A 141,325-nucleotide genomic window follows, 5' to 3' on the forward strand; every position below is an offset into this window, starting at 1 on the left:
TGCATGGGCAAAGGGAAACTACAGTAGATGCTCAATGGCCCAACGAGAGGAGAGCAGACTCATTACATCCTCATTAATGCCAGATGCCAATGCTGAGGGGCGTCAGATGGGAGATACAGGACGTCACAGGGCCAGATGCAAACTGCAGATTGGATCAAATGTCCATCCTAAGCAGATTTGTTTAGGATGCGATAGACTCGCAGATGGAGATGCCGACTGCTGTGCGTGCTTTCCAAAGCTACTAATTACTGGAGCACTAGTGAGAAGATGCGTGAGGTTAAGTGAGGTACTGACTTCAAAGAGACTGGAAATGAGGTAGCTATAAGGAAGAAAGTATGGATCATAAGCAAGGAATCTGTTGTCAATATACAAATGACCATTTCAAGGAGTTAGGAAAGAAAGAAATGACAAAAAACATTGCTTACTTTACATCAGTTCAATGTATTTTTCATTTTCTTTGAGTAAGATTTGAGCAAATAAGTAAATTAGCAATAAACATGCTTGATGTGAGGGTTTTGGCGTTTAAGTTCAATACTCCTGAACTAACAAGTAACATTTAAGCTTTGTGCCAGTTTGAAAGATTTATTTTGTATAATACTAGGGATGTCAAGCTTATTTGGTTAGAACAAAATAATAATAATTGTGACATTTTTAGAAGCAAAGGCTGTTTTAGTCACATTTAACTTTATTTCGTAAAGCTGGTCACAAACTTGAGGAGTAGTTACATGTTAGACAATGGGAATGAAAGAAAAGTAAAGATTTCATTAATTGTGAATAATCGTTAAATTGTGATGATTTTTCTCACAATAATCGTAACTCTAAAATTTTATATTGTGATTGTGATTTTGCCCAATCAGGAAGAGAGGCAGGGAGAGCAGAGACTTTTGTGGTAAATCTAAATGGAAACTTTTGTTACACAAGTTATGCATGTAAAGTTTTTTATCAAAGAAATCTGTATAAAATAGTCCACGACAAAAAGGTTACTTTAAGGTGAAAGCATTCAGTTCCTTCCTCCTGGTCTTAGACCACCAGTATGAGATCCTAAACCTTTAATGGGTCCTTAAAGGCCTCGCATCTTATTGAGTGGATCTGAGAACGTAAACTAAGCGACAGTCAAGTAAATATTAGCATTGAAGTCTTATAGCAGGCCTGTGTGTCTATCTGTCCTTGTGCCACTTTAACAACTGTATTTTTGCTTGGAAAAAATGGATGGAAAAGCAATAGAAAATATATAAAAATCTTGTTCATGTTTTGGAGCAAATCAGCCCTCTTTAAAATGTCTGCATCAAAAAAGCCAAATGAGTATACACGCTTGCCCACTTCACACTTTACAAACAGCACATCTGCAAATTTAAACGAGACATTAAGAGCTTATACGTGTGTGAGATCTGCAAGTCTCCTAACCATACTGATATAGCATAAGACACTAGGGATATACAGTGAATAAGCTTTATAATAACAGTCTGCAGCTCCATGGTCCCATAGTCAGGGCATAAACTACAATAACTGCCCCACCAACAGTGTAAAAATCATTCTTTGTCTAAACATTTGGAAAGCTACATGACAAATAAAATTAAGGGTGGTCAAGCTGAAATATGTTACACTTAATAAAGTAAAGGTTGTGTCAGGAAAAATCAAAACAATCTTCATGTAAAGCCATATATATATTGTACAGTTTTTTATTTGTCACAGATTGAGATCGTCATAAGAGAATTAGGAAAAAAACACTATATAAAACTATAGCTTATGCTGAATACGTTAAAAGCTAGAAACACACATTTGAGGGTATGATTGAGAAAATGTACAGCAACAAGCAAGCGTACTTTTGAATATCTTTGTATTATACTGTTTTCAGAGTCTCAATAAATACAAAGACAATTTCATTGAGTAGGCTAAAGATTATGCTTTTTAAACTACCACCATTGTTGTTTGCGAGATTGTGTAAAAGTAATACATTTCCATAACAAAGGTGATCAGTTCATTTCTAGCTCATTAATTGTTTCTTCATTACTGGTGTATATTGTAACCTATAGAGGTAATGGATTTACATCCACAGTGATGGGAAAAATGTATGTGGTTACAAGCATATTTCAATTATTCTTACATAATGTAGTCACTTGACTGTTGACATTGGCCAAACAGGGTTTTTTTTTGTCCCGTCTTAGATTTGGTGCTGTTTACATTAAGTAATGCACTGCTTGATTTAGTGTGAAATGAGAACACCTCAAAAAGGCTCACTAAACATCTTAGTTAAAGTTAATTTAGCAAAATTTAAACTGACAATAAGCAATTCTATTATAGTCACTATGAGTCCAATCAGTGAGGTTAAAACTTTTTCTTTTCTTTTTTTGCAAATTGGTGAAATTTGAGTTTTTATTTTGAGGAGTATTGTAGAGTATTATAAGCAGGACTTTGCAACCAAAGGAGACCAGTTCGGGCTGTCTGCAGCTAATAATAAAGTATTCTAATTCTTGTCAACGGGGAAGGAAGAGCTGAAAGAAGTGCTCTGATTGGCTGCGACTGGGTGGTCCACCTCAGCTTCCCTCTCCATCTAAAAAAGCTGCTCTAAAGCCCATTTACTTGCCTGAAAATAAATGCATGCACAGAGGGTTTGTTTGAGCTAGGGACAATTTAGAATCCTACTTTCTGCTTTCATTGTTTGAAAACCAAGTACCCCAGCTTTAAGCTAAGTGACATCGTCACTTTGCATTGAACAAAATAAATAATATACCAAAATAGCCATTATAATTACATTAAAGCTAATAATACCAAGGATTTTGTCCCACTCGAAAGGGTGTGTTCAGAATGTAGGGCTACAGTGTAAGTGAAACAGAGCAATGACCAGAGCACCATACGTGACCAAATAAAATAAAAGTAAATTTATCTCATTCATAACGGCACCAAACCACACTGAGCCTCTCCCGATCCATTCACACTTTACACAAATTCATCTGATTTGACGCGTTTCTGAGTCCACTGTACAGCTATATCTCTTTAGACGGCGGAGCTGGAAACCTTGAGCCAGCCCACCTCCGTGTACGCTCCGGTCACATGCCAGTACACGGCGCCCATCAGTTTGGACCACACCAGCTGCACCTCTTCAGTGAAGCATTCAGGGTAATCCTCCGACAGCACCTCCAGCATCACGCCACTTAGGATCTAGGAAGCAAAATGTTGAAAAACAGTGGAGTCATAGAGGATAACAGATCATGCATTGTACTGTTTGTGGCTGTCATAAAGGAAATTATATAAAACTAATACAATAAAAAGGGTATGTGCAAAAGAACATACAAAAAATATGAATGAACAGAGCAAATTCTTCATTTTTGCAGAAATGTAGGCAAGACAGGTGAGAATTGAAAATGATAAAGTTTAACATGAAAGTGGTTTGTGGACGGTTGGTAGAGAGGAATCAAAATGATAATGTGGCACAGGAAGGAACAGAGAAATAGGGATTTTTTTAAGTGGGAAATGGGCCGTGGTGTCATACATAAATTAAAGGAGTAGATATCAATAACAAGTGTAGAGGAAAAAATGTCCTGTACTGTTATAATTCAAATGCACCATCATATCTGTTTCTGTATCAGTTTCATAATTTGAACCCTGTCAATCTTTTTTATTTAACTTTTTGCACATGTTTCTGTGTTTACTTGGACACAAATTGCATCAAATTTCTAAACCACATCTTCACTTTCAGAAGCAACGAATCATATTATGTTGTTCAGCCTGGATGTGCTGGATAATCTGTATTAAAGGAGATATGCTTTTTCAGGTATTGAACTATAACACATTTTGTTCATTCTTAACTGCAGTATTGATCTAAACCTGTTTTTACATTTTTGAATAAACTAATGAGGAAGGTGTGAGGAAACACAGCTGATTTTGCATAATGTATCCCCTTTAAAAGCACACACCTCACCCGGCTCGGACACCGAAAGGATTGACAGACTGTTATTTTTTGATTCTGTGTGTGGTGGTGCGTGGCCGTTCTGAGTTGGTGAAGTGCTTTGTCTGGTTAATTCAGATAACGAACAAGACTTTGGCACGCTAACTTGGGGCACATGGTTGCAGAGCGGTTAATGTTCTGGCCTCCCAATAAGGAGATCATGGCTTAAATTTTAGGGTCTAACCAACATCACATGATCTGTGTGGAGTCTGCATGTCCTTCTCGTGTTACCTTCCACCGTCCAAAGACATGTACCGTATTTTCCGGACTACAAGTTGCACCTTATTTCATAGTTTTGGCTGGGGTGCGACTTATATTTATATTTATACTTATATACTTATACTCCGGAGCGACTTATAGGTGATATTATTTGTTATTTTCACACTTGCAACCGCATTTCATACTCCAGTGCAACTTATATATGTTTTTTCTCTATTATACATTTTTTGGCTTCTGCGACTTATACTCCGGTGCAACTTATAGTCCGGAAAATACAGTATGTGTTAGGTCAACTGGCAAATGTTTTTAAAAAAATGCCTCTAGTAAAATGAATGTGAGACTGAGTGGTTTGTCTAAGACCCAAAGTCACTGGGATAGACTCTAATCACCCGCAACCCTTAAAAAAAATGTATGAATGTGATGATTGTTCTTTGGTGGATTGCTGCCTCCGACTCTCTGAGGCGATCCGCTCCAGCAGAAGAGCAGTACTTTTGGTTTTGTGTATGACTATGACTGCAAATGGATGAAAACGCGAATCGAGTGTACTGCAGCCTCCTATTAACGCAAACATCTTCTGTACAGTCTTCTCTTACTTGCTCAAGTAATTATCTGATTCAATTCAAGGCTTTCTTAATGAGGAGGCCTTTAGAAAAAATAAATCCCTCTTTTTTAAGGCCACCAAATGGTATTGAATTCTCTCTGAAAAGTCAGCGGTACAGTGGGAAAGAGATTTGTGAGGCGAGGTTACCACTGGAAACATTGTAATAGCTTTACTTGTAATAGACTTTGGTTTATCCTCAATGTTCACTTTTTGTGCCTATTTCAATATATTTTATTATTAGTCACTAACTGTCAAAAACTATAACCAAATAGTAATGATGACGGATGAATGTCAGGCCACTTGGTGGATCCACAGTTTTTTAAGGCAAGATCCTTCTGTTTTTGTCAGCTCTTTGTATAAATGCAGAAATGACCTCATAAATTATAGGAATATACTCCATAGCATGTTCTGAAATGCCCATAGTCTAACATTGAAGTGGTGGCTTGAATTTAAATTTGCCTCTGTTAAAACGTTCAAAATGCAGATATTTCTGGTCAATATCGCTGTAAAATATAAAACTGGATCAATATAAAATAGACTATGGTGAAAAAATATGTAATTTGCTACTGTTTGAGGCAGTGACAACCTTTTTAAGATTTTAAATCACAAGATTAATCTGGCAGCCACCAGTCCATGTTACGAGCCAGGTCTGTGGAGAGGAAATCTTCTAGAAAGGATGCACACTTTTTCTAGATATTTTTGCGCACTATAAACATTTATGAAATATTTTTATTTTTTTATTTTTTTCAAGTCTAGTTGAAATGTTATGCAGTATAGCTTTGACAATGTGTTATTTAAGATGATGCAGCTTGTTGTGGAAAACATTTGATGATGTAATCTAATGTAAGGAGATGTTTAAACTGAAATGGTGTTTTGTATTGATGTACGTTTCTAGAAAACCTTGGGTTTGTAAATGGATAACAAGGATAAAAGTGTACAAACGGAGTTCTTGTTATTGTAATCTCAAGGACATGTTCTCAACATCCTATATTATATGGTGATATACGCTGTTCATCCACTCTCAGCACAGAAACAGAGAAAAGCTGCAAAAATGTCTGTGTGCCAGTCATAAGAGAAAGTCATATCTACAGGTTAAATGTGGCAAGGCTGAAGGCTCGATGGATTTTACACCTGAAGCTTGGATTAATACATTTTGTGAGGGGATTCTATTCTTGATCTACAATGGAAGCAGCAAAATTAACAAGTTTTCCATCTGCAGACAGTGGCAGATGGTTCTCACCTTAAAATACACTGGCTCCACTTTGTGCTTGAGCGCGTGTGCCTTCCCGACCAAGGCCAGCACAGACGACACTTTCTCTGCGTCGTGAAGGTTCTCTACCACGGTGTTGATGGCATTCATCACTCTGCGGGCGTGCTGTCTCAGCTGAGTGCTCTTCTCCATCTCATCAGGGTCCTGCATGTCCTGGAACTGGCTGAAGTACTGTTTGGCGGATGGAAAGTTTACAAAGAATCTGGAGAAGGCACAGAAATTCAGAGAAAAAACAAAAAAAACATTGTGATACTGGGAAGCTGCATCTCAATTTCTGTCAACCCATATTCTTATCTAAAGTCATTCAGTTCACATTAGCCATTTCCATCACTGAAAAGCTCTACTTCTCCCCCGGCTACTATAATAATCAGTCGGATAGCGGCAATGTGAAATGCAGACTCGCCTGGACTCCTGTCAATCAGCTTTCAGCTATGCAGATAACAGCTTTCAATAGTTGGTCTGAGCCGAGTCCACTCCACTCCAACAGTTTAAAATGCCAGCTTTGGACTTTTAAAGTAGCTTTTACTGAAGAATGTTAATCAGAAATTTGAAGGACAGCCACAAAATAATTGAGTGAAAAAAATACCAGGTTTTGGGGGGCACAGCGGGTAGCACGCTCATTTCACAGTAAGAAGGTCCTGGGTTTGATTCCTGATCCCGAATGGGGCCTTTCTGTGTGACGTTTGCATGTTCTCCCTGTGTCTGTGTAGGTTTCCTCCAGCTACTCCAGTTTCCCCTTGACACTAGAAACATGCACAATAGGCTCCTCCCCTCTGTGGCCAGGACATGTACTTTGCTGAAATGTATCACAATGATTTAGTGAGTATCCATCCATCTTCTGCCGCTTTATCCGGGGCCGGTTCGCGGGGGCAGCAGTCTGAGCAGGGACTCCCAGACCTCCTTCTCCCCAGACACTTCCTCTAACTCCTCCGGGGGGATCCCGAGGCGTTCCCAGGCCAGCCGAGAGACATAGTCTCTCCAGCGTGTCCTGGGTCTTCCCCGGGGCCTCTTCCCGGTGGGACATGCCTGAAACACCTCCCGAGGGAGGCGCCCAGGAGGCATCCGGAACAGATGCCCGAGCCACCTCAGCTGGCTCCTCTCGACGTGGAGGAGCAGCGGCTCTACTCTGAGCTCCCCCCGTGTGGCCGAGCTCCTCACCTTATCTCTAAGGGAGCGCCCAGCCACACAGCGGAGGAAACTCATTTCGCCCGCTAGTATCTGCGATCTTGTCCTTTCGGTCATTACCCAAAACTCATGACCATAGGTGAGGGTAGGAACGTAGACCGACCGGTAAATAGAGAGCTTTGCCTTTCGGCTCAGCTCCCTCTTCACCACAACGGTCCGATGCAGCGACTGCATCACTGCAGCCGCTGCACCGATCCGCCTGTCGATCTCACGCTCCATCCTTCCCTCACTCGTGAACAAGACCCCGAGATACTTGAACTCCTCCACTTGGGGCAAGGACACCCCACCCACCCGGAGAGGGCAAGCCACCTTTTTCCGGTCGAGAACCATGGCATCGGATTTGGAGGTGCTGATTCTCATCCCAGCCGCTTCACACTCGGCTGCAAACCGTCCCAGTGCATGTTGCAGGTCCGGGTTTGATGGAGCCATCAGGACAACATCGTCTGCAAACAGCAGAGATGAGATCCTGTGGTCCCCAAACCGGACACCCTCCGACCCCTGACTGCGCCTAGAAATTCTGTCCATAAAAATTATGAACAGAACCGGTGACAAAGGGCAGCCCTGGCGGAGTCCAACATGCACTGGGAATAGGTCTGACTTACTGCCGGCAATGCGAACACAGCTCCTGCTCCGGTCATACAGGGACCGGACAGCCCTGAGCAAAGGGCCCCGGACCCCGTACTCCCGGAGCACCCCCCAAAGGACACCCCGAGGGACACGGTCGAAAGCCTTCTCCAGATCCACAAAGCACATGTGGACTGGTTGGGCAAACTCCCATGAACCCTCGAGCACCCGATGGAGGGTATAGAGCTGGTCCAGTGTTCCACGACCGGGACGAAAACCACTCTGCTCCTCCTGAATCCGAGGTTCGACTATCGGTCGGATTCTCCTCTCCAGTACCTTGGAATAGACCTTACCCGGGAGGCTGAGGAGTGTGATCCCTCTGTAGTTGGAACACACCCTCCGGTCCCCCTTCTTGAACAGAGGGACCACCACCCCGGTCTGCCAGTCCAGAGGCACGGTCCCCGAACGCCACGCGATGTTGCAGAGACGTGTCAACCAAGACAGTCCTACAACATCCAGATACTTTAGGTACTCAGGGCGGATCTCATCCACCCCCGGAGCCCTGCCACCGAGGAGTTTGCGAACAACCTCAGTGACTTCAGCTTGGGTGATGGATGAGCCAGCCTCCGAGTCCCCGGTCTCTACTTCCTCTTCGGAAGACGTGACTGAGGGATTAAGGAGATCCTCAAAGTATTCCTTCCACCGTCCGACGACATCCCCAGTCGAGGTCAGTAGGCCTCCACCCGCACCGTAAACGGTGTTGGTGAGACACTGCTTCCCCCTCCTGAGGCGCCGGACGGTTTGCCAGAATTTCTTTGGTGCCGACCGATAGTCCTCCTCCATGGCCTCCCCGAACTCCTCCCAGGCCCGGGTTTTTGCCTCTGCGACAGCACGAGCCGCGGCTCGCTTGGCCTGCCGATACCCGTCGATGACCTCCGGAGACCTACAAGCCAGAGTGGCCTGATAGGCCTCCTTCTTCAGTCTGACGGCATCCCTTACTTCCGGTGTCCACCACCGGGTTCGGGGGTTGCCGCCACGACAGGCACCGGAGACCTTGCGACCACAGCTCCGAGCAGCCGCATCAACAATGGAGGCGGAGAACATGGTCCACTCGGACTCAATGTCCCCAGCCTCCCCCGGGACATGGGAGAAGCTCTCCCGGAGGTGCGAGTTGAATACCCTACTGTCAGAGGGCTCCACTTTAGTGAGTATATAGGGAAATAATGTCAAGTTATGCCTCCACCTAGTGTTGCTTTGTTTTTTCTGCATTTATTTATTGCAGTTTATTTGTTTTATTTAATCTACGTGTTAGCATGAACTTTCATGGTCTAATTTTAATTGATTAATTAATTATGACTTAAGAACACATTCTTTTTTTGTCATCGGTACCACTACATTGAAGCTGCTTTTGTAAAGATCAAGAAACAAGAGCCGGAAGCCTTTTCACACATGAGGGCAACAAGGAGAGGATGGCAAACTTGAGATTTAGTCAGTCTACGGGAAACCCACTTACACAAACCAATATCTGCTCTTTGATTATCACCATCCACTACAGCACAAACTTGGGGTGATAAGGACACAGCACAGAGCCAAAAGGTGCCCAAGAATGCAGAGGGAAAGAAGAATGAAGAAAACATATCCAGAACACCCTCTAAGTTTGTGGATACACTGAATGCACTCTCAGCAAAGCAAACATAATAAAAACAAACAAAGGGAAACAGAACCTAGGATAGATTCGGTTTCTATCCTTTCTGTGTCTGGAATAAACTACAAAGGATTATTAGAAAGCCTGACATTTCTGTGCACTTTTAATTGGGTAATACGCTAAGACCGAAACTGGTTCATCCTAAGGACAGTGGAGTAACGTAGTTTACACAATCCATTGCAAGGAGCATTACATTGGAGAAACAGCCACGGGACAAAAGACTGTCAACATAGAAGCCACTCAAATTTAGCCGTGCACATTCACTTTGGAGCCACAAACCCCTCATTTGAAGACAGCGAGGTACAGATTTTAAGCAAGGAGAAGAGATTGTTTCCAAGAGGTGTGGAGGAGGCCATTTTTGTGATAAAGAGAATTGCTCTTTGAACAAAAGTGGTGGATTAAGGTTAAATTTGCTGGTTGTATCCTTTGACCTGATAAATAACAAGTGAGAAAGCAAACTAATACAATTCTAATCATGCACTTAACAGTTGGGAATGAGAATTAGACTGATCACAAGACGAATGGAATGTTCAACAAACTCAGGGTAGTTTCGGGTTATAACTCCTGAGGGCAGCTCTACTTCAGCTCGGAGCAGTATAAAGTTGAGCTTCTCAGATCAACTTAGAAATCCCCTTTGGATGGATCTTGATTATTACAATTTTCGACATTGTTTTTTTGTGAATTTGGAAAACTGACAGCATTTATCTGTAAAAAGGAAATATCATCACATTGATAATGTATGGTTATGTGGCCGTACCTTCTTGCTTATGCCCAATCTCATCAGATCTCAGAAGCTAAGCAGAACAGGGTTGGTAATTAAATGGGGAACACCATTCCGATGGCACAAAAGTGCCATCGGAAATGTCATTGTGTCCTTAGGCAAAACACTTCACCCACAATGCATAGTAAAGCTTTTTGAGTGCCTTGAAGGTGGAAAAGTGCTATACAAATACACTGTAATAGCAGTAATAATAATAAATATAGCCGCAAGCGGCAATGATCGGCCCTCGCCACGCCGCCGCCACGCCGCAAGAGGAGGGGGCGCTAACGCGCCCCAATTGTCCTTTTATTACATCTACTGCTGAATCTGTGACGCTGTCACATCTTCTCCCCTTTGTTTTACCATCAAAAAGCAATTTTATTTTGAATTCTTGGCAAAATGTGCGGCTTTGCCGCACAGACACCGTGACTCTTAGAATAAAAATGTGGATAACTTTTGATGGTCCACCCCTGAAGATGAGTCTCACCAAATTTCAGGTTAATATGTCTAACGCCCTAAGAGGAGTTCGTGAAAGTCTAAAGTGTAAACATGTTCTGGCGATTTCCCCATTGGAATAACCATAAAAAAGCATGAAAAGCCATAACAATTATGACATGGGTCTCATTGACTTTTTGATGGGGATGCCAAAATTGAGTTGTGTGTCAAATTTCATATAATTTCGCACAACTAAATATTTAACCTCCATATAAAATCTGTAGGGGGCGCTGTGGCTCCAAATTAATTTATTTCACTTCAAGTAGGTTTAAGGCAAAGAGTTTAACAACTGATTCTAATTTGACGCAATTCGGACTTTATCTGCGCAAACGGCAGAAATGTTAAATTTGGGAGATTTCTGAAATTCTTGCTACAGTTTGCGGCTTCGCCGCACAGAGACCGTGAGAAGTATCAATGTAATTTGGATAACTTTTGATGTCCCACTCCTCAGTAGCATTTTCACCAAATTTCAGCTTTTTAGGGCCACCGCCCTGGGAGGAGTTCGTAAAAGTACGACGTTTTGAAAAACTCCGAAGTCATGTTTAGCCATTTTTGAAGCAATATGGCCGACATTTGGTTGGGCGGACGGCGTTGCCGTAGTAATATTTTTTACTTCTCTTGTCACCATCTACCTCTGCGCCAAATTTCATGATTCTACGATCAGATTTTTTTTGGGTCATTTCCCATCTCTCAATGCATTTTTGGTACATTTGGGGGCGCTGACGCGCCATTTTTTTTAATTTTAGAAAAAAGAAATAGCCAGAATGTAGAGAGGCACGATTTTTAGAGGTGTGCTAATTTTTGTGACTTTTCGTCAATGTTCACTGGGTGAAAAATAGGGGGGTTGGTCCCGAGAAGAAGAAGAAGAAAGAAAGAAAGAAAGAATAATATTCTGATGCGAAAACAATGTTTCCCATTTTTCAAATATCATGAACTATACATTTTCGGAAAGCGCTCGCGCTTTCCTACCTCATGGTGTGGGTCCCTGGTCACTGACGGGTACTTTCGTTAATTTTGAGTGGGCTCCGCCCACTTTGTGTTTTTAGCCCTCTATACAGTAATAATGTTCAATTTTTGCATTACATGCTTATATGCACGGAACATGCAAGAGATGGGGAACGTATTCGTGAGCTACTTGAGTGCTTTATATGGGGATGATTCGCGGTCGTCATCCCAATTTAAAGTGCTCGTTTAGTGCGTACTTTTGCACGGGCTTCGCCCGTTTACAACGGTAAAGTTCCATTTTCCTACTAATTAGTATGCACGGGGCGTGCGTGAGTGAAGGAGTGCGTTAGTGAGTGTTTTGAAGTGGGCGAGCGCTTTGCGCTCGATTTCGTGCGCACTACGTGCGCACTTTCGCAGCCGTGCTTCGCACGGCCTTACGAGATTAATAGGCCTCTCGCCAGCTTGTGGCGCTCGGGCCTAATAATTAACATTCTTCTATTCTTCTCTGACCCACTACATGCCTTGACAGTGCTGACTGCAAGTGTCTGTACAGTGAGTTTCTCATTTGGGCCCATACATCCTTGAGATGTGAGACCAACAATACTGGGAGCTCTCATTGTGGGTAACAAGAATAATATGGACAATCAGTGGCTCTTATTCCTCTTAGATAGACATGAAAGTGCACTGCTGAGCTTCAAGAAAACACTGCTACAGCAATGTTTTCTTTGATGTTTTCTTTCATTCCTGTCCTTTTTGTGATAATAATTTTGGTAAGTGCAATTCCCTTCCACATTGTAAGGGGTTTAATTGTTGGCTATGCGTGCCTAATTGCCTATGGAGTATACAGTATATTATATTGCATTTGCATAATTATAGTAAAATCATAAACATTGTATACATTGTCCAAGTATAGTGTTAATAAATAACTCCATACTTATAGGCACATCTGCCCTGGGCTAGACTGAAGCTAATCTGTACCATCGACCCCTCTGACCACCACCATCACACACACCTTACACATAAGAAGGATGAAGAAGGAGGAATCTTAGGGACACAAAGACAACATGCACTCCAAACTGGAAGCAAACTGCTGACTTACGGGTTTGTGGCAATCACTAACCACTGAGTCACAGAAACTGCTCTATGTGAGCTTTCCAAAGGAAACATTTGTAACATTGAGGCATCATCATATGCGATGCTGGCTGATGTTTTCCTGTCAATGAAATGTGAAAAGTTTAATGTAGAGACATTAAGTTGTGTTGATGACAGACAGTAGACTGATACAGTAACTGTTTTAAAAACTGACTATGAAAGCTCCACACAGACTTTATAGATGGGTTATGAATATGTTCAAGCACAGGCAAACACAGGGTCTTTGTGTGTGAGATGAGAATAGATATTTGGTACCAGAACTAATTCTGGCACCTGCCCGTGCATTTAAATGAGGTCATCAAAGCCACGGCAACACCATTATTGTTGTGTGTTAATCACACTCAGAGTGGAACCAGAGAGAACAGGGGTGAATCACATATTTATGGGTTTGATAAGTATTTTGCTGAAAGCATTAAACAGAATGTTAGTTATTCACCTGTTTCTTGAAGGCCAGAATGTGACAAGCAATGAAAAGCTATTTACAGCCAAAAGACAGCCGAATTTAGTCTGTTGTGTAATTCTGCATGCGGGTGTTCAGAGCATTTTCCTATAAAATGATGTCGCCCATATCCCTCCAGCAGTGCTTGATACAGTCAGAAGAATAAGAGTGTGCAGTCCAGGACTGTATCGCTGCCATATGCACCACACTGCCACTGCCCCAGGAGATGCCGCTCTCTTTGGTGCAATTGCATTTGTACGCATCTGTGAGATCAACTAGGGCTATTGTCACTGTCTATTCTCTCTATGCACCCAAACAGATGGGCCGGCATGAAAATGTAAATCCTTGTTAAAAGATGCCCTGATTTTAGATTTTCAGGATTGTCATTTCTTTTCAAGTCGTTTAAATGCTCATAACATTTGGAAAATGGCTTTAATTGCATGCTTAACATGCAAAGAAATCATATAGATTGAGTTATCAACAAGGCAAAATGTACCAAAAATATTACATGACAGTTAACAGAATGAAAAAACTAAAGCACGACCTAGAGTTTGTATGCCAAGTATGGTCCTGTCTGACTGGTGAATGTTAGGCCTGAACTCAAATTCAATCATCTTTTAGTTCAGAGGCAAATGTTTCATTAAGTAGAAATAAAAAAATGCTAAACAAGTTTTCTCTTCCATGTCTTTCTCTCTTTTGTTTATTAAAGGATTGTTTTGGCCCGTAGAATTTTATTAGGCTGAAAATAAGATAAAAGGACATGCAGTAAATGGTCTGAGCCAGGATTCAAACTCATGACACTGCAGCCGTCTGCACATGAAGCCTGGCATGTGTGCTGCCACCTCAACCACTAGACCACCGGGCAGCACTGCATGTCTTTCGTATTGGTTTGTTGTTAACGAGCTCTATACTCTATTCTATTTGTAACAGTTTAATTGGTAAGGCATCATAGGAAAAATGTTCTCATCCTGCCGCTATCAGCACAACATGAGCTGTTCTTGGCGGTTTATGAAGAGAAATGTTTTTTTTAAAGTATATCTCTACGGTAATTATAGTGTCTATATATTGCCTTTATAACAATTAAGTAAAAGATTAAGTCCTTCTATTCTAATATGCCTCTTTGCCTTACTGTATGTCATAAATGTACAGCACTTGGCCGTCTGACATAACTGACTTCCTATGGATCCTCCTTCTAAGTGACAGAATGATGACATGAAGAAGAATGCCATGTTTTCATCAAAGGCGGAAAAATGAGGCAAATTAGAGAACGTAAGATGTGTTGGGGAAGGCGGCGTGTGCAGAAGACTCGACTGATATCAGGTCTTGTGAGGGAGACGTCGAAGTGCCAAAGCTTGTAGCTGTCAGCCTCAGATAAGAGACATTATTCCCAGTGGTTGTGCCCCTTTTCACTTTCCTGGGGGGGTTCCTGTCACCCCCAAAACTAGAAATCCTTTTGCTTCAGTCACGTCGGTCGCCTTGACAACCACATGTGGCCTGTTTCATCCAACCCTCTCAGGTTTTCTGGTTGCAGGGGGACACTTAAGTCACCGTGTACAAGTTGTGCGTGAAACTTGTAATCAAAGGGGGTATAGGATTTTATTTTTTGATTAAAAGTGCAAAGTAAGGAAATATTTGGAGAGCTTTACACATTTTTATTATAGGAGCATCCTCATAGCAACCAATTCTAAAAAAAAAAAAAGTACATTGTATTCCCTTGACCTTCAATTTTATGCTTTCTGTGTCAGTTCTGCTAACTTTGATCTTACACGTTGCCTTTGTTCAGAGCCTTTCTTCAAAAGCCAAGCTCATATTTTTGACTTTGGTTCAAGAATCCTGCAAGTTCAATTTCTGAAACGAATCCTGCGGTGGAATAGAAGAGTTGTGACAATAGCATTTGATGTTAAGTTTGATCCATTTGTCAAGCCACAATCACATATCACAGTTCAAAACAAGGTGCCTGTACACAAACATGTAAATAAAGCATTTGTCCTGCGCAGGCAACATGGGTTTCAGTGCTGAAGCATGAAGAATGAATTCCACCAACACACAACAGTGACAATGGCGTGAAAAAGAGGATTTTTAAAGGTTTAGTGGCAGAACTGGCTGTTCCTGCAGCACATCTGAAACAATTGGGTTTTGGTGAGAGGTGCTCATTGATGCGTTTGCTCAATCTGAAGCTTATATTGAGGGGATATTGAAACACACAGTTGCATTACAACAGTAGCATTACAAAAATATTGGAAAAGGAGAAAAGAGAGGCAAAAGGAGGGCAAAATAAAGCATGGGATTGCATTGTTATACACCTAACAAGGCAGCCAAAATGTATTGCTCATATTACAAAATGCATATGGTTATTTGAAATTATCATGAAGAGAAAAGCTCCAAATTCATTTAAGTTCATGCTTTAGATGCATCCATTTAGAACAATATGATGCTGTCTTTAAGCCATTTGCATATGAGGGAACTTCAGAACTACTTTTCGAGTGTTGAAATCCTTAATGTCGCACCTCTGAGACTCAAGCTCTCCACACACTGATGACAGGTGATTTTTACCGCTGTCACTCACCGGATCAGCACTGACACTCCCACGTCCTCGCAGTTTTTGTAAGCCAAACCCCACGTGTCCTGGATGATCTCGGTCTCCGCGTCGGACAGCGGCTCAGCTCTTTCTGGGCGGTCGTCATCCCCGCGGTCCATGATGAGCCCGTTGTCCCCGCGGACGAGCTGCGGAGGAGGCGGAGGTGAGGGTGGTGGAGGGGGGGACTCCCTGCGTGACATCCTCCTGCGGCGCAGCAGCCCGGAGGCTCCCAGCAGCGCGCGGGGCAGGTAGGGCGCAAGGGAGGGGGGAAGGGACACGGACAGCTGAGACCCCACGGCGGGAGCGAGAGTGAAGCCTCTGGAGAAAAAGAGTAGACACGGGTGGAAGGAGACTGTGGGGCGCGTGTGAGAGAGACACTCGCGGTGCGTAAAAGTACATGCACAAATAGAGATCCTCCGGTGCGCTCCTATCAATTCATGTGAAACTTGAGTTATCTACTCCTTCTCCTGGGCTTCCAGAGGTGCAGCTCCGCTCAGAGCTGCGGGACAAACGGGAGAGCGACGAGGACCCGCGGAGAAGAGGGAGCGCAACAAGACATGGATGTGGGAGAGGGGGAGAGTTAGGGTCTACACGCCCACTACCCCCCTCTCTTCATCTCCCTTCATCTCTCTTTCTTTCTTTCTCTCTCTCTCTCTCTCTCTCTCTCTCTCTCTCTCTCTGTTTGTCTTTGGTTTGTCATCTCTCTTTCATTTATTAATTAATTCAGTCTCTCTCTCTTTTCTTTCTTACTCTTTCAGTGCACCCAGGTTGTATCATTTAAGATAAGATATTCCTTTATTGTCCACACATGGGGAAATTTCATTGTTGCAACGCAGGTAGACACAGAGGTAGATACAGGGGAAAAGAACAGATAACTTATAGGAAGTTTGAAAAACACTCTCAATAGAAGAACTCTTATAAACAAAAACTCCTATAGACAAAACCTCCCATTTCCTAACAAGGGATGGAGGGGAAAAATAATAAAGATAAAATAAATAAATAAATACCATTGCATGTGATCACGACTGCAATTGCACATGAATATGTGTCACGACAGTAATTGCACATGAATTGCACATGAATCACGTGAATATGACAGTATTGCGAGTGTTCAGGACTAACAGTGTTTGCTATAAAGTCTGACAGCAGCAGGAAGAAAAGACCTGTGAAACCTCTCCTTCACACAGCGAGGGTGGATCAGTCTGTCACTGAAGCTGCTCTCCAGAGTGGACAGAGTGTCCTGCAGAGGGTGACACTCATGGTCCAGCATAGATGTGAATCTAGCCAGGACCCTTCTGTCCCCCACCTCCTGCACCGAGTCCAGAGCGCAGCCCAGGACGGAGCTGGACATCTTGATGACTTTGTCCAGCTTATTCCTCTCCCTCTCTGTGATGCTGCTGCTCCAGCAGGCCACACCGTACAGGAGGGCTGATGCCACCACAGAGTCGTAGAAGGTCTTCAGGAGTGGCCCTGTCACTCCAAAAGACCTGAGTCTCCTCAGGAGGTAGAGCCGACTCTGGCTCTTCCTGTACAGTGCGTCTGTGTTATGAGTCCAGTCCAGTTTTGTTGTTCAGATGAACACCCAGGTACTTGTATGAGTCCACTCTCTCAATGTGCCTTCCCTGGATGTTCACTGGTGAGGGGGCAGTGGGGTGGTGTCTGCGGAAGTCTGCCACCATCTCCTTGGTCTTCCCCGCGTTGATGAGGAGGTGGTTCCGCTGACACCAGTCCACAAAGTCCTGCGCCAGTCCCCTGTACTCCGCATCATTGTCGTCCGTGATGAGTCCAATGATGGCAGAGTCGTCAGAGAACTTTTGCAGGACACAGCTGTCCGTGTCGTGTCTGAAGTCTGCAGTGTAAAGGGTGAAGAGAAAGGGCGCGAGGACAGTGCCCTGGGGCGCCCCCACACTGCAGGTCCGAGTGTCAGACACACAGTCCCGGGCTCTCACAAACTGGGGTCAGTCTGTGAGGTAGTCCAGGATCCACTCTGCCAGGTCATACTCCACACCAGCCATCTCCAGCTTGTCCCTCAGGAGCAGCGGCTGGATGGTGTTGAAGGCGCTGGAGAGATCGAAGAACAGGATCCTCACAAAGCTGCCCGGCTTCTCCAGGTGAGAGAGAGAGCGGTGCAGCAGGGAGATGACGGCGTCCTCCACTCCGATGCCAGGCCGATATGCAAACTGCAGCGGGTCCATGGCTGACCGATCAAACCTCAAGAAGTGAGCATTTAAATCATTCACCCACTGTAGATCCCCCTCTGTCTGGGCAGGGGGGATTTTGAAGCCCGAAATGGTTTTCAGGCTTCTTCACACTCCCTGAATGTTCTTCTGCTGCAGCTGCTCCTCCATCCTCCTCTTGTAGCCGGCTTCCGCCTGCCTGATCTTCCTCCTCAGCTCCTTCTGCACTGTCCTCAGCTCCTTTTTTTTTTTTGCACACATTTTTTTTTGCGCACATTTTCAGCTGGGGGGACCGCCACTTCTTTTCTCAACATAGATGTTAGGCCAATGCCATACATGTGGAACATTCCAGGCAAAGCAACAACATCTCCAAGCAGGTGCAGCCACCTTTAAACTATGTTGCATTGGTTGTTCGATTTTATTAGAGGTCCTATACTTACCTATCATCAACCATCATGTGATATATAGGCCTAAAAGTAAATCCATATATTTTGATTATAGATTATGATTTTCCTTTTTACTTAACGTCACCATTTTATACATAACAACCACATTGCTGCAGATCCTGTATATGCAATATTTTTGAAAGTTAGAAAGCTTAGGACTTGGAAAATAATAGCATTGATGAGACATCTACATCTAATAATTTAATACGGCGACAATGCGGAGCACAGAGGACTAGCCGAACCACCTCCTCATCAACGCGGGGAAGACCAAGGAGATGGTGGTGGACTTCCGCTGATGCCACCCCACTGCCCCCTCACCAGTGAACATCCAGGGACATTGAGAGAGTGGACTCATACAAGTACCTGGGTGTTCATCTGAACCACACACTGGACTGGACTCAGACGCACTGTATAGGAAGAGCCAGAGTCGGCTCTACCTCCTGAAGAGACTCAGGTGCTTTGGAGTGACAGGGCCACTCCTGAAGACCTTCTACGACTCTGTGGTGGCATCAGCCCTCCTGTACGGTGTGGCCTGCTGGAGCAGCAGCATCACAGAGAGGGAGAGGAAGAAGCTGGACAAAGTCATCAAGAAGTCCAGCTCCGTCCTGGGCTGTGCTCTGGACTCGGTGCAGGAGGTGGGGGACAGGAGGGTCCTGGCTAAACTCACCTCTATGCTGGACCATGGGTCTCACCCCCTGCAGGACACTCTGTCCACTCTGGAGAGCAGCTTCAGTGACAGACTGATCCACCCTCGCTGTGTGAAGGAAAGGTTTCACAGGTCTTTCCTTCCTGCTGCTGTCAGACTTTATAACAAACACTGTTAGCCCTAAACATGTGTCATTCAGCTTTTTATAATCATGTGGAATACTGTGACATAATGTCAATCATCCTGTCCATAAAACAGCTGTAGATAAGAGTGTTATAAAAAACCTCTTATACTCTTGATAAAAATAAGAGTTTTTTTAACAAGTTTTTTATCTGTTTTTTTATTATTATACTTTCCCAATTGTGGGGCAAATAAGGGTTATCTTATCTTATCTTAATAACCATACACTAATAGTACATAGATACAATTATGGCATGTAAGACAGGCTGTCTTACATACGCGTCCTATTTAATCCAAAGTCTGTCAAACATGTCCATTTTCAAATTAAGTCCGAATGTAATTTTCTCCATTTGTTTGATGTCTTTTACTATGTCAGTCCAGTCTTTGATCGTAGGTCAGCTACCTCTTTGCTATGGCATTTTTTCCTGCTGCAGGAGTATATTCCAAAGCTATCCATTTATTATCCGTGGCAAGGGTTTTGAGGCCCAAATACATACTGTAGTTCTACAGTCTGCTGTGAATTATTAATTTCAGTCCAATATTTTTAACAACAAGGCAGTCCCAAAATACTTGATGACAACTGTTGAGTTCCTCAACAGTTAGCATTTCCTTGTGAATAAAGAGCAATTTGATATGGTGTTATGAAAAAACATGACACATTTTTCCGATGAAATTCCCTTCAAACATGAGACTTTGTGGTTCTCCACTGGGATGTACACACTCTTTGTCCGTCAAAACAAAGTAAATTTATTTTTATATATTTAGTGGAGTAGCTGTCCAGTTTATGAATGCATTGGTGCAATTTATATATTATTCCCCTTGAAAGTTCTGATTTAAAAGCCTTGAAAATTTTCAGCCAAAGGGGTACAGTGGTTTTGTCTTGTTATAATAAGTCCTTATTTGTAAATACCTATAAAAGTCCTGTTTCTCCAAGTCAAAGGATTCTTTCAACGGAGTTTGTTAACATTTTGATCCAATAAATCTACTACACTGTGTGCTTATTGTGTTAAGTCCAAGTATATTAAATGCACAGCGGTAAATTGAAACTGAATCAAAAACAGACGCTGCATGCTCCGTGACTGTAGGTCTGGTCACAAGGATGTCATATCGACTTGTTGCTCAAATAGAGTGTATTTTCAGCCTGCCCCTGGAAAAGATTACTGTTCTGCTCCCCACATAAACCTGCAATTCTCCCTTCCTGAGAGCTGTAACAACTATCATGATAAGGGTGTTATTGCCGAGTTATATCTCATCTTTTTATGTGACCCAGGTCTGCAGTTTTTATTTACCTCGCTCCAGTGGTGATTGGTGTGGATTCCCAGAGCAAAATGTGTGATAGAAAGATTCAGAAACAATCATGCAGTTTGATAGAGTTTTAACCAGAGGTGTGTGGCCAAACATGGTACTCAAATCAGTCTTCTTCAAAAATACAAAATAAATAATACTCAAGTACAAAGTAACCTAGTCCAGGAAATGCTCAAACTGTCTTGACACATTGTGTTGGGGAATATTTTGAAATCAAAGTAATTTGAAGGACAAAACTTTGAATAATGAACACAATCTGGTATTCAAAAGTTATGCCACAAAAAATAGAAAATCGAAACCATATTTGAAGGAGTGATGTAAAAACACAATTTAAATAATTGTATATCGTACATTTACATACGTAGTATTATATTAAAAGTCACTCAAGTAAACGTACTCCCCAACTCTGGTTATAATATTGTGTTTTAAGCCTGGTCTTAAATGAAGAGACTGCCGGCCTCTTTAACATGGACTGGAGCTGATTCCATAACACAGAAGCTTGGTAGCTAAACGCTCAACCTCCTACTGTGCTTTTAGAGACTCTTGGGACCACCAGAAGGCCAGCATTTTGAGAGCGAAGAGTTCTGTTTGGATGATATATGATAGCATCTTTGAGGTAGAATGGGGCCATGTCATTTATTCCTTTATTCTATACCTAGTATAGATAATTTTGCAGATGAAACCAAGTCATTTTATAAATTAAAAGTTAATTATTTCACATGGAAACGATTGCTGCAAGTGCACACTGTTATTTTTACAGCGATTAGGGAAAGGATGTCAAGTAAAATCAAATACAAATTTAAATGTGTACCTGACATTCTGTATCTGCAGTAAAGCATGAGCTGTTTAATAAGAGTTTGGTGACAAAAGAACATGAGGCTATGCAGTAAAAAGGACAAGGCTGAGAAATCTGGATAGGTCACCACCTCAAAACATGTCACTCCAGCATCCATCACAACAAGAAGAAAAAACATACAGAGACATCTGTCACTTGAGAGTCTATAATGTCCATCCAAAGCTTATCTTAACACGGATTATACCTGACCAATGGGAGACTATTGGGTCAAATGATATATTTTTCAAATGTTTTTTTTTTAATGTTCATATTAATAGTTAACTATTTGGCTTTCCATGATTATTATTATTGTCGTTGTTGTTATTATTATTATTATTATTATTTATATTTATTTATTTATTAATGTATTAGCAATTGTAATTGGATGAACCATTACACTGTTTCAAGTGATATAGCAAAAGTGCTAATTAATCACCACTTGTCCATTGGAGGCTTGTGGCTGTTGAGTCCTTGACGGCCTGATCGTGGCAGTATGATTGTTAAAACGTTTACTCTGCTGTCCTCTACTGTTAGTATCGAGTATGTCAGCATCCAATACTAATTTCAAATCAAGACCTAATTTGCCAAATTGTTGATCTTTTTTCTTATGTACTTGTAATAAAAATAAAAAAATAAAGTCTTATTGCTAGCCTACTTTTATTTAGGCTTTGGGCTTAGAGCACTTACTTTCAGGGCACAGACCATCTTCCAGGGCAAAAGTGGTCTAAAACGTGGCCAATATAAGTTCACTTTATCTATTACCTATTCAGAATTTCTACTGCATTGTTCTACGCCAACGTATGGACGGTCCCTTTATATTAAATAAATCGGGCCAACTGTAAGGCCCCGCACCAAATCATCAATTAATCAACAACCACATCAAAACAACACAATTCTTAAAATAAATAAATAATAAAAATCCTCACAATTAAACGGGAAACCCATACCAGACGGTGACAGGTGCTGCGTGTTTGTGCGGCACGAGTCAACGATCAAAGTTTTGGGGATGGAAATAAAATCCAGCCAATCGTGTTCCGGTCGCATACTTTTCCAGCCAATCACCACCTTTAGATCGCGTGTGGGCGTGACCTCGAACAGCGCCGCGTCGGCGGAGCGCATCCATCCTCCGCGGCCCGGGCCAACAGAGTTCGGTTGAGCGGGGGCTGATGGTTGGGGAGTACCACTAATGAGAGAGCGGGCCACACGACACACACAGTATTCTAACACGGATTATTTTGGGGGGGGACTCGGAGCTTCTTACAAATAGTACCCGCGGATTGTTGTTGTTTTGCCGCTGCGTGTGGTGAGTACCGCCGGGGTGTCTGCTTTCAATGGAGGATGCGGGGTTAGCAGCAGTTATGTTAGCTAGCGGATTATTGTGCCGTGACTTTTCAATGATGGAGGACTGGGGGATATTGCTAACGCTAGCCTACTGGCACCACCTCTTTATAATCAAGTTGTAACGCTAGATTTGTATGTAAATCCTCTTAAATCCCCCGTGGAAGACTTGTCGTCATGGCGTGGTCATTGTCCGCCAGCTTTTATCCCCATTTCCCCCCAGACGTCTCTGAACCACCCACACCCATGATGCGCTGGGGAAGGCTCACTATTTTTAATTTAAACTTATTTTACGCGCACATTAAAGTGGTGTGAGGCGCGTGTCCGTAACTGTTTTTCAACTGCAGACTAATTAATAAAACCTATTGTTTGGGTTTAGCTGCTTAATACGCGTGATCGTCCTTGTGGCATCTTTTTCAGCGCGTTAGAGACACTTCAGCACGCCAACTTTGAGCTAAGGCTAACATGCTAACATAGTCCCCTGCAGCAGCATTTAGGATAAATCAGTGCAGTGATGTAGACAGCAAATCCCATAAAGTCAGAATTGTCAAAAATAGTGTCTCGCTAAGCCACGTTTCCCAAGGTCTAATTCAACAAACTTATCACGACCACAATTGTAACAAAGGCCAACACACGTGATTTATGTGTTAAAATGTTGTTTGTTTAAATGTGTAAATTGTCGATAGTATACTGTCCAGGCCGACGTGCCCCCCGCGAGCAGCGGCGTTCAGCTGCCAGAGGGGATGCAGTGACAACAAGGCAGCAGCAGCTCTGACCCCACATCCCGTGACCTGACCCACATTTGTGCCTAAACATCTAACCACCGTCTGAATTAAAGCATGTGGCAATTGTAGGTTAAATGTCTTGGAGCCATACTGCATTTGTGTCTCATTTCAGAGGAATCATGCGTCAGTGGAGGTCTAAAGCAGAGTAGGAAACCATTCAGCTCCTAATACATGTACAAGTATGGTTATGAAAAGTGTGTAAATAATTACGATGCTATTACACGTAGCAGTCGAAATAGATATAGATAAATAAATTAAAATGTTCTTCTCATTTTGATCATCCTCCTTTTTCAATAAAATTGTATTTTGTTTTATTAAAAACTAATACAAATCAGAATCAGAAAAAGTTTAATGCCATTGCCAATGAACAGAATTCACAATCATAGGAACTTGGAAAAAAGCTTTCGATATACATTTTCTGAACATAAACAAGACAGACTTTAGTGCCATTTAACACAAGAAAAGAGGATTATTTTTAGTTTATCATTGACAATTATAAATATCAGAAACTCAATTAATATTAGATTAATTAAGTGGAAATGAAAAATATATCTCTGTGGCCTCCGTTAAGAAGATAAAGCATTTCAAGGAGAACAAGAACATGAATAGTATTACAGTGAGAGTGATTGTCCTCCCACATACAACGCAGAAGTAACAATGTTATCCTCCTTCTATTTATTATCTAATATCAAAGTACATTGTTTAAATATACATTCATATATTTAATAACACAGACTATTATATATATTTTTTGCAGATTGTTTTAATAAGAATTATGATAATTAGCATGTATGCAGTATCTGCTCATATATTGTTACTTACATAATTATTAATGCTTTATGAATGCATGTGATGAGTTATTCTTATGTGATGCATAAATATAGAAACATTTCTGATTTCAGGTGGCGTCTGGTGTAGTGGCTGAGGTTCCCAGCAGAAATGTCACAGAGAAGTGGGCAGGAGGACCCGGAGCGGTACCTGTTTGTGGACCGCGCTGTGGTCTACAACCCGACCGCTCAGGCCGACTGGACCGCCAAGAGGCTGGTGTGGATCCCTTCAGAGAGGAACGGCTTTGAGGCTGCCAGCGTCCGAGAGGAGCGGGGCGATGAGGTGGTGGTGGAGCTGGCCGAAAATGGGAAGAAGGCGATTGTTAACAAAGATGATATTCAGAAGATGAATCCCCCAAAGTTCAGTAAAGTGGAGGACATGGCCGAGCTGACCTGTCTGAACGAGGCATCAGTGCTGCACAACCTCAAAGACCGCTACTACTCTGGACTCATCTATGTAAGTCTTCGTTACCCTGATTTATTACTACTATTACAAGGCTATCCAAACTTTTGTACTAGAAATTACAAGGTCAACAGATTATAGGCGTGTGGCATACACTTGTTGGACACTTCGCCTGGACTTTAAAATCAGTAAAACTCGCCAGTCTCCTAATAAACTCACTATTTCCCTCTTATTATGTAATCAGCATTATGCATTCAGAAAATCTCTGAAATGATTGTCTGTAAGTGTTAGTCTTTCATGTGATGTGTGCAGGTGGGAGGAATTATTTTTGCCTGGTTTATCTGTGTGTTGGTTAAAAGATTTTGAAAATGAATACATGGGTCATGATCCTCAATGATGATGTCACTAATTATTCCCTGTGTGCATTAGCTGCTTTTATACTACATTAACTATTGAAAGGAATGCTTTTTGTTTTCTTAAAAGTTTCCATAATTAATTTATGTCCTGCTGTGTGAGAGTTTGTTGGAACAAGGTGCAGCTCCGTAAGCCTTACCATGTGGTCACTTCAGACTGGCCTCAAGCCAAGAGATTGCTCTGTCGATTGGTGAATCTTAACAGCAGCTGCTGTTTGTCACTGCAATAGTTCAGTGGAAACGCTGAAATGAAAAATGATTTTGCTACTTACTTTTATTGCCGTGGTTGCATAACTTTGTGCCTTCAGTGAGATGGTAGCAGTTCCACTCCTACACAGTGCAAATAATAGCTTCCCTCTCGATTCACTTCAGTGTTCTGAGTCACTTTAATGAAGCTGTATTCTGATCACCATCATTTACATTTTAGAAAACTGTGTGAGTGGGCCTTTCTTTCTATTTAAACGTTCTTCTTTTCATAAGGCATCTCACTTTTTGATTAGAAATTCTAAATTGAGACTGTTTTATTAACCGTACATGGATTGCCAGAGGGGCAGTTCTTTAGTATAACTTGTGAAGTCGTGCTTCTTTTCCTGCTTGACCCAAAGTGTAAGCTGTTTCTTTGCCATTTGATATTTACTATTTCTACAACATTTCCTTTTTCGATTTTTAACATTTAAATTACACACAATAAGACATTATAATTAATTATTATTTATTAATTATAATAGAAATAAATGGTAATAACAATACTAAAACGCAATTCAGAATCACACATAATATACGTATATAGATCTTGCTCTCTAGATTAAAAGATAAATTCAAAGTATTTATTCTTATAACCTTAGGGCTGAAACTAACAATAATTTAACTGCTAATCCAGCGATTATTCTTTTGATTAATCGCCTAGTTTAGAATGTGAAAGGCCCTGGCAAGAGATTTGAAAATATTTTTTGTCCCAGATGAACCTGAAGTGAAGCAGCATGAGGACATCCTGGTGTATTAATCAAAAACACTACATATTAACATTTTCCATGTAATTTTAATGTAATTACTGCTCTGTCTGAGTCATGAAACCTCGTCTCGCAGCAAATGGCATGTTTTGTAGCCTGTGTTTATATCATTTAACAATTATTTGATTACTAAATGACTTGGCATTTATTACAATAATTGATAGTTGCAGTTAATCAGTTGACTTGTGACAGCCCTATAATAAATATAGTTATATATAACACTCCCTGTGTGTTTTAAACATATAATCTCAAATAATTTAATCTGATTCCTCCTCAAAGCTACAGCCCTCATGTGCTTCGCTAATGAACAAGGAGCTTTCAGTGGTCTGAGCGTGCACGTTAAAGTCGACTGTCAGCTACATCAACAGTCCTGACTCTGCATGTTTACACGTCCAGCCAATACTGCATTACCTCACACATCCACCTTTGAATTTTGGCTCCGTATGTAGGTTCTTTAATACTACACTGGATCAAACAAGGGATTATCTCCCTTAAAACAGACTAACTTAATTTAGTCCATGAGCATGAAGCATGTAGCTCAGTCATATATTTATGTTACTACTCAAAGTACCGGTAAATAGAATAGTAATACAATATCAATAGAAATAAAATGGAAATCTGATCAACCTAATGGCTCAGTCAAAAGAAGAATTGATGTGGTAGTAAAGTCAACGCAGTGTATTATGAAGTGCAGGTCAAATGCACATCCTTTTGTTGTTGACTAGAGCCATATGGACTTAAGCTCAGGGCTATGCATCCGACATCTGGGCTAATGTAGTGCAATGTCTGTCACTTAATAATACTGAGATTTTGGCACATAATACTTATATCACAACAGCCTCTTAAAGACACCAATGCACTTATTCTTCACTCTCAAATACTTGTCTTACACTGAATGAAAGCATACATTTGTTTTCTCCTAATTCTGCCTCAAATTTAAATAAATCAGAGAGATGAGAGCAGCGTATGTTTTCATAAATGAGAATGTAACCGTGGTATGGTATTACGCTCATAAAATATAATGAGTAGATTATATATAAATCACCAAATGTGCTTCTGCAATATTCAACGTAAGTGAAGCACATGAATAGTTTTCCATACAGTCCCTTTATGCATCATTGGTTCCATAAATTAATAATCTGGTGGTTTTGAGCAGTTCCAGTTTTAGCCGACGGACCATTCACATTGAGACAGCTTCATTCCTTATCACCTTTTAACTGTAGACTTTGCACGATCTTCAGGTCTAGGTGACCCACAGCCGTGCACGTGAGTCTATATTAGAACAGCCCCCCACCACCATCAACAATTATGTAACTAACAATATATGAGTAGATATTGCATAAATGCCAATTATTTTTATTCTTACTAGCACTTAACAACAAACTGTCGTCATTCAACTTTAAACAATCTGCTTTGATATGACATAATATATTCAGTTGTTCTAACATTAACACAGCTACTTCTGCTTCGTATGTGGGAGGACAATCCAACATCACTGTAACACAATTCATGTTCTTGTTCTCCTTGAAAAGCTTCATCCTCTTAAATGAGGCCACAGAGATATATTTTTCATTTTCATGTAATTCACCCAATATTAATCGCGTTTGAGTAATTTCCAATTGTCAATGATACGCTTGTGAGGTATCCCACGCACTATCTTTGAGGGTTAAAGGTAGTGCACCTTTGTACATTTTTAATCATGTTATAATATAATAATCAGAATAATGTTCCCTTATCATCAGCGTAAGTTGTGTTTGGATTGATTCCTGCATGTTTTACTAAGTTTGACCTCTATTGTGCTTCAACTGAGGCTCGAGTTTTCAGAAAATTCCTATTTTCACCTACCCCCTGTCTCCACCCACATTCATGTACATAATATAGTTGTGACAATTTGAGGCCACTTTATTTGAGCCACTTTTCAAGGGCTAAACAATAATTCCATGGTCCCATTTCTATTACCGGACTGTTTTAGGTGACCTACTGACGTTATAGTACCTGAAAAAACATAATATGTCTTCCTTATTTGACTCCTCCAGCTCACTGTGAGGTTTGTTTCCATTTTCAGATTAGGAACAGGCCAAGATCAGTCACAAAACTCACAACAAACACATAAGAATTTGTGAGTTAAACACTTGCACACTTCCTGTGGCCACAGCGGATTTGTTACAGCAAAAGAAATGTTTACATGTTTCTCTTGACTTTCAACGGCTAAATCCTCTCAACTCGGTTAACCCGCTCAAAATAATCTACATAGGCATGTAAGTGTTGAACCAGCTCTGACCATTTGTGCCTCCGGACCCAAGCCTCTGACACCAAACTTTGGCTTTAACCTCGTTGCCCCAGTCCTGGTGTCTGTTATTATCTGACTAAATTCAACCAACTAGTGGTTGCAACACAGACGTTTTCCGCTCATTTAGAGCCGCTAGAGAAGCGAGAGGAGTGCGTGCACATTGCTGCTGTGACTCGCTCCTCTTACTTTTGACCCACTCTCAGAGAGGACAGAGAAAGAGCACCCGTGTGACTTTATGTGTTTTTGAACATGGCACGTGTCGCTGTTTCTGCAGCAGCTTCTCCTCAGTGTGAAGGTGGAAAGGGTTTTTGCATGTAACGCCCATCAGCCAATCCCATGGCTGCATTCAGTGACAGTGTGTGATCAGTGCAAAAGCAGAATTGTCCTTCACATTGTCCCATGTCAGCTTTATCTTCTACCTAAAAGCAATACAGTATTTCTATTAATTATTTTATGTCCGATATACAATTAAATTGGTAGACAACATTGTGATAAATAACAATTATAACGTTTTATTTTATAGTAAATATAAAAGAGACCCTGAGAATTTCTGGACATTGACTTGGGGAAGGTTCCTCAGAATTTATTGTGTAGCATTGTCACAGCAGTTGATTAAACTAAAGTTCTTTATTTGTTGCATTCATCTTTTTAGTAGAAAACATTACCTAGAATGAGTGCATTAGCAGAATAAAACGCTGTGCTCATAATATCGGATTATCGAGATATTTTCAGAGGCAATCTTCTTCTTAAATTTGGCGACAGGCTGAGTCGTCTGTGGACCCAGGGCCTGAGGACACTGATCTGTCTGCCTGGCCCGGTGCCAACGCAGGGAACCATAGCAGGGGGGTGACCATGAGGGTCAAAACAACAATAAACAACACAAATGTGGAGGTAATAGTGAGTGATAAAAGCAAAGAGATTTCCAAAACAGTGGCTGTCTCAGACTCAGCTAAGATTGGTTAGGTTTCTGTTTGCAACGCCTTCATTGTTTCAAGCTACAAAATGTCTTTTATTTGATGTTATTTGGTCTCATTTTCACGGAGAAAGATGCAAAAAAGTGAATGAATGGAAGTGCAAACTGACGGTTCAGGGTTGTTCTAGTGAAAGTAGCTCACAGAGGCTAAAAGGTTGGAGAGCCCTGATCTGGGACATAATACAATTGTTGTTTATATTGTTTGGGTAAACAAGATACATCTTCAGCATGAGTGCTATTTTATTTTCCATTACCTGACACATCTTTAGCTCACACATCTTTACACATCTGATGCACTGTGCATAAACTTTAGTTTATAAAAGTTTATATTGGTGTAAAATTATATATATGTTTTTTAATATTGGACTGAACAATAACAATCTACACTACATTATGAAAAAAATCCCCCAATATCACCAATACTGATATTAGCTAGTATATAGAACAGAAACAATAATAATTATTATTAATCCAAAACTTTAATACACATTTACAGCCATTTATGTAGTTGATTATTAAGTTTTATTGATTATTTTGTGAAGTCTTAAAGGTAGAATGGATGATTTTTTTGGCACAAATCTGAGTCTCATTTCCTCGTGGCGTGGACTGCCGATTAGTCCTGCCACGTATCAATCATAAAACACACCTACCGCTCACCTGCAGCCGTGTGCGGCTCGTCCCATGAGAGCAGCACGTTTCCGCGCGTCTAAGCGCATTGATCTATCATAATATAGTTCCCTCAGTGTACGGGACAAAATTAAGACGGAGAAAGACAGTTCGAGCTGACTCAGAAGAAGACGGAAATCTACGGGAGACGAGAGATGCGATGCGATCCGTCGCGCAAATAAACAAACGCACGTGTGTGTTGTATCAGTCCGCACGGGGGAGTGCGCATGCGCACTTCCGCCTGAGTTCTCAAATCGCGGAAAAATCGTCCATTGCGCCTTTAAAAAATGGATTTGTTTTCAGATTTTCTGTCCTTGTTTGACCTCTCATCCTGTGATTTTTTTATAGCCCAATTAACTAACAAAGATAAAACATCCGACCAAAAGTTTGTTCCCTCTGTGTTGCTGTCCTGACCTGGACGCCAAATAGTATTTAGTGTCACGTCAGACGGCTGCACGAGGCCGGACACACAATGGACTGGGCATGTCTCTATTATTCCTGCTGATACTCGGGTCAGTGCTTTTGCGGCTGTCTGGGGCCCCGCAGTGCAGTCCACTGACAGACAATCAAATTATGTTTTATTTTAGACATTTTATCGACTTCTCACTTTTGATCCATCCAGCATGCAACATGAGGAGGAAGTGTGTTAATCCAGTGGTCTGTTGTGCTGGTGCTTGATGGCAGACATGTCCAGGATTAGCCCCGCCCCACCTCACTCTGCACTTTACAGCCCCAAAGACCCCGATACAGGCCACGGATTAAAGTCATTTACCCCTGTGCAGTTGTTGCATTATAAGGGAAAATCAAACATACAACATACAAATTTGCTAGTTTGTTTGTAAAATGTTAAGATCTTCCATGACGTATTATGTATATACCATATTTTCGCCAATAAAATGCATAATAAAGAAGAAAAAACATAAGTTGCACTGGAGTATGAAATGCGGTTGCAAATGTAAAGATAACAAATAATATCACCTATAAGTCGCTCTGGAGTATAATTATAAGTCGCACCCCGGCCAAAACTATGAAAGAAGGTGCGACTTATATTCCATAAAATACGGCACCAAAAAATTCCATCGCCACATTCAAAAAGAGCATAAATACCCACCTGTTTACGCAGCTATTTTCCCTCTGTATTCGCATAATCTAAATGACTTTTATGGTTCTTCTTATTATTACTGTTTGTATTTCATTATTGTTGTTTTAATCTGCATGTCTGTATTTGTTTGTGTGTCGTTGTTTGTTTTGTGAGTCTTGTTCAATGAAAGGCTCTCTGCTAATAAGATGTGATAATGATGTTGTGTATGAAGTGTACTTTGCCAGTGTAGACTAAGTGTTTGTCTTGTCGCTCCGCAGACATACTCTGGCCTCTTCTGTGTGGTCATAAATCCCTACAAAAACCTGCCCATCTACTCAGAGACCATCATAGAGATGTACAGGGGCAAAAAGAGGCACGAGATGCCCCCTCACATCTACGCCATCTCCGAGGCTGCGTACAGGTGCATGCTGCAAGGTAAGACCGCTCCTTCACTTTACACTCTGTACTTTTATACTTCGTGTGATTACAGGGCACTGAAGATCTTTATTTTTAGGATTTTAGCTCAATTGTTGTTGCAAAATCTCTGTTTTTGCCTCCTTCTTTTGGGCATTGCAGCCAATCAGTGTTTTATACTACATATAATAAATATAAGATAATAAAAAGCTGGTGATGCATTACAAGATGGAGGGTGCAATAGTTTGTGGTCCCTCAGGAGAGTGAAGACAGCTATATTTGATATTACTGGAAACAATCAATGCCCTTTCTATTTTAAAATGACAGTCATTTTGTTTTTTCGTTATTCCTGGCTTGTCGATACCCTTAATATGATTTGTATTGGTAAAGCAGCTTGTAGTTTGTCAAATGGCTCTTATCCTTAAGACAAGCTACACATTTGTATGGGGCCAAACGCGGCATAGTTCAGTTATTGCAAGTGCTGATAATGTGGACATGAGTTGCACAGAGAGTATGTAGTCTGTGCTCTTACTGTTACTGTTACTACGATCACATCTGTGCCAGTGCCTTTGTAGAGGACACATGCAAAGCTCTGAAGCTCCGGAATTCCCTCTCTGAGCTGCAAAGGCTGCACTAGCCCTGAATTGTGATAGGTGCAGGTGCTGGGCTTTAGTGTTCACTTCAGAAAGATGGATTTCAGCATTGGAACTGGAAACCCAAAGGAGAGCCTCGTGTGCTGCTGATTGGATACTAACCCTGTCATGAAAATAAAACTTCAAATCCTTATTTCGATACTAAGGAAGATACTCGATTCTCTGTACAGATTTTGATACTACAATGATAATTAAAATGTTTGTTTTTGGGTCAAAGCTTTAGACATTATCAACACAAAAATGACCGTGGCTTCTTTATTAAACATCTCATCCTAGTTCTGAAAAAGCTCAAGGTCATTCTGAAATTGTCCAGTAAAGGCAGTCCTGTGTTTTTTAGTATTGATACTTGCTCAAATGACTCGATACTAGTTTTAGTATACAATTAGTACCTAATTTTGGATACTTTTGACTAAATTCTTGGATTGAAAAACCAAACATCAAATGAAAACTTAAATAACTGGGGCTGTAGGCCTTTAGTCGTTTAGTTGATTCATCGGTCTTTGGAGTCGTCCTTTTATTTAGATTATTTGGATTTAAATGGGACAACAGCAAAAAGAAAATATGGAGTGAGTTAGCTGAAGATTTGTTATTGTCTGCACAAACTCCCATGCAGCAGTCTTTTAAGTAGTTTGGGTCTTTTACAGTGTGCATTTGTCGGCCTAAGTATGTTCAGCAGTCAATGTCTAAGGCCCACTTGTTGTTTCTTATTTCTGTTAAAATATATTTAACACGCACAAAGTTCACAATAGGGCAGTAACTGGGTCTATAACCTCAACAAAATATAAAATTTTTCCTCCTGGCTGATATTAATCGCCAATTTGTTTAATAAATAATGTTTTGAGAGGTTTTGCCACGCCCCCTTTTCAGTGTACTAATCGATTAGCGGATCATGTTTTTAGTCAACCAAGAATGTCTTTAGTCAACTACAGACCTATAAATAACTTCCATCGTGTCCAATGCTTTTGTGATTAAGACTAAATCAACATTAGACACTTGGTATCCGTAGAAACTATTTGAGCCTATTTAAAACGCCTGGTTCCAGCGCTACAGTAAACAAGCCTTCAAAGAGCTGTTCCTGATAGTTTCCGGGTTTCTGAGCTCTGAGCTGTGACTGGGATCAGACGGCGAGAACAGAGAGGGTGACCCCATTGTGAGCCACAAAAGCCCCTTTGTGCCGCGGTGAGGGCCGCTCATGGGGGTGGTGACACTGGACTGTCCCATCAGCCACTGCTCTCGGCATGTCGGTGCACACAAGGATGTTTGGCTTGATTTAGTGTCAAAAGGTGACCTCTTTTCACATGCAGACTTTGAATACATCCCGTACATATTTATGAATCACATGGTAACATTAATTTGAATTTATCATTTATTGCAAAGAGTAACATTACTTTGAATTGATCATTTATTGCAAAGAGTCAGGTTTTTGGTCTTTCTTCACAGCTGGAAAATCAGGCCGTAACGTCGAATGCACCTCAGGACAAACACATTCCCGCTTATTTTATTACTTTGATTGACCTTTATCTAACCAGGAAAGTCCCACTTAGAATCTCTTTTTCAGGGGAGTCCTGGCTCCAGAATTAACCGTGTTGTGGTGGAAAAGGAGGTTTGTAGGTTGCAGATTAGTGGAGACCAGATGCTGTTCAGCTGTGGCCCTGAGCTTTGCAACCTGGGTAATATTAGTGATATTCTCCTCAGGGTGGATTAGTATTCTATTGTTTGACTCTTAGTATAAGATTAGCCTAAAATATTCAGAGTCATTTCAGTAACATCCGCTTATTTTAAAAGGTTCTTTTCGCAGACCAGAGTTTGTTTGTTTATCATACCTGACAAACAAACTCTGGTCAGGAAAAAGAACTCATCAGAAGACCAAATTTACCTCTTTGGACTATAATAAATTGTGGCCAATATGCGTTGCATGATTGTGTCTTTTCTCATAAAGCAAAAGGCCTAAATGTTCTATTCAACAGAGATTAAAGGCGGTATGGACGATTTTCCGTCGATTTGAGAACGCAAGCGGAAGTGCGCATGCGCACTCCCCCGTGCGGACTGATACAACACATGCGTTTGTTTATTAGCGCAACGGAGCGCATCGCATCGCTCGTCACCCGTAGATTTCTGTCCACTTCTGCGTCAGCTCGAACTGTCTTTCTCCGTCTTTATTTTGCCCCGTACACTGAGGGAACTATATTATGATAGATCCATGCGCTTAGGCACGCGGAAACGTGAGCACGAACCGCACGCGGCTGCAGGTGAGCGATAGGTGCGTTTTATGATTGATACGTGGCAGGACAAATGATTTATCCACGCCACGAGGAAATATGATAAAAAAAAAAAATTGCTGAAAGAAATCGTCCATACCACCTTTAAGAAAGACGTTGTGCAATTTATTTGTTATTGTCCATTTTTTGTTTTGTTGGTCCTGCTTTTGTTTTCAACTTATTCCTTTTTGTCTGGTTTTGATGATAACATAAGCAGTCTCCAGTTGCCAGTTTGAAACATAAAACCAGTCGGCACCGGGTTGCACATTGTCAAGTCATATTTACAGCAAGAGGATGTCTGAACGTTTGAGGCGTGTGCTAATTGCCTCTGCACTGCTGTGAAGTGGTCTGAGCGGTGTATTACTACACAAGGAGCACAAACACATCTGTCATTGATCACTTGGTTTGGGATAAAAACAATAACCAAGTCTCCCACTCAACTTTTCTTCATTACGTGTTTAGAAATGGACCAGAACTCCTCTGTGGCTTCTCCTCCACCGCTCTGAAAGTGTTTCTCGACAGTTGTGTAACAGATTGTCTTTGTTTGTCCCCCGAAACGTTGAAGGATTCCCCGTTTTAGAGCTCCCCTTGTGCTTATGCCGGCCCCCAGGTCAAGCTAGCTCAATCCATCTTTGCTTGGTGAAGGTTTAATTTCACTATAGGAGCTGAATTGAATAACAACAAGGAACAAACATTTCAACTTTTATCTGCCTTTAATGACAACATTTTAACTTCTGTTGCAAACATTTATTGCAATAATCCATCTGTATTTTTGTTCTTTCGAAATGTTGTATAAACCCTGAACTTCTTTTCTCATTTTAACTAAATCAGATGGTAAAAGAAGGTCATGTTAACTGGACATAGTTTCATGATGAATACCTTTTGCATGTAGCTTCTTCAGTTTAGGGTTTAACATTGCATCTGGTTCGTCCAATGCTATGTCCATATTAAAAAAATTAAAAAATTAGTAAATCCTGTTAAACTTGATCCTAATATACCATGCTGTTTCTTTATTATCTTTAAAATGATGCTGAATGAAGCTTTGGAGGTTTGATGAAGCTTTGTTTTATCACATTTATATTGCAAAAATCCAAATCCACCAGAATAACGCTTTATAAAATTGCATAATATTTACATTGTTCATATTCCTGCACTGCATTATCATAGACATTAACTGTAATATCACTTAAAATACTACTGTCTAGCACATCTTCAGAGTCTCACACACAGACACTCAAAGCCCTGCTCACATTTCATTAAAGACTGAAGAAACTGAACGGCTCCATTGCGTTTGTTTCCACCAGAGCTGTCTGGGCTTACTCATGCACTGAGGGTCTGCTGATGCCACTGCTGTATTACTGTGCGGCTTAAGACTCGGGACACACTGTTGACAGACGCTGACAGATGTTGGGAAACTACGGAGTCATCAGTGTTTTAATGGACTTTCCTCAGCTTATGCAGTCTGCCAGTCTTCTGTTCTTTTCTTGGACGTATTAACTTATTGCACCGCGGGCTAGTGTAGTTTATGGCTGTGGAGAATATTGTTCGGATATGCAAATTAGTTGTGGGCAAGATTGGCAGAAAGGAATATCTTGCAGGTTTATACTGAAACTATGGGGCACAATATATGTTTGAGTTTAAATATCTGTAAAATTCAATGGCTTTACTGATCACAAAATAACTAGTTACAGATTAAATGTACTTAACTACTATATGTTTATGACAATACGACAAACATAAAGTATAATTTGTACAGGAACACTGTCAGCTTTTTAGAAATATTTACCTTTCAGCTCGAGACAACATGTGCCAAAACAAGTGTAGATGTTTCCTGTTCCAAGTAATGAAGAGTGACATAGTAATGACATGGAGGAAATATGGGCTTATTTAGCAATATTTCATGCACCTATTGATAGTAGTGTACTCAATATACATGGACTCTTGGCCTGTTTTCATCCGGCCCCCTGCAAAGTTTTGGTAATGATTAATATGTACTCTTTCTCTACTTTTTATTTTTAATAGAGGGAAGCTGCCAGACAAACATTGCCGACCTCTTCTTAGTGTGAGAGGATGACTTCTATCTAATCTGTGGACCTGTAGAGCCACCATGTGACTTGGGGAGGCCCTGTCCCGTGTCGGGGGGCATCAGTGAGAAAAGAGCCCACTGTTTTACCACGACAACATCATCATTTGTCTTCTGAGGGCCTCAACACGAGTCTTAACCTCCTTAATGGCAGCTCACAAGGCACAGGCAGCTCAGGGTGTTAACTGGAGCGTAAATGTGATTTTACTGCCACTGTGGATGGACAACATTAGATTTTAGTGTTTAGATTGAGTGTAAAACATCAACGTTTTACACTTATTCATGTTTTTTTTTACACCATGACCAAAACAACATCATTCACATGTCTAAGTTCACCATTCTTGTATGTGACCTTTTTTAAAGTGTGTGTAACATAAAAACATAGACAATTTTTGCATGAAATATTTCATTGTGATTTAAAGGTGGTATGGACGATTTTTTTCAGCAAATTTTTATCATATTTCCTCGTGGCGTGGATAAATCATTTGTCCTGCCACGTATCAATCATAAAACGCACCTAACGCTCACCTGCAGCCGCGTCAGGCTCGTCCCCACGTTTCCGCGTGCCTAAGCGCATGGATCTATCATAATATAGTTCCCTCAGTGTACGGGGCAAAATGAAGACGGAGAAAGCTGACGCAGAAGTGGACAGAAATCTACGGGAGACGAGAGATGTGATGCGCTCCGTTGCGCTAATAAACAAACGCACGTGTGTGTTGTATCAGTCCGCACGGGGGAGTGCGCATGTGCACTTCCACCTGCGTTCTCAAATCGCCGAAAAATCGTCCATACCGCCTTTAAGTTTGATTTAATCCGTTGTCTCCGAGTGAAATTGTCACTCAGATTCAGTTTCGAGGAGAGAAACTGGGTGCAAGCCAAAATAGTGATTAATCCCAGCATTTGCATCATCAGTAACTGCAGAGACCGAACTGTGTTGAGTAGAGCTGTGTTGAAAAAATCGATTTTCCGATTTTTAATCGATTCGCATATTAATGACCGATTATCGATTCGTACGTCCAAAGATCGATTTTTGTTTTTTTATATATATATATATATATATATATATATTTTATTTTTTTATTTTTTTTAATTAAAATCATTTTCTACATTTCCCTCAGTGAACTTCAATCTACCTTCAAGAAAGATAATTCAGGACTCCTGGATTATCTTTCTTGAAGGTAGATTGACCCTTGACCTTTTCATCAGTCTTCCAGCCATCAGTAACTAACAATACTTGTAAGATTTGCTGTTTAATATTGATATAATACTAGTTTTAATATGTTGCTTCTCTACAGTCATGAAGTGAAGGAAACGGTTCAAATACATTTTTCATTTTTTATAACATTAACCCCCGGATCGAATTGAAATCGGATCGAATCGGAAACCAGATTGAAATCGGAGCGAATCGGATGGGATCTGAGAAATCGGAAAAAAATCGATTTTGAAATTTGAATCGAAACCCAGCTCTAGTGTTGAGGCATACGTTTGTGCACAGATGATTCTTGTTCAGAAAGTAGGGCTGGGCGATATGATGAGGAAAATCGAATCGTGAATTCCTGTGAAAACAATCTTTCATTTTGGCAAAATTTACATATCGTGATTCAATGATGTCACCGTAACCATAAAAAAGTGCAGACATTTCAGTTTATACCTTTGCCATTTTCTTAAGTTTTAATTAAAGACAATAGACTCTTTTATAGAATAGACAATAGATTTTTTTGGCCAAGCCCTAAAAATAAATGGGTATAAACGGTTCGATGTTCTACTAAATATTGTGTCTTTCTGGTCTTTTTCTGTCTCAACAGATCGAGAGGATCAGTCCATACTTTGCACGTAAGTAGCAGAAACCTACTTCAAATGACAGGTTCATATTTATAGAACGAAGACTTTACAACTGCAAGGCATCTTCATATTTTTCATTCGTGGAATAAAAGAAACTAGACACGGTAAAGTCAGCAGCTCTCACTTCAGGGCTGTGAGTCCACGTCGCAGCGAAGGAATTTAGCACCAGCGGTTCCTAGAAATAATGACGCAATCCATCTAACACGCAACTCTGAAATGTCCTCTCTGTGTCCATTAAATCAGCTCACTAATTTAATCGCCATGACGTTTCCTTTGACCCTGACATATACTTCTATCCTCTAAATGTATTGTAATAGAAAAACAGCAGCAGACCGTTCGTCCTTCCCTGTGAGAAATGACAAAACCTTGCATGCATGCCTGGCTTATTCAAATTTGCAGCTTGCGTAAAACCTCAGCTGTGATCTAAATCTGAACTGCTTGTGCGTGGCCCGGGCGGCTTTTCCTGGCTGTCACACCAGGACAAAAAAAACGAGGAGTGAAAGAAAGCGACACATTTGTATGCTTTTTTTTTTCTGGATGTGTCTGAGCCGTGGTTTCGCTCATGACTGTCACAGCCTCATGCAGATATAATTATGACAGTGGCTATAAGTGTGTAGTTGTGACTTGGGATTGTCTCTCGCGTTGCAGAGGGGAATCTGGAGCCGGCAAAACAGAAAACACCAAAAAAGTCATTCAGTACCTGGCCTACGTCGCCTCTTCACACAAGGGACGCAAAGACCACAACGTTCCTGTGAGTGCTGCTGTGAGATGACTCCGTAATTGTATCTCTTTATGTCGTGAGGAAATGATATGCTGCTGCCGTTTGCTTTGTTGTTTATCTGTTGTGAGTAAACATGTTTTAAAAAAAAGCGTTAATCATATAAGTATAATGAAGGAAATTGCGATTGTCATGGATTTGTGCGCACATAGTCTAACTTTTACATTTTTCTCTAACAAACAGCCAGAATCCCCCAAACAAGTGAAACAGGCTCCACACAGTCCTTTTCACAAAATATGCATTGTTTTTGTTATTCCAACTTCATGACTTTATATAGAGCCAAACAGAATTTTAAAAAAGAACTATATTTTATTTTTTTTCTTGTCAGGCACAAAATTCAGTTGTAAGTAATTTCACATCTGGCATGATTTATTTAGACCATATGTTCAGTTATAGTGTGTGTGTGTGTGTGTGTGTTGCTGTTGTTGTCCTTCATAAACAGAAGCATGTGCATGTATTCTAGTGTAGAAGCTTTATCTTGTGTCATTTTGTGCTGTATTTTGGGTTTGAGCTAGTTAAAGAAGACATTATGCTTGTTGCCGTACAATCTGCAACAGTCGCGGATTACCATACTTTTTAAATCCAAAACAATTTACGGTTTAAAACTGTGCCACTGATTTGTGGCCGCGCTGACAAACTAAAATAATTTGTGTCAAATGGACGACACAACGCTGCTGAATCCAATGTGTATCACAGAGAATCACAGAGGTCAACGTCAGTAAAGAGCAGTGGGCGTGTCTGGGGGGAAAGAGGGATTTTCTGAGCGATGACTTCTTGATTGCAGGAGAATAAAGAGTACTCAAACATCCAGGAATAACTCTAAATACAACTTTTCAAACAATTGGTTATACGTTCTGAAAAGTACATTTTGTATAATATGTCTCCTTTAACCTGTATCAAACCCTGTGTCTTTGAACGTCATAAACCTGTTAATATCTATTTGCTTACGACATAGACATCTCTGTTAATTAAACTCAAGCATTTATTATTATTATACTAAAACCCACACACACAGTCCTAGAGCCGACTCACACTAACACATGATATCGATCCGTGTATTGTATCCATGACACCAATGAAGTTTGTTTTGTCCCCTGATAACGTTTGAATCTCTCCATGTCTACAGAGTGGATCCCTGTTTTATGTGAGTAGTATGTAGTTTTTACCCTTTAACCCCAAACTCAAAGGGGTGCTTTTCTCAAAAACTTTGCCACACTTTCTATCAGCTATTGAGAAAAATAATAAGCTATTTTGAATTACAGGCATGATTGATAACACTGGTATAATGTTATCTTGATGTGAGCTAACAAACATCACCCATTTTTCTTCTTTAGGCGAGAGTTTTTTAATTTGTTGTTTCACAGATTTTCCTTGGCAGAATAAAAAAATAAAAACATTTTTTTCCCCATTGTCAAATCACATTTCTACCATCCAAAAGTTGGAGTTGAATTTAAAAATATTTTTTTATTCTAAATATTTTTCTTGGATTCTTAGAATATAGGCCCTATAACCACCTCTACATTATCTACATAATTATAGTTATCAAGGCAAGACATTGAAAATAACTCTTATTATACCGCGATGTACAAAAATACCTTCAATGTCATAAACTAACTGTTTAATGGAAGGTGGAACTCATAGTGATCAGACAGAAAGTAGTCCCACTGACTGACTCTCAGAAAATCTTCCCGTCATCCCGTGACCAAACAAGTCGGTTTGATAAACTTTATTGAGTCTTGACAGGAACACAAAGTGTGCAATGAATGAAAATGTCTTATTGAGCTAGCTTAAATTTGGCCACAGTGATTTGATCCAACTTTTGCTAAAAAAAATTCCACGCTCGAGTTGTGGACGCGCAGCTCAGATCAACTCATCGGGACAAGTAGCGTCCTTACAATGCGATCAGAAGAGAACGCGTGACTCCACAGATGAGCTGGACATGTCCACATGAGGAGGACTTGTGCTACTTAAATGGCAACGACAAAATGACGCGTATTCTTCATTTCCTCGTTCGAACACGAGTTCAATGAATGGGAGCCTGAGCCGCATCCTTCATGTTAATCTACCGGTTGATCTCATGGATCTGTGGTCGATCTAGGAAGCCGTGAGTTGTGAGTTTTAAAGCTCTGACGTTCTAATGAACTCAGGGTAGTGCAGAAATGGTCAGAGGTCAGAGATGCTGGTGCAGAATACATTTTTAGGTTTTGGCCAAAAAACAACTTATTAAAAACTCTCGCCTTATCGAACACATATCTGTAAGGCAACATTTCTTTAAGTAAATGTCAAAACCACATTAACACAAAGTAGTTTTAGATATTTACTAATAAAAGTCTCCCACCTTGCCCTGATTTTGGTCTGTTCCAGTACTATAAATGAGTGCTTATGGTGCCTTCAAGTTGTCCTCGGCAGTCGGATTTTACGAGTTCCAACTTTTGTTTCTTTTTTTTTTTAAATTTCCAACAATAAAGGAGCGACCGCTGGCAGCTGTACTTTGCCAGATGTGCGGTTTCTGAAGGGGAATAAAGCCCATAATGCTGCTAAATTCCGCCCCCACTGATATTTATAATCTGTGTTTTTTAACGGCTTTGAGGGGCAATAAAGTACATAACTACTGCAAGTTGGTTAACAGTGAGCTTTGGTTTAATCCAACTGCGGGTTTTGTCACCACAATCTTTTAAGGAAATGCACTTTGTCGACACTGGCTCAACAAAAAAAAACTACTTATCACTTATTGTATGCATTATAGACTACAAAAATAGAAAAATACTGCCAACGCTTAAGTCTGAACTGTACTGGGACGGGCCACCTGAGTAACTGTACATCAATATTAAAAGTATACTTTGAATGAACTTATTTGAGCCACATTCACTCTGTATTTGACTGGCAGTAACCCTTCTGTCTGACGCCCCTGAATCCTCAAATGTCTTTGTCTGCTTGTTTCTGTGGCGTCTCAGTGACATCTAGAACTATGTACACTTAATCTCTAATGATTTGGATGTTTGTGTTGTGGTTGATGTGATGATGGAGGAATCCTCTTGCTTTATTTCAGGGAGAACTGGAACGTCAGCTTTTACAGGCCAATCCCATCCTGGAATCCTTTGGGAACGCTAAAACTGTGAAAAACGACAACTCATCGAGATTTGTAAGTTTTTGGAAAAATATAAAGGCAGCAGGATTTCCACAGAGTGAACTGTTTATAAGCCCTCGTGTTGAAAACCACTGTCATCACAAGACACTAAGTTGTCATCTTACTCAGATTGATGTACTCTGTGGTTATTGTTAGGATAAACCTTTTTTTAATTGTGTGTTCACTCCCTCAAGAGTACAGGGTACAAGATAAAATGCTATTAAAAGCTTAAAATGTAAATGTATTTTGAGCTGAAGAAGTCTCTTTTAAAGGCTTCGTCTGTAATTAGTTAATTAATGCCTAAGCTGTATAAAATATTTGTTTGTTTGCCTTCGCAGGGAAAATTCATTCGTGTCAACTTTGATGTAACTGGTTATATTGTTGGAGCCAATATTGAAACATGTATCCTTTTAAAGATTAAAGAGAGCTAACCAGCTTTTCTCTCACTGTTGTCAACTAGTTGTTTTGTTTTGACTTAACTCTCTGTCAGATTTACTAGAAAAGTCTAGAGCCATTCGACAAGCCAAAGATGAACGCACCTTCCACATCTTCTACCAGCTGCTTTCTGGAGCTGGAGAGCACCTCAAATGTGAGTCCATTTGAATCCAATTTAAAACAGGCTTTAGATGAAGTACTGCAGATCATGTATGGATTGATTCAGTTATCATTTTGTCTGCAGCTGACCTGCTTTTGGAAGGATTCAGCAAATACCGTTTTCTGTCTAATGGAAATATCACCATCCCGGGCCAGCAGGACAAAGACAACTTCCATGAAACTATGGAGGCCATGCAGATCATGAGCTTTGGGCACGAGGAGATCCTGGGTATGACCTCTCGTGTTGTTTTTCCGAAACATTGTCTAATTTCTAAATCCATGAGATTGCGTTTTAATTGAGGTCACATCCATTCTCTTCAAATAAGATCTTGTTTGTCTGCGTATGCACTGTCATGTGACTATGTTGTAATTGTCTCATTTTGTTAACTTTGTTGGCTGTTGTCTCTGTTGTAGCTATGCTGAAGGTGGTGTCTTCTGTGCTCCAGTTTGGAAACATTGTCTTCAAAAAGGAGAGAAACTCAGATCAGGCCTCGATGCCTGATAATACTGGTGTGTCACATTTCCCTTCTGCACCTCTGTGGAAACAATGAGGCACTAATATCAGCACTCACATATTTGTGTGATTTTCAGCTGCTCAGAAACTTTGTCATTTGCTGGGACTGAATGTAATGGAGTTCACCAGAGCCATCCTGACCCCGAGGATTAAAGTGGGACGAGACTATGTCCAGAAAGCACAAACTAAAGAGCAGGTTGGTTATACGCTCACTTAGGACATAAACACTTCATGTGATTACACCTGTGTCTTCAGTATTTTTGAACTGTAAGAACACTTAAAACATTATTTATTATCAACATGGGATAATATTTTAGTAGAGCAAAAGTAAATTCTATTTATGAAATGTGTTTTTATCAGTCAAACTTTCCCTTCTTCTTAGGCTGATTTTGCCATTGAGGCCTTAGCCAAAGCAACATATGAGCGCCTGTTCCGCTGGCTCGTCCATCGCATCAACAAAGCTCTGGATAGGACCAAACGACAAGGAGCCTCTTTTATTGGCATCCTGGACATTGCAGGCTTTGAGATTTTCCAGGTTTGAAGGATATTTTCAAACTATACATATTTGTTCTAGGATTTTTGTTTACTTTTTTAATGAATTATGGTTTTTGTCCATCAGTTGAACTCGTTTGAACAGCTGTGCATCAACTACACCAATGAGAAGCTGCAGCAGCTCTTCAACCACACCATGTTCATCCTGGAGCAGGAGGAGTACCAGCGCGAGGGCATCGAGTGGAGCTTCATCGACTTCGGCCTGGACCTGCAGCCCTGCATCGACCTCATCGAGAAACCGGTCTGTGAAAACAACAATCAATGACCCCAAATTAAAGTTGAACATTTGCGCTGGATATTTTTGTCATGTGAATTCTTGTGTGTTGTTGTTTTCAGGCCAACCTCCCTGGCGTCTTGGCTCTGCTCGACGAGGAGTGCTGGTTCCCCAAAGCCACAGACAAAACCTTTGTTGACAAGTTAATCCAGGAGCAGGGGACACACTCCAAGTTTCAGAAACCACGGCAGCTGAAAGACCAAGCTGACTTTTGCATTATTCACTACGCTGGCAAGGTAAACACGCTACAATATTTTCTTAAATAGATTCACTGATCAATGGGGCTCTCGCCTCCCAATCAGAGATTATGGGTTTGATTCCCGAGCCAGACCATCATCACATGATCTCTCTGGGTGGACTTTGTCCTTCCTGTGTTACCATCTCTCCTGGTTCCCTGGCTTCCTCCCACTGTCCAAATGTTGGCCACTGTGAATTGACCCTAGTGAATGAAGTGTTGTCCGTGTGTCCATGTCTCTGTGTTAAATCTGTGACGAGCTGGCCCCTGTCCAGGGTATACCCCGCCTAAGGCCCAAAGTTACTGGCATAGACTCCAGTCATCCACGACCCCTAACAGGAACAAGCGGTAGAAAATGAAAATGATCATGATAAACATTATAGTGCGCTGTTCTTTGAGGAACTACCAACTTGACCCAATATGCTCATGAGAAAAGCATGAGCAGTGGACTTTCCCTGGTAAAAGTAGTTCTAATTTGTATCATTGAAAAAGGCTTCAACTGTCTGAACAAGGACAGGGCTCTTACATAACGAAACCTTTTGATCTGCTTAATGTCAGATGTCACACTCAGAAAAAACATCTGTATGGGAAAGGGTGAAAAGTTTTATTAATTAAAAAAGTGACTCTTATTAATTATTGGTAGTGAATACATGTTTTTAACAGAAGTGCACACTGTACAAGTAATGAACTCATCTATCACGACAAAAGGATGTGTCTAAATTTACAGGTGGACTATAAAGCTGATGAATGGCTTATGAAGAACATGGATCCCCTGAATGATAATGTAGCCACTCTTCTTCATCAATCAACTGATAAATTTGTGGCTGAGCTATGGAAAGATGGTAAGTGTTTATTAGCTCACATTAGGCATTATATAATAATAATACTACAGTGAATTTGTACCTATTCACCGCCAACCGGAACTTTACAGTAACACAGTGTTACCGACTTAAATAACAAGTCTTTGTTTTGTGATTTCAAATAACTTCTATTAAAATCACCCTCCTTCCTCCTGTCTCTCTCTGTGTTGTAGAGATTCAGACCATTCAAAGGGCTTCATTCTATGACAATGTCACTAGTCTGGATGAGCCTTCAGGTGAATGACTGGGCCATGCTGCAGCAGACCTGGGCCAAAATAATTATGCTAACATTACCAGCGTTTAATTCACTGCTGGCTTTGTTGAACCAGCATTTTCCAATCAGCCTATTCACTGTTTTATTATTGAGTATTTTAGCCCAGATCTGGACGTTTGGCCAATGCTTCAGACAGTGCTGTGTCTGTTCTAGCTCCTATATGGCTCCCATCTGCTTCCCGGCTGCATGTCGTCTCAGCCATAAGCAGTTAAACTAGATTAGTGAGTAGTCTTTGTTCCCTATAGGTGAACCTACAGCTTTTCGCAACATTTTTGTAGTAACTCACCCCCAAGGAGGCATTTGGAAGAGTAGCTCTTTTGAAATCCTGTTTTTCTGCTCTATGTGGTTGGAAAGGATACAACATTTTACGGATTTTAGTTTGAATGAATCACATTGTTTTCACTGAAGGAAAGGGAAATTGAAACCAGATGTTGTTCCCGGTATTTACTTTGGGTCTGAGGTCACACTTCAGAGCATCCAGACAGTGGGTCATGCTTCACTTGACCAAACTCAAATGACTCAGTAGAAACTTAATTTAATTTTACAAGACTGATCAGTACAATCAATTGAACAGGCATTTTTCAGTGTAGATCAGATGTGATTTGTTGCAGTAACCTCAGGTGATGCCAAAAGTAGTTTAGCAGCACATGCTACCGTAGGCCATCCTGTAGCATGCCCATGGCGATGCACTCCAACTGCAACAGAGTTTCTCCTGTCTGATGTCTCTTTCATTCATCTGCAGTCCATTTATCCGACTTAAGTCCACCAACTGTTCAACTGTTTGTTGTCGCTGCTGCTAACTGCTCTGCCTGCCTCTCTAGTGGACCGCATCGTGGGCTTGGACCAGGTGGCTGGGATGAACGAAACTGCTTTTGGTGCTACCTACAAAACAAAAAAGGGCATGTTTCGTACAGTGGGCCAGCTCTATAAGGAGTCTCTTACAAAACTTATGGCTACTCTGCGAAACACTAACCCCAACTTTGTGCGCTGTATCATCCCCAACCATGAAAAGAGGGTAAGGAACAAGTAGTCAAAACAACCAAAGCGGAATAATGTATAATTAAAGGTATATTATAATAATTAAATCTCAGGCCGGTAAACTGGAGCCTCACCTGGTCCTGGACCAGCTGCGCTGTAATGGAGTCCTGGAGGGGATCCGAATCTGCAGACAGGGCTTCCCCAACCGCATCATCTTCCAGGAGTTCAGGCAGAGGTAGAACTGATGGACTTTTAACCACTCAATTTAAGATTCAGTTTCTTTTAGACAATAGTTTCTATTTATCTGTTTACAGATATGAGATCCTCACACCAAATGCAATTCCCAAGGGTTTTATGGACGGAAAGCAGGCGTGTGAGAGAATGGTGTGTATCACTTACTCATAATGGAATGTATTATTTAGTTATTTGGTATATACTGTTTTCCATATAAAGACAAACAATACAGTAAAGTAAATACACTTATTGTCTATAATTTTAGATTCAAGCCTTAGAGCTGGACCCAAACCTGTACCGCATCGGCCAGAGTAAGATTTTTTTCCGAACTGGAGTGTTGGCTCACCTGGAGGAGGAGAGAGACTTGAAGATCACTGACATAATCATCTACTTCCAGTCTGTGTGCCGTGGATATTTGGCACGCAAGTGAGTCGCGTGATTATATCTATCGCCAATTTCCCACTGCTGTTTTATATGAGCAGTAATGACTTCTTCTCCTTTACAGGGCCTTTGCTAAAAAACAGCAGCAGTTGAGTGCACTGAAAGTCCTGCAGAGGAACTGTGCCGCGTACTTAAAGCTGCGGCACTGGCAGTGGTGGAGGCTTTTTACCAAGGTCAGGATTTGAACTACTTTTGTTACATACAGTAATTCACGCAGGTTCTTTTTATTGATGGCATAATTTTCGAATGAGGGCAAAGGCCTATTTAACTGTCTGGGCATTTCATGGTCACAAACTTGCCACATAAATCTTGCAAAACAATTTCACCTTTTTTTATTTTGCTGACTTTTTCAGTTTTTGTTTCAGTTGGATAGGCCCAGACCTATCCAACTGAAACAGTAGTGCGTTGTAGTGAGGACAGTAATAAAGTGATATCCGAAAATATTTGGATACTGGTTAGCAATAACCGCAGGGTGTCGGAATGAGGGAGAGAATGAGGAGACACGCTGACGGGTCAGGAGCTTTATCCCAGGGCTGACTCTTCGTCATCTTCCTCTCCTTCTTTGGCGTTTGGTTCTTCCGCCGTACAGCTTCATTCTTTAGGCTTCATTCTTTAGGCTTTGATACTTCCATTGTTGTCGTTGCTTGGCAGCCGTGCATCTGGATTGGGCGAGGACAGGAGACCAGCGACGCACCTACCTCCATTTCTTTACTCTGATCACTTTGACTCCCCAAAAGTAGACTCCCTTCACTCTGACTCCCATTTAGCACCTTTAGCCTGTTTTCTATTTCTGCCCATTAAAGCTCTTTGGTTCCAAGGAATCTTCCTGCAGCTTTAGCAATAATCCTGGACCCTATCAATCCTCTTTTGAGTTTGAGCAGCACAGTTTATAACATCCACCATAAAGAGTACAAAATCCTCTCTATCCACAACCAAGGTATTCTCATTAATTCTGGAACCTCCACACTTGGGAGCAGCGCTGGCTTCTCTCTCTGTATTTACTTTCACCACTTTACACATTCTTGACTGCATCCGCATATGATATACCTTAGAGTCCTTAATTTTCTGCAGCTCAGCAGAATATTAAGGACTCTTTTTATGGTGGTTGGTAAGCGTTACATTACCGCCACCCACAGTAGTTGTATGTCTTGGACTTTAGACTTTATTCTTTAGACTTCATTACTTCTTTTGCCCCAACCCCCTCCCCCCGTGTGCTTCTTCTTTGGTGTTTTATGCATCCAACTGTTAGATAAAGAAACATGGTCAGAGGAGTTATCGTAGGCGTCCCTGCGATGGTGTCTGTGGATGAAGTAAAGGGGAATTTGACTGGAGATAAGGTGATGGATGCTAGGCGGTTGAAGGTGACCTGGTTTGGATGTCCTTTGGCTCGTCTGAAGGTTCTGGAAGTGAGAAGCTGCTGAGGTGCGGAAAATTAAGGACTCTCAAGGTATATCCTATGCGGATGCAGTCAAGAAAGTGTCAAGTAAAGAGGTGAAAGTGAAACACCAAAGAAGAAGAAGACATTCCACAAACTACAAATGCATGTAAACATCAACTGAACTGAAATGATAGCAAGCAAACAAAACCAAACAGGTTCTATGGAGAGTTCTTTGTACAGCCTTCTTTGTACAGGAAATTTGACCGCTCGTGGTTAGTCTGGACTGTCCTGGGGTAAGGCTGGCAGCACGATGAGACGAACCACCGGGCGAGTGGAGGTCCGGTCCTTCACCTGAACTACGGCATCAAACAAAAAAAACTCTTTAGAATGATCTGAAATCACATAAATACTACCTAGGACTGATAACTTTATATATTATATTATTTTCCAGGTAAAGCCCCTTCTGCAGGTGACCAGGCAGGAGGAGGAGCTACAGGCCAAAGACGAGGAGCTGTTGAAGGTTAAAGAACGACAGCTCAAGGTGGAGAATGAACTTGTAGAGATGGAGAGGAAATACCAACAGGTAAATCCCAGACATGCAGCAGCCTCAGTGTGAAAGTGAAAGAGCATCGTAAGTAAGTCACCGTTTGTTTTTTAGCTCGTGGAGGAGAAAAACATCCTCGCAGAGCAGCTTCAGGCAGAGACTGAGCTGTTCGCTGAGGCCGAGGAGATGAGAGCTCGGCTGGCGTCAAGAAAGCAAGAGCTGGAGGAAATCCTGCATGACCTCGAGTCCCGCGTGGAAGAGGAGGAAGAGAGGAACCAGAGCTTACAGAACGAGAAGAAGAAGATCCAGGCGCACATACAAGTGTGTTTTTCTTACTATTATGACTCATAATGTGGATGGTTCTGATAATTGAGCTATTCAAAGAGAGCATTACAGAGCCAAATCCAAATTCATTACCCATCTTTTGTGATTAAACATTCATTCTTTCATTACTCTGCCGTCTACCATGTCAAAATAATGATTCTGGATAATAAAAATAATACTGTATTTTTTTTAATGGAATTACCAGGCATAAGAGTCACATTGAAACTACTGTGACAAATCTGTGTACTTAAATTTCCAGGATTTGGAGGAGCAGCTCGACGAGGAGGAGGCTGCTCGTCAAAAACTACAACTGGATAAAGTCACAGCTGAAGCCAAGATCAAGAAGATGGAGGAGGACATTTTGCAGCTTGAAGACCAAAACTCCAAGTTTCTTAAGGTTTCTGTCAAATATGTAGTGGGTGGTTATGGTGTTTTCTATTTCCACTAAAACACATGCTTTCCTTATTAGGAGAAAAAGCTATTGGAGGACAGGATTTCTGAAACCACGTCCCAACTGGCAGAGGAAGAAGAAAAGGCCAAGAACCTTAGCAAAATCAAAAACAAGCAAGAGTTGATGATGATTGATTTGGAAGGTATGAGACCTGTAGTAGCTGAACTTGCAGAACGAATGTGATGTGACAAAGCAAAAGGTTGTCCTTGTTGAACTGAAAAGGTTGAGAATTTGAACTGTGATTGTTTAAATCTACTGTTTTGACCTGCACAAGTAAATTAAGCCCTTGAAGCTAAACTCCATTTTCATTATGCACATCAGGCTGTTAGATGTTAGTTATTTATCGTGAGACACTTGCCAAGTGTGTAACCTTACTTTGTGTTGAATGTGTCTTCAGAGCGTTTGAAGAAAGAGGAGAAGACTCGTCAGGAGCTGGAGAAAGCCAAGCGTAAACTAGATGCTGAAAACACAGACTTCCAAGACCAGATTGTGGAGGTCCAAGCCCAGATCGACGAGCTGAAGATTCAACTGTCCAAGAAAGAGGAAGAGCTCACGACCTTATTAGCCAGGTCTGTTAAACTGTTGATTTCTTATGCATACTGTATGGGACAGAAACATGTCACAATGTAAAATGTCACATGTCAATCCTACAGTTTAGAATAAACTTATACTTTAGTAAAAATCTGTGGGGAAACTCTTGGTTGGAATCACAGACATAAAAGACACTCAAAAAGTACAAGACTCAGCAAAACATCTTTCCTAATCATAGAACAAGAAGATGTGTTTTAGTTCCGGATTAAGCATTATATTATTTTATGATTAAAAACACAGTGCCACAGAAAAATGGCCCCTCACCTCGTCAACATAAGCAGCAGCTGCAGCACTTGAGATTGTGTTGAGTTTCCCTGATGTTTCAGCTCTTCCCTCTCTCTGCTCCTATGAAACAGCTCACAGCTTTCATCTCAAATGCAGCAGTGTCTGATTACAGCCAAAGTGATGGTGATTGATGTCCTCCATCTGTGGCTGTTTGTGCATCATGGAATAAAGAGTTGTCTTTAGCTAGCTGCCATTTCACAGGAAAGGGGAAACTGTTAAAAACATTAGGCTGTCTTTGGCTATTACGTGTATTGAACGTGGAGAAATCTCTGTCGTCTGCTGCTGGAAAACACCTGTATCTTTACACATCGCATGCCCCTTTTCCTCTAAAGGTCATTTAAGTTTGTGTCGTATCTATTTATCACCAATCAAATGAACGGCATGTGATTTTGAAGGTCAGTTGGGATAAACTGGCACCGGTGCAGAGGGGCAACCATCCACATCTGTCCGACTAATTTCACACACTGAAATCGTTGGTTTAGTCACAGCTCTGCACATTGAGACGTTAATTACAATCTCTGACTCTTCATTCAGTTGCTAAGCAATTGCATGAGCGACCATTGCTGTTGGAGAATGTCGTTAGGCCACAATCTGAGCTAGATGAGGTCACTAGGTTAATTATAAAGCTCAATTTGGTATCAGTTAATCTGAGCTGAAAAGAATGCAACATGGAATTGTTTTATCTCAGTCACAAGATCAACAGGAATGTTCACTACACTGCCCTCTAGTGTGTACTTTTTACTTTGCTTGCTGTTATAATTTGAGTGATTTGTGAATTCATATTTTTGTCATTATTTATTTTAACCAGTGTTTTTTTTTTTTTTTTTTTGGAATAGAAGACACAAACAAAAGAGAAAATAGGGGGAAACAATAGTGCTGGCCATGCCATGCATCATTAACCTGTAGACAAGATATTTAATTCAAAAGAGACATTGTACTCTGAAAAAAAAGTTAATGATTGTATCCCCACATCTTTTTAGAATGTCACATTGAGTCAAAGATGCAGGATTTACAACCAAAATAAATAGCATCTGTATTATTGTTACCATGTGTTGGGGTCTTGTGTTGACACAGGAGTGACGAGGAGACCCTCCAGAAGAACAACGCGCTGAAGCAGGTGCGTGAGCTGCAGGCCCAGCTGGCTGAGCTGCAGGAGGACCTGGAGTCAGAGAAACTCTGTCGAAGCAAAGCTGAGAAACTGAAGAGGGATCTGAGCGAGGAGCTGGAGGCACTGAAGACCGAGCTGGAGGACACCCTGGACACCACCGCTGCACAGCAGGATCTCAGGTCAGAGGCAAGCGGTCTACTCCACATTGAACTCATAAGATCAACAGTGAGCAGGATTTCTACATTCCTAACCTGTTGAGCCAAAGCAGGAGGAGTCTGGTCCTAATACCGACTTTTTCTGCCTCTACAAGTGTGTGAACAACTAATTAGAGCTGTTTGTCTGCAGCAAATGCAAACAGTAGCGCCTCATATTGTGCAGAGCGAATATAATAACTTATCTTTCCCCTGATTAAAAGCGCTTAGTGATTCACTTGTTGAGTCGGCTGAAGTCCGTGCTGTCTCAGTCCTTTGTAGGCCTGTCACAAGAATTACTATATCAACTTTGTTCCATAAATGGAAGCTGGAACATTTTTTCTGTACATTATTTTTGCACTATTGGGCTATTATTCCTCCCTATATTTGTTGTAGTACAATAAGATCTGCACTGTAAAGGGTCGAAGAAGTAACTTTGATTCATTATAAATAAGCTCTGTGCAGCAAGTGTTCCATGCTGCTATTTTTATATTGCTCATATTATACATTTGGAAAGGGTTTACTGGCATTATCCGGCTTTTGGGTAATTGCTTCCATGGTATAAAGTAGTTTCAATATTATCCTTTGTCATGACCTGTAGCAATATATCGTGACAGGCCTATTTTTTTATGTGATTCATATTTGTCCTGACATGCACGATGTTTGTTTGCCACTGGTACTAAGATTTCGGACCAACCTTTCTGTCCATCTACAGGACAAAGCGTGAGCAGGAGGTGGCGGAACTGAAGAAGGCCATCGATGAAGAGACGAAGAATCACGAAGCTCAAGTCCAGGACATGAGGCAAAGACACGCTGTGGCTCTGGAGGAACTGTCGGAGCAGCTCGAACAGGCCAAGAGGGTCAGTCGGCGCATCTCCTCTTTTCATGTAGTATTTGCTCAAATGCTTCGTGCTAATGCTCTTTATGCATTACAGTTCAAAGCCAACCTGGAAAAAAACAAGCAGAGCCTGGATAATGACAACAAGGAGCTGGCGTCGGAGGTGAAGTGTCTGCTTCAAGGCAAAACCGACTCGGAGCATCGCAGGAAGAAACTGGAGGGGCAAGTGCAGGAGTTCATGAGCCGCGCCACCGAGGCTGAGATGGCCAAGGGCGAGCTCTCCGACCGCTCTCACAAACTGCAGGTACGTTTAACACACACTGCAGCAGTTGTCCATTTAAACTCTTGAATGTTAACGAGGGTTACTGTCCTTAGATGGAGCTGGACAATGTGTCTTCCATGTTAGAAGAAGCAGAGAGGAGGGGCATCAAAATGACCAAGGATGTGGAGAGTCTGGAGAGCCAGTTACAAGACACACAGGTACAAGTGTCATTAGCATTGTGTTATTATCAAAGATTCACGGTCTGGTATTATATATTGTCATGCATTCCGTTTTGCTCTGTGGTGACTGTTTAGGAGTTACTCAAAGAGGAAACCCGTCAGAAGTTGAACCTGAGCAGCCGCATCCGTCAGCTTGAGGAGGACAAGAGCAGTCTGTTGGAGCAGCAAGAAGAAGAGGAAGAATCAAGACGAAACATAGAGAAACAGCTGCAGGCCGTGCAAGCTCAGGTATGATGTACAACCACATTTTAATATATACTATTTATCACAGCTGAAATGGATACTTTTGTAGATTTGATCAGGTTTAGGTGTGTGCTGTATGTAGACGCGTTCTCTCATTATAGACTTAAACACTGCATTCATGCTTTAGCTGTGCGAGTCCAAGAAGAGGCTGGACAGTGACACGTCTGTGATGGAGAATCTGGAGGAGGTCAAGAGGAAGCTGCAGAAGGATCTGGAGCTGTCCCAGCAGTGTCTGGAGGAGAAGGGCATGGCCATGGACAAACTGGAGAAGACCAAGTCCAGACTTCAGCAGGAGCTGGAGGACCTCATGATCAGCCTGGACCAACAGAGACAGGTGGCATCCAACCTGGAGAAGAAGCAGAAGAAGTTTGACCAGGTACTACCACAACTGAAGATGAAAAGATGTATTAGTGCTGTAACACATTTTTACACCGATTAGTTGCTGGCGGAAGAGAAGACCATCTCCGCTCGCTATGCAGAGGAGCGCGACCGCGCCGAGGCCGAAGCCAGAGAAAAAGAGACCAAACTGTTGTCTTTGGCAAAGGCTCTGGAGGACATGACCGAGTCCAAAGAGGAACTGGAGAGGTTCAACAAACAGCTGCGTATTGAAATGGAGGATCTGATGAGCTCCAAGGACGACGTGGGAAAAAATGTAAGTCTTGAGTGTTATGATATTGTACATATTTTTTAGGTTTGTCTTTAGATCTGATATGATTCACTGTTGACAGGTGCACGAGCTGGAGAAGTCTAAACGCACCCTGGAGCAGCAGGTGGATGAGATGAGGACTCAGCTGGAGGAGCTGGAGGATGAGCTCCAGGCGACAGAAGACGCCAAGCTGCGTCTGGATGTGAACATGCAGGCCATGAAGGCCCAGTTCGACAGAGACCTACAGACGAAAGAGGAGCAGGGAGAGGAGAAGAAGAGAGCACTGGTCAAACAGGTAACACGCAAGCTTTGTGGTTAAAAACAGAACAAACATGAGTTTACTTCATGGGGTGTTGTCTTCTTTAGGTGCGTGAGATGGAGGCCGAGCTGGAGGATGAGAGGAAGCAGAGGACTCTGGCTATAGCTGCAAAGAAGAAACTGGAGATGGACCTTAATGACCTGGAGGGGCAGATGGAAGCGGCGAACAAAGGTCGAGACGAGGCGGTCAAACAACTGCGCAAATTACAGGTGTGAACCATCTGAATATGTACACTAACTATCAGTATATATAACATGTATGTCTTTGTATTAGCAAAACAAACTTTGGCTCCGAATTTCGTTTGAATGTGTTGTTTTATTCAGGTCCAGATGAAGGATTATCAGCGCGAGCTGGAAGAGGCCCGAGCCTCCAGGGACGAGATCTTCACTCAGTCAAAGGAAAATGAGAAGAAGCTCAAAGGTCTTGAAGCTGACATCTTGCAGCTGCAGGAGGTAAACTTCACAAACACATCCAAGTAAAAAGACAAGTAAAAACAGCAACAACATTGAGATGCTGCGTTTACTGCCTCTTCCTGGTAGGACTTTGCAGCGTCAGAGCGAGCGCGTCGTCACGCTGAGCAGGAGAGAGACGAGTTGGCTGATGAAATCTCCAACAGCGTCTCTGGAAAGTCAGTCATTCACATATTATTATAATTATTATTGATCTGTTTATGGTCAGAGACCATTGTCTCAATCTGTTTTGTCTTCAGGTCATCTCTGCTGGACGACAAGAGGAGACTGGAGGCCCGTATCTCTCAGTTGGAGGAGGAGCTGGAGGAGGAGCAGGGGAACATGGAGCTGGTCAATGACCGTCTCAAGAAGAGCAGCCTTCAGGTGAGCATCAGTGTGAAACAGCTGCAGTTAACATGTGTTCTGTCTATTAACAGCTTACCACCATGTTGTGTGTGTCTTTAGGTGGACACTCTCATCAGTGAGCTGACCGGAGAGCGCAGTGCTGCTCAAAAAGCAGAAAATGCCAGACAGCAAGTGGAGCGCCAAAACAAGGTCCTGAGCTTATAATATAAGGTTTATAAAACTTATAAACCTAAATGCTTATCTCATCTGAACTCATCTGAACTTATCTGACAGGACTTGAAAGCCAAACTAGCAGAACAAGAAGGTTCTGTAAAGGCCAAGTTCAAGGCCTCAATCACGGCTCTGGAGGCAAAGATCCTGCAGATGGAGGAGCAGCTGGAGCAGGAGGGAAAGTACGTGTTGAGTGAAGCATATATATATATATAGCATATTATATTTATATATATATATATATATTATATATTTATATATTATCTTTTGTTCAGTGCTTGAATTGCCACTTTCTCAATCCTTCCTCCGTTTGTAGAGAGAGAGCCGCTGCCAACAAAGTGGTGCGTCGGACAGAAAAGAAGCTGAAGGAGGTGATGATGCAGGTGGAGGACGAGCGTCGTCACGCCGAGCAGTTCAAAGAGCAGGTACAGCTCTAGTCTGACTTGGGCCGGTCCAAACAGAGGCTGTGCTCTGACGTCTGTGTGTTTCAGATGGAGAAGGCCAACACTCGGATGAAGCAGCTGAAGCGGCAGCTGGAGGAGGCCGAGGAAGAGGCGAGTCGAGCCAATGCGTCGAGGAGGAAACTCCAGAGAGAGCTGGACGACGCCACAGAGGCGAGTGAAGGCCTGACACGAGAGGTCACCTCCCTCAAGAACCGACTCAGGTGGGACAGTTCCCCTTTACACCTCAAAATCTATGTAAATATGTCTACATTCTAATGTAAATGACTCCTTTTGTGTCCCAGGCGAGGCGGTCCAGTGAGCTCCTTTTCCTCGAGCCGCTCGGGCCGCCGTAACCTCAATCTGGACGGAGCGTCTGGAGACATGTCCGATGATGATGCAGACAGCCGCGCCAGCGACTTCAATGACACACAACCCACTAATGCCAACGAGTAAACTCCCCTTTGTGGGCATTTCCACCTTTGTCATTCCTGACCAGATCTCCTTCACTAAACCTCAGCGGCGCTCTGATTCTGCTGTTTTTGTTATGAACACTGCATTAAAAAACACTGCCCCAGGACCACGAGCTATGGGGCAAAAGACATCGGGCACCGCCTTACTCCTCTGGCACGTCGTTGTGTAACCCCCCTTCAATAGGTATCGACTTATCTGCTCAGCTTATTGAGAAAGTATGCGTAGGTACTAAGTGCTTTTATATTAAACTCAAGTATGTAACGTTTATGGCAAACTGCGGACTGGAAACGCAGGCGATGTATGTAAACTTACATAGTATTGGATGTTCTACCCGCTGGTGTCTAAAAGCCATTCCTCATCGGACAGGCTGGGTCCTTCCGCGCTCATCTCAGAATGGACCCCAAAATTACGCTTGCTCTAAAGATGGTTCTGTTGCATGAGGCCTCTTACAAACATCTCAAATCGACATCTCGGGACAATGCAATACAACAGAAGACTGGATTGAAGGATTTTACTGTGAAAAGGGTTGTTTTATTTTCTGTTGCTTCATCTCAACACATCGCAAATGAATGTCTAGCCGAGTTTGAACTGGAAATCCCACTATGTTAATCCTTTTTGTATTGTTGATCACTTTGAACACTAGTGCTCATGAAAATGCCCTGTGAATGACTTTCAGACTGGATACGACTGGAAATAGAAGCACTACAGCAGTGAATGCTCTGTAACCTGTGTACACGAAATACAATGGTTCACTTACGAAAGCAGATGAAAGACGTCCTCTTCCAATCGTGTTTCCTGCTCAGTCTCAGTCAGTCTCACGTTTTACCAGAAACATTATACTCCAAGTGGTTTTATTTAAACCTTTACCTAAAATGTTTTCAATTTGTTTATTTAACATTGACACTAAGGAACTGCCTGGTTAAAAGAAAGCCATTACTATAAAAAGATGTGCACATATTAGTCTTTGGAGTTTGTTTTAGGTACTCATGAGAGAAAGATTGTGGCTAAACTGTGCCATGAATTTGGACTTCGACAATGCTACAAAGCACTTAGTATTGCAGGTTGTCTGAAAATGTATTTAAGCTTTTTTTTCCCCTCCAAAACCAACCACGACATCTTTTTGCCACTGGTTTTCTGTTGGTACATAAAGGGTGAGGAAGTCTTAAGCCCCATCTTCCAGTATTAACACAATTTATGTTTCTTTGAAGTGCCTTAGACACTCAATAAGAACATAAAGCGGGCAAAGACTTTCTCCCAATAAACTCATTACTGGAACAATAATAATATTACAGGTACCGACGCATTTGTTTTTTGTATTTTTCTTGCTGTGATTCATATCAAAGCCACATTTTAGATTGTGTTTGGGTCAAAATCACTACTTAAAACAGTGTTAAAACTACACGGGAAGCTGCTCTGCTCCTTAGCTCCTCAGCAGCTGCACTTTCTAAAATATTTAATTTCAATGTTTTTTTGTCTTGGTCATTAAATTATTTTGACCAAGATCGCTCTGCAAAGGATTTGATTTGGTTGGAAGCTTTAACAGCCACAGTTCGTTAACGTGATTTACTTTATCCAACTACAAAACATACCACCAGTTTTCTCTTGTAAACCTGTATTTCTAGACAGCAATATGTTTTGTTTTTTTGTAAAAGAAAAATAAAGCATACTCATTGTATCTGCTGAACCAAATGTCGTCACAAATGTTATCACTTATGACATTAAAGTGGGACAGAACGCCAAACACAATTTATTTTACGACTTCATATGTTTTAGCAGTTTTTTTCTTAGATTTTGGTATAAACTATGTTCATTTGTAGCTTTGTGTCTTAACAGCTCGTTTGGACTGTGGCTGTGGGCAGAGTTTAGGTGCTTAGTTCCACTTTAATGTAAAAGTATTTGACACAAAGCAGCACAGTCAGCACTACAAAACTAGCAGTTGCTTTTTATAATTCAGAAATACTAGATTCACAAACACTTAAATCTTCACATTGTATTAAATTGGATGGCGTCTAACGATGGCCTATGGCAGGGGTGTCCAAACTTTTTTCCACAGAGGGTCGCATTTTGAAACCACCCACCAATGAAGTGAACCATTCCAAATTTTGCATTGGACATTGTTTCCACACCTTGAATAAGACTTGGAACGTTCATATTTGGTTGGAATAACATCAATATGCTTAATTTTACATAAAAAATACAACTTTTGGGTCAAAAATTGGTCTAAGGGCCACATTTGCCCCGGGACCCATAGTTTGGACATGCCTGACCTATGGTATAATGTACCTATAATACAAAGGTTTCTTATCATACACATCATCTGGCCTTACAAATGATTGCCCAGGTTATACTTACTGAGAAATACTGCACTTGTCGGGGAGAAATCCTATAAAATTGCGCCATTATATTTGTCCAGTCAAATAACACAGTGTATCCGGCTCATTTTACAACAAACACACACAAAAACATGATAGATGTTGAAAACCACTTGTGTTTAATTTCATAAATCGACACAAAAAATAATCTACAAAATACCAAATTAAGTTACATTTTAACCATGAAATGTATTTTTTTTGTCCCCGTCAAAAAACCTAATTTAGAATGTCACTCGCGGCCTCTTTCCCAGGACAGCACGCACGCACACAGGCGCACAACACACACACACAGGCGCACAACACACACACAGGCGCACACACAGGCGCACAACACACACACAGGCGCACAACACACACACAGGCGCACACACAGGCGCACACACAGGCGCACAACACACACACAGGCGCGCAACACACGCACACAGGCGCGCACACAGGCGCACAACACACACACAGGCGCACACACAGGCGCACACACAGGCGCACACACAGGCGCACACACAGGCGCGCACACAGGCGCACAACACACACACACACAGGCGCGCACACAGGCGCACAACACACACACAGGCGCACAGGCGCGCAGACACAGGCGCGCACACAGGCACACGCGTGTGCACACACACACACACACACACACCCACACACCTTTGGCGCCATTCTCGGTGCAGCTGTCCGTTCCCACATTCACACGAGGCGAGCGGAGGAGACAGAGAGAGGAGGAAGAACGGTTTTGTTATCGGAGGTCGTCGTCAGCGGAGGGAGGGAGGCTTTATGTGCGGAGGAGGCTCGACATTATCTACCACACCCATCCAACGGAGACACAGCCAAGCCGTGACTTGCACTTTTGCATTGAGCGTTTTAAGGTCCTGCATAGTTCCTTTCCCTTATTTCGAAAGCAAACTAAGGCGTTGAGTTGAATGACGATGATTTGTGTCAATGAGCAGAAAAAAAAAAAATAAATAAATAAAAACACCTTCAAAATAATTCAAGTAAGCTACAATCTTGACGTGTGCCCTCTTCCTTAAAGATGCGCTATGGAACTTTTCTGGTGTCTCGTCTCGGTGGAGAGATTATAGTTTAGTCAGGAATGTCCCACAGTATGGCATTAGAGTTGCAGGTCTGTGGAGAGGCGACCACGCTCACAGTAAGAGTGCTTGTTTTAAAAGGACAAATATTATGCATTATTTGTATCGTTTTTGGCCTTTGAACAGCCTTTGAGTGCCATGAAGTAATTTTGGTTATCGTTTACAAAAAAAACAAAAACACATTGCTTCATGTCACTCTTCCCACGCTAGGAATTGACTTTGGGCTCCATTACTGGCTGCAGAAGGAATGAAAAAGGAGGTAAACGAATGCTAGCTTTCCGCCGAGATGCTAATGCAGCCACACGGTTGTAATACTGGTGATTTGAAGGCAGAAATGCTCAGAACAACCGTGTAGCGAGGATTTATGGATTTACAAACGGCGCAGAAGATCTCAGAGCTCGATCTACGACATCACAGATCTGGGAAATTCAGAACGGAGTGTTTTAGACGCTCGGAGGGGGAGGACTTTCCAAACAGGATTCACAAAACAAGAATGCAAAAAGTCGTTATTGCATAATATGTGTCTATTCACCTGTGTTTTTTCAAATCACAGGTGTTTTTATTGCTGTGAGTATACTGTGGTATGTGCCGGAGCCCACACCAGAAAGGTTCCGCAGTGCACCTTTAATGGACACTCCTCTGACCTGAAGAGCCTGGACAGTTTTAATTCAAGTCTTAATTCCACAAAAAAAGGTCCAGTGTGATTTTAGCACCGAACACACATTGCGGGGCCAACTAGAGATACAAGAGCATCTGTAACAAATTAACAGTATATAGTTTTCCTATGTACGCACACACGTATCCAAAACCACCCGGCGCGCTCTCAGACACGTTTCTTTTTCGTCCCTTTGAACTTTACAAATAACTTATTGACATTAAATTAAGCTACTACTTAACAGTCATTTCGCGGGAGGAGAACTGACCAACAGTAAAACTTAACAGACACACGGATCCCACACGGGAGATGAGACGCACAAATAAAAAAATCATCATCTGCTTTACTTTATATATATATATATACTGCAAGAGTCCTGGTTTCCTACATAACAGTGTTCTCGCTGAGGGGTTTTAGCATGGTGGGTCGCCATGCTCCGGCTGGTCACCGCCATGCCCAAAAGATCCCGACAGGTATTAAGATCACAAGCACCATGGCGATCACAGCGAGCAAACATTTTTAAGCACTTCTCGCTCACGCCGCCCACCGCCATCCTTCAACCTCAGCCCAGCGAGAACACTGCATAAGCTTAAATACAAACGATATAATAAGATAGTGTTAATTCCTCTTTTCCGTACCACCGTCACCACCTCGCTCTCACGCCTTCCACAGTGATCGAGGTCGGTCTTATGTAAACATGTCGACAACATAAAAATAAACTCAAAATAAAAATAAGTGTATTTACCATTCACTCTGTCTTGTTCTCATACCCGGTTCATTAGAAAATACAGTTCATCATTGCCACTTTGTCCTCAGGTCCGTTAAGACGAGGCCCAACAATACCACATGATTACAAATAGAGATTCCTATTGGGTGATTCCGGGGGGGGGGGGGGGGCGCTCCGATTGGTCAGTGGGGCTTCCTCTTGTCTCCTCCCTGGCTTTGGTTCGAATCTGGTTGAAGATGTGCAGAAAAAAGAAAGTCAAACGTTTGGGAAAAATGGACGAGCGCGCGGTTCAAAAACACTCCGCACATCAGACCGCACGGCTTTTAAACGGAGCAAGAACGGTCAAAATGTCATTATTACCGTAACGACAAAGTAATTAATTATAACTGTGACACAAGCTATTTCTGCTCGGTCTACGCTTAAAAAATAGAACATCCAGCTATAAAGAGTTTCTTGTTTGACCGTTGATGTCGCATTCGCTGCGCTTTCTTGCTCAGAACGACTCCATGTATAAATCTGGTCACGCAACAAAAGGAATGAGGATCTTATTAGACACCGTGAATTAAAGGGAATTAAGTGAAGCACTGGTAATCATGGTGTAAACAATCGTGACGCTTCTTCACACAATAAATGCAACACTATCATTTTATTTCGGGAGATCTCTAAAAACAGACGTAATATCAGAGAAAAAGACAAGAATATGAGTTTGTAACTTAATATCAGGCGTTGTCAGGGAGGTCTGAGCCAGAATAAGACACCGTCGAGGCATTTGGTTCCCTGCAGAGTGCATGCGATTAAACTGCGGCATTTGCAATTCGACATTTGGGACCGTTCGAACGAGGAGACGGTGAGGAGCGAACGAGGAGGCGCACGGGAGGAAAGACCTTTACCTGAGAAGGCAAGCTGCAAGTGAGGAGGTAGGGCAGCCTGCGACCCTGACTGGAGACTCTTATACAGATCTGAGGAGAGACGGACGACACAACAATGGAGGGGTGTGAAAAAAAAAAAAGAGAAAAGAACACCGTGGCAGTGACAGAGGAGAGCGAGGGATTAGAGTGCGGCGGCAGAGGAGAACAACAGCGTTACAAAAGACGACGAACAAAGACGATGACAGCGTTTTTAAAAATGAGGCTGAAGTAAATTTACTGCGTCTGATCTGACTTCTGTTCTAGTCACACGATGGTCATTAGCCTGCCGGGAGTTAATTATAAAGAGGATGAAGCTTTTTGGCACTTGAATAATGGAAAGAGAGTTCAAATTTAAAGCCGCTCAATACAATGCAATGCATGCGATTTGAGCAAATATCTGTGTTTTTAAAAAAAAGTATATCAAGTAATAATGGGCTTGTGCTGTTACATATCTTTCAGATTCTTGACTCAGTTATGTCAGTGTAATCCCCCATTCGTTCAGGAGTGTTCCATTGTAGAAAAATATTCAGTTGTAGTCATCTCGACTCTGTTACGTTTACAATACGTTTCGGCTCTCATCCAAAAGTCATTCTCAATCTGAGAATCAGGACCGGGAACTCAGGATATTTATCCTACGTTGAGTTGGCCCTGCCCACCGGGCGGGACCTCCTCATGAAAAGGTGTTATTGGTTTCACCAGAAACTAAACCTAATCCAGGCGTCTACCTCTAGACGCCTGGATTAGCGGTAGACACCCAGGGCACTCAGATGCTAATCAGTTACACAAGGAGGAGAGAGAGTGTGAGCCAGGGACAATAGGAGGCTGATAGCCCATTAAAAGGACTGATAGTAAACAAAGAGGCTAGTTTGATAGAAAACATTCATCAGGAGGTCCCGCCCGGTGGGCAGGGCCTACCCAGAGTAGGATAAATATCCTGAGTTCCCGGTCCTGATTCGCAGATTGAGAAGGACTCTTGGATGAGAGTCAAAATGTATCGTGGTCCAGATGACCACAACTGAAACATTTTCAACAATTGACTCAGTTATGCAACGGTCTGGTTCAGTCCACATTAAATCTCCAAAATCCAAAAGTTATACTAATATATTTAGGTGTATTCACTTTGATCACCACAGAATAACAAGAGCTGAACACAAACATAGAGAATTCACATCATATTTAATGTTGGGTGATATAATGTAAATATTGATGTTTGTTTGGATTATCAGAAATTAAGTAAAAGGTGCCTTTAAAAGTAGTGGTGTATAACATTTCCAAATATTTGTATTATTACTACACTCATCAAATCAACAATTAATCAAATGTTATTAAAAAAGACATAAAATGTCAAAAAATACATTGATTAATATTTTTTATGAATGATACACTTTCTTTCTAGAGGCTTTCAGTCCCCATATTTCAACCTTTATTGGGTTAATGATGCATTAAAAAAGTCTAAATAGAAATCATAATTTGACTAGTTGAAAATTGTTAGTTTTAGATATATTTATAATTTCAATTTTGATTTACTGGTATATGTTTTTTTCCACGTCTCTCATCTCTGTTTGCCTTATATTGTTTTATAACTCTATAAATCGACTCAAGTGAGCCTCCACGTTCCATCACAGTTCTTATGCAGTAACTCACCCATCAGGTCGTTCTGTGCTAAGGGGTATCCTGAGTTGGCGCTGGGGGTGGAGCCCATCCCAGCAACCCCTTGGGCCGAGGGGCTGAAGTTGAGCAACGAGGGAAACTGGAAGGGCAGCGAGACGGGCACCAGGCCTCCCAGCATGCCAAAGCCCATGGGCAGATTGGAGGAGTTTCCCAGGAGCGAGGAGCCGGTTGTTGATGTCTTAAGAGAGGAGAAAGTGCTTTGAATCAATCAATCGATGGCCAAATCACAGACTAAACAAAACATTGATCTCAAAAGTCTTACTTGTGGAAGGTGTGATGTTGTTGAAGTAGGCAAACTTCCTGAAGACGACCAGCCATTACCTGCCTTAGAGTTCTGGTTGGTCCCGCCCACAGCCCTCGATCTCTGCATGTGATTGGTCGAGGGAGAAGGGGCCGAGGGAGGGGGAGTTCTGTTGTTGGAGTTGTTATTGAGGATGCTACTACTGCCGGGAGTCTGCTTCCCCCCTGGGACAGTGAACGTGGGTCTGAAGGGTTTAGGGGAGTACTGCCGCGGGCTGGGCAGGGAGTGGTGGGTCATTTGTGAGGGCGAGGGGGGCGGAGTGGGCACTGCGGGTCGCGAAGGGGGCACTGCAGGGCGCGGAGTGGGAACTGAGGGTCGCGGAGTGGGAACTGAGGGTCGCGGAGTGGGAACTGAGGGTCGCGGAGTGGGAACTGAGGGTCGCGGAGTGGGAACTGAGGGTCGCGGAGTGGGAACTGAGGGTCGCGGAGTGGGAACTGAGGGTCGCGGAGTGGGAACTGAGGGTCGCGGAGTGGGAACTGAGGGTCGCGGAGTGGGAACTGAGGGTCGCGGAGTGGGAACTGAGGGTCGCGGAGTGGGCACTGCGGGACGCGGAGTGGGCACTGTGGGACGCGAAGTGGGAACAGAGGGACGCGGAGTGGGAACAGAGGGACGCGGAGTGGGAACAGAGGGACGCGGATTGGGCACTGCGGGGCGCGGCGTCAGTTTGATAATAGGAGACGCATTGGTGTGGGACACCTTGGTCAGTGTGGCCTGCATTGGGGTGATGAAATTGGGCTGAAGGGCTTTGGCAGCAGAGCAGTGCATTGTGGGCGTGGCAGGAGAAGAGACACGAGGGGAGCAGAAGGACTGCACAGTGTGGGAGGCATTGGAGCGGGCCACGGAGGGCGACGAGGCGGGTGTGCCGCTGCCGTTGGCCGTACTCTTGGTCACGACCTGATGCAGGACCCCCGCTGCACTGGAGAACACCCTCTGCTGTGGGGGCAGCAGGGGAGACGCTGTGGGAGGGGGGCGCTGCTTTGGGGGAGATGGAGAGGGGTGTGGGTGAATCTTGGCACTACCCAAGATTAAGCCCTGTCTGTGCGTAGGCGATGCCATGGCAACAAGTCTCTGATTTGGGGTTTGTCCAATGCCTTTGATTGGTCCATACAAACCCTCTGCAGTCCTCGAGGAGAGCGGCAGCCCCCCTGGGGTCGCCCTGGACCCGCAGGGCAGAGCGGGAGAGGAAGAGCTAGAAAAGGAGGTAGAACTAATAGTTTTAGCCTGGGACTGCTGGGCTGGGGGGTAGTGAGGGGCGATGGGTGGTGGGGACGAGGTGGGCATCTGTAGAGGAGGTGGTGACAGGGGGCTTTCAGAGGAGCACAGACCCTTGGATGCATTACTGAGGAGGGCCAGTGCGTGAGAGATAGAGTCTAAAGAGGGGGCAGTCAGGTCTTCATCCAGAGAATCTGACAAACAAATGGGCTCTGACGTAAAAGCAGAGAGCAGCAGACGAGGCGCGGCGGAGGCAGGCTGCAGCACCGGCGATGCACCAATCAGAGTAGGCTTCTGGACCCATCCAGACTCCTGAAATCACACACACACACAATACAGTATAATATCTAACATGGAAGTGGGGAAACTGAGTGGAGAGAAAAAAGCACTGGATCTCTGAGCCACTCACCCGCGCTTTGGCCTTGGGCCCTGGCATCACCCTCCTCTTAATTCTGAGACAGGAAAAAGCAGAAGATTAAAATGTTGTATTGGTGTATTTGGTTGATGTATACTTAAATACTTACGAGTTTCCAGTGAGGTGACTGTGAACAGTTTGGCTTTCCTTAAACAAAATCCTGATTTAAAAAAAAGAAAAAGAAAAAAAAGTTTGTTTACACAAGTGGAAAAAGGCGAGGTAAGTGCTTCACAAGCTCAAGATATAAAACTATTCAGGTGCCAAGGACGAGGCCAAAATACTGGTGAGAACCAAAAACAGAGGAACTCTGCATAGATGTGAAAATTAAAAGTCCTTTATTGGCATAACATGGAGCACCGCTTTGACACCGTAGGACAATATATTTTTATTTAAGTACTTAACAATATATTTCAACAGTAAAGTCATTAGTATGAAATACTAACTGATTCTATAACATTGTATAAGCATGTCCTTATATAATGGTTATGCGTTTGTGTTCATGACATTAATTGGTCATTAGTAAACAAATCAACAGCTGTTACAGTAAATGAGCCAACACTACAGAAGTGCACAGACCTGGCCTGCATCCAGCCCTTGGGCCACAGTGGTTTGACCTCATTCTCAAAAAAGGCCTTGAGGTAGTCCTCCACAGACAGAGAGCACTGGTTCTCCAGCTCGTAGCAGCTCAGCTTCACTCGCACCAAGCTGCACAGCAGTGCCCTGCACAGACACCAGTTCAATATGTGTAAATGTGAGGAGTGAGATGCCCTGTCATTACCTGAGCTTATCATCCCAGATGAACTTCTTCCTTGGACCCATCACCCGTTTGCCAGGTTTTTCCTCATCCTCGTCATCTGAGCCATTCTTCTCTCCCTCCTCCGACTGCTGCCTGAAGCACACAAAGCACACTTATTACTGAAGCCACTAGAGGGCAGGAAAGCTTACTGACAATAGCAAATAGTGTAGTTGTTTCAAAACAGATGCACACTTTGCAGCCTTGGCCATGCAGTCCATGTTGTATCTGGCGATCTGCTCTGGCATCACACTGCAGACGGCCAACTTGAGCTTCAACAGAGGCGTCCGCATACGGTCGTCCTGCGTCACATTCACAAACATTGTGTTGAAAACAGAGGGAGCAGAAGAACTGAGAACAACAAGCGGCTGAGAGTGTGGGGGAGTTTGTTGATTCCTTTTGTCAACAGTGCTACTTTAATGGCCCATGACAGAATACATTTTGGTGTGGGATTTCAGAGGCAGTCCTGGGTGCACTTAACACCCACACAGTGCCAACAAATGTGCAGCGCTCTCAGCAAAGATGGCTGAGGATTAAAAACCTGAGAGATCAAGATATTTATTGTACCGTGAATGAATTTCATTTCTTTCTTTTTCCAAGACAAATGGTAAAATATTGAAATGTTATCAAGTTTGATCTAGTGGCACAATATAAATTGTGCTGAACAATCTTGGACAGTTGCGAACAAGAAATAATGTGAAGCAACATGTCCGTGACTCATTTTGATCAGATTCCCTCACCTGGATGTTGAGGCTCAGTTTCTTCAGTCGTTTGAGGAGGGCTTCTTTGTTGCAGGGCACAAACGCCTCCAGGTGAGAGTAGATGTCAGCGCGCACTTCATGAGGCTGCTCCTGGACCTGCAGCTCGATACTGGAACAAAGGAAGAACGGCTGTGTCAGATATAAATAAGGATCACACAGAGTATGGTCGGAAAATCAAATATGGATGAGAGAGTGAACACAAGTTTTATGAGAATATTCGAACAGAGGCAGATAAACAACAGAGAGGCAGCTCAGGCATCGAGGGTGAGCGCTGAGCAGGGAATATAACTGCAGAAGACGTGATTTTGGATTTGGCTGTGATTTAAAAGCTGTCCCACTCACTCCAGCAGAATGTTATTCATGTCCAGGGTGAAAAATTTCTTCCTGCCCTCCTGATCAAACTGCCGCGAGGCCTGTGGGGGAAAAGCATGAGTCAGCAAAACGACAGAGCATTTAAGAGATGCTACAGTACATCCTGGACCACTGACACTGACCCTCAAGAGGCTGCATTAAACTGATAAAAGTTACAGAAATGTGGATGTCCTAAGCTAAAATGCCCAATGTTTCCACTGCTACTATTATATCAATATATTGTTGCGTTCAAACAAAATGCAGTCTAGATAGTCTAATGTTAAGTCTTTTCCTCACACAAACACAACTCGCCCTTTCATCAGGCCTAACACAATAAACACTCGTCCTTTGTCGATTGGTTCACTTCACAAACACACTTCACTGTCCCGGTTCCCACTCGGGGCACACCGACTCACCGCCCGCAGGTCCTCGATGCGTTTAATGAGAGGCGCTGGCAGTCCGTTGGGCAGCGGCGGTGGGGAGAACAGGCCCCGCCCCTGACTCCCGCCCTTCAGGGAGGACGACCCCCCGCACAGAATGCCATTTTCTCTGGCCTGGTCAGAGTCCAGCAAACTAAAGTCCAGGTCTCCGAGTAGCTCCTGAAGCTCCTTCTCGTTGGCAGAGCCCAGGAGGGACATGACAGCAGGGTCCGCAGTGAGGTCGGCCAGCAGCAGGTCGTTGGCGGAGCCTGCTGGGTTTGAGGAGTTGGCGGCTCGCATGTGGTTAGTGGAGTTCGTGGCGTGAGGCTTGCTGGCCAAACCTGAAGCCGGCCCGGGGTGAGGAGTCCGTTTACGCAGGTCTTCTTTCTCGCGGGTGAATCGCCTGAGCATCGCAGCCAGGTACAAGGAATCCTTCATCAGCTTCTTCCTCTTCTTCTTCTCTGGCCTGAGAGTGGTCAACCTGTAACAAATGGGGCCTTATGTTCAATGTATCAGTGAATCACAAAACGTAAACATGTATCAGTAAATATTCTTGTGAGCGCGATTTTTAGACCTACAACTGAACACACCCCTTCAACAGTATGGACTGGAGTTGGGAGATATGCAAAATTAAAGTATCCAGTTAACAATTGAAACAATAAAAATTACCTCAAAAACAGAGATAGAAATGTTTAGTGTGATCTTCTTAACAAGTGGTATTTCTGCCGTTTTGTGGTTAATTGTAGGGTCCATTAATGTTCAGTGCTAGACTTGAACCTCAAGACATTTACAGGCACATTCTAGCACATTTCTAATGCACCGTTTAAATATCATCTGAATATTGCTATTGGGATCATGCAAAATATATACGTATTCATCAATGTCGCAGTCACTATTGCATATCACTTATTTTTAATATCTGCACTATATTACAGTTACACGATGGTGATTGTACTGGCTACTTTTGTACTTCGTTAGATGAGCTGTGGCATCAGAGCTTTGAACCTTCCAGGATAATAGCACATGGCTAAGAGTCAGCATCACTGCCTCATGGTAAATGTATGAGAAACAGCAGCGCAATGAAGGAGCGGGTATTAATAGCACAGAGGAGGAGACAGAACCATGCTGCGGTCAACATGTAGCCACAAATGCCACAGTTCAGACAAAGGTCAATTATTTAGGACATAATGCAATTTGTAAGTACAGCATTGTGGCGTACCAAGAGACAGGATGCAATAATTACAGATTTATTGATTTCTAATTAAGCATCTCTGTTGTTAGAGGGTGACTAAGGTCTGTTTAGGAGTGAAAAGCCTCCAGTAAAACCTACTCGACCGCATCGCTCATTGATTAGAACAGTCCAATCGCGATACAGCCCTGACACAAAACAATGAGGAGTCACGTCTCTTACCCCTGTTTAGGTACTTTGTTTTTCTTTGTGCTCTTTTCCTCTGGATTGGTCACCTCCTTCTTCCTCCTCCTCCTCACCACCTGCTCCTTGTCGTTTGGTGTCTGAAACGTAAAAGCGCGCGCTCGTCAATGCCACTGGGCTGTCGGTGCCTGGAAGCGGCGAACAAATGTTTAGTTCAGGGGCGTAACGCGTGTCACGGTGGAAGGAGATCGTCTTCTCATTAAAACATTGCAGCGCACTGGGCTCCCGCTGGCAGCCCTTGATCAGACACTGCTAAATGTTAAGGACATTAGTTTGTACCCAAATGCAGCTACACTCAAAGCACTGTGATCTGAAGTTAATTGGCGTCATATTTGGTCTGTCGAATAGGCGTCCTTTTCTTTTATATATGGCACAGCACGTAGAATGCAATAACAAAACGAAAACTATATATTAATAATCCTCGCTGCCCCTGTTGAGGACATATCGTTTTCCTATTGCATCTACACAGACGAAAAGAGCAATAGCTTTGAGTTTCCCGTCATTTATTCAAGCAACGAGGCAAATAAACAGAACCGACTCGGTCATTATAATGCCGTTATTCTCACCTTGTCCTCCGCGCCCTCGGAGTCGGATGCTGCTCTGAACTGTAGTGTGCCTGTGTTGATGTAAAACCCGCCAAGCTTTGTGCTCAGAGAGGCGGGCACCAGCTCGTCGTACTGCCGGGGAAGACAATGCAAGAGTCAGGGGAAATGTATGATGTGGGGCAAAAGCAGTGATGCAGCCAGATGCTTTAATTTGCCTGTAGTTGTCCGTGAAAATGACTGAAGAATCAAATGTTTATACACACAAATTAATCTATTAAGAGAATTAAGATGTTCAACAAAAACATGACTGCATACAGATGCATCTATGTGTGTTCAAAATGTCACTCACTACTTAGCAGTCGAAAAGTAACACGTTTGAGTAGATAATTATAATTTAAATCTACTAGGAGATAAAACTGAGGAGGCTTTAATAATGAAACATCTATACTAACTGTACTCACAGCTTCAGAGTTGTCAATGAAGGGGTCGGTCTCATCATAGCCAAAACCAATATCAACTAAATCCTGCATTCTGTCCTTTCTCTTCTTTTTACCCTCATTACCCTGAAATAAGAAAAAGTGCAAGTGTAAAACATAGTAGTATTTCAAAATTACAGTGTAAAGAAAAGTCGTAAGTAACTCAATTATGTGCCTTTTTCTTTTAAATGGTTCTGTACTAGTTAAGAATAAGTGTTTTCATTGACATTTTGGCACAACTGTGTGCATTATAAAAAGCTCTAAATAAATACTTGGATTGCCCACAAATGAGCAAGAATGTAAAAATTTTCTTAAACAGCAATGAAACTTACATATTTATTTTCAAACTTCTTAGCCATTGCCTCAACCTGAAGTCGATCTCGCTCATCATCATTGAAGGGGTCACTGGGATCTGGAGCGGAGGTCTGGATGGAAGGTTTTTTCTGGGGGAGAAAAATTTATAAATCAAAGAAAAGAAAATTGTGAATTCAAAGGATTTGCATTTGAAATACAGACATGCAATTAGGGAAGTCAAGATTATTTTAGGTTAATTGATAATCTTGATTATTTTAGTCACAATATATTCGTGAGAACCAAAAAATAACAATCGTGACCTTTTTAAAAGCAAAATTTAGTCATTTTTAGCTCAATCTATTGTCCAAATAATAGATCTAAATGTAAATAACTTTCTTATCTGGCCATTTATTTTTTATTTAAAGTTTATTTTGTCTTTCAGAAAGTAAAATGTCATTAAGCCAGTGACAAACTTAAGGAATGGGAATGAGAGAAAATGTAAGAATTGTGAATAATCGTAAAATTGTGATGTTTTTCTCACAATAATCGTAACATAAATATTTTATATTGTGACATCCCTAAATACAATGCATAATTTTTGGCCCCTATGAACTCCTGTCATTATTCATTACTTGCATAACTTCAGTTCAGACCAGAGAGTTGATGGGAATGATGTCAATACAATCAAAAATTACCATCAGCAAACTTCCGAGTGATAAACTTCAGCTCGAAAAATACAATCAGAGCCAAATATGAAAACAATATTACAATAAAACAATATTTATTTTCCAGCCAATTCCCACACATTCACACTAAACACGCAAAGAGTCGTTAAATGAAGCGTGCGTCTAAAAAAGCTCTGCCTAAGCTACATCCTGGTACTTCTGATCATCCTCCTCCTCCAGCGGGCCCAAACTGCATGTGGCATCACAAAGTACAGACTGGCTGAATGATGGAGCTGTTGCTGGGCAAGTGAGGTGAAGACACAGGTGCAAACAGCTTTACATATGCACATCAAAGAGAAGAACACAAATGAAGAGTGGCAAGTATCAGAGCGCGGATGTGATGATGTGGACGTGATGATGTGGATGTGAGAATAAAGTCTAAAGAATAAAATCTGGCGGTAATGTAACACGATGGATACAAACCGCCATAAAACACCAAAGAAGAAGATGATATGGATGTGATGATGTGGATGTGATAATGTGGATGTGATGATATGGAGTTGTCCAGATACACAAACCTGTTTTAAACCAATTAAATTCAGAGACATTTCACAACAGATCAGATTGGTATGAAATCTGAGCTAGTTGGATATTGAAATAATAAAACTAATAACGTGAAAATGACAATACATATAAAAACACACATTGCCAGCAACTGAAGTGTTTCCAGCTGCTCTGTTTTAATGACAAAATGTATTTATTTTCTGATGTCCCTCCAAAAAATACGAACAATCTCATTTAACTATGGGTCCTGTCTGTCTCCACCATTTTGAAATGACATTATGACACTTGCAAGAAACTGACAAATGTATGATACAACTATTTAACCCAACTAAAACATGTTTTTATTCCGAGCTTAGGTGGGTTTAGCACACATCGAGTCTGGCTAAGTTTGCTCCTGAATCCATGCACCACGCTGGTCCACTTGAAGGTGCTCTTCCCCCTCACTGAATGACAAGTGCATAATGCAGACCGTGCAACACTTTATAACATTATTAACTCTAGGAACAGTTTCTGACAAACACCACGGAACTGTCAAACTTTTACCTGCGTGTTTTGGACGAGTTCTCCGTAGTTGAACTCGGCGGAGGAGCGGTCGTCGGGCTCGGACAGCGGCAGGTTCAGCCGCACCGTCGCCCTCCTCTCGGCCCCAGCTTTGTCCCTGTCGCCGGGTTTGCCTTTTGCCCCGTCGGCCGCCGCCACATCGCCCTCCGCGGTCCTGGAGAAGTTGAAACCGGCCTCGTCCTCCTCCAGCCGGCGCTTCCTGGAGTCCGTGGCGGGTCCCGGGGCGAAAGCCGAGAGGGTGACAAACTGCACTTTCCTCGGCTCGGCCATTTGGATGAGCTGCTGCTGCTGCCGCCTGCACCTCGCTCAGGACAGATAGCGACAGCGAGGAGAAGAGCTACTACTTCGCGAAACTACACCAAATCGGTGGGTTAAAGCGGGTTTCGCGAAGCTGCCGCGGCTCCTCAGTGTTTAGACGGACGTGGAGACATCCTCCCGAACGCAACGGTCGCTTTCCAGGGGACACCACGGCCGGGGAAAAGTTGTTTTTTCGGTAACTGCTCGCATCCTCAATTTGCTATGGGACCGAGACATTCACAGGAGCCATCTTGGGTTTCCAGAGTAAATAAAATATCAGTAAAGAGGGGTCACTGCGCGTGCGCCCACGTAGAAACCGGAAGCATCGTGTCACAAGAGAGTTTTCTCCACCAATCGGCGTCTGCCCCGACCCTAAACCCGCCCCTGTCACAACAGGCGATAATAACAAGACTATCGCTAGTGTAATGACCTTTATAAAGTGCGCCGCATAAGGACAGCCTGGTGAAAAGAAAATCAAGTGTTGGTATCCAGACACTGCGTTTCTGCCTCCCTCACGAAAACAACACTCTTCTGATGCCTTTCTATCGGCCTATTCAACAAAATGCTGATCAGAGCAGGTTTCCACACAATGACAACTCAAACATGAGATCCTAAACGGAAGAAAGAATGACAGATCATTGGCTCCTTTCCAAATCCTCTGTTAAAGCTGATGCAGTCTAAAGGAGCCCGGACCACCTGTTGAGCCCACCACTCTCCTCTAATCTCAATTATCATTGTCAGTGAACATAATTCACATACTAGAAACTTGCTTTGGGGTGCAGCATAAAACAATTTTTTATTGTCAAAATTCTTTATGACAAAACATTTATAACAGACAATAAAACGGTTAAAGGAATGCAAGGGGGAGGGGGGGGCATATTACGATTACACTTTATACGTCAAAAACATTTAAAGACAGAAATGGCTTTTTGGTTCAAATTTTGGAAAAGGTGAGCAAATATGATTCAATTTGTTTAATAAGGACAAGGGGAAAAAGGGATACTGACAATGAAAATGTACTTTTATGAACATTTATATTGCCAAATATAATAATTAATTAATTAATAAATAATATAAGATTAATGGCCATTTTCTTACTGAGGTCCACATTTGTGTCATGAAAACCAAAAAATATATGTTCACATTTTAATCTAAAATGTGAAGTGAAGTGTTGTAAATTGTAAACAGTCTTTCCAAAAGTTTTTTTTTTTTTTTTATAATAGTGCAATTACAAAAAAGATCACTTTTAACAAAAAGTTCAATTTGGGTCAATTGTTTTAATATATCTTAGCATAAATTAGTGGGGTAAATTATATTAGTTTAAAAGAGACATCTTTCATCTTATTGATTATAAAATAATGTCGATACAAACGTCCATCCTTTTTTCCACATAATGTTTGGGACAACGTTTCTCCAGTAGAAAAGAGCCGCGGGCAGCTAGATAACATCTACACGTATTCTTCTGTGGTTCTTACAGGCCGGTGTTAAACAAGCTTTTCCGATGGCGGTGTCAGTCACAGACAGTGTGGATGTAGCAGTGGTCTTAAAAAATTGACAAAATTCTTTGGTCGCAGCATCAAATACAATGGCATACATACAACAATTCATAATAATAGCAGCAAAATATATAAAAAAGTGCAAAATGTAGAATTTATAAATAAAATAAAATAGACTTGGTCTGAATGTAAAAATGAACAGTGCAATGAATTGCTTTGAATAACTGTTAAATTGGCAGGTTGTTAATTCAACTTTTCCAAACTATGTATTGATTAACAATAAAAGTAACAATGTGATAAACAAAGGTTACAGACCAAAATAATGATGTAAAACTGGGTTGGAATTAGCATATTTCCTGGGGATGGTATTTGCATAAATCAATTTAGATTAAAGTTGGTCCCAACACATGCAAATAAATACACAAATAAGTTGTCTTGAAACGTAATTTAGCAGAAAATATATTTTAATACACACAATATAGACAAAACTTGACAATGATACAACATCTAGTTAGAGATGTTATTGTTACATTTGAATAAACTCAAGTAAATGCATAGTGTTGTTATGTATCATGCAAGATGGACTCTGTTCTCTTTGGCCCATTTTCTCAGAGCTCGTATGATGTATTCGACCTGAGGGTTTCCTGAATTGCGCAGCAGGGGTACAATCTCTTTGAGTGTCTCCCTAATAAACAGGACAAAAACAAGATTAATTTAAACAGAAGGCTCACACAGTGGTCACTAATATTATGAACATGCATTTATATTAAAAACAACATACTTGGACTCTTTGTTTGCCAGTATCAGCTGAAATACACCTACGCATGCTCCTCTTTTTCCCTCCCAATAGTTAGAGCCTGGGTCCAATTTCTCCAGGGCATCAAATGCTTTGGCTGCATAATAAAACTGTCCCATCTGAAACAAGTATTGTGAGATTGAGATTGCTCAGAAGCAGCCTTCCTTTACATAGAAGGTACAGTCATGACAAAGTACAGTACGTACCTTGTAACAGTCATTGGCAATAAGCTGCAGTAAACTGAAAGAATCAGAGGAAGTTCCCATTTTCAGATAGAGTTCCCATGCAAGTCTGCCTTTCTGGTTCATTATATCTGAAAAGAAAGAAACACTATTGGCATTAATCATTTGCTTTCATAATTCAATATGCATTCACAATGAGAAAATACTCTTTTATTTGGCATTTTTAGTGTGTTAATAACAAGGATTGTGTTAAGTGAAACCATGTCTGTGTGGGGAGTCTTTAAAGGCCTGAGGCTACTGATCTGGCAGTTCAATGAGATTGCAGAAACATAAAAGCATTCCTGTACTTTGAAGAGTGATTGACACTTTTAATATTCAAAATATATAGAATATGCATTGCTTGCTTAACTTGAAAATGTAGGTGACAAGGTTTTAATACATACAACAACGTGCCAGCCAGCTGAGGTAGACATAATCACTTTTTATCTTCTCATTTTGAATCAGCAGAAATACCTGGGAAGATCACACACATGTTTAGGCAGTGTTAATAATTATAATATTATAATTAATTAATCAGCTCATCATGGGGTTATATAATATTATAATCTTACAAAATATATAATAATATAATAAAACATTCTAATATTATAATGTTATATTATATTATAATGTATTATTTGAGTATTTGTGACACTTAAATGATACCTCTTCTGCTTCCTTGTAATTGCCTAGGGCAGCTTTAGCTTGTGCATAGTTGAAGTTGAATGTATCATCATTAAAGAAGTAGTTCTGAAAAGAAGAAAAGCATACAACTGAATACAACTGAATACATTACAATACACTATACACTATACCAATGTGCTCACGCCTCATAATGCATTATAAACCAAATGTGTACTTGGCAAGAGCCAGTTTGTTATAACAGTTACACCTTCACCCTGTAAGTGGGCGTCTTGTTCAGCTCCCTCTTACATATGCCAGAACCACCGTGGGATGAAATCACGTCACTTTTCTATATTTAATCTTTAGACGATATTCACCTTCACTGAGTTAAGATAGACAAGAACATCTTCAAACTGTCTCAGGAGGAAAAAACATGAGGCCATGCACTGCCTCCCGGGAATGGTATCTAGGAAAGCAAACATAAACATTTAGGCAGTGTTTTACTAAAGTACTGGTATGGTTTAATTCAGAATACCGCATTCACTAGCTGAGCCTCCAACCAACTGAAAAAACTGTTGAGCAATTTTTAGGTTTTCTCTCTGAAACCATAAAATTATCCATCACTTATGTCAAAACACCTTTAATATAGATAAAGAAAATAACTTACTGATCCAATTTCTTGACCCAGAGCTGCATTTACAACACCTTTCAAGATATACTCCTGTAAAGAAAGACAAGCAACATTTAATTACTGTACATAAGTGCATTTTACGCCAAATATATAAAAGTATTACCTGTGGTGTTGTTGGCACAAGATCTTGAATGAGATTATAGGCTTCCTGGACGTCATCTGAACAATTATGCATTTATTAATTAAAGTAAATGCAGTGACAGACAACATTGCAATGGCTACAATTACTCACAGGGAATCATTATTTTACTATGACATATGTGTGTTTATTTTTTCACCTTGTCGGAGGTAGTAAATGACCAGGTTAAGTCTAGCTTCAGGGATCACATCTATCAAAGGAGGCAACACCTGCAATGCCCCCTCACCTCCTCGAAACACGACCTTTAAAGAGGAGAGGAGGAATAGGAGTTGTCAATAGATACAGATACACACACATTCTATGCCCTATTGCAGAGCTAAGAAAGGGCTTACCAGGTTGTGCCGAATAAGCTCCTTAGCAAACTCAAATGAGCTGGAAGAGATGTCAATGAGATTTTTTAACTCAGCCTGGGAGAAACAGAGAGAAGAGAGTAGTTAAAATAAGGTTAAGGGCATTAGCTTTAGTGCTGTTTGAGATACATACTTCAGCTGCTTTGCCATTATAGAGCCGAAAATGGTTACAAGCCTTTAGATTGAGGGCAATGGTAGAGTCAGGGACACTCTGTAGGTAAACAGCCAAAACCTCCTGAGATACATCATAGTAGTCAAGCTTGTAGTAACATAGAGCAACATAGACTTTGAGGGCCAGGAAATCTCTGAAAGAACAGTATACTGTTAACCATTTAACTAAGATAATGTTTTATATAAGAATATTTGTTTATATGATTTTTGTGGTCCACTTTGATCCATTTAGCTCCAATATGCACAGACCTGTTCTGCAGTAGAAGTCGTTTGTAGATGTCTATTGCCTCTTGGTAGTGTGATCGCATGTAGTGAATAGATGCCAGACTTAGCTGGTCCTCAGTGACGTCTTCCAGGTTCTGGTGGAAACCCATAAGTCTTTTTTCATCGCTGAACTGCCACCAACAGGAGCAAAAAATACATTATTATTCCAATATATCATTATGATAAAGAAACAGTGCTTAATGCAGTGAAATACAGTGTACAAGCAGTTCTTAAAACTAGATGAGCTTAGAGTTGACCACTATGTGCTATTAACTATTTTGGCATTAAAACAAATTGACCTTTGTTGATCTATAGTATTTGAGTAAATCTTATAAATCAGTGTACATGCTATCTAAATAACTATGTTATACATCGAGAGTAATACTCAGCTAACCTTGTGAGCCAAATGGAATAGAAGCCGGTTTTGAAGAGGAGACACAGGTGCTGAAGAAAATCATAATTGTTCATAGGACAAATTAAGTAATACATGTTCATATAATAGGCATACTATAAATAAGTAAAAGCCATTTGTGTGTTTTATCCTACTTTTTAAAAGCTTACCCTTGGAAGCAGCCTCTTCAGCTTCTTTATAGAGCCCCAGAAAAAACATAGCACAGGCCAGATAGACCCATACGTCTAGGAGACAATCAGGCTGCACAGTTAAGGACCTGTATTCCTGTCAGAAGTGAATAAAACATACAAATATTGAAGTGTGTGGGTCTTTATTGCAAACAAAAGTAATAATTCAGTTATGTTTACCTCCATGGCCCTCTTGTGATCTCCCAAATGGAAGGCACAATAGCCAATCCAGAGATCTGTGTGTTCTCCTTTCTCACCAATGCTTCTTTGGAACTGGAAAATATGATGTACAATATAATAAAACATATAGATATAAATATCCACAACAGCTTCTTTATTTGTTAATATTGAATGTAATTGTAATTGAATGATAACTAAATAAGTTGAGTTACCTCTAACAGGGTCAAGGCTCCGAGATAGTCTCTTTGTTGCAGATAATCTTCTAAAGCGGGCACTTTGGTCTTGTTCTTTTTCTTTTTCTCTCTGATGCTTTCAGGCGCCTCACCTCCCACAGCTGGCTTTACACGAGACAGGATCTAGAAAAGAGATAATAACACCGGCATTTCTTTCACAACACACTTTTAGCAAACACAAGACTTACCATTTTGACCACTTGGTTAGAAGATGTTTAGTAAGCCAATGCCTGGTTTAGTTCCGTTTTAACACCCGCGCTCACTCTCTAAGCTAGCTCTGCTCAATATCATCACGTTGCTGTTCTACGCATGCCTCGTTTACTGCCTCTAGAGAGCTACTGTAATAGAGTAAAACATCAGTCGCCGTAGATTCTGTTAATCTAATTTTAATCAAAGGGGGTTAAGTGAACAGGGCAACTGCACACAAGGTCGCGTACATTTGCTACCATGGATAAAACAACAAACCCATGCACAGACCGTTCCAGCCACAATCAACCATTACAGCTTCCTTTGTGTTTTTTTCAAAATAAAAGTTGTAGCGCCCAATAGAGCCGCAAGTTACAGCTGACTTTTATTTTGGAGGCAAACAAAGTTTTGTGCTGGGCCCGGAATTTCCTTGCACTACGTTCAGTTAATTTTATTCATCGGTTTGTTCCTTGTTGCCTAGCAACATCTTCAGGCTTCACGATGCTTCAACAGAAAGTAAAACAACCTTTAGTAACTAAACTTGTGGGTTTAAGTCCCATCTGTGAAGCCCACGAGTCGTGAAGAACTATAATATATTGATGTGATCATCATCAGTCTTAAAAGAGCCGGGGGAAAAAAATCCAAACTAGACCAGATGTTTTATTCAAAATATTTATATTTTTATTAATTACAACAATTTTACACCACATTGACAAGAGCACATGTCTATCAAAAGCAACATGTTTAACCCTGTAAAATAATATAAACGCACTTTTAGGGGGAAAAAATGCCTGTTTTCAGTACATTAAATGACCATACACATTATAGTCATAACAAAGATCAACAGCAGGAGTAGGTTCAACAACTGTCAGACAACTAACAACTGATTCTTTGCACAAACATCAATACTTTAATTCCATTTGCAGGTTTACAATTGACAATTCACACACACATAAAGAGTCTGTCCTAAAATGACTAGTTTCTGGCACTGATGTTAAATTACACATATTATGTTCTCTTATCTACAATAAAAGGGCACACTGTACCTATTTCCCCTTTCCCTGCTATTGCCAATTTTACAAAGTATTTTAATCAATAAGAATGAGTGTACCCAACAGATGTGCATCTGCAAGTACAACCTGTGTAAATCAATTCAGCTGTCAATAAAAATTAAAAATAACTTAAAATGATGTTTGAAGCATCAAACATGGCACCAACTACCAGCCACATGTTAGGCATAGTTAAGCATAGTTAAATAATCTAACATATCTAACAAAAGGCCTTGTTGTGATCATTTGTGTGCGCTTGAATTTCCTTAACGCAGCAGTATGATTGTCTGTGCAAATATTTTTCATTGCTATAGCATTATTCTGGAGCCTCAACTGCTGTTTTGCATAAATTGTATGCTTAGTTGAGTCAATACACGGTTTACACGGACAAAATGGCTGATATGAGTGATATGTCTGGTATAGTTTGAAGAAAGAGCAGAGAACATCACTTTGACCAGCACAACAGTAAGGTGTTAGGGACAACATTCATGTCACTTTCTTTTTTAACAACAAAACATTTTCACCAACATAACATGTACACATGGACACACAAACCACCTGTCAGACATTTTAATTCACCTTTACGTTTGTTGTGCAGTTTTGTCTAGGTACTGGGACCTCACTGTCAGCGTAGCCTCTTTCTCTAGTCGAGGCATTTATTAATAAAATACAATGACATTTTCCATCAGAATAAGATAGATATTGGCTTTTGGCCACAGCTCAGGATCTGAGGCCCATTTTTGCCATGAGCTGTTCATAGACAGTCCAAGCCATGGCAGCCATTAATGTGCGTCTAAGGGACCGAGGGACAGCTCCACGGAAAAAGCCCCGTACTCCATTTTCCTACAATTGAGCACAGACAAGAAAGATACATAACTAAGATTTGAACAATCATTTTAAAATCACAGAAAGCAGTAAAGGGCCCTCACATTGTAGATGTAGTGGATTGCATCTATTGTGCGCCAGTGAGATGGGCTGACTTGAATATGAGTCTTGACAACATCAGCAGGTTGTGTCGCTAGCGAGGCCATGACTCCAGCAACCACCCCACAGCTGAAGTTGAACAGGGGAGCCCAAGAGGAAGAGGCCACCTCTGTGACAGAGAAATAAGTAGTCAAATGGAACCTTTAATGAGGAGTAGCTTACAAAGTTAAAAATCCTACCCTGAGACAGGGACCCCTTAGTTTGGCTGTAGAACATAACGTAGATGCCAGAGAAAGGAGCATCTCTGAGCAGTGTCGCAGTTAGCCCTGAATACAGAGCTCTGACTCCCTCTGTCTGATACATGCTCTTTAGGGCCCCCACTACGCTCACATAGTTGTAGCAACCACTCTGAAAGAAACATAACCTGTTACAATGAAATGTAATAAATGACACCCTGGACAATAGGCAGCTGGTTAGGATAAATAAGGAAATTGGTCTTTCTCATTTGACGCATCTTTCAATGCCACCTGAGCAAGATGTTAAAGAGTGGCCCCGGGACCTTGCTGTGAGGCAAGACGAGTCACTGAATTTGGGTGACACAGTGTATACTAAAAGACAGCCAAGATAATCGTGTAGATGATAGCATGTAAAGCAGACCAACAATGGGTTGATGTCCAGTCCTATTCATCATAATGGTAGTTTGGTGATTTGAGCCTGCTCCAGGGTTTTGAACAAAGTTTAAATTAATTTAAAACTGCACAATATTAACCAAGTCTGGCCTTCCTCTAGAGATTATTTTTACACATTAAAATCTAAAGCTTAAAACTATTAACACCCACAGAAAAAGAGGTGATACTCAGGAGCCGATACTGAACTTTTTGTACGTCATAACTTTATACAATGATGTTTAAAAAAAAATAACAATCATAATGCTTTAGTTTCACATAGCACTTTTTCAGAATCTTTGTGATCAGACGACTGTTCAGCGATAGAGGACCTAGTGCACATTTCTAAAACCTTTGTGAACAGGGATGAAAGCACATTTTTGATGATATGTCCATGTTAATACTTCATTTCAAGAAAATGTCACTGACCTCGAAGCGTGTCTTGATGACTGTGAATGGGAGCATGCAGACCCCAGCCACAGATCGTGCTCCTGCTCCAAGGAGAATGGCCTCTCCAGGGTTTGGCACTCGCTCCTGGATGAAGTGCTGCTTCAGTGAATAAAAAGTGCTGAAGTAGATGCCCACACCAGGAATGCAGCGGACAAATGACTGAGGAAGAAAAACAGTATCAGTAATACAATAAACATTTTAATAACAATAACGTCTTAGTACACAAGTAAATAAAATGGAGTACAACTAATGTGACTTACTGGTGAAACCCCTTTCCAAAGACTGAAGAATTTTTCTGTTCTTATCACTTGTACAAAAACTGAAAACATTCCAACTTTGGGTGCACTAAACAAATAAAAAAACATAAACCAAATTATTATTTTTGCATTTTCATAATAATAATATTTATAATAACAATGTAGTTCTGATTTGTGTTGTAGTGCCCTTGTCCTTATTTCCAGCAGCGCGTGCCTAATTATATTGGACAGGCTGACACAACACAGTGCATGGATGGAGCAATGTTGAATCAACTTGACCTATAACGTAGCTCTTTGGTGAAGTGGCCAAATTTGTTCAGGCCATGCTTTTTGTCCAGTGAGCATGCTACATGTAATGACTAATTCTTAGGAGAAATAATGTATTTCAGAGTAAGGGCCTACTGTGTGCAAGGTTTTGAATGTTAATATTATGCAAGCAGTATCTATATTTTGTTCTTTGTGTCCACTCACCCCGGTTTGACATTTTTCTGCAGCGTCTGTAGTCGTGTTTTAACCAGATCTAAAGGCTGGAAAAGCAGCGTCGAGCAGGTGCCACTGAGAGAGCCACACATAAAGGCTTTGAGAGCTGGGTGAGCCTGAAGGCATAAGAAATAAAATACATTTATAGAAGAAACTATGGACATAAGAAAACAAAGTACCAATACTGTTGACTTTTTCATTTTAAAAATAAAAAAACAAGAATTGAAAACAAATAAATGGTTCAAATGTGACTGCATGATAATGCAAGAGGTTAGATTCCCAGGCAACCCAGTGATGGAGATGTGCAGAGACAGCCAGCGCACACAGGCTGCAGAAACATGTCACACTGAGAGGGAATCTTGTCTGCAGCTTTATGTCTCATGAACAGCAGGCAGAAATGGGAACACAAAAATGTCCTTAAAATGTATTTTCAATGTCACAACAGAAGACCACAAATGGGTAATCAACAAGCAATTAAGACCACAGATTCAGTCAAATAAAATCCATACTACAGTTCTACTACCAAGTGTGTGTTACACACCAGACGTGTCTCCTACCGTTCTCAGATATGGCGCTTGCCTCCCAGAATCCTGTTTTTGCAGTATTATTTACTGGAACGCAGATGTTACATGCAGCATTTCACAAACTAATCTTTATTACAGACATGTTCCCCTTCGTTTTCTGCAGACTCCCCACAATTCTGTACTCTTGCTCGTCCTATGTCCTCCTCCCCCCATTTTGAAGCCAAGGCACAGGCTTAATCCAGGCTGATTCTATGGTTCCATTTTTATCTTTCAGATACAGGCACATACATCTGTACCCAGGCCCTGGTGAAGAAAGGCACTCAATTAAGCCACATCTTTGTCATCGGTGTGAGTCATGCTTTAAATGTAGGTTTGAGGAAAAGTACCCCTTATAATGCAACAAAATAATTATAGCCTTAAAGACTGTTCGCGTCATAAATTATATTGAGGTGAACAGAAAAAACTGCTTTATGATATTTACCAGTTGTATGTGTAATTTATTTAAAAATATGTTGTTTATAATAATGTTATGTTAAATTCTGCCGTCACTCACAGGACATGACATGCACATGAAAGGATGGGACACACGTCATTACTTTGTTATAGCAGGTGTTAGCACAGGACAGACACATGTTTGTGATGCACTCACCGCCGCCAGCTCCATCCTCGAGCCTCGTGTCGCCCCCGTGTCGCCCTCGTGTGCTCCGCGGCCGTGTTGAGGCTGCTTCAGTTCACCCTGTGTTTACAAATGAGTCACATGAGAGGCGACTCTGCTGTGCGGGCAGCAGGCGGCAGGAGAGTGCCACCATGCACCACCTCTCCAAATGTTATGGTTCATATTAACACACTAAGTAAAGGTGCGGTGTATTGTTTTCTCTAGATTAACCTCTCACACACTGTATTTCTATCTCTAAATGCTGCTGACGGACTTTCCGTGACCTATGGACAGAACAACACTAACAAGCTACCACTTTAAGCTAGCTTCAAGTAGCATAAGTTTGCTAATACTGCATTTGGCTTCACTTACCCAACTCCTGTGAAGAATCTCTCCCATAAGAGCTCCAAAGCCACATTATTTGTCCTTATTCTCATCGTCTGTCTCCACACCGGCGGATACTGACGTTACCCGTCGCCAACGTACAAACTACCGTAAAACCCGCACACGTTATGCTAGTGCTGTCAGACAAAACCTGCTGTAGATAAAGTTGGTGACTAAGATTCTACTGTCAATACGCGCTTATGAACAAGAGTAATATGAAGTAATGCATGTAAAGAATATTTAAACTTGAGCCCAAAATATGAGCCTAAACTCCTGCGTTAGCCGCTCCCGGTGTTAGCATCAGAGTTGACCTAATCACTATGACTGCAGAGGCGCGCGCCCGCCCCGCAGCGGCGTCACGCGACCCTAACTACACATACTGAGAGTATGACACGCATAACGCAACACGCGAGACATGTGCGTCTATAAGTTTATAATAAACAAAAAGGGGAAACATTTTTAAAGTATGTATGGGTTAACCTGAAGACTACTCCCACAAATTATCATAGAAGAAATTATTCGTTTACCTACTATTCATGTAAACATACACATACACACACACACAAACGCTCGCTTTATTTATTCATATTTTATTATTGGCTATTGAGGCATTAGATAAAACAATGTCATAAAAATTGGCATACATACAAGTTTGAGAGTAAATGTGACAAAAAGAAGACTTGCAGAAGAAGATCCCCAGGGCAGTTATAGAGAGGAATAAAACAAACAATAGAGGCGTGTATATCATTACAATGCATAAAGCTGAAATAATACCCCTACAACTTTGTGGTTCAACATTTTCTCCATTAAGTTCTAGGCTTCCCATCCCATCAAATGTGGTGCAGTCCATATCTGGCAATGTGCAATATCTTTGGGGTAAAAAAACAAATTTGTGTCGGGTGAAACCAAAATGAACATATAGAGATGTTAAAACCTAGCTGATTTGTGTTTGTAACAAAAAGAAAAATGTTATTTACTCAAAGCTATGGCATATAATGACAAAAAATGTGTATATCGAACAAAGACAGAGATTTTGAAAGATGTAAAAAACAAAAACAAAACCAAGGTTATTTGATTTTAGATTAAAAAAAAAAAAAAAGCACATTAGATTTCAGTTAAAAGAGGAATCAAATTCCACTGCAGGTAACTTCCATGGCTGTCCTCTGCATTTACATATCTCTTTACTGGGGAAAATAAAGGAACTTTACTCAGCTGCACTCTCAGGTGTCTCTGCAGACACATCCAACTCTTCATCGCTGTCTATTCCTGAGCGATTTGTGATACGCTTCAAATTAAAAGGCTGGTCTCCCCGTCTGGAAAACAGACATGAATTAATTAAAAGAAGAAAAAAAAAAAAAAAAAAAAAGCATCTTGAATAAAAATGTACCTGAGCTTGCTCTTGAGAGTGCTCACTTCCCGGTTCATCATGTCTGCAGACTCTGAGGCGTCGTCCAGCTCTCTCTGCAGCTTCCGGCGATAAGCGTTGGCCCGAGTCAGTTCCTCCTCGGACTCCTCCAGCTGCCGTTTGATCTGTCGCATGCGGCTGTTTGTCTTATCCAACTGGAAAAAGAAATGACTTTAAGTAATAAGTTCTATAACAGTGTATTCTGACTTGCATTAGGAAGAGATTTTGTATTTAACCTGATCTTTGAACTGTTCGGTGTTACGTCTTTCATCATCGATCTGCAGCAGTGTTTCTTTCAGTTTCTTCTCAGTACGCCTGGCCAGTCTTGAGGCCTGCTGACGATCCCTGAAAGAAACGGCAAATTAAAAAAACATATCAATTTAATATTGTTTGCATATCCAATGAAACAGGCACTTACTTGGACTCTACATCAAGTTGCTCCTCCAGCTGAGCGATCTTTGCCTCCAGCGTTGTGATGCTTGACTTGTACTTGGACTTGATTGTTAACTCGAGCTCCTGCAACTTAAGCTTCAGCTCTTTGTTTTGACGATCGAGATGAGAGCGAGCCCCCTCAAGGCGCTGAGAATTGTTGCGCTCTGATGACAACTCTGTGGTCAACTGTTCGGTCTAATGACATAAAAAGGGGTTTGTTTTATCATTATTTATGGTACAAACAGATATCAAGTTCACGCCTAGGCAGATATAGAAGAAACTGTAGGTAGTGCTCAGTGGCTGCCTTGCACGTCATTCACCTGTAGTGTGGACCTCCTCAGGCGATCATTGACCATCTCTGTGTTGAGCTGCTCCTCCTCCAGCTCTTCTTCAACTTGAGAAATACGGCCCTCCAGGCGCCTCTTTTCATCAGTCAAAGAGGAACTAGAAAAAAATGTACAAAATAAGAAAAAGTAAATACACACAAACTTTACATGTTTCTCTTCAATTGGCTCATACTTCTTTATATTTGAGCTGTTGAGCTCCTCCTGCAGCTCATCTCGTTCAGTCTGAATCTGTTTTTTCAATCTCTCTGCTGTAGCCAGGTCCTAGAGTAAAGAAACAACAGCATTACTGCAAGGTACAGGGGTAACTACATCATCCGTTAATGGTAACAAACCTCTTGGAACTGCAAGGCGTCTGCTTCCATGGTCTTGAGTTTCTTTTCAGTCTCTTTGGCTGAAGCAACCGCTTCATCTCGGGCAAAGCGCAGCTCGTCCACTTCTCTCGCCATTTCTTTCATTTGTCCCTATAAAGTGTAGCCATAATTTGTAGTGTAGCAGTGTTTATAATGCTCAGCTTTTAATATTGGTAAGTCATTTGATAGCTCAGTGTACCTGTAGCTTTTTCAGTTGTTTCAGTGCCTCATCTCTGGCCTTGTTGGCAGCATCAATCTGGCTTTCCAGATCTAATAAATCCATCTCCAATTTCTTTTTGGACGAAAGGGCTTGGCTACGCTGGCGACGCTCCTCTTCCAGCTCCAACTCCATCTCACGTACCTAGTCAAGTTAAAAAAAAACTTTAATATAATGCAGTTCTATTCTGTGTCTTCAAGAACAGTCTTTTCATTACCTGTTTGACAAGTTGTTTCCTTTTCTCCTCTCCCTGCTCATCTCTCGTCTGTAGGTCTCTGTCGAACTGGGCCTTCATGGCCTGCATGTTCACCTCCAGACGCAGCTTGGCGTCCTCTGTTGTCTGAAGCTCATCCTCCAGCTCCTCCAGCTGCACCCGCATCTCCTCCAGCTGCTGTTCCGTGGCTCGTTTGGATCGCTCCAGCTCATGAACCTACAGGAAGGCATCAAAGTATACATTAATGTCAAAAATATATTTGAAATGTCTATGTATCAACTGTATTGCACAGTTATTCCCTTACACTCTTGCCGACATCATCCTTGGAGGAGACCAGGTCCTCCATCTCAGCTTTAAGATTCTTATTGGTCCGTTCAAGATCGTCCTTGAGGCCGCTCATGGTTTCCAGCTCCTGGGCCAAATTCAGAGCTCGGGTGTCCTTCTCCCTGGCCTCAGCCTCTGCCTTGTCCCGCTCTTCAGCATATTGAGAGGAGATGGACTTCTCCTCTGCCAGCATCTTGAAGGTTTGTTTAAAAAAAAAAAAAAAAAAGAGATTTGATTTAGAAAAACAACGATGTATACTATACCATTTACATACATTGACAAGCAAAAAGTACCTGATCAAATTTCTTCTGCTTCCTCCCTAAGTTAGACACAATCTGTCTCAGGTTGTCCTGGTCCACTAGTTGATCCTCAAGTTCTTGTTGAAGGCGGTTCTTTGTCTTTTCTAGTTTGTCATAGGCTGCAGTCTTCTCCTCCAACTGCAGCGTCATACTGTCCATCTCTCGCTGGAGTTTCTTGCGACCCTCCTCAGCTCCTTCCAGAGAAGAAGCCTCCTGCTCAAGCTTCTTTTTCATGTCTGCCAGCTGAACACATGGACATTCAGTATTTCAGTATGTATTGACTGAAGGATTTGTGCGTGATCAAATTTGAATCCAACCTGTGCCTGCAGAGTGGACATTTGCTTTTCTACATTTTTCTTGCACTCTTCCTCCTCTTCGAGCATCTCCCCCAAATTTTGTTGTTCGTCCTCCATTTGCCTGAGCTTACTTGACAGAGACAGCTTCTGACGAGTCTCTTCTTGAAGCAGCTCCTGCATTTACAAAAAGAACAATCAAAAAACATGTATTTCTAGTCATCTCGTGACATTTCACTGCACCGTTTTGTACCTGCGCGTCCGAAAGCTGAGACTCCAGTGAAGACACATCTTTGCTGTATTTTATGTTCTTTCCTTCAACTTCAGACAAGAGTTTGTTTGTGTTCTCCAGCTCAGACTAGATCAAAGAAAAATACATGTTTTCAAGAAGTTCAAGACATGTTTTTTTTTTTAAAGTATTTATACCACACCTGCATCTTGGTCATTTTGTCGGACATGTCGTTCCTCTTTCTTTCGCTCTCTCCAAATTTGACCTGAAGTTCCTGGACCTGGGCTTCAGCCTTTTTGCGGCGGTGCTCAGAGTCACTTTTACTTTCAGTCAGATTTTTCAGCTCGATCTGTAACTCGTTCCACTCACTCTCCAGCGCCTGCTTGGACTTCTCCATAGAGCCTTTATTCTACAGGAACAAACAGTACACATACTCATAATAATGCTGCATTCTTGCCCAGACATTACGTCAAAATATAGACTAAGTTGTGACTAAAACCAGATCTACACTCAATTTAGAACAAATGTGAATGCACCTGATTTTAGTCTTGATTTGGACTTGGTTTAGCCCTGATTTCTTTCCCGTTTGGTTGAGCTTTTGATGTAGTGAATGTGCAAGTGTGAACACACCCTTAGTCTTTATCATTGCAGGACTGAATTGGGGTCAAATCAGGATGTGTGACCCCAAGGGATGGGACAAAACCTTGTCCCACAAGACAATGCGATGTAAAAGATTGTGCACACATGAGGAGAATGATCTCATTGAGGTGTAACTCGCCTACATTAACCCTGTTTTTGTCAAAGTTTTAGTTTAAAAAAACAAAAAACAATGTGCTACAATGAGAATATGAAATTAAATAAAATTGTGATCTGTACTGCACCTTTTATTTATCATTATTTATATAAAAATCAAATTTTGTCTTGTTCTCATGGACCCAGTCTTGAGTCCTGATGTGACCACAGCCTTTATGTGAAAATATGGAGGTTACCCTTTTGGCCTGCTCCAACTGTTCATTCAGCTCTTCAAACGCCTGGTTGTGTTTGTGTCTCATCTCAGCCATCTGTTGTTCATAGGTTTTTGCCTCTTCCTCCAAGGTTTTTTTAAGCTGGGCAACTTCAGTCTCACGTTTCGATCTAATAACATGAAAGAGCATTACGTTTTGTGAATTATTTTGGCTCTACCACAAAAAAGGCAGAAAAGCTTTAACCTGAGTTCTTGCTGAGCTGCAGTGGAGTCCAGCGTGTCCTCCAGCTCAGTCTTTAGGGCCTCCAGCTCCTCGCCCAGGTCTCGGCGGTGTTTCTCAGCCTTAGAGCGCGCCTGTCTCTCCAGCTCCAAGTCCTCCTGCAGCTCTGAGAGCTGCGCCTCCAGCTCACGAATCTTCTTCTGTGCCGTGTTCTTGGCTGCAGCTTCTTCCTCAATCCTGAAAACAACATAGTTCCCCCTGTTTATCCCTCTATTGCTCTTTTTATCCATCTATAGATGTATAGATGATAGATATACGAGTTATGGATTGATCTAACTCCATACATCTATATAGATATATAGTAGTGCATTGCTGTTTTGCATATTGTGAGTGCAGCGATCATGATAACTGCTTGGGATTTCTTTGTTGACCAATTAGTTCAGCCAAAGGAGCAACAAAAGAATATATACTAAAATATGACTACAATTACCTGGACAGAGCAGCCAGCAGTTCCTCCTCTTTCTTGGCGAGCTGATCCCGGAGCTCGGCTATCTGAGCCTGCAGGTCTGCGATCTGGTCATGGAGCTCTGTGGAGTCTCCCTCCAACTTTCGCCGATTTTTGTCCAATTCCTGACGTTGTTTCTCTTCTTTTCGCAGACGATCTGATACAAAAATTATTATGCAATTTAGGGAAACAAATTTAAACAAAACAAAAAAGTATACATATTAAGAGCAAAGACATACCCTCCAACTCTGTGATCATAGCTTCATGTTTATTCTTGAGTTTTTGTAAACTTTTAGATTTCTCTTCCTCTTCAGTCAAGTTTGTTGTAAACTCTGAGATACGCTCCTCTAACTGTTTCTTTTCCTGATGGTTCAAAGAGGAAAGCATTACTAAACACAAGTTGTTATGTAATTCAAAAGGACTTGAATTTGTATCAGACCTTGGAGAGTTTAATGTTCTGGTCATCGAGCACCATGACGTCCTCCTCCATCTTCTTCAATTTGGCATCTGTCGTCATCTTTTCCATCTGAAGCTTCTGTCTCACAGCCTCCTCCTCATCCAGCTGCTGCTCTAGTTCCTGTAAAACAACAAAGATAAAGATTATGTTGTTGATACGGTGGTCATGGCTCTTCTTTCTCAGACTTCACGGACATTGATGTTCTGCTGCATCTTCTTCCTCTCCGTGTTCAGTTGGGTGGCCCGCTCCTCTTCCTCCTCCAGGCGAGACTCCAGGTCATGCAAGATGTCCTCCAGCTCCTGTTTACGGTTGGCCAGTCGAGCCCTCATCTCCTCAGCCTCTGCACACAGCTCTGTCTCAGCCTGAAGCTGTTCCTGAAGGGCTAACTTCTCAGCACTCAGCTGTGAGAGAAGAAGAACAATTACTCAACATCATGTGAAGTCCAAAGTCAACCCAGGAGAGAGTGAAGGCCACACCTGCTTCTGCTTAGTCTCCATCTCCTCCACCAGGTGCTCAGCCTGGACCTGCCTCTCCTTTATTTTAGACAACTCTTCTTCTTTGGCCAGCATCTCCTCTTCCTGCCGGGACACCTGAAGCAATGGCTTCACCTGTATAAAAAAATCATGGTTACAGTAGGAGAATTATGGTAACATGCACAATGCCAACAGTGCACATGTTTTACCTTTGTAAAAAGCCTCCACCATTGCCAGTTTCTGAGTTTGAGATAGGCAGCACAGTTTCTCTGAATAACTTTCATGGCAGTAAGCTGCTGTTGTCTTTTGGCAAAAGCTCTAAAATGATACATGAAATGCAGAACAATGATTAATAATGAACCAATTATAAATGTATAAAAGGTCATGTCAGTTGGCGTGGTTGGACATACTTGCGTGCCACATATCCTCTGCACCAGGCTTGAAAACTGATGATAACATCAGTGATTTTGATGTCTCTCTCCTCCTCCAGATGAGCCAGGACTCCAGCTCGGAAAAATACTTTACTTTGACCAATGCGGTACAAATTGGGGTCCAGCTCTAGGGCTTTGATCTAAGAAATTAGATGTATTACATTAGAATTGATAAGTTTGACCTAAATCCTATAATTATAGAAAAATTAAACAACCTAAACCCACGACGTGAACCTTTTAGCCAAAAAATAAGACTAAAATAACATGTTTTTATTGCACTAAATGTATAAATATATATTGTATTCCGTGAGCGGGTTTGCATCTCCACAAACCTTTTACTAGGCCTGAAGGAGGCTCATCCTGCTCATTTTTAGGGAAAAGTTGACCCTTTAGCTTTAATATTTCACATTATGGAATAAAACTCATCTCCTTATAGCGGTGTCACTTTGTCTAAAAATAAGTGGTAATGACTAATACACACACCATTAGTACACAAGCCTGTTTCCCATCCATGAAGCCCTTTGGAATAGCATTAGGAGTGAGGATTTCATATCTGAAAGACACAAAAGCAAAAGGAGTCGTCTACCCAGTACTTCGAATGATATGAGGGCAGCGGTTTATTTTTCACTTGTTACCTCTGCCTGAACTCCTGGAAGACGATGCGGTTGGGGAAGCCCTGTCTGCAGATTCGGATCCCCTCCAGGACTCCATTACAGCGCAGCTGGTCCAGGACCAGGTGAGAATCCAGTTTACCGGCCTGGTGACCCACAGACATGAGTAACCTTCCAAATTAAAAAAGTTTATGTATGCAAGTTACTTTTGAAACCATACTTTTTTCTCGTGGTTGGGGATGATGCAGCGGACAAAGTTGGGGTTTGTGTTCCTCAGCGTTGCCATCAGGTTACCCAGTTGCTCCTTGTACAACTGGCCAACAGTGCGAAACATGCCTTTGCGTGTTCTGAATGCACCATGCATAGAGTCTGACATTCCTGCAACTTTATCCAATCCAACAATACGATCCACTGGGAGGGGGGAAAAATAGGATTCATTTTTGAGGCTATATTGTGATGAATATACGTGACTTGAACTCAAACTCTTACTATCTCTCCACAGATCAGACGTGAATTTGTCAGTGGACTGGTTCAGCAAAGTGGCCACACACTCATTCAATGGATCCATGTTTTTCATCAGCCACTCATCTGCTTTGTAGTCAACCTGCACCACAAATCACTCAGTCATTTGAACTCACTTTCTCTGATGACATATTGTGAAATTTAATGTTGATAGACACATTTATAAGGAAGTTTACAAAAAGGCAATAACCTTTCCCGCATAGTGAATGATGCAGAAGTCAGAGTCATCTTTGAGTTTCTTGGGTTTCTGAAACTTGGGATGTGTCCCCTGCTCCTGCACCAACTTTTCCACAAAGGTTTTGTCTGTGGCTTTGGGGAACCAGCACTCCTCGTCGAGCAGAGCCAAGACGCCAGGGGGCCCAGCCTTCAGGTACAGACAACACGGCAGAGCAGCACAGGTCAATGTCAGACACCCACTCATTACAAGACCTACTGAAACATGCCTAAACATGCAGTGACATCTGCTTTCTCCTGTACTTTAACACAACATCAGTCTCTAGAATCAAGACCAAATAAGGATAAATCCTGACTGTTTCGTGTGTGAGCATAAACGGAAAGATAAATGATTACCGGTTTCTCGATGAGGTCGATGCAGGGCTGCAGGTCCAGGCCGAAGTCGATGAAGCTCCACTCGATGCCCTCGCGCTGGTACTCCTCCTGCTCCAGGATGAACATGGTGTGGTTGAAGAGCTGCTGCAGCTTCTCATTGGTGTAGTTGATGCACAGCTGTTCAAACGAGTTCAACTGATGGACGAGGAGAAAAGGGTCAGTTCACGTCTCAGTAATATACAGAACACTGACAATGAGCCATGTGTCTGGTTTCACTACCAGTGCTCACTGTAAGAAAAAGCACTATAAAAATAATTCTAAAAATGATATACAATTCTTCACAAAGTAATGATTAAAAAAAATATACAAGTGATATTGAACACATTTTACCTCAAAGATCTCAAATCCGGCGATGTCAAGGATTCCAATGAAGGATGCTCCCTGTCGTTTGGTCTTGTCCAGAGCTTTGTTAATCCTCATCACTAACCACCGGAACATTCTCTCGTAAGATGCTTTTGCCAGAGCCTCCACTGCAAACTCGGCTTGCTCCTGAGTTTGGGCCTTCTGCACATAGTCTCTACCAACCTGAGCAAAAACATTGTCATGGTAAAGTAACAGAATAATATTTTACAAATGATCATAAAACCGGCTTGTTACAGGTCAGACCTTGATTCGTGGAGATAGAATCGCTCGAGTGAAGTCAGTCACATTAATGCTAAGAAGATGACACACTTTCTGAGCAGCTGGTGAAGAGGAAGACAGGAGTGAATGCAAATACACTTTTGAGCCATAGATTGTTGTGTGTTGTGGTTGTGACGTATATACCGGTGTCATCGGGCATGGAGGCCTGGTCTGAGTGACGCTCTTTCTTAAAGGTCATGTTGCCTAACTGCAGAACTGCAGATATTACCCTCAACAGACCTGAACAGAAATGTAAACACGCATCTATTTAAGGTGAAAAACACAACATTAAATGTTGTTTATGATGCTGAAATTGGTACCTGTAGACTCTTCTTCTGGGATACCCATGATCTGAAACGCCTCCATGGTTTCAGTGAACAGGTCTTTGTCCTGTTGGCCAGGAATGGTCATGTTGCCATTGGACAAGAAGCGGTATTTGTCATAACTCTCAAGGCACAGTTCAGCTGAAAAACAGAAAAGCCCGTCAACTTCTAGCTCTTGTACATCAAGTTTATTTTTGATCTATTAAAAGATATATTTTATGTGAAAAGACGGAGATAGTCTCCAGTGGACTCACCGCGCAGCTTTTCCCCTGCTCCGGTCAGCATGTAATAGAAAATGTGGAAGCTTCGTTCTTCTTTAGCTTGTCTAATGGCCCGAGACTTTTCCAACAAATCTGACATCTTAGTCAAGGATTGACATCAACACAATTTAAAATATAATATATTCAAGCTAGACTTACAAAACAAATATAACATCATTTAATAAGGATACAAGTCTCAATGTTGGCTCCAACAATGTATCCGGTGACGTCAAAGTTGATCCGAATGAATTTCCCCTTAAAGTGAATAAATACGGTACGTTTGGCTCTGCAGCTCAACAATTGTATACACTTGTTGTATACAATTAGATATATACAGTATAGTAACAGAAATCTTACAAATCGTGAAGAGTTGTCATTCTTGACGGTCTTTGCATTACCAAAGGCCTCCAGGATCGGGTTCGCTTGTAGGAGCTGTTTCTCCAGTTCTCCCTGACACAAAACAACATATGTAAACTAACCAGGCTTCAGCTCTAATGCTGCTAAACCAGTTAGAGGAAACGTGTTCACAAGTCGTGAATAACAAAGCACAAATAAGATAAGAGTATTCAAAAGTCTGGCCTCAGGTTATGCCATTGCCCAATCACACATACTGTATCCTCCACATTCCAACACACATTCCCTCTGCAAGCCTATTCAAGTAGAAGCCCTGTAAAGTCATCTGTGCAGGCGAAACAAGACAACCACACACAGGTAGGTTAGTGAAAAGGAAAAGCAGGACAATTCAGTGGCTCCCAAAATTACACCCATGATCACCAGATAAAAGAGATCACAATCCTTTCTGCACTAAAATGTTGAAATGTGGATTGGGCAGTGGAACAAATTTGAGCAAAATCCAATTACATCTAATATTTACTAGATTTGCCATCTATTTTTAATCAAGATTCATTCAACAGTGCCAATTTCAAACACGCTCAGGAGCCTTAACTTAAAAGATAGTAAAGAAAATAACTGCAAAACAAATAAAGAAATCCCTTGCATTTCAGAGCATGTTTGTGGAGGCTTAAATTAAAGGGTTAGCCAGTTGTATACAGTAAAAAGACCCAATAGAGGCAAGGCATTTAGTTCCCAGCAGTTCTAGTTGTTCACCCAAATCTGATAGATTTACTGGTCTAAAAGTGAGTATTTTACCACAATACTCTTTGGGGGATATTTCCAAATGTCATAAGAGAGTACATTGTCGTGAAAGGTTAAGATGGAAGAAGTCAATGCATGTGTACAATACCCACACAGCCCCTTGCTTTTGCTAGTCCATGCTTATGCGGTCAAATAAATGAAGAACTCACATGAGTCAAAACTGCAAGGCTCTGGAAAAGGGCACACAAATCGGGTACATTTAAATGTTGTAACTTCGGAGATAATCTTTAGTCAGCTGTTATTGAATCGTGAACAAAAATGTCACCTTAAAACAACAAAGAGCACAGCGCCTGTGCCCACACATCTGTAAAGATCTATCTGCTTCTGCAGAGACACAGGTTGAGACATGAACCAAGAATGTGGCTCTTTCTAACGGGCTCATTGCATAAAACAAGGAAATCTATACACCTTTTTAGATAACATATGCCAAATAAAACTATTCCAACGTTTAAAACCATAATATTTCAAAGACAGAACCAACCTGGTCTTTCTTTGATTTGGAAGAAGATGCAACATGGGCCAGGTATTGAATTACTTTCTTGGTGTTTTCAGTTTTTCCTGCTCCAGATTCCCCCCTAAAAAAACAATGAAAAAAATACAGAAAATGCACAATAAAATGAAAAAGAATAACAAATTATAATAGGTCAGTTGAAAATAAAGTTGATTAGAAGGAAAAACATACGTGCAAAGAATAGATTGGTCCTCACGGTCTAAAAGAAAAGAAAAAAACAGAAAAAGAAAATTCCATGAATACGACAGTAAATAAAATGTTACGTGTATAGCATGGACTCATTATGAAGTGTGGTACCCTGCATCATGCTGCGGTAGGCGTTGTCTGTGATGGCATAAATGTGAGGGGGCATCTCATGCCTCTTCTTGCCCTTGTACATGTTCACGATCTCCTCGGTGTAGATGGGCAGGTACTTGTACGGGTTGACCACAACACAGAAGAGACCAGAGTACGTCTGTTTGGAAAGAGCATATGAATAAGTGCACATATTGACACACTTTAGAGTCAGAACCATGTTGCTTATGCACTCAAGGTACAGTGGCATATTTTTATAAACTCACATAGATGAGGCCAGAGTAGTATCGCTCTTTGATGTTGTGCAGCACTGACGCCTCGTTCAGACAGGTCAGCTCGGCCATGTCCTCCACTTTATTGAATTTGGGGGGATTCATTTTCTGGATGTCATCTTTATTTACTTTGATCTAAAGTTTACAGAAAAAGAAGAACACGTATGAGAAGCATCTCCAAAACAATAGAGAGAAAAACTCCACTTCTTCACTTCCTTTTTACCTTTTTTCCAGAGTCCACAAGCTCCACGAGACACTCCTCTCCCGTCTCCTCTTTCAGAGAACCGGCCTCAAAGCCCAGCTTCTCAGATGGGATCCACACCAGTTTTTTGGTGGCCCAGTCGGCCTGGGCCAGGGGGTTGTTGACCCCATCACGCTCCCCATACAGGAACTTGTCTGCGTCTGACATTTTGGCTTTGAAGAAAAAGAAAATAAAGTTAATCACATTAAAGCCTTAAAATAAAGCCTTAAAGTTAAGATAATAGTTCAGTCAAACATGAAGTGGGCTGGGTTGTTTGCTGCGAGATGTCACTCATCAAACCATCTGTAAAGTTTGTACAACATAAGTGCCCTGTCACCATTTGAGTCCCTAAATACTATTGGATGTAATAAAAGGCAATACAAAAGGTTGAGCTGGCTCTGCATGTAGGTGTCCCGGGACAGGGGGGGATACTATGCCCCAGATCTTGCAACAAGAATGTCAGGAGCAAGTCTGGGCAAAAACAGAAATGTCATCATTGGCCCACCACACCCAGCAGCTCTTGAAATCTAAACCTCAAAATGCCCTGGATCCTCCTTTGGGAGGTATAATAAGTTAAATAAATAAATATTAAATTGAATTGATATTGAATATTTTGAGTAGCAGTACTTAAGTGGTGTAAATGAGTCTGGCTCATATTTACAGATTGAGTGTGTTTATATAGCGAGGGATAAAGGGATCAGTGTCATCTGCTGCCCTAAGTTCATTAAGCGCTCACGGTCTGTGTCAGCGCTGGGGGAGGAACACCACTTTCACCTCTTCATTCAGCCGTGCATGATAATCATGTTTACAGTGCAGGTTTTCAGTTTAATCTGTAGTAATCAACTAAAGACATGAGCACAAAACTGGTGATGTTCACGAGTTCGTGTGGCTTCACTGGAGGTGGCTCATGGCCCAACTTCCTCAGGAAATTACATTGTGCTCTTTTACTTCAACATGTTTCAACATCGATTCAGTCAATTTGAAATGTAAAACTCTGTGGCTATAAGCTACAATTTAAAGACTTCAACAAAGAGATTTGAGGGTTGCTGCATATTATTATTGAAGCAGAAAGTAAAAGTACCAAATTAAAGTGATGATTATTCACTTTTCGATTTGCCACAGAAAACCATTGATTGGCACGACTCATTTGGAATATTAATTGATATTTCATTCATCCAGGTTTGGGGTCACTTGTGGATTCTTAAACATAATCGACGTCTTATGAAATGTATTGTTATTCACACATCTCCAGGTGCTCGCTCCTGATTTTGGCCCCTTGTCAATCCCAGCTTTGTCTCGACCTCTGACACGACCGTGCCACCTGTGACTGGCATCGGTGACGGGCAGATACAGATCACCGGGTTTCTATAGGGAATATCCAACAGATTTAAGGGCACAGATTGAGAGAAGGAGATTGATGATGCTCAATAAGTGTTAGCACGTCAGGGGCGGTGTTTGCAAGCACGAAAAGGACTGTGCCGTGTGCATTTTTGTGAAAAATGTGGTCCGTTTTGATCATAATAATATTCAACACAGATTCATGTAAGCAGTTAGCTCCGAAACATGTCCCGTTGTTGAAGTTATATTACTGTATCCTCGGGGTAGACACACCTCAATGCAGAAGAGGATGGGTGTGTGCCTCTTTATGAAATGTTAATCTCACACAAGAGGCAGGAATTATAGGCAACAACAATCACCCAATCTTTTGCTGGGGCTGTGCAGTTCATCACATTTTAACCGAGATTGAGCATCAGTCAAAGAGATGATGAATTTATGGTGTTCAGAAGGATGAGAAACATGTATATTTGATGGGGAAAAGTCCTCAAAATGTTGCTTAAAACAAGAGAGAAACAATGAATATGAAAGATGAATTTTCATGTAGTCCAGCTCAACATTTATCTTGAGGAAAGAGAAGCAGACTGCAGGCTTCATTTGGTACTGTCATAATAAACTGCACAGGCCATTTTAAACTGCACAGGCTTTTCACAAAGGTTCTGGGACAAGAGAGAGTCGCGCATGCGCACATTTAAAGGGGCTTCTCTCCACAAGTTTGCACCTGGTCCCAGTCTAAACCCAACCTTTTTGTGTCTTCTCTGGTTCAAAGTGAGGACAATACATCTAAACGAAACCCGCGCACGTTCTAGTCCCTTTAATGCACTTTAGAAGATAGAAGATGATCACACATTTCCCCCCTGAGAAGTTTGGAACTCACCTGTTGTTCGGAGACAGGCACGTCACTTTAGCCACGTCCTCCTCCTCGACACGCACTATTTGTTTGACTCGCGAAAACACGAACCCGCGTGCGCTCCGTGTGTTCGTCCTCCGCAGCGGCTCCTCCCGTGGGTGTCCTGCTCTGTCGCCCGGGTGAAAGCAGCTCCTCAGCGGGACTCGATCAACACAGACTCCGCCGCTTTGATCCGCCCAGTTTTACTTCGCGCAGGTGAGTCCTCCCTCTTCATCCTCCCCCTCCTCTTCCTCCTCCCCCTCCTCTTCTTCCTCCCCCCCCCTCCTCTTCTTTTTCCTCCCCCTCCTCCTCTTCTTCCTCCCTCCTCTGCCTCCCCCTCTTCTTCCTCCCTCCTCTTCTTCTTCTTTTTCCTCCCCCTCCTCCTCCCCCTCCTCCTCTTCTTCCTCCCTCCTCTGCCTCCCCCTCTTCTTCCTCCCTCCTCTTCTTCTTCTTCCTCCCTCCTCTGCCTCCTCCTCTTCCTCCTCCCCCTCCTCTTCCTCCTCCCCCCTCCTCCTCTTCTTTTTCCTCCCCCTCCTCCTCCCCCTCCTCTTCTTCCTCCCTCCTCCCCCTCCTCCTCTTCTTCCTCCCTCTTCTTCTTCTTCCTCCTCCTCCCTCCTCTTCTTCTTCTTCCTCCCTCCTCTTCCTCCCCCCTCCTCCTCTTCTTCTTCTCCCCAGCGACGTGTTCAACTATTGTCATTAATCGTTATAGGACCGCTATCAATTTTGCACATTTAAATTTTCAAGTCAAGTTTCAATTTATTCTAGGCCTAATCCATTATTATTATTATTATTATTATTATTATTATTATTATTTCTTTAAATGTTTTAACTCAACCAGCCAAATTTGAGGAAAAATATGTGTTTAGTATTTATTGGTATTCTTGTTTTATTTTTGTTTTTTTAAAGGGTGTGTCCCAGCTTATGTGAAAATTGAACAGCGCCAGAGCCGTCTCTAACCACTTTGGGGGGCCCTAAGCAAGAGGTGGTCTGGGGCCCCTCATATACAGAATTTGAACAGTTAAGTGCAATAAAAACGCCCGGTAAAAACGGATCATTCTTCTTTACCCTTTACACAGAAACATTCATATAACCTGTTATATTATCAAGCGTGTTTCTGGGATGAATCATATTTTATGGGGCCCTTTTAGCCTGGGGTCGGTTGCCTGGTTTGCCTGCCCCATTGTGCAGGTTTTTGATGGACTGCCTCTATTTGAAAAGAGCATTTTTTTCTGCATCAGTTAACTTAAAAGTCAATCTGTGACGCGGCTTTTTTATCATTTCTCACCTTATATGGTCAGAGAGAAAGAGAGCGAGGGGAGCCAAATAAAAAAAAAAAAAAGAGAAAGGTGAGAAAGACAGGAGCACAGAGCAGGAGGTGTGGTCTACTGTCGAGTCCTGCTCCAGTGTTGAGTTTCTTTGCAAACCTGGTCATTACTTTAAATCCTTATCATCCTGTCGGGCCAATTCTGTCCCACATCAAAGTTAGTAAAGCAGGTGTTGTAAACAGAGTTCCTTCAAGTTCAAATGCACTTACGTGGTAGAAAGAAACAAAAAACACACATTGTTTACCGTTTAATGCAAATGAGAACTTGTTAGACACAAGCTCAAGTTTCCAGCCCTATAAATCCATTTCCACCGAGACGTCATCAAAATCCTCCGCAACATTTCAGTTCTTCTCTTCTCTTCTGTCTGCCTGTATTTGGGTCAGATTTGCAGCCGCAGGCCGTGTATGTAGTTACGCAGCTTCAGTCACACCCCGCGGCTCACGTCAGGATACATATAATCTACAGTATCTGCAGTTAGAGTGTCACCTAAGTATCTATTAATGAACATGAAACTGTGTGCTGATTGGAGCTCGTGGAGAACACATTTAGTGTTGTGCAAGACGCAAATAACAGAGAGGTTGCAGTCATGTCAGGTCATGCCATTTCCCTTACGAGGCGGGAAAAGACACAGCAGGAAGTGACTAAAAAGGGACATACTATTTCCAGGTACTAACATAAATCCTAATTTTACACGCCGTTCATTGTAAACCTCAATACAGACCCAAAAACGGCAATAAAAGCAGATCCATTGACTTCCCGTTTGAAAATGTAGAACTGATAAGCCCCGCCTCCTCACGGTGACGTTTCCCTGCATTGTTGTGCTTTTACATGCTTATATTTTATGTAGCTATGAGACATTTCAGAACCTGCATGTGTCACTTAAGAGTCTGCATTTGTCTATTAATCGCAACAAAGAGTACTGGGATGTGGGCGGGGATAGGGGGTAGGGGAAATCGGGGATTCTCTGGGCATTCTTGAGCCTCAGTTTCAAGACAAGACAGGATTATTCAACAGTGCAGGAATGTATCACAATACATTGAGTAAGTAAATGAGGAGGAAACGCCGAATGACTTCAAGTAACCACAAGCATGCGCGCCTTTAGGTTTTTAATGTTTATTTGATTTTTAGATGTTTTATTGTTTTTATCTCCAAAAATCCTGAGGTATTGACAATATAATGGCATTTATTCAGTTTGCAATGACACTTGGGTTAGAGGGGTTGTAAATCAAGTAACAATTGAGGGGGAAAAAGAAAAGAAAGGCAGTAAAGCTGTGTCAATTGATACAAGACAAATATATCAATGGTGTCATACGTTTAACAAGCTTTGAAACTGAGACAGCACGTGGCGATTCTTCCACCCTGCAAAGCACACCATGCAGTCATAACCCAAGTCAATAATAGTCAACTATCTTAAATATTATAAAGAGGGCGCGTTGTTCTGATACAAATACCCCGATATTGAGTAACTATCAAATATAATATTCAATTTACAGTTGTGGCACAGTAAAACTAGGGCTGCACAATTTAGCAACGTAAGCATGTGAAACACACAAGAAAAGTCTATAAAAGGTTCAGCATTTTAGAATTGGGTTTGTCTTTTGTCATGTTTTTGCCGACTACATTACACTGTCAGAATGAATATAATAAAGACAAAAACCTATTGTTATACTGTGCATCCCTCATACTGGCTGAGCAAAACAAAAATTATAATTCAAGCCAAGTTCATATACATGCCATGATTATTTTGCCTAAACGTCGATAGATTTGCAGGACTCGATTAGTGTGATGTGGTTTATGTTTATAATGGTAAAAACGCCAATGACCGACTACTGTCCTATACCTTTGAGTCCTGTTCGCCCTCACAACACAACAAAACGACATCGTCATAAAACAACATACAAACAATAAATAAATATCAGTGAAGAAAATACACTGTTGAATCAATCTTGCTCTGTGTCACAAATCTACGATTAATAAAAAATAACGACTGCGACTCACAGAAAGAAAATCAAATGATATTGTCCGTTAAATTCAAGACTAAAAAATAAAAATAAAAAAAAGACAAAAGAAAGATAAACCCATTGCAAGTGTCAGTCACAACAGTCTCAGCATTAAGGGAAAAAATAAAATAAAAACACTCTGGTATCAGCTCATTACTACAGCAACAAAGCAACCGAAAAGTATACAAAAAAAATTTAAATTGTAAGAATAAAAAGGGATAAAATAACAGCACGCAATTTATGACCCGAAACAAGGGTAAAATAAACTGATCATTATAATCTGATCAAAAATATATAAAGCAACAACAATACTATAACTTTCAGTTCAGACTCGAGGTTTTGTGTCTGATGCAGTTCAAAAGGTGGAAATGAACGCCACCATTTCCCGCACAACATCAGGATCAACCTCCAACTCTTTGTTCAATTTGGTGTCAACTTTGCCCTGAATAAAAATAATAAATCAGTATCATATAAAGGTAATAAAATATAGCAATTAATTACTTGTATGATAAAAAAAAAACAACAGCAAAGTAAAAGCTAATAATAATCACCATTGATAAAGACTTTTGGTAAACAATAAAGTTCACACTCTTCACACAGCTAACGGTAAAGACATAAATGAACACTTTCTCCTAACAATCGTAAAGATACAGCTCCTCTGCGACACCTAGTGGTGGCTCCAACAGGGAAAAGTATATTGCAAAAAAATAAAGGCAAAATTCAAAAAACCTAGGTGTGTAAAAATCATAAATAAACATCTGTGCCTTATGTCGTTTTGTAAAATAAAAACAAAAAGGGAGAACAAATGAACAAAACAATGGCAGTTACAGTGGTGACAATAACATGCGTTTGATATACTTTACAGCATTTATCAGTTTCTCTCCCACACGTCAAACAAAAGCGGACCCTCTCTGACCCACACACAAAAGCAGGAGCTGTTTTTGGTTCAAGACGACTACAAACATGAGATTTAGTGTACTGTATTCAGCGATTCATGTTCTACTGCAGAGGAACACAGCAAGGAAACGGTTTTCAAATGCTCAGCAAAAACTCTTTTTCATTTAAATAAGAGTTATTTTGAATATTATAGATTTGTGGTTGGACGCAGTTAATTACAAATAATGACATTTCAAGTTGTTTTGTGGGATGCGCACTTTGTGTTCCTTATAATACACAGAAAACAACCCTAAATTATTTGTCAGCTCAATAAAAAATAAAAATACATGTTGATCGATTTCCCTCAATCTTCACAGGGAGGGGCTTAAAATAATAAACAATGTCACTGCATCATAACCTTACATGAGTTGGGTTTAAAACACATTTGTTCCCCATCAAAGCAAGCGGACATGGTTTGAATGTCTGCATAGTGAAAAATTATTTTTGGTTTACTTACAGATGGGGCTATGACACACACTGCTCCCTGGTGGCAAGGCGCGGCACTGCAACACTAGCTCAAGTACTTTTATACTTGCTGTGGAGGAGGCTAATATACAGATAAAGCCACTGTTGGCAGTAGCATCCCTATGTACAGTGGGATGACTTTATACATTAGTTATGTGTCATTGAGCATGAGGAGCTGGAGTCAGACGTGTTCAGAAGCAAACTGCACAATTGAAAGGACTGTGTATGCGTGTGTGTGTTTAGACGGCTTAATACACACAGTTTTACAGTGGGAGACTGGGTCCAACTACACATTTAATTGTGCAGCTGGATAAGCCATGTTAATATGCTTCATTGACATAATGGTGATATATTTTCTCCTTTTTGAGTCAAGTTTTTGTACAACTGTTAAGCTTTGCAGAAGCAAATTTACAGATACACCTTCAGGTCCACGATGGGTCACACAAGGGGCCTGGATCTGACTTGAGTCTACTGTTAACTCCTAAACAGACATTTTAGGGATTAACCCTAAAATTAGCCTTGTTTAATATGTTAATTATATCTTACTGTGGATACAGACTAAATTGATAGGATAATAACCCCAAATCGCAATTTACTATAAAATGTATATACATTGACTATTATGCAAAAATGAATACAATAGCATGAACTGCCCTTAAAAATGACTAAACCAAAGAGGCTGAAGCATTGATAAGTTGTTGTTGTTAGTGGACCAGTCTCCCTCTGTACAGTATTACACATATGTACAAGCAGCGTGACACCTCTGCTCTTTGCTCCAAGTCCTATAGCAAGGATAAATGATATATAATATATAATGTTAACAACAGTTGTTACAACACTCATTTGTAGTTTTGATCCACACCTTTGGTGTAACCATGGTGATAGTGAGGGAGAATGAACAGAGCAGAGGAGCTATGACAAAAACATCTGGACAGACAGACACCCCTTTGTGTGTTAGATACTAGATGCAGTACTGTGTACAGTACAATATATAATACAGGTAACTGCTCTACGTGTTAGTAGTACTCATTCTCTCAGCATCCTCTATAATTACATATTCATATTTTCCTTTGCTCTTCTCAAACAAGCTCTTATTTGGTAACACATGCAGACATTGCATTATTTCACGTTTTTGGTATCAAATAAAAATATTTGTACTTTGGAAAAAATAGGTGACAGCAGCGCCTAAAGCAAAAAGCAGCAATATTGCAAATAAATAACACAACATAGAGTCTAAATGCTAAGTAATCATAACTGTGTTCCATCGTGTAAGTGATTTAGAATCACTTTGGACACCAAAAGCTCATAACTTTAGCCTTTCAGTTCATGTTCGACTTTCCTTCAACAATCTTCCTTACTTCCTTCATCCTCAGCTCAAACACTTGACTCCTCCTCCTCATCACCTTTCCTTCAACATACTTCTGCCTCCTTCACATCACTTCACTGTTCCTTTCTTCTGGCCTCTCCTCGGTCTTAAATCTGATTTGGTGAGTGCTAGGGAGTGAGACATCCATTTTAGACTTATTACATCTTTAAATTGTAAATCTAAATAAAGGAAATGTCATACAATTGAATCACTGAAACCACACAATAAACTAGCACCACAAACATCTGTATTTACAGGAGCGCCCAATACACTTGTCTCCACTTATAAATGACACTACACATTTGGTCAGTGACAGTGGAGCCAGACACCTAAAACCAAACTAGAAGTGGTCAAAAGAGTGGGCAGATGGTAAAGTAAAGCAATGCTCCAAATGTCCCGGCAACAGTTTCACCAAAGAGATGAAACCTGCCTCTCCACAGTCACCAGAGCATTTCTCCACGTCACCTGACTTCCTCTTCCTCTCATCATTGACACTCTTTTTCAACAACTCACCTCATGATTATTATTTAGGACAAATACATAAATTCAAGGCCATGTCATTTCCTTTGTGTTCTGCCAATTACATCAACAATTAGAACAACCAAACATTAAATCAAAAATGCCTCCTATAATAGCTGATGAGAATGATGAGAATCTTATCTAAATAGCAACATAACCTGATTGTAGTGTAGCGCAAGTAACTCCTAGTACAAAAATACTATTCCTACAATAAGAAAAAGAACGACGGACAAATGAAAACAGATATAGCCTGAGAAAGTGAGAACATAGAGAAACCTGGATTAAATAATCACACAATCAAGTTGTGCCTTATGATTATGTACAGAAGTGATCCATATGCTAATGTAGCAGAAGGTTTTGTTCCAGTGTGTAGTGACTACGCTGTTGACCAAACCAGCGGTGGTTAATATAACTGTAGAGAATAAAATATACAACATGTGGGTGCAGTTTAAGTGAATACACCCCTGTCTGCCTGTCCAGAGTTCAAACACCCATCATCTGCTCGTGCATCAGTCCTCCCTGGTCTTGGTGCTGCTCCTCAGTGGCTCTTGCGCTGGACAGTTGGTTGTGAGTCGAGTGTCATGTCAGGCTTAGCTCTTAACGCTAGACTTGGCCAAGTCTCACTTGGCAAAGCTAAAGCTGGGGTCGGCTAGCATATGGCCAGGCTAACGCCGTGCAGGGTTAGGCTACCTACTGAAGAGTGAGTGGAGCTGGTGCTGGTGGCTGTAACACTGACTGCTGCGCGGAGACTCTGTGTGCTCCATAACCGACTGGAACCAACCGGCAACGTCCACATCGAGCACTTCATAACGACGAATGAAACTATGCACCTGAGAACAGAGCACAGTTTTAGACACTGTCTGATTAAATGTTATGGGGTGTTATGGGGAGAAAGAAGAAACATACCAGGAGTGGGTGGTATTTTGGCCTTTTTCTGTGATCCTTTGTGAGACTAAGAAAATAATAAAGTAATATTACATTGGCTGCAGCTGTTTCAAAAATGACCATTAAAAGAATAATTTAAAGTCCAATACTCACCAGTCTTTAACAAAGGACTGGAAGTCCAGAGAAAAGCCCATGCCGAGAGGCAGCAGAGGAGGATCTTCCTGTAGCACTTTGGTCAGAACCTCAAAATCTGTCTTGCAATTTTTATATGGAAACTGTCCTGTGGCCAGCTCCACCTTTAACCAGTCCATGAAAACACATTCAGACACAGATACTGTATACTACATCACTGCAGCTTCATTTGCCTTACCAGAGAGATGCCGAGGCTCCACACGTCAGCACGGATGTCGTAGTCCGGTTTGGTGGGATCTGGGGGATCTATTCTCTCAGGCTGATACATAAAAATAATTTGTAACTAAATGTTACCAAACAACCATTGTGTCATTTTGAGAGGAGACAAGAACTCACGGCCATGTACGCAGCACAGCCAGCGCTGCGTGTCTTTGCCTTGGAGTCGACCAGTCGCCCACTGATGCCAAAGTCACACAGCTTGATCTGACCCTTGGCGTCTAAAAGGATGTTGGAGGGTTTGACATCTCTGTGTATTACACCATGTTTCTCCTTCAGGTACAGCAACGCCTTTACTATCTGGTAATGACAAACAAGAAGCTTTATGCATTTATCTATTAAAGTTCAAAATCAAATCCATAGCATTTACTTACAGCTACAGTCATTTTTCCTAAGATTGGCTCTGGGATGGGGCCTTCGATTCTCTTCTTTAACTTCTCTGCACATGTTCCCATTAACTCCATGGCAATGAAAACATCAGTCTGAAAAGAAACATTGATCTAGTCAGCTCCAAGAGAAATGTAACCTTTTATTGTAATGGGAGTAAAAAACTCACATTAGTAACTATAGCGCCATAGCACTGGATGATGTAGGGGCAGTCATGACTCTTCAGCACAACATCCAAATCCATAAGAATTCGCTTGTTTTCATCTTTGTTTCCTGTTCGACGCATTTGCTGTAGCAGAAAATGCAAAACATTAGCTTTATTTAAAAAACAAAATCTTATATAAGCATGAGCATACAGTTAAATTAAACAGTATTTCAATCCTAACCCTAAGTGTTTAATTATTGAAACACTTTCAAGTCCTGGTTAAAGGAACCGTGTGTAGCCTGTGCTTATTACTGGTTTAAAAAAGAACTAGAATCAGAACAGACCCTGGGTTGCCAGAGCCGTGACCTGCAGGTGGAAGACACATACAAGGTTTCACAGGCTGCACCACAGATTCATAATTGGCGGCAAGTGCTGGGCTTAGGTAGGTTCAAACAAACTGGATTTATGTTGCTTTCATATGCTCGTTGGGCAGTTTGAATAGGAGATTCCTCTGAGGGCAGAGCTCGTTAAGATAATTTGCTTATTGTACTTCTCCAAAGCTCATTGTTCACCAAATATAAAATATGTCTTCCACCAATCAGAATCTTGTTTCCAGAATTCCCAACTTTTGTTCAAAAACTCGCATTTAGGTTGAATGCACCATTAGCCGTAGGAACTGGCAATCCAAATAAGAGGCTTGTTCCGATTTCTGATAATCGTCTCGTGAGCCAAAAAAACAAATAACAAGCTAAAGAAATATTTGAAATTTAAATATTACATATGGTTTCTTTAAGACTGCTTTAAAGCTGCACTCAACTGTTCCCGTTTTCAGTGCACGGGGAAATGATGAGGTTCTAGAGTTTAAACTGGCAGTCATGGCCTCAATGACGATCTAGCTCTTATGAACACAAACAAAGAAGGGTAAATTACTTTTAACCCCAAACTTCAGAGCGTGTCAAAACATGGACAGGTTCTTCAGTGAATTGATTAATATCTTAATTGGAGGCAACAGTACACGTCTGATATATTTTACTTGCTACTTTGCCGTTTTAACAATATGTATTATACTACAGTAATAACAGAAAAGCACAGCATTACAGCTTTAAAAGCATTTGTACACTGTAGTGAAGTGGACGGGCTTGTTAGTACATGTATTGCTATGTCAGCATTTAAACTAGAGCCTGTATACAATGTAGAATAAATAGTGACATTCACATACCTTGACAGCAATAACATGGTCAGTCTTCTTAAAACGCACTTTAAAGACCTGTCCACACGTTCCACTGCCGATCTCGCCCTCGCTGATCAGATCCGTCACCTCGGCTGGATACCGCTACAGTGTAAAATACACAAAAGACTCTGATCCACACTGCCATTTAAAGAGTCTAGGTATCTTAACAAGTACATTTGAGCTTTTATTATTATTCTTTTCTCTCCAATGGCTTGGAGAGAATAATGTCAATACTGTAAAATATAGTACTATGATAATACAAACAACAGCAAACTTACCTGACCATCAATCTTTAGATAACCTGTTTGTTTCATGATCTCTTGCAATTTCTGGTCAATCTCTGCACTGTAATAACAAGTTGAAGTAAATGTGAAGTAAAATGAAAGCTCAACATCATCACGGCTTTAAAAAAGGAAGGGCTGTAATAAAAATAAAAAACTTAAACTGATTTATTACATAGACTTATATTAAAATGCATCACGTAGAAGTTCTATTTTGTTGTTTGTAGAAGACATTGACTTATCTGACCTAAATAATTACAAAAGTGGTGATTTGCCAAATGTGTTCATCCACTCCATGCAAGCACATACTTCTCTAGGCTCTTCTGTTGTCCATATGGGGGTGTGGGCAGGGTGAGCAGGTGTCGCGGGCGGCTGGGGTACGGGTGGTGCTGGGGCGAGTTCTCTGATGACGAAGAGCGGCTGCCTCCATCGTTGGCCAGTGGCAGCGGAAGTGCTGAAGGACACAAGTGGCATTAGTTACACTGCAGCATCTGAAGTGCGTCATATAGTAAGTTTCATTTTTAGTGCAGTCGAATGAATGTAAAACACTTGAAATTGTTACACAGAACTTTGAACAACACGTGAAGATTCTGAAGTGCGTTTCCAGTGGGACGCCAAGTGGAAAAGTCTCTTGGTGAGGTCAGAAAGTTTCTTCTTATGCATCACCACAATCCTTGCACACCATATAATGTTTTCCCATCAATGGAACAGTTTTGTTTTATTTTTGCTGAAGTCCCACCCAGACGTTAAATAAACAGGACTGTTATCTCAGAGCAGAGGCAGAATCGTTCTCAGGCTGAAACAGGCAGAAAAGGGAGGGTTGTGCCCTTTGTTGATAAGTTGATTTTATTGGGAAAAGAACAGTTTAACAACTTGAATTTAGCATTATTCTAAGTTGTAACCAGAATAAAAGTGGATCCATGTCTGACACTGGGCCATGTTTTTCTTTATTAGAGCAGTGATGAAGTCATGTATCATGAGCTATCTTTAACTCGCACTGTTTATGCCAGTGACCTTCACTCCTTCACATTCAGCATGACCTACAATAATTACAATAACCTCAATCTATGTTAGAGAAACATGGTCAGGGATAGAATATCAAAATCACTTATGAAACAATGTAAAGTCAAGTTGTAAACAGGTGTTTTTGTACATTCAAATATAATGTATATTGCATCCAAACAAACATGCCACATGCAAAATATAATTTATGAGTAGTACTGAATATTAATGCCACTTTGGGTTAGTTACATTTTCAGTCACTTTTAAACACCATTTTATAACACCATGTCCCAGATCATTAACTAGTACTTGGGAAAACATTCTTCTGACTTCTTTTCAAACAAGTTGAAGTGTATACACTGAATATGCCATCAGGTGTTTGTCTCCGTAAAACACCCACAAAGACAAGCCTGCAAAAGGACTTCAGTTAGAAGGAGAAACGTTAGTTTTCAGGACTTGGTAAAGGTTGCATCTCCATAACTGTCTCCTTGAGGCAGACATAGTACAGCGCAGATGGCAAGACAATGCAAGAACAGAGAAAAATATAGACATTAGCAGACACTGACTCCTGCTTTCACAGTGCGGCTGCGTGAGGAATCAGAGGGATGCAAGGGTAAACATTGGACCCCAACATTTGTTGAATGTTTAATAGTAGAAATAGACTACAGCGAATGAGCTAAAACTCAGATCACAGATCAGACAAAGAATCTTGGGATGCCAGTCAAAGTAAAGAGAGAAAACATGTACTACCTGTAGATTGACCAGAAGAAACTTAATTAGAGACAGAGTAAAACAAAACACAACCAAAACAATGTGCCGTGCATTAAAGCCACATGCACTGTGGTTCTCGGCCTCCAGCAAAACGAAGGTTAGTTTTCTGACACATGTCAGCACACGCTTGTGTTGTCTATATAAACACACAACACTGCCTGCCACTGCCATAGACACACTGAAGGTGAGAGGAGAATGGGAAATATGTGATTTGAGCTGAGGTGCAAAGGACTGAAAAGAAGCCTAGAAGTAGTTTGAAAGCATGAAACAGGTGCATCTTATGGGACTGGAAGAAACTAGAGTATAATTTATGATTTCCCATCTTAAATTGATTCTTACCAGAGTGAGATAAGGAATGTTTACTCCCATGGTTAAAATAGTTAATTACAGAACAGGTTTGCTTGTTACAAACCGTGAAACATGTAGAATACTGTAGAGAGCAGATGAGTGATAAAGTTGTGAGGTGATAAAGTGGTGCAGTGGCAGAGAGAGCGATGACTGAATGATACCTGCACGTTGGGAAGGGGCTGGAGCAGGACTGAGCTGGATCACGATGACTGGACACAGGAAAGAAAATATATACACACACATACATTACTGCACTATGGCTGAGAGACAGGCGCACATCCTCAGGCACTCACCGTGATTATAAAATACAAAGAAGCATGTCCTTTTTCTCTTGCAAACCATTTGTAAACTTCAGTCATAACACAGTAGAGGGTTGTGAACAAATCAATTTACACATGCAATTATATGCTTTAAACGTGGATGTCCAGTTCTGAAAGAATATTTACAACACCATTGCTTACCATAACTCGTCCGGACAAATTTTAAGGGAGACAAGCATATAGTTCGAATTTATAATATTCCATCCAGGCAAGGCTGTCATCAAATTTAAATGAGCACAAGGGAATAAGCTTCAGTCAACACATTTCCACTTTCCACGTGTCAAGTGTTAATGTCTCTGAATTTAGTAGTTTTAGTAGTCAGCCAAATATCATAGTATCCCATCCGAAGCAGCAAAGACCTCTTGAGCTCTAAAAAGGCCCAGCCCACCCCCACCAAGGATATGAGGACCACCCTGGGTCCACAAGCACAACCCAGGGGAACTTGGTATCATTTCAAATTTAAAAATAAGGCAAAATCTAAAAGGACAAGTAAAATGCACTTTGCTGGACAATTTAAATCCTTAAGAATGTTTACAGGGTGATTTGAACTCAGATATCAGTTGAAAAACTGAATATAATAATTGATATAATATATTAGTAAACAGATTCACACTTTATAAAGACTCACCTTTACACAAGTTACTTGTACTTGAGTTTTAGAAAAAGCTTTGAGATATTTGACAGTGGCCCGTGTCTTGTGATAAGTTTCTACATAATAACATTGTGAATGTAGCTGCCAATTGCCCAACAGCAACTTAATATTTGATTTGAGGATTCGTGTTAATGATAAACGCCCCCATGAAACGTTAAGAATACAAAGTAAAACAAGATAACCCTTTCATTAAAACTGTTGATTAAAGGTTGTCATGAAATTAGTCAAAATCGGAGAGTATTTAATGCTGTCAATCAGTGAAAAATGTCCTTACAGTCGGAGAAAATGTTGACGATGGGCCTGTCGCTGACTATCACAGAGAGCTAGCTTATTAGCTTAGCATGTTTGACAGGACTGATCCAAAACAAACACACATCTACCGGGGCGAAATGTGAAATGACAGCCTGCCCTTTTTAATACAACGTTAAAGATTATTCACCGCCAGCAAAGCATTTAGAAGTTAATACTTGAGAATACTTTCGGATCAAGCAGTTTGTGTTTGTTTATGTAGCTAGCCTGTTAGCATGTAGCTCGCAGCAGGATAACACCTTCCTCCGCCTCTCGCCAGTTGCGCTTATAATTTAGCGCATACAAACGCCAGATTAAAGCTCCGGGGGCACTCACTTGGCCTGGGCCGTGACCGCTGTGGACTCATGTCGATGTTAATGTCGATCCTCCGCCGGGCCTCCTCATTTTCTTGTTTTAGTTTCTCCTCGATTCGCGAAAGCCTCTGTTCCAGCGACGACATCTTGAAAAATTGAGCCCACTGTCGCTGCTCTCGATTCCAGTGTGCGGCCGCGGCTGGTACTGCAGCCAGGGAAATGAAGCGAGTCCTTTAAGTCAGTGAACCAAATTACAGTAAATGCCTCATGTTTTTGCAATTTGTTTGATAAATTGTTTTGAATTTTTTTAATGAATGGTTTTTCAGAAGTCAAGTCAACTCAAGTCAGAGGGTTCCAAGTCCAAGTCGAGCCCCGAGACTTAACCCATTTGATCAAGTCAAGCCTCAAGTCATCATAATTCCACACCTCAGGTTAGAAGCTATTAAATGTAACCAAGTAAGAGTTACTTCAAAATAATATATCCATGTACTCAAGTAGAAAGTAGTGGTCAAAGAGATTGCAAATTACAAAAAGTATTTGGGGAAAATTCCAGTAAGAGCAGTGGTGGAAAGAGTACCAACAATTGTTCTCAACTAAAAGTACATTACATGGCAAACCATTAACTCAATTAAAAGAACAAGAATGTCTGCCAAAACTTTACTGAAGTAAAAAGTACTTCTGAAAAAACTACTTAAAGTATCCGTTACTTTTTAACAGTTTTAGCATACGGTCGTAGTAATTTTAGAACAATATGTTGTTCAAAACTTTACACATTTTTTCCCAGCTAAACTAAGATATTTGAAACAGCAAAACCGAATATTCTCAAAGCTCTGGCCAATCAGCGCAGGAGATGGTGATGTTGAGCGTTTGCAGATGTAGAAAAGAGCAAAGACAGAAGCAGCGGTAGATTTGGGATAATTTAACTGAATTTCTCATGATTTAAATGTCAATAATTATAATTACATGTTAGACTTGCACTCAATTAAAAGAACAAGTTCAGGTTTAAAAATTACACAAAAGATCTACTCAATTACAGCAACGTGAATTATTGTGATTTGTTCTCAGAGGTGGAAAGTAACTAAAGTAAATTGGTGTAACAGTGGATTTTTTTTATATGACGTTAATGTAATTTGAAGGACAACTGCACAGAATCTGGTATTTTCAGATTAAGAGAATGTAGATCATGGCTGAAGGAACGGTGCAAGAATATTCAATTGATCAACTGCATGATCAAATGATGTACTAACAGCATAAAGCTTTTGTCACTTGCAGACTTACTCACAGTACGTATAGTAACCAAAACCTTTACTTAAGTTGGAGTACTGATAGTTCCAGCTAAATATGACTCGAGTAGAAGTAAAAAGTATGGCGCAAGAAAACTACTGAGAAGAACATTTTATCTGTGAAAACATATCGTACTTGGCTGATTGTAACTACCCACCTCTGCACATTGAGCATGATATCGACCTAATGACACAATCCTGTTTTCATCAAATGGTCTGGGTATTTATGATAAGAGAGTCTCACTTATTTAATTATTCTACTAACTACAATAAATAAGATCCTACTGAGTAAACGCGCTTGTATGTGTGACATATTTGGCAGATATTTAGATAGTCCATGTATAATACCCACAAAAAACACATGTACAAATGAGTGATATGACATTATTGTTGACATTATTTGCAGGTAATTTTACTAATATTCTGTGAACACTCAAAAAACGTACGTATGAACAAGACAAAGTTACCAACATGCCGTATGTCTTTAATGCTTAATCGAACCAAAGACATGCATCATTTCCTTTACCAACTATTCATTAAGAAATTGTTTTGTTGCACCAACTATTCATTAAAATCCAAATAGTCCATGTAAACTGGACTGTGCGTTTACCCTGTAACCCTCTCATAATTTGCCCAGTCAGTTCACAAAAGTTGCTAAATTTAGCCTCGGTTAGCTCTAGAAATGTGTTCAAGTTAAAAGAAAATGCTAAATAGTGGTTCAATTCTATGTAAAAATGTAAGGCATCGGTATGAGAGGCTTGTGATTTGCCTTCAAACATGTAACAGTACAAAGATACAGCAAACCTCTTCTCTCACAGCTGCACAGACGGCAAATTATTTGAAAGGCTACCGTTTTGAATGAACTTCAGTCAATGATGTGTCGTACAATGAATGGACAGAACAGCCTAAAATGGTAGTTACTCATCACACCTTGATTGAAACATTTGAGCATATATTTCAACTCATCAAGTTCAAAGTCTTTTAAAATCCTAAAAACATGGCAGTCTCTCTTCATTCATTCACAGTGTAATAATCGTAGACAAACAGTAAGAGGGGATGATATAACTTGAAGCCTGGACGCATTCTTTAAGGTCTTGAGGTCCTGGTCCACTAGCAGAGGTCCGAGACGTAGTCAAAGTCTCTGAAACTTTCCTGGTCTTTTCGGGAGAGCACTCGCGGCTCACGCGGAGGAGTCAGAGTCGGAGCTTCTGTGGTGAACTCTTCATCAAAGTTACTCACGTCTTCTTTGCCTCCAATGGTAGGAACAAAAGGAGGAGGCAGCTTTTTCTGAAGGAGCGCTTCCCAGTCCACATTCTAAGAGATGAAATAGTGGTAAAAAAAAAGTAAATATACAAGCAATTTTGTTTTTCCAATGCAGTGGTTCTAAAACAGCAGTGTTGACTTTGTAGTTACTATTCTAATGGATTAACTTTGAAGAACCAACTGCATGTCTTACATTTTAGTCCTAAATAATTAACATTTAGTCAAGCTTCAGTACTTGCACAATAGGCAAATCATCCAGCTAGTTAGTCCTGACAAAACCTAGCACAAGCTCTGAAGACGGTCACCTTTTTAGTCCTGCCTAGTCAGATTAAACTGATTTTAAAATTAAATGTACGGTTTGGTGAGAGCTTCTGAATCAGTTTCATAGGCTCACTGTTTACGTCAGACATTGGGTTTATATCTGCGCTCACCCTGAAGAATGGCTGTTTCTTCACCTCCTCTGCATCCTTCTCACCAGAGCCAAGGCGCCGCTCTGGGTTCCTCCGTAACAGCTGAAGTGACAAGTGACATTACAGTGGTATTTACACTTGAGAGTAAAACTATTCGAGTATCTATGTATGTATGACTTCTATCAATGTTACAAAAAGACAACTATGCTCTTACTCTTCTCATGATGCCAATAGCCTCAGTGGAGAGGAAGCGTGGGTAGCGCACTTCATCGTTCACAATGCTGTCAAACACCTCCTCCTCATCATCTCCTGGAAATGGGGACTGTGCACAAACAGTGGAGCAGATTATTAGCACGCATAGCATCGGATCTATATGCAAAGCCACTGTCTGTAAAGGAGGCATAGCAAGTACAAATGTTTAAAAAAAAGGTGTGAAAATGTCTATCAGCTAAATGTGCATATACCGGTAATTTAAACAATGGAATAATTTCAGATCCAGGAAGATTTAAGGGCTTTAGTACCATATTGACAAGCAAAAAATAATAGAAATAGACAAATATTCATTGTGGATCGATACTCATTTACTCAGCGTTTACTCCTTAACTATTCAATTAAATATAATTTTGCAGAACCAAAAATCTTGAATAGGGCTTTAATAAATTGTTGATTAAACTAATAATAGGTTCAACAATTAAACAGTCACTGGTCAGTGAAAGACAACCAGAAGCCAATTAGAAGATCAGTCATTTTAAGTTCAGGCCTAGCAAAACAATGTCTCACCTCTCCAACCAACATTTCATAGATGAGGACACCAAGACCCCACCAGTCCACTGCCCTGGTGTAGGACGTGTCTGTCAGGACCTCCGGGGCCAAAAACTCTGGAGTGCCACAGAACGTGCTTGTCCGATCCCCAAAACCCATCCCTATAAAAGGGCAAAATTAGATCCAGGTCTGATCTGTCCTTTTGATGTAATGTAATTAGAAAAAACAACTTACCTTCTTTACAAAGGCCAAAGTCTGCGATTTTCACATAACCATCCGTGCCGAGTAGAAGGTTGTCAAGCTTAAGGTCTCTAAAATGGGCATGAATTGGTGATGATTTGTTATGAATTTGTCACATTATTATTTGTTGCCCAGACAACAAACTCACCGATATACAATCTTATGATCATGAAGAAACTGAAGTCCAAGAACCACACAGGCAGCATAAAACCTGAAGTGACATCCAACAGAAACATAAATACATTCTGCCATACGTAACATGTATGTAATGTACAATGCATTTCTTTAGAGACACATACACAGCCCGTGGTTCTGTGAACACGTCTGTATGAATGTGCATCATGAGGTCGCCCCCTGCTGTGTACTCCATGACAAAACACACATGCTCCGACGTCTGGAAACAGGCGAACAGGTTGACCAGGAATGGGTGATGGGTCAGGTTTACAGTTTCAAAAATACGCTTCTCGCACATCAAGCTGAACAAAGACAAAAAATACAAGGAAGGGAGACATGAATGATTTGTTGTTGGTGAGAAACAGAAAACAGTCTAAAACACCACATTTACCTTTCAACTTCATCTCGAGCTACAATATCTCCTTTTTTTAGTGCTTTGATAGCGTACATTGTTCCCGACTTTTTGTATTCTGATAACAAAACCTGCCGAGAAAAAACAAGCTAAAACACATTTGTTTTGGGTTGACACTGAAAAAAATATATATTCTGAAATCCAAAACCAAACCTTTCCAAAATGTCCTCTTCCAAGCACAGCTATTAATCTAAAATCCTGCAGGGAAAGTGGGCCACTCCTTTGCTTACTGAAAATGCATGGGATCAGTGTGTAGTTATACGAGGAGAGTTATCAGACAACGTTACAAATATACTGGAGTCTTTTGGAAGCAATGTGTACCTGCCAACAGGCGGGGTTTGGGCAGGGCTCTCTGGGGGGAGGTCGGGGGGAGATATGGGGTCAATGGCTTGCAGTTGGTCCTGAGAGGGGAACATGCAAGGATGACACATAGAGGAAATATATGAAAATGAAAATACAAGAGGACAAAACAATGTGGATTTTATATTTCAAAACCGGTGAGTAGAAAAAGCATAATCACAAACCAATTACCTAGCCATTTTTATAGCTGTATAAAACATATTACTTAATTTTTACTGAAAAAAACTATTGCATTGTAAAATCATCTATCATTAATTATTGTGAGCTGTAACTATTTGTGAAAAGAAGTACAAGTAAATCGAGTCGTCTGTCTATCTCACCGGAGTTTGTATATCCACTTCTCTCTTGTAATCGCCTCTAATGGGAGAGTCGTCCAAACTCAACTTTTCCACTGAGATCTCCCTGAAAGATTCACATGGACAAAGACACCAATGTGGTGATGGACATGGACAAATGGACATAAAAACAAAAATTGGATCATTAGATGACGGAGAGGAGATGGCGTTGTATTTCAATCAGAAACAAAAAGGGAAAAGCTCAAGGAAAATGACTGATGGCCAAATCGCTGCGATAGCCATCAATGTCACAAACACATTCTGGGATTGAATGCTGCACTTCAAATATACATCCAGGATCACCTACATTATTTGAGAGTCTTACCCGCTGTTCAGTGCGAGGCTGTGAGCATTCGGACTGTAGGTGCCAGAGTTGTTGACGGTGGGAATGGCGTTTCTGAGAAGCCTCACCCACGTCCCAATATCTACATTCATCTGACGAGCTCGAAGGAACGCTTTGCCTGAAAACAGACATGTACGTGTGGTCAATGACAAGGATTTAAAAATCCCTAGAGCCTTCCTCGAATGCTTATTGTTATGATAATCTATATTGCACAAAACAGCATGTATATTTTTGGCCACAAGGGGGAGTTGGGTCCATGTCAAAGGCCTTTAGAGAAACTCCCTTTGAACTCAAAGTGCTATTGTCCAAGATAAACTCCCAAAATGTTTCCAAAACATATCAAACTGTTTTGCAGGCTCTCATTACAGTCAAACTCTTATTTTGACTGCGCACCATGCTGTTTGGAGAAGACCTTCTTCTGCCTCTGCAGGCGAGGCACTCTCTCGATTACTGGGTTAAAGAAGGTCACCTGGAAAACACACAAAAACAAACCTCACAGAACATGAAAAGATGGCACCACACAGACACATTTGTCTGATGTTTTTAAGTAATAAATATCAAAGTGTTTTGTGGCACAGGTGCAGATGACAGCTACAGAAGTGTGAATAGGTGAACGCATCACACATCATACAGAAATGGGGGGTATTTTTTAGCACTTCAATGGCATGGACATCTGTTCACAATTTTAGCATTATTTTTTCGATGGTCTTTCTTTGAATTGAACAATGTCTCTTTGTATATCAAAAAATATGCTGATAAAGATTTAAAGTGACAGTGACATTTCAACAAAGAGCAGCAGAGGGTAAGTGAAATGAATGGCACAATCTGTTATGTACCTCAGCCAACAAAAGGCCTTGTGGCTCCAGCTCCAGTTGGACCCTGTGTTTTTGGTTGTCGAGAAACTCTTCGAGCTTTAGGTATTTGAGAGCACATAGCGAGCGGTAGTCCTTCCAGTAAACAGCGATTTCCATCTCCCGAGACTAAACACATAAATATTATTACAAACATTTCTTCATTCAAAGACGTTATTCCACGGTGAGTTTGCACAAACCCTCTCGAGCTCCACAGTGAAAGTCTGGTCCCAGGCCTGTTCTCCTACAGTCCTCCAAGACGTCTGGCCCACCACAGAGTTGTCCAGCTTCAAAACTGCGCTCACCTCAGCTGCAAACAGAAGTTATCTACTATTAAGAGGGCCATGGCGATGTGGCTTGACGTTTTGATGGATAAATCATATAAATTGACAATACAATACAATTCACACTCCACAAAATATTTCATAACATGGCCTTTAACCTTATTAGTGCAAACTTGTTTTAGGCTACATATGCTATAATAAACATATTGTTTCCACTTTCCCTGTACTAATTTATTGTTTTTAGCATCAGCGTGTAAGCTGCTCTCGACGTTAGCCGCAGTGTGCATGCAGCGTGCACATTTAATTGCAGTATTCAAAAATATATTGATATATCAGAGGAACCTTAGCCAGCCCTACAATAAAGGCACATTTAGAAGGCAGACAAAGAAATACAAAATGTTTACTATAAAACTATTCCGTCATCAACTGTGCATGTTTCATTAGAAGATCTGGTGCTTTCTCAGATACAGAGGCTGGTACCACAGCGGCAGTGGCCCTTAAAGAATGTGTCAGCTTTATCCTGGAACAATTTATCTTCACAATAAATTAAAACCATTATTGTACACCAACAAAACTAACATTAAGATTAAACATAAACTATTAAGGGAGTTTTATGCACTAGTAGAGTATAATATTTGTCTCATCTTTCATTTTTAAAGAGAGCTGCTGCGAGGAGTAAGAAAACACACACATAAATGAACTGAATGTCAGCTATGGAGGAGGTGAAACTCAAGTAGGTCAAACAAATAAAGAATAAAAGAAGCGGATTCTACATTGTTGAGCAGAAATGATCAAACTGTACTGCAATGTTTAATTATTAGAACTTACAGGAGAGGTCGTCCGTTTTGCTGGGCGTCTTGCCGCTGACGGAGCCGCTGCGCCCGTACAGCCCTTTGCTTCCTCTCATGAAGGACTTGGCGTCTCCGGGGCTGTAGCAGGGCAACATCACTGAAGTGCCTTTACAGCGGCCTGGGACGACCTCCAGCAGACCCACACAGCCCAGCAGCTGAACCTGTAGCGTACCTAAGCACACAAATACTCAGTATGAACATCTAAAAGGATTTAAATAAACCATAAACTGTTGTACATATTCCATCTCGTTCAATATTGTTAAATTGATCTGACCTTCTGCAGCAAAGATGGGGATTTAATGTGTCACCAATAAAATCTTTTTCTTAAGCCTTTAAAAAGTTCGATGAAGTGCCATTTGTGTCATACCTTTTGCTTAGTACAACTTACCAGTGAGAGGTGATGGCTTGTTTAGCGTGCTGTACTGATTGTGGAGGTAGGGGGCGCCATGTCGAGAGCTAAATGCTGGAGAAGAGGCCAGGACAAGTTCCTCTTTGATAACATTAGATTTGGGATGGTCCTCGGGCAGTTCCGTGAGGCGCTGCTCAAGAGCATCCTTCAGCAAGTCCAACTTTTGAGAGGCCTCGCTGAGACGAGTCTGCGCCTGGATAAACCAGAGTCAGAAGGAGTTACGAGCCGACTGTGAAGGCGACGGTTTCAAAACGGATGTGTAGCTACCTCCGACAGAGCCTTCTTGTCCTGGACCTTGTTGGCCCCCAGAAGTCGAAGCACATTTTTGGCCCCTTCTGCTACAGCATGTTCCACCCTGTAGTGATGCCTCAGCTCCTCTATGCGCAACTCTACACCGCACAAGTCATGGTTACCTGTACACAATAAATCAGTCTATTTGAGACTATAGTACATACTTTCCTTCAGCACTTCAGGCCAAGAACAAGATCAACTCATACACACTAAACAAACAAATCACTGAAAACCCACCTTTCAATAACTAAATTTGTATTGTTTGTACAAAGACAAAGACAACAGGCTCATATCATGGACTGAAAGTACTAGTAGCTTTACTACATAGCTTTAACTTAATTTGGTTCAACAAATCATATTTTTGACATTTGTTTGTTGAACCAGCAACAATTTCCCCAGGGCAGAGTTAATGCTAGAATGCATGTCACCATTCAGGTTCAGGTTTAGGGAACTGTATCTATACCCGCAGGAAGAATTGGTTTGCAGCTGGAGTTGGCTTCCATACATATATTATGCAAACTGTACAAAAAGAAACGTACAATCTTAGTTTATAAAAGTGCTCCAGTGCAAATAAAACAAGAAAAAGGGGCCAAGAATAACGTTGGGTAAAAGGAATTACACAGATGAAGAATGAAGGTGCAATACGATAAAGAATATCTTTGGTGGGAAGGACAATGTTCCACTTGTTATAAATACAGATATTACATGTAATCTCCATGTTGTAATTGAATGACCATTGATCAACATTTAATGGAAATAAGGAATCCAAAAATGTTCAGTCTAAAATTAAAGCTAAGTGGGTCAAATCAGGTTAAAGTGATGGGCTGCTATCAATTAACGGAAAAACAAGTGAGTCAATAAGAACAAAGTAGAAGGAAGCACTCAAGATGTGCCATTACGCTTAAGTGGTTGGTTTAATGGCCTAGAAACTGCAGAATAATTTGGGGAAGAGACAAGTGTAAGATAAGGAGACGGACAACGAGATAAGAGACTTTAAAAATACCCACATTTGAATTTCAAACCAGAGGCCACTGCTGCTGACAAGGAGGAACCTCTGATTCTTAAACTTAACTTAAAATTCAGGACCAGAGAAAAAGTAGAAGTGGGAGCAGAAGAAGTAGTACAGATGGATGTGCTCGCTTTTATTTCCTAATAAGGTGCTCTGCCTGCAGTCCAGTCCTGGCTTCACGACCCTACAGTGGGTGTGGTGCCTGGAGACTGTCTGTCTGTGTACATTACATTACACACTGTCCTGTCAGTGCAGGGAGATGGGCGAGCAAGGAATCTGCAGATTGGGCTTTGAGTGTATGTAATAGCAGCGCAAAATACCTTCAGTAAAATGTGTCCAAGGAGAGGTACTAAAAGAACTGTCAGAGTAATAGCATAACACCATATGTGCCTAAGGAGCAGGTATTAGAAGGAATAAGACTTTTTTTCAAACGTTGCTGGTCAAATTAGGTTTGCCTATGATAAACTGATTAAAAAAAAGAAAAATGGTATAATGTGGCTAACAAAGACATGAGTGCCAAGATGTTTCAAAAAGAGGGCCCAGTGACTACAGACGTTTTATTAACTTATTTATTTTTGTCCACCATCGGATAAAAAATCTGCTGGGCATGTCAAACATAATCCTCTTATAGACAACAGGTGGAAATTAGCACTTGAGCTAAAACCTGGTACAATGCATCTCTCCTGATAAGGTTAATATATACTGTGCACTGTCCCGGTCTCAAGCTAAACAAAATCACTATTTACAGTCAAATCAAACATTCTGGGATGTATCAGTTTGTACTCTAAACCCACAAATCAAAGAAATTACCCTAAAATTCACACAAATTGAATTTGCCTTATATATGTATTCGACCTAGAAGAGCCTAAATCCTTTTTTCTCCCTGAAATTAGCTTTGTTTTTTTAAAACCCAACTAATGCCCAATCCGATGTCCATCAGGCCATATCCTCTAAACACCAGCTTTAAGTATCCATGTAGTTGCCAAAGAAAATCTAGGGAGGATTTAAATCGGATTTTCCTCACAGTCTCAGCTTCACAAAGAGTCCAGCCATTTGTTTAGACGTTTTTTGGAAAAATAGGCCCTCTTGATAAGGTAAAACCTGATGTAAAATGGACTTTTATGAGTCTCTCATTTCTCAGTATTTTCCTCATTACATTTGAGGCTTGAGTGCTCAGAAAGGCTCAGTTTTAACCTACTCCACATCTCTGCTTACTACTTTGTACTAACAATTATTAAAATGAAAATCTGACGCAGGGTTATAAGGTCAAAACATGTCACATAATTCAATAAAACATAAATAAATATCCACTGCTTGTCATAGTAAAATGTCACAATGAAGATTACTAAAATTACTAATTTTAAATGCCATTTTAGATCAATTTTGGGGTTTAACAAAATGTGAAAGCATTATCAATGTAAGTTAAATCTTAATACTGAAGACAAGTATAACTTCTTGGTAATTTGTTTCCCTTTCTTAAAGTATACTCACTTTTGCTATGAGGAAATTGCCAAAACCCAAAACATGTACAATAGGTCAAATTCTCCTGCTCCGGTAGTCCTGACAAAGCTAAGCACAAAAATCTGGAGATGGGCCCCTGCAGCGACCCCTGCTCCCGAGGAGATGCCCCAGTGGCACTGAAGGATGGGTCAAATGAGGAGGACAAATAATCCTACAGTAAAATGTATGTATTCGTATCAACCGTTCAGATGTTGCTCCACTGACCTTTGACCCACATGTTTCTTGTTTTCACAGCACTGAGCACATGAAGCCTATCCCAGCCCAGTTCACCCAAACCGACTGAAGCAGGAGTAGCTTAAAGTATTTGTCAGTGTCTTTACTACATCAAATACGTCTTAAGCTGTGTCTTTCTTGGAATTGAGTCATTATTGATCTGTTGGTGCTATTGTATTTCTGCTGTCTGGAGCTCTGGCCCAGGACAAACAGTGAGGCCTGGGGATCCGGGATCCAGAATACATTGCACCACTTCTTCATGGTAACGCTTACTGTATACATGACCCTTACTTACACAAACATAACTTACTCTGTGTGTCGTCGTTCTGCTCTGTGGCCTGCACAGCTTTGCGTATCTGCATCCGGATGATGTCAATTTTGGTCTTACTGTCCTGAAGCATCTGCTGAGCCGTCTGCAGCATCTTCTTATCCTGTGTTAAAAGACACATGAGCACCAGTCACCATCAGCAGTGTTTCACTATTGTGGCCAAAAGAAGAGCCTATTTCTATATTTTAGAGGCATTTATGAAAGTAGGTTGCTGCATAGAGAGGTGCATGGGAAGTGGTGTTGGAGGTAATTGTGGCCAGTAGGGGCAGGGCTTTGTCTGTCGTCACTTATGTACATTAAGTGATTGTTGCCTTTGTCAGCAAATGCATGGATCAAGTAGGTTCATGTTGGGGGAGGTACCCACTGCATCTGGGCTGCATTTCTTTCATCCATGTTTGTGTACAGTGTATTATCAAAGGTCTTTTGACAGTATAATTCTGCTTAATAGACGTGTATACCTTTGTGGATCCGTTTGCATAGATTGGGATCATGTTTTCCACACCCTGTTTGACTTTGAGCTCGATGTTAAGCTGTCGCTCCAGGGCAGCAATGCGCTCCTTGTGGGCTGAGGTCCGGCTCTCTGCCCCGGGAGACTGCGGGCATTCATCTGTGGAGAGAATGGCTCATTTAAAACAAAATTCAAAAAATAATATTAGAATTACATGCGTCCCAAAATGCTTTACATTTTCAACACTATTTGTAAATCACATTAGCCTCAATTGCCCAGAACTGCAGACATGAATAAAATAGTATCACAGATACTGGAAGACGGGGAATGTAAAATCAAATACAGTGACACATTTCAAATACACCGTTTCTTTAGCATGTTCTTTGCTAAACAAACCTTTGTTCTCATCTCCTCCTTTGACCACAATGTGTGCGTCCAGCTCCTGTAGCTGAGAGTGCAGATCGTCCAGTTTGCGATTTGAACTTCTCAGCTGATTTTCCACCTGCAGGAACAATAACATAACAAACTAAATTACGGTGCAATTATTAAATGATATAAACATGTCATTATATTAAAATGAAACATTGTAAATTACGAATAAAACAAAGTTGAGAACAATGTTTTCTAACAACATTTTCTTTACACCAAATAATGGTCATTACAGTTTCCTGCAGCGCTTCCAAAGTCCCAGTAGACCGTTACAAATCCAACAACGTAATATTCTTGTTATCGAAGCAAATTAATTCCTGACAAAGCTGTATTTTTGTCACAGTGGATTAGGAAAATACACATGTACAATATTTTGAATAGAGCTGGGTTGAAATAATCGATTTTTAATCGATTCGCATATTAATGACCGATTCGTAAGTCCAAAGATAAAAAAATATATATATATATATATTTTTATTTATTTTTTAATAAAAAATATTTTTTACATTTCCCTCAGTGAACTTCAATCTACCTTCAAGAAAGATAATTCAGGACTCCTGGATTATCTTTCTTGAAGGTAGATTGACCCTTAACCTTTTCATCAGTCTTCCAGCCATCAGTAACTACCAATACTTGTAAGATTTGCTGTTTAATATTGATATAATACTAGTTTTAATATGTTGCTTCTCTACACAGTCATGAAGTGAAGGAAACGGTTCAAATACATTTTTCATTTTTAATAACATTAACCCCCGGATCGAATCGAAATCGGATCGAATTGGAAATCAGATCGAAATCGGAGTGAATCGGATGGGATCTGAGAAATCGGGAAAAAAAAAAAAAAAAAAAAAAAAAACGATTTTGAAACGTAAAAATCGGAATCGAATCAATCAAAATTTGAATCGAAACCCAGCTCTAATTTTGAAAGAAACAGTGAAGTGATATGTAAAGTAAAGATTCAAAAGTACAGATTCTGCGTATGCCGCCTTTGGTGGATAGTTACAGCATGTAGAGGATGACAACTGTGGAAACCACAATCACTGACCTGCTGAGCGTTCCTCTTGTCCGTGGTCGCCCGTCGCAGATTCTCAGCTCCTTCCTTGATCTTTAACTCTTTGCGTATTTCTCTTCGGATCCTTTCACGTTGCTCCTCCAGAAGTTGCTGAACACTGGAGTCCGAGAAGTCAGAGTTCTGGTCCAAACCGAGTTGCTCCAAAACCGTCAGCTCACCCGGGTCGCTCTGCTCAGAAGAAACGCGAGAAATCAACACAAACATGTATTTAAGACAAGAAAATATTGTGAGTAGAATAACACGGGTACTCGGAAGGAAGGAAGGAGATAAGCACCTTGCTGAGTAATAGATTTGAAAGTACATAAAAGGAAGTTAGAGGAAGAGAAAGAGACAAAACAAGACAACAAAACAAACAAGTTAAAGTAAACATGTGCTCTTAGTTTAACAGTTTGTGTTATTGATTAACTTCTTCAATAAAGAACTCAACAAATCTGAAAAGAATATCCAAACTTTCATCCAAACAAGTTCCTTCAAAGCATCCCTTCATGTGAAAAAATAAACAAGCTTGAGCGTTAGACGGCAGCAAAAGAACATGTTTAAATATATTTTTCAAAGTAGAAAAGCAACAGGTTAAATACTAAAGTACTACATTCTAACAGAGGAAAGCTCCGCACAGAAAAACAAAATACGTACTAAATATCAATCAACATGGGCATCAAACCTCAGAACTGTCTTCGTCCTCCTCGTCTCCATGCCAACACATATTGATCCTAGATTTAAAACTTCTCAGATAGACCTATGAGACCCTGATCTATCCACTGGAGCGTATGCCACACCGAGAGCCTAGTGTGTTTTTGGGGAAAGGGGACGATAAAAGGAGATAAAGAGAGTGGAGTGTCGGTGAGGGAGGAGGGCACGCCTGAGAGAGGATATCCGTCCCAACACCGAGCAGCTCAGGCCTTTCCTGTTTCCTCCCTGCGCTGCGGCTGCTGTCAGTGGAGCAGAGAAAACAAGGACAGAGACTACATGCATCAACACTACAGCCTACTTCATAATGGGCCATAATCACTGCAACATTTTATTGACTTGCAAAGTGACCTTTCAATTGGGACCCGAGGCTATTTTCCTTTCTTAACGTCCCCTCAATATTAAAAAAAAAAAAAAATCAAAAAAAAGGAGGACAGATCAAAGCAAGACTATAAGAGGGAGCAGCACAAATGCACAAGAGCACAACAATAACACACTACAATTCACATACTCTCACAGGTAATCAGCATAAAGTGTCTTAAATAAAGCATTTGCAGGCTGAAGCTTTTTTTGAGTAAGTCTAAAAGTAATTTGAAACCAACTCTTTTAATTTAAATTCCCTCTGGGGACTGCGCTGTAACAAATCTAAAAGCCCTTTTCCCATCTCTGTGCCTGGGCAGAGAGAGCAGGAGCAGGTCCTGAGAGCGCAGGCTTTAGCTGCTGCTCCTCACTTCAAAGATTTAAGGATAAGGCGGCACCAACCAAAACAAATGATCAGAGCACAACTTGTAACTTTGGAACCTAAGGAGTGGCGCAAATGTACACACAAGTTTAGATTTATTAATAGGATTACATGTATTGGAATACTTAATATGTTAAAGATCAAACAGGTGTGAACAAGAGCGCCCACCATACTGTATTTGTGACAACAACAAAAGCACAAATGACAACAAGTAAACAATTTAAGCGTTTAAATAAGTTGCATGTCCATTCGTGAGAAATAAAGTTAGATGATATTATAAATTCCCAATATAAAGTCAACATTAGGGCTGCACGATTTTGGAAAAAAAATCTGACCGAGATTAGATTTGCAATACATTTAAAAAAGTAGGATTGTAAACCACTCCAGGAACATGAACCATTTATATTTGATTCAATGTGAACTGATGAAGAATACAACTATCCCCATTAAATATTAGAGTATATATTTCTATTATCTAAATACCTGCAGCTTTTGCAATTGGATAATGAGACCAATTACGATTCGATTGTGATATATTGTGCAACCCTAGTCAACAAAATGATGCAGCAACACTGAACTTCCCAGAGCATTTCCGTGGACCAGACCTGTACACAGTTGTCACAGCTCCAGGTTCTGAATGAGTCACCGCTGAACGAGTCACCCCTGAACGGGCCCAAAGGGGAACATTCAGCCGTCTGTCCCTAAAACCACTAACGCAATAGAAAACAGCACCACACGAAGATAATTCAATCAGACTGGGTGAACAACCAGGCCTGAGGCTGGGCACTCTGAGGGGGATCCTGTACCTGGCTAAAGCGCTGCAGCGTTCACAAAATGTATTTAATCCAACGCCTTAAACATTTACGTTTCATTACTGTTAATATTGTATGGTTTAATAACATACTGGGGAACATTGCAGGCAAAACATGATTATTTCAATAGGCAACTATCCCTCTTCTTCAGGAAACAAGGTGGTGGCAGAACCCCCACTGGATAAATTGCATAGTGCATCTTTCTAAAATGGTAAGTACCATTACACAACTCTTTGCATTGCACCGGTCCGGTATATATATCAAGTTTATTTTATGAGACTCCTTAATGCATTCCATCTCTTCAGGCTTGGACCCTTTTTGGAGAGCTCAATTAGCAGCTTGATCTCCTCGTCTAACCCGCTTTTGTATTTTTGCTCCAGGAAAGTCCCACTGTGATTCCGAATCTCATTTTTTGCCTGTCCGGGGAGCCCAATCCGGTCCAGAAAAGTGACATTTTAGAGCTCATGAACTATACGTGGGCCTGGGAGAGGGGGGGTGACGTGTATTTAGGATGCCTCGGTTGCCGCTATGGCTTCTGCGGATTTCGGAGGATTTGCACGTTGGCCGAACTAAAACTCAACCGTTCTGCCCACCGAACATTTGGGTGCAACTTGAATCCTAACATTAGCGACTGAAATGTTACACAGTGGCTACGAGAGCAAAAGGCAGTCTGCCCAGTCGCGCTCTACGAGACAGTGGGGCTAAAGAAAGACGGGGCAGCTCGAGGACAGGAAGAGTGGGTGGAGAGATGGACGAGGCACAGCTGAGAGGGTCAGGAGGGCTGGGGGACGGACGGGGACACACACACACACACACACCACAAGTGACCCTTCAAGTTTTTAACCAATGGATCCGACAATTTGGCACAGACGTTTGGCACAGACGTTTGGCGAAACTGTGACAAAATGTTCCGTCCTGTATGGAAGGGAATAAAAAGAGCAGACAATATTCACAAAAGGGACAAAGCAGTGCCCACAATGACGACAAACAGGTGACCAGGCTCGTCATGAGAAACACCCACGAGCACAAACAGTGGCGAGAATGAGGGCGTGAACTTTGACCCGGAAACAATGCGGTCCTTTCAACAGTTGTGTTCTTCAGACGTCTTAAGAAAATAGTACGGTACAACGGGCTCTGTTTGTACTTTTATTCACAGTCGTTTTAAGCCGTTCAGGGGCACGTGAGAATGTTTTCTTCAGGCGTGTGAGACATACGAGAATTAGGTCCAGCTCCAAAAGCATTCTGGGCAAATCTGTGACAAAATACTGATGAAAATATGTATCTGAAACACTTCTTTGCAAGTCTAGATGAATACTAATGTTGACTTGTAAATACATTGGACATCACCTGTAGCGCTGTAATCGCTTTATTCGTTTAGGCGTTTAATGACGTCTTAGTCGAGCAACAACTTGTCTATTAATTATTATATTTAGATTTAGATTTAAAAGAGAAAAAAAGAAGAAGATGTGGGGTGAGCTAGCTAAAGATTGAATCATGAGTTTAATCTAACTTTTATAAACTCTAACATATAATATAAATACACCGTTTACTAGCACGTTTTTGTATAAATACTTGTTTTTGCACAAACTCCTGAGCAGTTGGAGTCGTGCTTTACAAGTTTGATAGCTTTTGCCGCGCCCCCTTTTCGTAGACTCTTTGGTCGATAAGGCGTGTCTTTAGTCGACCAAGTATTTCTTTAGTCGACCCTTGTAACCTGACTCATCTCACAATGACTTCCTTGTAAACAGATCCTGCGGGTTGATGGCAGGGCTGTGGGTGTGGACACTGCAGAATGTTTTAAATTAACTTCAGTTATTGTATAGTTCAGACCTATGATGAGAAAAACAGAACAACTCTTCATCCTCATCTCACCGCGTACTTTTCCCGTCCATGGAAAATTTGAAATATATTTATTCACTTTATTCAATGTTTCTTAGAGCAAACTTCTTATTGCAATAACTGACCAAGTAGAATCTTGTACAACTGGGCCTGAGGAGTGAACTCTGGGTCATGAAGCAGCACAGATCTGCTCCGACCAGTGCCAGTGACGAGGGCTACTGCGTGTCGGTTTGTGTCGAGTCATTCGTTATGCAAATCCACGCTGGAGGAAACTAGAGCGGCCCAGAGACATTCAAGGACCAAAACAAAACCCACCTTTTCTTCCAAACTATTTGTGCTGCACACCAGCGTCTGCACAGGAAGTGAGTCCACGGGAGCGTGATAACGTGAGGCGGAGCCAGAGAGAAAACATCTGGAGGCATTCCTGAGACGCCTGAACGCTGACAGCACCTGACCCGAGGACATGCACGGACCCCAGCAACGGACCCTAGCAACGGTGACGTGTCCACAAAACGGGACACGATTCACAATATTAGCTTGGATTCACCGACAAGTAGAGCTGTACAACATGGAAAAATACAGTAGTTTTCCTTTGGAACTACCAATCTCAATTTCAATTAAATGTTCTCTTTTCTAAATATGAAAACAAACAAACAACAAATATGATTCGTGAACGGACAAGACTGACTTTACAGGTTAAACGGCAAATGCATGCTTTTCTCTCCAGTGCCATTTAACACAAAAATAAATAACAACTGTAACAAAAATCCACATTGGCTGGAAAAGCTGATGTTTGATGATTAAAACGCCCTGAATTGATCACTGCTGATTCTATTACAAGTCAATTCACCCAAACCAAAATCTATATACATCACAACTTGTATAACTAACAAATAAAGGCTTATTTCCTGCCTTCAGTTGCTTCTCTAAGTGCTGTGAATTACTGCAGTGGAGGGACCGAGGGCACTGACCATGAACCACAATAACCATAACCATTATCTGTAGTGACCTGCTTTCCTCTGGATGCATTAAACAAAACAGACCGTAGAAACAAAGTAGGAGACAAACACCTCACACCACAAACCGAACTGACACCATATCCTCACAATTTAAAGGTAAATTTGGAGGTTTTAAAAATAATAACCTAAAATACAGTTTGTCTTGAGTCAAAAGGGGGACAAAGGAACCATGTCTAGCCACAGTATAAGAAACCCCACTGTTTTAAAGTGCCTCGTGTTTCTAATTTTGTTTTCAGTTCCTTTGCTGATACTGCTCAGACGGGGGGCTGTACAAGGGGGCTGTACGGGGGAGGAGGAGGAGGAGAGAGACCACCCATTCTCACGAGACAGCAAAGACCATGGAAGCCTAGAGGGGACAAAACACAACCGTGAGAGAGAAGGGCAGTCGAAGGGGGGAGTGGTATCAACAGTGATAAGGCAGCAGGTGGAGGAGTGTGGGAGTCTGGGTCTGCAGAGCCAGGAGCCACAGAGGAGCATGCTGGGAGGACGGACTCGCTGCCAAAAAGAACTGACAGACAACAGGGAGGAACATAAGGCCGGCCCATCCCAATGAAATGTCCCGCAGAGAATGTGTCAATACAGCAACAACTTTGTAGGGCACTCATGTCCGTCACCTGCAGACGGAATATAGCAGTGGATTTAGGTCTGAAACAAGTCAATTCATTAATCGCAACTAATCTTTTATTGAAAGAATCACTGACTTATTTAGACATAGAATAATTGCAATCAGAATTATACACAGACTCAAAAACATGCCATGGGCTGAGAAAAGTGGTTTAATGGCTCAAACAAAGCATGAATTACTTCAAAATGTCTTTGATTAAAAACACACACACAAATAAAAACTAGTTTGCTTGTAAACATCAGAATGTCCTCAAGAGCGTCATCTTGGTCAAACTCAGGCAAAAATCTGATAATTAATGGGATTTTGTGATCTAAACAAATACTCAATTGAAAGAATTGTGGCTAGATTAATCATATGTAAAGATAATAGTTACCAATAGTGATACAGTGTTATTGTCAGTTATTCAAACTGGTTGACAAAAACCTTGAAACCGTCAATCAGGTATGGGTGAAGTAGTATTGAGACTAAGCTTGTTTGCACTGAGCCTCTTTATTGCATAAGAATTGAAGCTCTTAACTCTGTGGCTGTGACATTGATATGAATCACAAGTGCTGCCAGAGGCATCAGATGCAGCAGGAGACGTGGACTTCACGTGCCACTGCTGCTGCCTGGAGATTACTCTGCATATGAACTAAACTCAATACTTCCACAGTGGAGGCTGTGGTGGTGGCAGTAACACAAAGGCTTTATCAAATATTTCCCCGTTTTTACTACCCTAATACCCAGAACACAAAGTTTCACTGACAAAAAGGAATATATCTTTATCATTTTAACAACGATCTGAGATCTATTTTTTGCAATCCAAATGAAATGTGCTAAACAGGCTTGTAAATGACGTATGGAAGTTTACACTTTACATAAGTTTGTTCTTTTAGAACAGGTTGTGGCCAGACGTGCTTACCACGGCCCGATCTCATCAGCTCTCAGGGGCTAAACAGGGTGGGGCGGGGCAGGGCAGGGCGGGGCTTGGGCGGGGCAGGGCAGGGCGGGGCTTGGATGGGAGAGTGCTGAACACTTAGCGGGGCAGATCCACAGCCTAACAGGGACATAATGTGTGAATGTTTGGTGATGACTGGAGGAGCTGATGCCGCAGCTTGGCAGCCTCGCTTCTGTCACTCTGCCCCAGGGCAGCTGTGCCTACAATAGTAACTTACCACCACTGAGCGTGTAGTAAATTATTAAAGCACTTGCATGACGTGCATGACGGGTGCTATATGAATTCAATGATTAATTAATCAATTACAATAATCGCAATAATCCAAAACAACTATTTTTATTTGATAAATCTCTAGATTCACTTAAATATAAATAACATAACATTTTAACCTTTAAGAAACCTCAAAATAGGATAATTGTTCATGATTATTGATAAGCAACACAAAAGAGAAATCTTTCATTTTCTTTCATTCTAAACATTACTGTTCCAGTGCAGGACCAGCTTTATGAACTCAAACTTGAAAAATGAAACAAAAAGCACTGTACATTTTATGTGTATTTATTTGAGTAGATTTTTAAAACAAGTCGTTTGTTGTGTAGTGAGTCGTTTGTTGTGTAGTGAGTCGTTTGTTGTGTAGTGAGTCGTTGTGTAGTGAGTCGTTGTGTAGTGAGTCGTTGTGTAGTGAGTCGTTGTGCAGCGAGTCGTTGTGCAGCGAGTCGTTGTGCAGCGAGTCGTCTGTTGTGTAGCGAGTCGTCTGTTGTGTAGCGAGTCGTCTGTTGTGTAGCGAGTCGTCTGTTGTGTAGCGAGTCGTCTGTTGTGTAGCGAGTCGTCTGTTGTGTAGCGAGTCGTCTGTTGTGTAGCGAGTCGTCTGTTGTGTAGCGAGTCGTCTGTTGTGTAGCGGGTCGTCTGTTGTGTAGCGGGTCGTCTGTTGTGTAGCGGGTCGTCTGTTGTGTAGCGGGTCGTCTGTTGTGTAGCGGGTCGTCTGTTGTGTGGCGGGTCGTCTGTTGTGTGGCGGGTCGTCTGTTGTGTGGCGGGTCGTCTGTTGTGTGGCGGGTCGTCTGTTGTGTGGCGGGTCGTCTGTTGTGTGGCGGGTCGTCTGTTGTGTGGCGGGTCGTCTGTTGTGTGGCGGGTCGTCTGTTGTGTGGCGAGTCGTCTGTTGTGTGGCGAGTCGTCTGTTGTGTGGCGAGTCGTCTGTTGTGTGGTGAGTCGTCTGTTGTGTGGTGAGTCGTCTGTTGTGTGGTGAGTCGTCTGTTGTGTGGTGAGTCGTTTGTTGTGTAGTGAGTCGTTGTGTAGTGAGTTGTTGTGTAGTGAGTTGTTGTGTAGTGAGTCGTTTGTTGTGTAGCGAGTCGTCTGTTGTGTAGTGAGTCGTTGTGTAGTGAGTTGTTGTGTAGTGAGTTGTTGTGTCGTTTGTTGTGTAGTGAGTCGTCTGTTGCTGACGTAGCAGCGTTAGCTCTTGTGACAGCGGGCTCAGGTGTGGAGAGCAGTGCAGCAGGTCTGTGGTCGCACAAGCACAGACAGGTTCAGTACAGTCCCAGCTGTGCTGCCACACAGCCTCATGTTGTCATGCTAACAAACAATGACAACAATATACACTAACTAAACAACACATCTGTTTCCAGTAAGATTAGCCTTTGTTCTCTTTCATCTAAAAAATCTGTCCATGTTTTATGTTTTCTAAAAGCTTTAAACATAATGGGTCTGTTTAACTGAAATGAACTGGAGGGATAAAAATAGAAGCAGTTCAAATTTATATTAAAGAGGGATTTGTGTTGTTTCAGTGATTACAGATTATATAATTTATTTGGCGCATTACAGAAATGAAAGCCTAATGGAAGTACCAAATTGAGGGTTTGACAAAAATCACACTAAAGCAACACATTTACTAATCAAACACTCAATTTAAAAAGGCACTCAGATGATTGCGGTCACTTATTAAACCTGCGGTGGCAATAGTTCACCTGTTGCAGCCTGGCATATTTAATGATGAAGTCCCGCCGTTTCCAGTGGTTTCGATGACAGCGGCGTGTCCTGGTAACGCACAGTAAATGGAAGGCTCCTCCAGTGTCTGTTTGTACAGTCCCCACACACCTGAGCCTAGCAACCATCAAACACAACCGCCCGAAGAGGCTGACAGGAGACGAGAGGGAGCGTGCATCATTCAGCCGAGGTGGTGGTTAGATTGTTGGAGCAAGTGTAGAAAGCCCTGAAGTACACGGTTTATTACACAAATATGGTAGGTCGCATCTAGAGTTGTCAACCGTATCCAAAAGCAGATACAATATAAAAAGATGCAAAGGAAAATCCCATTAACAGGACAAAATGTGACCTTTCCTGAACAGTTTTAGAATATTTAGCTTGATCGAAACGAGTATAAAACAGTATGGCGACTAAACAAACAGCATTTTTATAATCACTTTAGTTTTGAACTCAGGATCAATCCCAGAATGAGAAAGACTGGGAATGAGAAAAGGTTTAGCGTATAAGTCGCACCAGCCAAAAATTGCATAATAGAGAAGAAAAAACCTATATAAAATCGGGAAAACTATTTAATAAAATCCAAGACCAAGAACAGACATTTCAGGCTGCGAAATAGACAGGGCCCCGGGGCCCGCAAGCAGTTGAATCTCCGGCGGGCCCGTGGTTTGAAATAGGAGGGGGCCCGCCGTGCCTCTCCTCGAAAAATAATCAAGATTTAACAAGTAATTTGTCCATATTCGGGGCATTTTCATCGCTTAAGTTTCGTTTTGACAGACATGTCAAAACGCACGTTTTCTCGCTTCTCATTGGCCGAGCGGTCTCCGTGATGTAATAATCGATGAAAGCGGGCATCTGATTGGCCGCTGCGTTCGTGTTGCATTCACGTGTCCTCGGAAATGCCCGGTCTAATTTTCGGGTCAATGTTTATATGTTAGTAGTTTATTTTGTAGGACGTGATTTCATATATTCCACAAGATCTCCTTGTGTCAAATGCTGTAAACAGTATTTATTTTATATAAGAAACATTATTATATTGAATTAAACAGTTTTAAAGATCATGATCTCTGGTTTATATGATTCAGTATTTGTGCTCTTCATATAAAATAACAGATAAAAGTACTTTAAATTGTTTTACATTCTAATAACCAGGTTTAAAACAACACATTTATCTTGTTCTTATGACGCCGCGATGCCGCGGGCTTGTGGGCCCCTGAAATTGCTTGGGGGCCCCTAACTTTGAAAATCTATTTCTCAGCCTGCATTTGATCTTGAAATGCAATTTAAAATAATAACAGATTAAAGAACATGGTGAATAGGTGTACGTATGCTAACGCTAACACCTTCAGCTACATGACGCACAGACAACGAACTGTCGTAAGTGTCTGGTATGTTAACGTAACATATTAACAGTTATTCGGATAACTATAGCATAAAGAACATGCTAACAAGTTTACCAAAGCATCAGTATTACCCCAAATCACTAGATCCATTGAATTCTTCCTCTGTGTCACTTCTAAACAACTCCTCAAACTCCAGAGGAAGAGGAAGGGCCGATTATTTTTCTTGCAACTGCAAGAACGCCCTCTTGCTGTTGACAGTGTGAACATAAAGAATAATATCACATATAAGTCATGCTGGAGTATAAGTCGCACCCTGTTCCCTAAATTTGGTTCGACAAATTCCCCATCGCACCAATATGGCAAATTCTTAATCATAGGCAAACTAAAGTAAAAATAGAAATTGTGTGTAGTAGCATAATTGTATAATAAATGTTGAATCTGTTGTAACAGGAACACACATCCTGCTAAAACTAACCTGACAAGTGCGTAATCGTATTTGCAAATACCACACACATTCAGAATAATGTCAAGTTCCTAATCCTTTTCAGACCAACAATGGAAAAAGACAAACAATTAGCACTTCTGAAATGAAACAACTTTAACGGCTCCGTGTCAGCTCTCACTGACCAAAAGCTCAAATTGTTCCCCGTTCCTGTTAAAGACTGGTGCTCCTCCCTGTTAGCCAAACGTCATGAGTGTAACTGGAACTCCAGGCCGGTCTAATGAGTTTGATGGGGAGACTTTAATACCTCCCAAAGTCTATTTGTGTTAATAAGTCACACCCGCCGAGTGTGACGCGCCACAGCAAACCACACGAATCAGCTCTGACAAAGAGCGACTGTGCTGCAAAGGAAAACCATGATGTGATGATAGCAAATATTTGACTACCTAATGCGATATTTACACTTTTACCAAACAGAATATAGTCTTTGATAGCAGCCAAACACACGCAGCGCAGAGCCGACTGTAAAATCTATTTCAATTCTTCTAGCTTATGACGCTGGCTCTGAACCAATTGGAAAGGATCTGAATTGTTTTACGTTGTTTATTGGGGTAAGGCTGTACAAAAACAGAGCGGTGGGAGCAGTGGAGGGGTTTGCAGCTGGTGCGTCTCCTGAACTGGAGTGAGCGCGAGAGAGGCAAGAGCGGGACAAGATAAGGCAAGAGCAACTCACTAGGGTCATTGTAGGAGCATTTACAGGAGGCACTTTAAAAGGTTTGAAGTGGAACAATTCATCACATCCGGGAATAAACAAACTTCTCGTGCTGTAGAACTTCAATTGAAGCAGAAATCTTCCGAAGGCCTTTCCACTTTGACTTAATGTCCTAAATAAATGCTGCTTTTTTGTCACAGGTGTTTTTTCTGTTTTGTTTATTCATTTAGTGTTACAAGCACCTATGCTAGTGTTCAACTCCTGACTCTGAATGTCTCTCTATGCTCTTCAGCCCCATTTCACGCACACTACTACAGCCAAATGTTACCTAAAATGTTACTATTACTTGTTGTCTAGATACATTTACCAATTTGTGCTACATTTAAAAGGTTTAGACCTAAATTAATTCAGTTCAAGTTTGTGTTTTACTAGTGTTACTTAAACGCCTCGTCTGTGTTCCTCTCACGATGGCTCACAGCTCAAGTATGCCTGCCCTTTAAAACACAATTAAACACATAATAACATCCTGCACATCAAGGCCATTTGGGTGCAAGCCTAAAATACATTGCCCATATCAACAAAAAGCTAATGTGAAGTTTACAGCCTTTTCAGTGTTTTATTGTGGGTTAACTAGGCTAGCACTTAGCACGACATTAGTGCTTTTGGGGAGCGATGCATTTAGGAGGCCTGACAAGCTGATCCCATTAAGTGTGGTGGTACAGAGCCTTTGTTCAGTCACTCTTCACCAGTTGACCTCGTGCTGTGGAGACATTCACTGTGCCAGACTTACTACATGCCAAATGTATTCAATGTACCATCTCCAGATCATTAGCTGGTTCACCACCACATTGCAGTACTTATCAGCACTGTGACAATGTTGTCATTTGTAAATGGATTTAGACATTGTTATAGCCCCAGTCACATTGTGGCTGTACTTAAAAACAAAAAGAGACAATTGTAGGAGTATAGTTTTACAGCTTCCAGAACAGCCCCAACAGTTTGAACACCAGGAACAAAGTGCTGCGAGTGCAAATTCAGCAGCCCGACACTGAAGACCACTTTACTTTGAGTTAAAGGTTTTATCAGCCAATGTCATGTTTGAGCAGCGACTTCAGCCAGCACTCACGGACACAGTTAAACTAACTATGTTTAAACAACAGCACTGAGTGATGCACAGAGATCAATGTACGTGTCCCGGGGGCCCTGGACACTGGCATAATGAGGAGGGGGCAGAGGTCAAGGTACGTCACAGTGCAAGGCTGCTGGTCTTGACAAGCTGGGCCATGTGAATAGCAAAGTGAGCAATTAGAGTTATTACAGCATCAACACAGAAGAGTTATGGGAATATTAATTGTTTTAAGTATTTATGGCCTGGCAAATACACAGGGCAGAGTAATCCTTCCATCCTCCCATTCGGGCAATCCACTGCTGCACTGTATGAATATTTGTGTGTACCAATAGAGAAGGAGGGGTCCGCCTGAGGCTGGAATGCAGGGGTACACCAACATGAGGTCATGAGAATTATAGGATGTTTGCGGAGCGGAAAGACGAGATGTGAAAGGGAGATAAAGAAACAGGGCAAAACCCAGAGAGAAACAGCTGCTGGGGCTCAGAGAGGCGATGAGGCACTAGCTTTGGACGCAAAGGAGATTTCAGTATGGACGGGTCCACAAGCAGACCCTCAGCATAACCCGCTCACAGGACTGGGCAGTCAGCTTGAGGGTTTGACACTTGGGCAGTTGTTGGTTGACCAGGGTGTGGTCATCCAACATGCTGCAGCCAGGATGAGGCAAATGAACTGTGTGAATTGAATGTGATCCAGGCTGAGTTGGACAATATGAGCCATTGTTGTTCTGTGGCTCATCATCAGCATATTGGCCTTTAGCCCTCCCTCAGTTCACTCCCTGCCCCCGGCCCAAACAGAGCAGGCCCATATGTGCATATGTGAGCAGCCCTTAGCGCTGAAGCATGACCCAACCACCACACAACTTCTTCACACTTACAGTATGAAGAATTAAAAATATGAAATTAAGTTACAATGTCTATGTAAAATACTATCAGAAAGCGGCAAAATAATAATAATAATAATAGGAATACAAACTTGGGAGTAAATATCAAAGACTCAAAGACACATTTATTGTTAAGCGATTAAATTCAAATTACTTTATTTTGCTTTGGAAATTCCCACAATGTATACATTTTCTTCTCAGTATTATTATTGTGGCCTGAACTTTGCTTCGCCTCAAATAATTTAAAAATTCAGCAATCCAAGACTGGAGGATATAATATTCAGTATTGAATTGCCATTTGGCCTGCAATAAAACAACAACGTGCACATTTATCATTTAAAACCAAGTTTTCAGTAGAAAAACATATGAGGTTGTTTATATAAGCCTAAATATAGCTCAACGGCTTCACATGACGAGAGAGCAGCCATCCCATTAGGTCATATTGTTTTATTAGCGTCAGACAAAGAGCCTTAGGTCCCAAAGCCTCCTGTTGCAGTGCTTTTTCACGATGCATCATTGTGGGCTCTACATGGCCACGGGCAGCGCTGAGAAAAGCCGACTTTGTGCATAACTGTCTCCTTACGTCATGGCGGCCGCTGTATGGGAAGTGCTCTCCTATGCGTTCCCCTGAGTGTCTGACTGCATGTGTGTGTGTGTCAGTTGTTATCTATGAGGCCTGTAATATCGGTGTTTGGGGCTATTTGTGCTGCTCAGGAACATTTTGTTAAGACATTGGTACATGGTTTGTCTCTAGGCCTTTCTAAAGTTGCTCATGGCCAAATATAATGAAATTACTAGTAAACAAGTTTTGATGTGTGTGTGTGAACGTTCCTTTTTTTAAAGTTCTGTTTTAGTCAATTAGCCAAAGCATAAAATATTTGATGTTAAAAATCATCGTTATCCAAGTGTGTCAGTTGCTAAAGCTGGAATGCCTGACTTTTTTTCTTGCAAATTAGTAGTTTCCAAACCGCTGTGCGCTGTCTGCCAACCCGGAAGTAAGAGCCATATGCAGCAGCTGATTGAATGAGCTTTGGCAGTCCACCCCAGCTTCACTTCACCATCGGAAATCTGCTGTTTTAAAGCTGAGCACGGGCCAGAAGATAATGAATGTGCGAAACGGTTTGTGAGAGCTAGAGACAAGTTTTATAGATTTATTGCCTCCTTTTACCGTTGGAAAATCAAGTACCCCTGTTTTAAGTTGGTGGTGTCCAAAATGTTCGTTTCAAGTACCCTCTGAGCTGGCCCACATTTTCACATGTTTAATGTTTTATTTATGCCAAAAATCATCATTCTTAAATCCTCACTGCGTAAAAGAGTACAGATCTTCTGGTTCACGGGTCAGAATGTCGTTTTCTTTTGTAAACGTGTTTATTTTATATAAGAATGATGATTTCTTTTGCCTTTAGTCTCTCAAAAACACTCAATCTGTCGGAGGTTTTGAACCAAGCAGACAGACACTAAGAGCTTCAATCAAAAGCCAGACCTCAAGCCCTTTGCTACTGAAGACCGTTTATGTTTTGAACTTGAAAATGTAATTTCTTGGTTACCCGTTTCCTTAACCTGTAGTAATTCTCTGAAAATGTATTCTATTGCAAGTATTGATCTATTACAACTAAAAACGAAGTAGGACTGTGCAACAAACACATTTTAATCAAATTGTCATCTAATGAATAGCAGATAATAATAGCAGTTTGGGGCTCAATCAATAGGTTTACAGCAAATTCTGCTTCAGAGTTCAGATTTTGAAGGAATAACTTGTACTTTTTTGTTAATGGCACAGATGTAAAAGGTATTGTTAATATTAAAAGCCATGTTTTTAATAGGAACAAATGAAATGGGATTGACCACTGTGATCTAGATGTACAAGGGAAACGCTCACATTCTTCCATATACAGCCCGACCCTAAACTTAAAGACGTGAAA

At 41.3% G+C, this 141,325-nt stretch overlaps 8 protein-coding genes across 17 annotated transcripts in view; 1 reads left to right on the forward strand and 7 right to left on the reverse strand.

Annotated features, from left to right (window-relative positions):
• Window positions 1–2,416: 2,416 nt before the first annotated feature.
• Window positions 2,417–16,387, reverse strand: cygb2 (cytoglobin 2). Its single transcript, XM_072463916.1, has 3 exons — window positions 15,848–16,387; window positions 6,007–6,238; window positions 2,417–3,159 (listed from the first exon to the last, which is right to left on the reverse strand). Exons 1-3 carry the CDS (start codon window positions 16,057–16,059, stop codon window positions 2,995–2,997), a joined length of 609 nt encoding a protein of 202 aa, XP_072320017.1. The 5' UTR covers window positions 16,060–16,387; the 3' UTR covers window positions 2,417–2,994.
• A 6,237-nt stretch (window positions 16,388–22,624) lies between these two features.
• LOC140377946 (myosin-10-like) lies at window positions 22,625–58,383 on the forward strand. 3 transcript variants are annotated; one of them, XM_072463570.1, is made up of 46 exons: window positions 22,625–22,751; window positions 24,474–24,855; window positions 31,513–31,669; window positions 38,448–38,475; window positions 39,133–39,235; window positions 39,446–39,472; window positions 39,591–39,605; window positions 40,389–40,406; window positions 42,312–42,404; window positions 42,728–42,791; window positions 42,880–42,978; window positions 43,069–43,212; window positions 43,398–43,493; window positions 43,575–43,693; window positions 43,880–44,032; window positions 44,117–44,290; window positions 44,386–44,559; window positions 45,286–45,400; window positions 45,592–45,654; window positions 46,514–46,707; window positions 46,784–46,905; window positions 46,985–47,054; window positions 47,170–47,330; window positions 47,410–47,518; window positions 49,175–49,306; window positions 49,382–49,588; window positions 49,851–49,988; window positions 50,061–50,184; window positions 50,440–50,611; window positions 51,993–52,205; window positions 52,933–53,077; window positions 53,153–53,359; window positions 53,431–53,535; window positions 53,632–53,784; window positions 53,927–54,175; window positions 54,239–54,451; window positions 54,528–54,740; window positions 54,812–54,973; window positions 55,088–55,216; window positions 55,304–55,392; window positions 55,474–55,597; window positions 55,679–55,768; window positions 55,853–55,971; window positions 56,106–56,214; window positions 56,281–56,453; window positions 56,535–58,383. In XM_072463570.1, the coding sequence occupies exons 2-46, from the start codon at window positions 24,511–24,513 to the stop codon at window positions 56,683–56,685; spliced, it is 6,060 nt and encodes a 2,019-aa protein (XP_072319671.1). In that variant the 5' UTR covers window positions 22,625–22,751; window positions 24,474–24,510; the 3' UTR covers window positions 56,686–58,383. The 3 variants fall into 3 exon arrangements, with proteins under 3 accessions (XP_072319671.1, XP_072319669.1, XP_072319670.1); XM_072463568.1 differs by lacking the exons at window positions 39,446–39,472; window positions 39,591–39,605; XM_072463569.1 differs by lacking the exons at window positions 39,446–39,472; window positions 39,591–39,605; window positions 45,592–45,654 and having other exon boundaries at window positions 22,626–22,751.
• A 790-nt stretch (window positions 58,384–59,173) lies between these two features.
• LOC140377053 (ubinuclein-1-like) lies at window positions 59,174–73,500 on the reverse strand. Of its 3 annotated transcripts, XM_072462327.1 has the most exons (17): window positions 72,896–73,499; window positions 71,162–71,272; window positions 70,815–70,916; window positions 70,375–70,485; window positions 69,788–69,888; window positions 68,374–68,857; window positions 67,949–68,019; window positions 67,586–67,715; window positions 67,041–67,147; window positions 66,831–66,941; window positions 66,629–66,772; window positions 66,162–66,212; window positions 66,047–66,089; window positions 64,387–65,949; window positions 64,098–64,302; window positions 62,436–62,504; window positions 59,174–61,771 (listed from the first exon to the last, which is right to left on the reverse strand). In XM_072462327.1, the coding sequence occupies exons 1-17, from the start codon at window positions 73,181–73,183 to the stop codon at window positions 61,728–61,730; spliced, it is 3,735 nt and encodes a 1,244-aa protein (XP_072318428.1). In that variant the 5' UTR covers window positions 73,184–73,499; the 3' UTR covers window positions 59,174–61,727. The 3 variants fall into 3 exon arrangements, with proteins under 3 accessions (XP_072318428.1, XP_072318430.1, XP_072318429.1); XM_072462329.1 differs by lacking the exon at window positions 70,815–70,916 and having other exon boundaries at window positions 72,896–73,500; XM_072462328.1 differs by lacking the exon at window positions 62,436–62,504 and having other exon boundaries at window positions 72,896–73,500.
• Window positions 73,501–75,152: 1,652 nt separating this feature from the next.
• ift56 (intraflagellar transport 56) lies at window positions 75,153–79,430 on the reverse strand. The gene is made up of 18 exons (XM_072463470.1): window positions 79,143–79,430; window positions 78,934–79,077; window positions 78,722–78,814; window positions 78,524–78,638; window positions 78,357–78,406; window positions 77,948–78,093; window positions 77,661–77,832; window positions 77,510–77,584; window positions 77,317–77,419; window positions 77,142–77,197; window positions 77,015–77,068; window positions 76,883–76,946; window positions 76,725–76,813; window positions 76,390–76,473; window positions 76,128–76,197; window positions 75,709–75,815; window positions 75,488–75,621; window positions 75,153–75,391 (listed from the first exon to the last, which is right to left on the reverse strand). Exons 1-18 carry the CDS (start codon window positions 79,143–79,145, stop codon window positions 75,277–75,279), a joined length of 1,674 nt encoding a protein of 557 aa, XP_072319571.1. The 5' UTR covers window positions 79,146–79,430; the 3' UTR covers window positions 75,153–75,276.
• A 368-nt stretch (window positions 79,431–79,798) lies between these two features.
• Window positions 79,799–84,862, reverse strand: LOC140377745 (mitochondrial glycine transporter B-like). The gene is made up of 8 exons (XM_072463295.1): window positions 84,517–84,862; window positions 84,139–84,225; window positions 82,957–83,081; window positions 82,489–82,573; window positions 82,208–82,387; window positions 81,353–81,521; window positions 81,119–81,282; window positions 79,799–81,032 (listed from the first exon to the last, which is right to left on the reverse strand). Exons 1-8 carry the CDS (start codon window positions 84,541–84,543, stop codon window positions 80,910–80,912), a joined length of 960 nt encoding a protein of 319 aa, XP_072319396.1. The 5' UTR covers window positions 84,544–84,862; the 3' UTR covers window positions 79,799–80,909.
• A 750-nt stretch (window positions 84,863–85,612) lies between these two features.
• Window positions 85,613–97,306, reverse strand: LOC140377744 (myosin-9-like). 4 transcript variants are annotated; one of them, XM_072463292.1, is made up of 42 exons: window positions 97,090–97,306; window positions 96,861–97,001; window positions 96,598–96,754; window positions 96,472–96,499; window positions 96,271–96,364; window positions 95,939–95,959; window positions 94,992–95,084; window positions 94,826–94,889; window positions 94,629–94,727; window positions 94,372–94,515; window positions 94,196–94,291; window positions 94,037–94,113; window positions 93,761–93,955; window positions 93,392–93,565; window positions 93,012–93,185; window positions 92,789–92,903; window positions 92,520–92,710; window positions 92,324–92,445; window positions 92,172–92,241; window positions 91,668–91,828; window positions 91,467–91,575; window positions 91,261–91,392; window positions 90,979–91,185; window positions 90,767–90,904; window positions 90,567–90,690; window positions 90,313–90,484; window positions 89,847–90,059; window positions 89,628–89,772; window positions 88,841–89,047; window positions 88,663–88,767; window positions 88,434–88,586; window positions 88,111–88,359; window positions 87,798–88,010; window positions 87,497–87,709; window positions 87,262–87,423; window positions 87,045–87,173; window positions 86,885–86,973; window positions 86,686–86,809; window positions 86,352–86,560; window positions 86,170–86,278; window positions 85,916–86,088; window positions 85,613–85,841 (listed from the first exon to the last, which is right to left on the reverse strand). In XM_072463292.1, exons 1-42 carry the CDS (start codon window positions 97,273–97,275, stop codon window positions 85,733–85,735), a joined length of 5,886 nt encoding a protein of 1,961 aa, XP_072319393.1. In that variant the 5' UTR covers window positions 97,276–97,306; the 3' UTR covers window positions 85,613–85,732. The 4 variants fall into 4 exon arrangements, with proteins under 4 accessions (XP_072319393.1, XP_072319394.1, XP_072319391.1 ...); XM_072463293.1 differs by lacking the exon at window positions 95,939–95,959; XM_072463290.1 differs by having other exon boundaries at window positions 92,520–92,903.
• Window positions 97,307–101,753: 4,447 nt separating this feature from the next.
• On the reverse strand, window positions 101,754–113,136 carry map2k7 (mitogen-activated protein kinase kinase 7). Of its 2 annotated transcripts, XM_072462466.1 has the most exons (12): window positions 112,997–113,136; window positions 111,562–111,609; window positions 109,589–109,733; window positions 109,277–109,343; window positions 108,987–109,100; window positions 107,792–107,911; window positions 107,610–107,717; window positions 107,356–107,535; window positions 107,198–107,278; window positions 106,981–107,123; window positions 106,849–106,894; window positions 101,754–106,772 (listed from the first exon to the last, which is right to left on the reverse strand). In XM_072462466.1, the coding sequence occupies exons 1-12, from the start codon at window positions 113,118–113,120 to the stop codon at window positions 106,629–106,631; spliced, it is 1,320 nt and encodes a 439-aa protein (XP_072318567.1). In that variant the 5' UTR covers window positions 113,121–113,136; the 3' UTR covers window positions 101,754–106,628. The 2 variants fall into 2 exon arrangements, with proteins under 2 accessions (XP_072318567.1, XP_072318569.1); XM_072462468.1 differs by lacking the exon at window positions 111,562–111,609.
• Window positions 113,137–114,720: 1,584 nt separating this feature from the next.
• Window positions 114,721–141,325, reverse strand: part of pkn1a (protein kinase N1a) — a 28,331-nt gene continuing 1,726 nt past the window's right edge. Inside the window, exons 1-23 of one of the 2 annotated variants that reach the window (XM_072462394.1) lie at window positions 126,924–127,080; window positions 126,236–126,430; window positions 125,158–125,263; window positions 124,772–124,920; window positions 124,296–124,416; window positions 121,219–121,364; window positions 120,931–121,144; window positions 120,520–120,714; window positions 119,608–119,717; window positions 119,393–119,536; window positions 118,950–119,025; window positions 118,539–118,674; window positions 118,199–118,280; window positions 117,840–117,919; window positions 117,672–117,747; window positions 117,498–117,589; window positions 117,232–117,408; window positions 117,081–117,143; window positions 116,927–117,003; window positions 116,711–116,853; window positions 116,145–116,252; window positions 115,952–116,032; window positions 114,721–115,571 (exon numbers count right to left, since the gene is read on the reverse strand). In XM_072462394.1, coding sequence (XP_072318495.1) covers window positions 115,368–115,571; window positions 115,952–116,032; window positions 116,145–116,252; window positions 116,711–116,853; window positions 116,927–117,003; window positions 117,081–117,143; window positions 117,232–117,408; window positions 117,498–117,589; window positions 117,672–117,747; window positions 117,840–117,919; window positions 118,199–118,280; window positions 118,539–118,674; window positions 118,950–119,025; window positions 119,393–119,536; window positions 119,608–119,717; window positions 120,520–120,714; window positions 120,931–121,144; window positions 121,219–121,364; window positions 124,296–124,416; window positions 124,772–124,920; window positions 125,158–125,263; window positions 126,236–126,430; window positions 126,924–126,965 — 2,817 coding nt within the window. In that variant the 5' untranslated portion in view covers window positions 126,966–127,080 and the 3' untranslated portion in view covers window positions 114,721–115,367. Of the gene's footprint in view, window positions 115,572–115,951; window positions 116,033–116,144; window positions 116,253–116,710; window positions 116,854–116,926; window positions 117,004–117,080; window positions 117,144–117,231; window positions 117,409–117,497; window positions 117,590–117,671; window positions 117,748–117,839; window positions 117,920–118,198; window positions 118,281–118,538; window positions 118,675–118,949; window positions 119,026–119,392; window positions 119,537–119,607; window positions 119,718–120,519; window positions 120,715–120,930; window positions 121,145–121,218; window positions 121,365–124,295; window positions 124,417–124,771; window positions 124,921–125,157; window positions 125,264–126,235; window positions 126,431–126,923; window positions 127,081–141,325 lie in introns of those variants that run through there. The other variant, XM_072462395.1, reaches the window with a different exon arrangement.

The sequence above is a fragment of the Eucyclogobius newberryi genome, unplaced genomic scaffold (assembly GCF_026437365.1).
Source record: "Eucyclogobius newberryi isolate DKJ021-1_F unplaced genomic scaffold, fEucNew1.0.hap1 SCAF_4, whole genome shotgun sequence".
NCBI classification, from domain to species: Eukaryota; Metazoa; Chordata; class Actinopteri; order Gobiiformes; family Gobiidae; genus Eucyclogobius; species Eucyclogobius newberryi.

Coding starts and splice junctions, on each gene's coding strand:
- cygb2 (XM_072463916.1), bottom strand. CDS start 16,059: ATGTCACGCAGGGAGTCCCCCCCTCCACCACCCTCACCTCCGCCTCCT. Junction 6,239..15,847: donor GGAGTGTCAGTGCTGATCCG/GTGAGTGACAGC, acceptor TGCCTTCTCCAG/ATTCTTTGTAAACTTTCCAT. Junction 3,160..6,006: donor TGGAGCCAGTGTATTTTAAG/GTGAGAACCATC, acceptor TTTGCTTCCTAG/ATCCTAAGTGGCGTGATGCT.
- LOC140377946 (XM_072463570.1), top strand. CDS start 24,511: ATGTCACAGAGAAGTGGGCAGGAGGACCCGGAGCGGTACCTGTTTGTG. Junction 38,476..39,132: donor GATCAGTCCATACTTTGCAC/GTAAGTAGCAGA, acceptor CTCGCGTTGCAG/AGGGGAATCTGGAGCCGGCA. Junction 53,536..53,631: donor GCCAGTTACAAGACACACAG/GTACAAGTGTCA, acceptor GTGACTGTTTAG/GAGTTACTCAAAGAGGAAAC.
- LOC140377053 (XM_072462327.1), bottom strand. CDS start 73,183: ATGGCCGAGCCGAGGAAAGTGCAGTTTGTCACCCTCTCGGCTTTCGCC. Junction 66,773..66,830: donor ATCTGGGATGATAAGCTCAG/GTAATGACAGGG, acceptor GTGTCTGTGCAG/GGCACTGCTGTGCAGCTTGG. Junction 61,772..62,435: donor CTTGCAGCTTGCCTTCTCAG/GTAAAGGTCTTT, acceptor ATCTTCAACCAG/ATTCGAACCAAAGCCAGGGA.
- ift56 (XM_072463470.1), bottom strand. Junction 78,407..78,523: donor TGAAGAGGCTGCTTCCAAGG/GTAAGCTTTTAA, acceptor GATTTTCTTCAG/CACCTGTGTCTCCTCTTCAA. Junction 75,622..75,708: donor TTGCCAATGACTGTTACAAG/GTACGTACTGTA, acceptor TACTTGTTTCAG/ATGGGACAGTTTTATTATGC.
- LOC140377745 (XM_072463295.1), bottom strand. CDS start 84,543: ATGGGAGAGATTCTTCACAGGAGTTGG. Junction 83,082..84,138: donor CGAGGATGGAGCTGGCGGCG/GTGAGTGCATCA, acceptor TTATGCCTTCAG/GCTCACCCAGCTCTCAAAGC. Junction 81,283..81,352: donor TAAGGGGTCCCTGTCTCAGG/GTAGGATTTTTA, acceptor TCTCTGTCACAG/AGGTGGCCTCTTCCTCTTGG.
- LOC140377744 (XM_072463290.1), bottom strand. CDS start 97,275: ATGTCAGACGCAGACAAGTTCCTGTATGGGGAGCGTGATGGGGTCAAC. Junction 94,728..94,825: donor TGGAGCCAACATTGAGACTT/GTATCCTTATTA, acceptor CTAAGATGTCAG/ATTTGTTGGAAAAGTCTCGG. Junction 86,974..87,044: donor ACGCCTTGCAGTTCCAAGAG/GTTTGTTACCAT, acceptor TCTTTACTCTAG/GACCTGGCTACAGCAGAGAG.
- map2k7 (XM_072462466.1), bottom strand. CDS start 113,120: ATGTCGTCGCTGGAACAGAGGCTTTCGCGAATCGAGGAGAAACTAAAA. Junction 107,124..107,197: donor GGAGCCTCGGCATCTCTCTG/GTAAGGCAAATG, acceptor GACTGGTTAAAG/GTGGAGCTGGCCACAGGACA. Junction 106,773..106,848: donor CAAAATACCACCCACTCCTG/GTATGTTTCTTC, acceptor CTCTGTTCTCAG/GTGCATAGTTTCATTCGTCG.